The 133,025-nt window shown below is 44.1% G+C and overlaps 2 protein-coding genes, 1 non-coding gene and 4 pseudogenes across 7 annotated transcripts; 3 read left to right on the top strand and 4 right to left on the bottom strand.

The window, feature by feature from the left end:
• Window positions 1-11,543: 11,543 nt before the first annotated feature.
• On the bottom strand, window positions 11,544-12,396 carry LOC100399189 (phosphoglycerate mutase 1-like; annotated as a pseudogene).
• Window positions 12,397-15,003: 2,607 nt separating this feature from the next.
• On the top strand, window positions 15,004-20,909 carry LOC100413662 (isopentenyl-diphosphate Delta-isomerase 1 pseudogene; annotated as a pseudogene).
• Window positions 19,961-20,064, bottom strand: LOC118154196 (U6 spliceosomal RNA). Its single transcript, XR_004744089.2, has one exon. It is a non-coding gene; the product is annotated as a U6 spliceosomal RNA (small nuclear RNA).
• A 3,563-nt stretch (window positions 20,910-24,472) lies between the features above and the next one.
• PRND (prion like protein doppel) lies at window positions 24,473-44,480 on the bottom strand. 3 transcript variants are annotated; one of them, XM_002747418.5, is made up of 3 exons: window positions 30,964-31,023; window positions 27,927-28,370; window positions 24,473-27,734 (listed from the first exon to the last, which is right to left on the bottom strand). In XM_002747418.5, exons 1-3 carry the CDS (start codon window positions 31,019-31,021, stop codon window positions 27,727-27,729), a joined length of 510 nt encoding a protein of 169 aa, XP_002747464.2. In that variant the 5' UTR covers window positions 31,022-31,023; the 3' UTR covers window positions 24,473-27,726. The 3 variants fall into 3 exon arrangements, with proteins under 3 accessions (XP_002747464.2, XP_035154190.1, XP_008993953.1); XM_035298299.3 differs by lacking the exon at window positions 30,964-31,023 and adding an exon at window positions 44,255-44,480 and having other exon boundaries at window positions 24,473-28,370; XM_008995705.4 differs by having other exon boundaries at window positions 24,473-28,370.
• On the top strand, window positions 36,007-36,913 carry LOC100412234 (actin, cytoplasmic 2 pseudogene; annotated as a pseudogene). Its single transcript, XR_619745.5, has one exon. The product of XR_619745.5 is annotated as an actin, cytoplasmic 2 pseudogene (transcript).
• A 3,475-nt stretch (window positions 44,481-47,955) lies between the features above and the next one.
• On the bottom strand, window positions 47,956-64,535 carry PRNP (prion protein (Kanno blood group)). Its single transcript, XM_008995703.5, has 2 exons — window positions 64,287-64,535; window positions 47,956-50,315 (listed from the first exon to the last, which is right to left on the bottom strand). Exon 2 carries the CDS (start codon window positions 50,303-50,305, stop codon window positions 49,547-49,549), a length of 759 nt encoding a protein of 252 aa, XP_008993951.1. The 5' UTR covers window positions 50,306-50,315; window positions 64,287-64,535; the 3' UTR covers window positions 47,956-49,546.
• Window positions 63,642-129,062, top strand: LOC118153470 (small ribosomal subunit protein eS4, X isoform-like; annotated as a pseudogene). Its single transcript, XR_013535109.1, has 6 exons — window positions 63,642-63,778; window positions 64,894-65,039; window positions 72,393-72,434; window positions 73,564-73,661; window positions 89,997-90,098; window positions 103,484-129,062. The product of XR_013535109.1 is annotated as a small ribosomal subunit protein eS4, X isoform-like (transcript).
• Window positions 129,063-133,025: the final 3,963 nt, after the last annotated feature.

The following is a 133,025-nucleotide window of genomic DNA, read 5'->3' as shown; positions in this document are numbered from 1 at the left end:
TCCAAGTCGGCAATGTCTCTCTCATTGCTTGATTTCCTTCCTTCTCTTCCCTCCCTCCCTCCCTCCCCGCTTCCTCCCTTCCTTCCTTCCTTCCTTCATCCCTTCCTTCCTCCCTACCGTCCTTCTTCCCTCCCTTCCTGCATTCCTCACCCCCCCCCCAAAAAAAAAGAAAAGAAAAGAAATAAAGGGCATCCAAACTGGTAAAGAGGAAATCAAACTCTCACTGTTTGCTGATGATATGATCATATATCTTGAAAACCCTAAGGACTCCTCTTAGAAAGCTCCTAGAACTGATAAAATAATTCAGTAAAGATTCCAGATACAGATTAATGTACACAAATCAGTAGTTCTTCTATACATCAACAGTGATCAAGAAGAGAATCAAATCAATAACTCAATCCCTTTTACAATAGCTGCCAAAAATAAAAATGAAATAAAATACTTAGGAATATACATAACAAAGGAGTCAAGACCCTTACAAGGAAAACTACGAAACACTGCTGAGAGAAATCATAGATGACACAAACAAATGGAAACACATTCCATGCTCATGGATGGGTAGAATCAATATTGTAAAAATGACCATAATGCCAAAAGCAATCTACAAATTCTACTTAATTCCCATCAAATACAACCATCATTTATCACAAAATTAGAAAAAACTATTGTAAAATTCATATGGAACCAAAAAAGAGCCCACATAGCCAAAGCAAGATTAAGCAAAAAGAACAAATCTGGAGGCATCACACTACCTGATTTCAAACTATACTATAAGGCTATGGTCACCAAAACAGTGTGGTACTGGTATATAAACAGGCACACAGACCAACAGAACAGCATAGAGAACCCAGAAACAAACCCAAATACTTACAGCCAACTGATATCTGCAAAGCAAACAAAAACATAAAGTGGGGAAAGGACACCCTTTTCAAGAAATAGTGCTGGGATAATTGGCAAGCCACATGTAGAAACATGAAATGGCATCCTCATCTCTCACTTTATACAAAGATCAACTCAAGATGGATTAAGGACTTAACCCTAAGACCTGAAACTATAAAAATTCTAGAAGATAACACTGGGAAAACCCTTCTAGACATTGGTTTAGGCAAGGACTTCATGACCAAGAACCCAAAAGCAAATGCAATAAAAACAAAGATAGATAGCTGGGACCTATCTAAACTAAAGAGCTTTAGACTGAAAAAGGAACAGTCAGTAGGTAAACAGACAATCCACAGAGTGAGAAAAAACCTTTACAGTCTATACATTTCACAAAGGACTAATATCTGGAATCTACAATGAACTCAAAGAAATCAGGAAGGAAAACAAAGAATCCCATCAAGAAGTGGGCTAAGGACATGAATAGACAAATTCTCAAAAGAAGTTACACAAATGACCAAGAAACATATGTAAAAAGGCTCACAATCACTAATGATCAGGATGCTACCTCACTCCTGAAAGAATGGCCACAATCAAAAAATCGAACAGTAGATGTTGGCATGGATGTGGTGAACAGGGAACATTTCTACACTGCTGGGGGGAATGTACACTAGTACAGCCGCTATGGAAAACAGTGTGGAGATTCCTTAAGGAACTAAAAGCAGAACTACCATTTGATCCAGCAGTCCCACTACTGGGTGTCTACCCAAAGGAAAAGAAATCATTATTTGATTTCTTTTATCATATATCATATATATGATGTATATATATATATATATATATATGATGAAATACTACACAGCCATAAAAAAGGAATGAATTAACAGGATTTGCAGTGACCTGGATGAGACCAGAGACTATTATTCTAAGTGAAGTAACTCAGGAATGGAAAACCAAACATCGTATGTTTTCACTGATATGTGGGAGCTGAGCTATGAGGATGCAAAGGCATAAGAATGATAGAATGGACTTTGGGGACTTGGGTAGAAGAATGGGAAGTGGGCAGGGATGAAAGACTACAAATGTGGTGCAGCGTATACCGCTAGGGAGATGCGTGCACCAAAGTCTCACAGATCACCGCTAAAGAACTTCCTCGTGTAACCAAACACCACCTGTACCCCAATAACACAATAACTTATGGAGAATTTTTTAAAAAATAAAAAAATTTAAATGCATTTATTTTTATTTTGAGAGACAGGGTCTCTCTCTGTCACTCAGGATGGAGTGCAGTGGAGTGATCATAGTTTATTACAGTCTCGAACTCCTGGGCTCAGGTGATCCTCCTGCCTCAGTGTCCCAAAGTGCTGGGATTGCAGGTGTGAGCGATTGCCGCTGATCTAAATAATTTAGAAAAGTGCCTTGCTGGGGACCATACAAGGGGCAGAAATGATTATTTTTTTTTCAGTTTTACTTAGACTAAAACAGTCACAAAAATCCTAAGAGGCTTAAGCATGACTGTAAAAAATATAGATCAAGATAATCCTGTAACACAAGTGCAAGAGTGAGAAGAGGAACCACGAAATGATGATATTTAAGAGCACAGGTATGTAGTGTTATAAATAAGTGTCAGCACTTACTGGGAATGCTCACTGAGTGGGCGTCCAATCTGAAAAGTTTGGAGACCACAGCTTCTGAAACTGGATGGCGAGCCTCAGCACAGGTACGGCTTCTGAACCTGGTTGGGGACCAGCGAGCCTCAGCACAGGTGCGGCTTCTGAACCTGGATGGGGACCAGCAAGCCTCAGCACAGGTGCAGCTTCTGAATCTGGATGGGGACCAGTGAGCCTCAGCACAGGTACGGCTTCTGAACCTGGATGGGGACCAGCGAGCCTCAGCACAGGTGCGGCTTCTGAACCTGGATGGGGACCAGCGAGCCTCAGCACAGGTGCAGCCTTCCTTTTGCTCCTCTGCTTTGATTTACTCAACTGCCCTTTGGGTTGGTAAGGACTTCAGAGGCCAGCAGCCTTTTCCAAAGTGACATGGGTGCTCATTGGCCAAGCCAGGCCTCTTCACTCCAAATGCAGCTCCCAGCTACTTTTCTGTCTGCCCTATTCTGCTTGGAGGTATAAAGAGGAACAACAACCACCTTTGCACTTTGTCCACTGGCTACCTTCTGCAGCCCCCACCCCCTCAAAGAACAAGCAGGTTTTGGACCGGGGATTTTGGAGCTGGGTCACGCTCTGAGTTTCATCAGTTTTGCTGTGTCCAGGGTAGAGAATGCCCTGGATGGTCCTCATCCTGGTCATGGCCATGTTCGTGGGCTTTTTCTGCTGCTCTGGATCAGGAAGTGGCTATTGTAGTCCTTAGACCAGGTCCACATAATTGCTAACAAGTAGGTATGAAGTTGTCCATTGATTAATAAAGGACTCCGCTGTTAAGCAAAAGTTTGTCTACATCTGAGCCCATATTCAACAAAAGCCATATCTGAGGCCAGTGCAGTGGTTCACATCTGTAATCCCAACACTTTGGGAGGCCGAGGTGGGCGGATCACCTGAGGTCAGGACTTGGAGAGCAGCCTGGCCAACATCGTGAAACCTCATTTCTACTAAAAATACAAAAATTGGCTGTGTGTGGTGGTGTGTGCCTGTAGTCCCAGCTACTTGGGAGGCTGAGGCAGGAGAACCTCTTGAGGTCGGGAAGCAGAGGTTGCAGTGAGCCAAGATTGCACCACTGCACTCCAGCTTGGGCAACAGAGCTCAAAAAATACAAATAAAATAAAAAATAAAAAAGCTGTATCTGGAAAGCCAATTGCTGTCATGATGGTTTTATAAGACAATTGTCATCTAGAGGTAACACATGGGCTTCTAGTCTAAGAGTTCATTCAATGTATAATAAAGGGCCAAGCATGGTAGCTCATGCCTGTAATCTCAGCAGTTTAAGAGGTGGAGGTAGGAGGATTGCTTGAGTCCAAGAGTTCAAGGTTGCATGCAGTAAGCTGTTTGTGGCACTGCACTCCAGCCTGAGTGATAGAGTCAGACCCTGACTCTCACACACACACACACACAAGTATAACAAGGAACTTGTTGAGAATCTGTCACTTGTCAGGCACTGTTCTAGGTGCTGCGGGTACCAGGGAAAGGTAAAGAGAGACAAGTTTCCTGCTTGCTCATTCTAGTGGAGAGCAGAAAAACAAAAATATTCATCATGAATCACACATCACGGTAGTCGGATGACTGCCCTCCTCCCTGTGGACACAGGCCTGCCTGGCCTCACTATGGATGGAGGGCATTTCCCCACTCTCTGAGTTTGGGCTTGATCACAAGGATGTACTTTGGGCCATAAAATGTGATAGAAAGGATGGTATGTCCGTTTTGACTCTAGGCCTTGAAAGAGCTCACATCTTTCTGCTTGCTCTATTGTTCTTCTGCTATTACCATGAGAAAAACATGCCCAGTCTCACTCCAGGGGGAGGATGAGAAACATGTGGAACAGAACTGTCCCCACCAACCCACAGCCCTTCCATGGGGGTCACAAGTGCCCAGCTGAACCCCAGCCAACCTGCAGTTGTGAGTGATAATAAATGCCTGTTATTTTAAACCATGGAGTTTTGAGGTGGCCTCTTACACAGCAATAGCTGACTGATACAAGAAGAGAATGGCAAAGAGGTCCGGTGCAGCAGCAGAAGGACCTCATTTAGGGAGGATGGCCTGGGGAGGCCTAGTGAGGAGCTGACATTTAGGCTGAGATCTGACGTTTGAGAAGGAGCTTGTCACATATTGAAGGGAAGGGAGTGGAAACAGACAAAGGTCCTGAGGCTAGAAGGAACTTACCACGTTTCAGGAACTGACAGAGAACCTGCGTGGCTGAAACAGAGTTCATCAGGGAAATAGGGGTCTAGGTGATGTTGTAGAAAGGCACAGGCTTTGGAAGCCAGTGCAAGAGTTGGAATTCTATTTAGGTACAATGGAAAGGTTTTAGAAAGTTTTAAGGAGAGAGAGTGAGTCAGATTTCAGACTTTTAATAGATTATTCCTGTTCCCGTGAATGGAAGCAGGAACATAGGTTAGGAGGCTGTTGCACACATCCAGATGAAAGATGATGACAGTGAGTGGAGATGCTGAGGACTGGACTAATAATGCATTTTCTCGTGGGCATCATAGGATCTCAAGAGTTCTGGATTAGAGTGTGCTGGAAAGCTACTTTTCATGTAGGCTCATGGAAAGGTGTTGGTAGTTGTGCCTCGGGGTAGGGGGGACGCGGGATGGGGTGGGGGGTGAGGTTCCCCTGTGTATGGCGAGGGACCCTGTGTGCTAAGAAAGGGGAGGAACGTCCGTGAACTTGAATTTCTCAGTGTACTGCATCCCTGATTCTTCGATCCCCAAGACGATCCCCCTTCAATCCCCCTTTCAGCTACCAATTCCTTTACCCCCAAAAAAGCCATCCCTGGCAATCTAGAGGAGAGAAAGGAAGGTAGACGATGGGTGTGCCTGTGGCATTCGGCTGTGGGCACACATACCGCATCAGCGCGCTGACTCATTTGTGAGCACTTACTGTGTTCTAAGCACTGCACTAAGCATTCGGCGTTCTCACAACTCCACGAAGCAGGTCATGATCTCTATCTTACAGATGAGGAAACGGAGACACCACGAGGATAAATGACTTTCTCAGAGTCACATGCAGCTGGTAAGAGGAGCGAAGTGTTCTGGGGCCTCACATGGTCTCTGTCGTAGCCACGCCCCAGAGGAGGGCCTCAGGGGTCTGAAGGGTATTGCAGTTTGCCATTGAAAGGCTGCAGTTCTGAGCAATGGCCCCCAATACTGCGGCACCAGAGCTTGGATACCTGGATGCTCAAGGCCCCTGAGCCCCTCTCACGTGTAGGCTCATGGCATAATCCTTTCAGAGTTCTTGTCTACATGTTCCCGGCCCCAGCTTGCAAGCTTAGCTTTGCTCCCAGCTCTGGATGGTGGCTGATGCCCTTAAGAAGCCTCTTTCTTGGTTGACACATGATTCCCCAGACTTTTCAACATTTGCTTTTCAACATGAGTTTTAAAGCAAATGGAAAAAAATCTTGGCTTTTGGACCCAAAGTTTTAAGCCCCCTTGGAGATCTGGGAAGTCGAATTCTTGGGCTAGTGCCTGGTTTGATGGTGATGGGCATGGGAGTCTCTTGCAGTTTTTAGCATATTCCCAGGCAACAGCTTGCTTCCCCCACTCCAGTACAATGAGCTCTGAGGCCAGCTGTAATGCCTCTCCATGGGGCCTCTGATTTTCCTCTGTATCTTTGTTCAGTAGGTTTCCTTTCCTGCCAGCTCCTATTCTTCCCACCAGCAGGAAGAGAGGACAAAACCCGGAGTTCCCTCAGCTGGCCCCCACCATGCCCTGGACAGCTCTGAGGTATGCAGAGAACAATGCAGCCCTGGAGAGCCTGGGCCGGCTTCCTCCCGACAACCTTCATCCTCACCTGCTGTTTCTGCTGAAGTCGCTTTGCTTTGTTCTCATGGAAAGGTGTTGGTAGTTGTGCCTCGGGGTAGGGGGGACGGGGGATGGGGTGTGGGGTGAGGTTCCCCTGTGTATGGCTAGGGACCCTGTGTGCTAAGAAAGGGGAGGAACGTCCGTGAACTTGAATTTCTCAGTGTACTGCATCCCTGATTCTTCGATCCCCAAGACAAGAGGGCAGAGCTCAAGGACAGCCAGGTCTTGCCTTTCCCCACCTGTATCTAGAGATGAAGGTCCCGACCCATACGGCCTCAGCCCAGCCTGGAGGCCACTGCAAAGCCACTGCTTCTCTCTGCCTGAGTTCCTTCTCTGGTGTGCTTAGAGCCACTCGTACCCTGCGAGATAAGGTTGTTGGTGAATAGAGGCTCTAGCTCCCTTGCTCCTTGGTGAGAAGATTCTGAGGTGTGTCCCATGGTGTCTCAGCAGGTCCCGCTGCCGCACAGTACTCCTCCCCATACTTCCCATCTCCCTCTGCCCTCCCCATGTGCTCCCACGCAAAGCACTTGCATTCTAATCCTCATCTCAGGCTCTGCTTCTGGGGAAAACCCAACCTTGGAAAAGTGCTGCTAGAGATCCTCAGTTTCTACTCATACTTATAGAGGACAGGGGATGGCCATTTTGAATGACAAGAGCAAGTTGAACATCATGGAGATTTCCTTCAAGGATGAGCAAAGAGTGGCTGGGAGCAGTGGTTCATGCCTATAATCCCAGCACTTTGGGAGGCTGCGGTGGGTGGGTTGCTTGAAACCAGGAGTTTGAGACCGGCCCGGGCAACATAGTGAGACCCCGTTTCTACAAAAAAGAAGAAAGAAAGATAAAAGAGCAAAGCAGTTTGTAGTTCCGACAGAACAGCCTGCTTTCTGCTTTTTACATTTTTATAGCAAGTATCACTTCCATGCAGGAAAGTGCACACATTTTAAATGTATAATTCAGTGAAAATTTCCATGTGTCTATGACTAGGTAGCTACTACCTGGAACAGAATCCATTTTGAACACCCTTGAAGGCTTCCTCATTTCTCTTCCCAAATGAGGACTGTCCCACCAGTATTTGATCTTCCATCTCTACAGATTAGCTTTGCCTACTCTTGAGTTTCGTGCAGTGAAATTTTGGTTTTCTAGGGCTGCTGTGACAAGTGACCACAAAGCATGTGACTTAAAACAATAGAAACTGATACTCTCAGAATTCTGGAGTCTGGAAGTCTGAAATCAGAGGGTCAGCAGGCATGGCTATGCCACCATTTAGCTACTCTTCTATCCAGGGACATTTGAGTTATTTGTAGTTATTGTGAATAAGGTGGCTATGAAAATTTTGTATGTATCACTGGGGAGCCATGAGCTCTCACTTCTGTTGAATGTTTACTGAGAAGTAGAATTGGTGGGCGGTAAAATGAGCACATGTTTAGTTTGAGTAGATACTGCCCAGGAGTTTTCCAAAGTGAGCCGGGCCAATCCCACCAACAGTGCATGTGAGTTCTAGCTGCTCTACATCCTCATCGACATTTGTGTCAGTCCTTCTGGTGCACAGTAGCATCTGGGTCGAGTTTTAATTTGCATTTCACTGATGGTGAGTTTCCATTTCACCGGAAAGTGATGGGTGGCTGTCTATGGAGCTTACTGGCATTTAGATAGCCACCCGTCACTTTCCAGTCACAGCTTCCTTTACAATGTGACAAAGGGATCATGACTTTCTTTTTCTCTTAGTTTCCTTAATGGTACACCCTTGTATACTTAATTACACAAGTATTATATGGATACATTTTCACTGTTTCCTCACACCCTTGCTAACACTAGATCTCACCAGACCTTTAAAGTGAGAAGAGGCCGGGTGCGGTGGCTCACGCCTATAATCCCAGCACTTTGGGAGGCTGAGGTGGGTGAATCACAAGGTCAAGAGATCGAGACCATCCTGGTGAACATGGTGAAACCCCGTCTCTACTAAAAATACAAAAAATTACCTGGGCATGGTGGTGTGTGCCTGTAATCCCAGCTACTCAGGAGGCTGAGGCAGGAGAATTGCCTGAACCCAGGAGGGGGAGGTTGCGGTGAGCTGAGATCGCGCCATTGCACTCTAGCCTGGGTAACAAGAGCGAAACTCCATCTCAAAAAAAATAAATAAATAAAGTGAGAAGAGAAATCAGTCCAACAGGTATTTTAATGGAATGTGCGTTTCTCTGATTATTGGTGAGATTATGCATTTTCCTTATGTTTTTTGGATACTTATGTTTCTTCCATGTACTGCCTTTTCATGGGCTTTGTCAAGTTTTAAAATCGGGTTGTTTCTTTTCCTCATTGATTCTGGAAGTTTTTTGTACAGTCTGCATAGGAATCTGTTATATATTGCAAATACTTTCTTTTTTTCTGTTGATTGTATTTTTATTTATTTATTTATTTTTTCAGATAGGGTCTCGCTTTTTGGCCCAGGCTGGAGTGCAGTGCATTAAACAATAATCTCTAGTTCTCTCCTTTTCCCAGCTCCTCATAACTTCTCTTCTACTTACTGTCTTTACGAATTTGCCTATTCCAGCTACCTCATATAAATGGAATATGCAATATTTGTCCTTTTGTGGATATTAATCTTTTCATTTATCTATATGTTCTTTGTTTTTGTTTTTGAGACAGGGTTTTGCTCTGTTACCCAGGCTGGAGTGCAGTGGTGCGATCATGGCTCACAGCAGCCTTGGCCTCCTGGACCCCAGCAATCCTCCCACCTCAGCCTCCTGAGTAGTTGGGACCACAGGTGTGCACCTTAATACCTGGCTAATTTTAAAAATTTTTTGTAGAGACTCCCCATGTTTCCCAGGCTGGCCTCAAACTCTTGGGCTCAAGGGGTCCTCCCACAGTGTTGGGATTACAGGCCTGAGCCTCTGCACCTGGCCTTGATTTTATTTTTAAAAGACTTTCTTTGTTTAGAACTGTTTCAAACTTACAGAAGAATTGAGAAGATAGTACAGATTGTTCCCACACACCCATGTCCAGTGTTCCCTTTGTTAACATCTTGCATGAGGAGGGTACATTTGTTAGAATTAATGAACCAACACTGATACATTATCTACTCATGGTGTCTCCTTGGGCTCCTCTAGGCTGTGACAGTTTCTCAGACTTTCCTTGTTTTTGATGACCTTGGTAGTTTTGAGAAGCACTGCTCAGATATTTTCCAGAATGCCTATTTATTGGATTTGTCTGATATTTTTCTCCTGACTTGACTGGGGTTATGAGTTTTGAGGGGAAGACCACAGAAGTACTTTCCTCACATCATATATCAGAAGTACTAACGATCAATATGAGTGATCACCGCTGATGTTGACCTTGATCACCTGGCTGAGGTGGTGTGTGTCTTCCATTGTAAGGTCACTCTTCTCCCCTATTCCACACTGTTCTCTTAGGAAGGAAGTCACTATGCTTACTTAAGGAGTCACTTAAGGAGTCAGGAGGTACGCCTCACCCGCTTGAAGGCAGAGTATCTGCATACATTATTTAAAATTTCTCTGGTCCAAAGACTTGTCCTTTCTTCCCCACTGATTAATTTATTCAATCATTTATTTGCAATAGTGTGGACTCAGGGGTATTTATTTTGTGCTTTGGATAATAATCCAGCACTCCTTTATTTCGTTGCTCAAATTGTTCCAGCTTTGGCCGTTGGGAGCGTTCTCAGTTGGCGCCTGTGTTTCTTTGATGTAGCTCCATTAATATGCATTTGTTTCTTGTTTGTTTTTGAGTGCCTCCTTATTTTCTGGCACTGCAAAATGCTCCAGGCTCCTCTTGCATATCTCTGTCCAAGGCATAGAATTGGCCGTTTCTCCAAGGAGCCCTGGTGCCTTTCATTGGAGAGTGCTTTTAGAAACCAAGGTCTGGGTGCTAGGTATGCTTTATGCTACTGGGGTGCTGTTTTATTTCGGTCTTCTTGGATGACAGAGCAAGGAAATATTCATGTATATACTAACCTGTGAATGTCACATATGTTTGCATGTTTCTGTATGGAAGCTTCTGCCCCTGTGTTAAGCTAGACGTGAGTTCGTACTGGTATCTCCAACTCTGCTCCGTTGTTTTTTGTTTTTGTTTTTGTTTTATTGCACGTCACTCCTTTATTATACTGATCTGGAAAAAGGATTTAGTACAGTTATGGTCAAAGAAACACTGGACCCATGTGGCAGAGCCAAGCAACTAGAACGTGATTCAGAAATCAGTGAGACACCTGGACAGGACCAAGAGGCATTTCACTGCCACAAAACAAGGTGGGGAGGGATTTGGAAACACAGCAGGAAGCACTCCTGCCCCTCAGAGGTCAAGGAGCTGATCCCATGTTGGTATGAGGAATGGTTTATATTCTGATGACCATGTGTGGTACTATTTCAACCGCCACAAGGAACCCCAAAGGGGTTATTGTTTTGTACTATTTATATGTACTATACTATATTTTCTTTTTTTTTTTTGGAGACGGAGTTTCGCTCTTGTTACCCAGGCTGGAGTGCAATGGCGCGATCTCGGCTCACCGCAACCTCTGCCCCCTGGGTTCAGGCAATTCTCCTGCCTCAGCCTCCTGAGTAGCTGGGATTACAGGCACACGCCACCGTGCCCAGCTAATTTTTTGTAGTTTTTAGTAGAGATGGGGTTTCACCATGTTGACCAGGATGGTCTCGATCTCTTGACCTCGTGATCCACCCGTCTCAGCCTCCCAAAGTGCTGGGACTACAGGCTTGAGCCACCGCACCCGGCCTACTTTCTTTTTTTTATATAAAAGTAAATGTAACACCTAAACTAAATTCAGGATTCATCCCAACCTTCTAGAGCCAGCTTCTCTGGGGTCAGGGAGGAAACATGCAGGTTACATTCATCTGCCACTGGAATGACTAGAGCCCCCAGGCAGTGGCCTGACTGCAGACGAGCAGAGGACTGGCTCCTGTGGGTAGACAGGCTCTCTTGCTTCTCTCCATTGATCACAGCCTAGCATGTTCCTCCCTTCAAGTCCTTAGTAAACAAAGCACTTGCAAAAGCCCATCACTACCTTTCAGCTCTCTTGCATAAGGCTAGCCTTTCTACAGCTTGGACTGAGAACCTGTGCCCTAGAAGTGCAATTCTGACTAGAATGTATGAAGGGAGTGGGTACAGGAGACAAAATGGCTGTAAAATGAAAATGGGAGCCACCAGTCCTCATCTGCAGCTACGACTCAAGATGTCTACAGATGTGGTTAGTGTGACATGTGCAGGAGGGAGGGGTAAAGGGATGCAACAGGCAGGGAGGGTGCTCCTGGGGACAACAGCCTGCCCGCTGGCCTTCACTTCTTGGCCTTCCCCTGGGCAGCCACAGCTTCCATGGCTTTACGCACTGTCTCTTCATCCCCCAGAAACTGCATGGGCTTGATGGGTTTCAAATTCTTGTCCAATTCATAGACAATGGGAATACCAGTCGGCAAGTTCAGCTCCATGATAGCCTCTTCAGAGAGACCCTCCAGATGCTTGACAATGCCCGGAGGCTGTTGCCATGGGCTGCAATCAGTACCCGTTTCCCCTCCTTGATCTGGGGAACTATTTCTTCATTACAGAAGGGCAGAGCTCTAGCAATCGTGTCCTTCAGACTCTCAAAAGAGGGTAACTGATCTTCTGTGAGGTCTGCATACCTGCGATCCTTACTGATGTTTCTGTAGAAAGGATGGTCGGGCTCCATCGGAGGTGGTGGGACATCGTAGGAGCGCCTCCGTATCTTCACCTGGGTCTCACCATGCTTTGCAGCAGTTTCTGCTTTATTGAGACCAGTTAGACCCCCATAGTGCCGCTCATTGAGGCGCCAAGTCCTCACTACTGGCAGCCACATTTGATCAATGGCATCTAGCACTGTCCAGAGCATCCGGATCGCTCTCTTCTGCACTGAGGTGAAGCAGATGTCAAACTCATAGCCAGTATCTCGCAGCGCCTGCCCGCCACGCTTTGCCTCCTCGTGGCCCGCTGGACTCAGATCGGCGTCGTACCAGCCGCTGAAGCAGTTCTCCAAGTTCCACGTGCCGGATCAGCACCAGTTTGTAGATGGCCATGGCTGCGGGATGGGGATGCGGCACCGACTGGGCTCTGCTCCATTGTTAAGTGGATCATTCTAGCCTCCTCCCATGGCCTATCTGTAAATTTGCATTCCAGCAGTAAGCGACCTGGCTCCTACCATCCACCGTTTATTTAATTAATTTTCAATTCCATATCATATCAGAATTGTTAATTCGTATCCCCATGAGAAACAACTTTATCAAACAGAGTAAGGTACAAAGCTCACATGAGAGAGGAGGCCTTGGTGACTGACCACAGATGGGGCTATCTTAGCCTGCTTGCGCTGTTATAAAAGAATACTTGAGGCTCGGTAATGTATAAAGAAAATAGATTTACTTGGTTCATGGTTCTGCAGACTATATAGAAAGCAGGTACCAATATCTGCTTCTGATGAGGGCCTTTGGCTTCTTCTACTCCTGGTGGAAGGGGAGGGTGAGCCACTGCAGATCACGGGGAGAAAGGAGGGAAGACGAGGGAGGAAGAGGTTCTGTGCTCTTTTCAACAACTGGCTCTTGGGGTAACTAAGAGTGAGAACTCACTCCTGTGAGGATGACAGCAAGCCATTCATGAGAGATCTGCTCCCATGACCCAAACCTCCCACTGGGCCCACCTCTGACACTGGGGATGAAATTTCAACATGAGATTTTTTTCCTGGTTGGGAGGGGGTCAAATATCCAAACTATAGCCATGGGTCTTATTTGCAGCTGGCCTGTATTGGTTCAGTGCTTAACTCCTGTGGTATCTGGGATTCTGGTAAAGATCCTCAGCCAAGATATAAATTGATTGTTCTTGCTGGTGATTTAGAAGATGCCGTTTAAAGTCCAGAACTTCCTGGGGGCATGCTGCAGCAGCACGTCTACACTACTTCTTAAACATATGGAGATTGATGATTTGCATTTGGGGTACATGTTTACCCAGCCTGATTTAAGCTATGTAATTAGTGGGGCATAAAAAACCCCTTTGTAAGCTGTTCCTTAGCTCCCTGAGACCAAGAGATTACACACATTTCAAGAAGAAAGTGCTCATTCTCAAAATGAATCACGATATAGAAATATTTTTTCACGGTACTGATAATGCAATGAAGTGTATCCACTTCTGAGTGATTTGCTTACGTTTACGTCAGCAGCACATTCAGTATGCAGAATGGCTTGAAGTTATGCTTGCAGGGCCAAAATAACACGATGTTGAATTTTGTGGATTCAATAACAGAATTCATTAAGAAATCTGCACTGTGAGGTAAATGATTAAACATGGAGGATTTGACTCTTTGTCAACATTAGATAATTCTTTTTACTCAACAGAGAAAGGAAATCTGACACATTTAAAAGCATGTTTAAAGGCCAGGCATGGTGGTATACACTCGTAGTCCCAATTATGTGGGAGGCTGGGGCGGGAGGATTGCTTGAGTCTCATAGTTCTAGGATGCAGTGTGTTATGATCACACCTGTGAATAGCCACTGCACGAAACATAGCGTGACCCTATCCCTAAAAAGAAATTATGTTTTAAAGTATGTTTGAAACATACATATACCAGTCTGGCCAACATAGTGAAGCCCTGTCTGTACTAAAAACACAAAAATTAGCCAGGTGTGGTGACATGTGCCTGTAATCCCAGCTACTCGGGAGGCTGAGGCAGGAAAATTCTTTGAACCCAGGAGGCAGAGGTTGCAGTGAGCTGAGATCGTGCCACTGCACTTCAGCCTGGGCAACAGAGCAAGACTCTGTCTCAAAAAAACAAACAAAACAAAACAAAAAAACACATACATACAAATATTCCAATAGGATACAAAGAAGCACTTTCTAGAACTGAATGCACCAGAGAGGATTAGAAACCCACTTATTCTCTCCCAGCTTCAAGAATTTAATGTTCCTGCTTTTGCATGTAGCAGGCTTGCTGGCTCAGATCTGAGAGCACTGAGAGATAAATGTCTGGCAGAGCTCACTGCCTTTCCAGCAATCCAGTAAGTGAAATGATATGTTCTCATTTAATAGAAATGAAGGGTAAAAGAAGGATCCACCTGGCCATGGGACTGGAGGAATGGCCCAAGCCATGTTTCATAGAGGCACAGACGCCGACCCTTTGAAAAAAGGGCCTAGTGTGTGTATTTCCACACTGCCCCCTGCTGGCTGACACTGGAACATTGATTCTTCATGTGGCTCTAGAAAGACCTAGTAGATGAGGCAGGTGGCCCCCCAAGGAAACTTGAGCTAGAGGCAGTCGGATTTGGCCGAGACGCTCTCCTCAGGGAAGGCCAAGTCTGGGAGTGGGTTTGAACAGCAGTGGAGAAATAACTTCCTCAGGGCATGTCAGAGTAAGTTCTGATGTTTTCAAGAGAATGGGATAGAAGTTTAGTGAAATTTAGAAGTCAGGCAGGTAGAGAAGCATCGAGGACCCTATCCCAAGGGCTTGAGTCCCTGGAGACAGCCTGGTAAAATTAGGTGTCAGCTGTAGAGAGCAGAGCAAAGCAACCAAACACAGGGTAAGGTCTGCAGGTGCCCGTAGTTCATGAAGGGATATGTACATGAAAGTGAATAATTCTGTCACAAGGTGTCAAGGGGGTTGGTTACCTCACATAGGATCTTAGAAAAGGTTTCCTGAGACCATGTCTGAACTGGTCACTGAGGTGAGTAGGGATTCTCCAGAGGGCGGGGAAGGGCTTGAAAGGGTCTGGCACACATCAGGAGTATGGAAGGGGAGCTTGGAGAACGAAGCAGAGTCCAGCCTATAAAAGACCTCTTGCGATTTGTTGAGGAGCCATGACCTTCTCCCATGCATGGTGAAATACCCTTAAAGGATTTTGAATATTCAAAAGACAGAAACAAAAAATGGTAGATCCAAAATAGATGGTAGGAATCACTTTCCTCGGTTTTCCTTGAAGAGTCAGAGTGTTTACCACCTGGATTGTTTCTGATATATCTGAAAGATGTTCTCACAAACCCAACATGTTATCTCTTTTCAACAGTTTTGTACATTGCCTTTTTATGGTGCAGGCAAGCTCTGGAGTACTCGGGCTTTCAGGTGAGTGGAAAAACAAATTTATTCCTGATCACGTTGAGCCACTTATCTCCTGTTGCTTTGACACTAATGGAGATGCAACTTCTTTTAAGCCACAGTAGAATCTCCTGAGTGGGTGTGGGAGTTGTAAGAAGGAGGAATCTGGGCTTCTACAAGAGAGATAGCGTGTCTTTATTCATTCAGTCAGTCACTGGGTCGATGCGCTTAGCTCTGTGCTCTGTGCTGGGTGCTGTGTGGGATGTAAAAGAAGCTGAAGTTCCAGCTCTTACTTCCCAAGGAATCTGTACTCCGCTTGGGAATCCATAGAAGAAGGAGACGATGTCAGCACAGTAACGTCAAGATGGCTGCATGACCTCGAGATAGATGTTAAGGCCATTTTAGTGGGATAAAGGAAATCTTTGTGGGTTCAGAGATGAGCTGTACTGGCTTTGAACTAGGTGATAGACATAAGTAGGTGGAGTGCAACTGGGGAGAATTTCAGGCCTGGGTAAGGGTCAAATGTGGATGGATGGTCTCATGAAGGAAGCCATCAGGCTAGACATAGCAAATCCAGGAGTCCTCTAACCATGGGCAGAGGACCTTTGCTGATGTGAGAATTGCATTGCAGGTCAGTACTCCTCAGTGAGCCTGGAGACCCAATTGCTTCCCATTCCCTACCTCAAGGCACTGTCTTATAACTTTGGACTGCAACTCTGAGTCAGTGGATTCTGGAAATAGTAGCCATATCTATGCATGGGCTGAGTGGGCTTCCGAACAGGCTGGCCTCATCTCCTGATGATGAGAGCTGGAGGCACAGGAGAAGACACACAGATGGCAAAGACACTTAAATACGTGAGAAAATGAGACTAATCTGAACTTTGACTTTTCTGGGTGGCGCACTAACTACCGTATCTTCATTTCATCCACTTTTGCAAAGGACAGACAATTCCAAACAGCCAAGCTTGACAAGTGGCTTATCTTAGCCTCTGGATTCAGAGCACTGGTGGCCTCCCTACCTCCAGCTGACATCAGAAAACATGTAAATACCTCTAAACATGCTTTGCGTATTTGTTTTTCTAAATGCAAATATTATACCATAACTTAGTTTGAAGGCCTTATGAAGAATATGCCAGAAACATCTAATATTAGCCCAATATTAGCCCTAAAAACTAGATTAATCTTTTTTTAACAAAAGTGTGCATATAAACATCAAAAGATGTGATGAGAGCAGTTTTGACTTCTAATTATAGAAATTATAGAAATATTTCATGAAAGAGGTGCTTTATCAGCTCATCTTGAGTGAATGTAAAGATGAAAGTATGGCTATCATCTCCGTGTAAATGGGATCACGCGGTGTGTACTTTTTTGGATCTGGCTTCCCTGTGATACATCCATGTTGTTTTGTTTCAACAATTAACTCCTTTTCATTCCTAAGTAGTATTCCATTGCACAAATATATCTCACTGTTATTATCCACTCACCTGTTGATGAGAGTTTGCTTTTGTTTTGAGACAGAATCTCACTCTGTCTTCCAGGCTAGAGTGCAGTGACTCGATCTCGGCTCACTGCAACCTCCACCTCCTGGATTTAAGCGATTCTCCTGTCTCAGCCTCCCGGGTAGCTGAGACTAAAGGCACACGCCACCAAGCCCAGCTAATTTTTATATTTTCAGTAGAGACAGGGTTTTACCCTGGTGGCCGGGCTGGTCTTGAACTCCTAACCTCAGCTAATCTACCCGTCTTGGCCTCCCAAAGTGCTGGGATTACAGGCGTGAGCCACTGCACCCAGCTGGGAATTTGGATTCTTTTTCCAGGATTGGGCTTTTATGAAGAAAGCCGCTATGAACATTTGGGTACAAGTATTTGTGGGACATATGCTTTCACTTCTCCTACGTATATACCTAGGAGAGGGATGGCTGGCCCACTATTAGAACTATTAGAAAGTGCCAAATTGTTTTTCAAAGGAGTTGTACCATTTTGCACTCCCACCAGCAGTGAGGAGAGCCAGGAATGGGTATTTAATGTGCTCCATTCTCAATCTTCAGGTCTCAACCCAAATATCATTTCCACAGGAGGGCCTTCCCTTGCCCACCAGACTAGGAGAAAACCCCTTATTTTAATAACCAGATCCCCTTGTTAGTGGCCCTAATCAATCACTAATTAAAAACCTGCATGCATTGTTCAAGTCTGCTCAGCTGCTGGCCTGCTCAAGGCTCCTTGACAGCGGCCTCCATCGCTGTATCCCCAGGCCTGGCCACCATGCCTAGCACAGAGACAGGCTCAGCCAGTGTTTGTTCCTAACAGGCTGGCCAGTGGGGTGGAGCCCAGCAGCCTGCACCTTAGCTGCCCACATTTTGGTCTTGCACATAGGGTTCGCTGCATTCTGTTCTCTGGTGATTGCCCTGTTTCATTTCTCGCCGCTCCCCCACTCGCAGTCTATGCTAGAGCTGTGTAACTCTTTTCAAAGGCACCTGTTATGGGATCTCAGACAACTCAATTCTGAGCTTAGTGAACCCTCATAGAAAATACAAATATTGGTTGGGCATGGTGGCTCAGGCCTGTGTAATCCCAGCACTTTGAGAGGCCGAGGCAGGAGGATCACCTGAGGTCAGGGGTTCAAGATCAGCCTGGCCAACATGGTGAAACTGAATCTCTACTAAAAACACAAAAATTAGCCAGGTGTGGTAGTGTGCACCTATAGTCCCAGCTCCTCTGGAGGCTGAGGCAGGAGAATCACTTGAACCCAGGAAGCAGAGGTTGCAGTGAGCCCACATGGTGCCACTGCACTCTAGCCTGGGTGACAGAGCGATACTCTGTCTTAAAAAAAAAGAAAGAAGAAAGAAAGAAAGAAAATACAAATTCAGCCCTAAAAGATAAAATCCTGGTTTCTGCCAAAAACCTTGATGATGCTCTGTTTTCTTTCACTGAATTCAACATGTTTTCACACACACGTTTTGTAGAAGCTCAGAAAAGACATTACTGGGCCCAGTGGGCACTCATAGAAAGATACAAATATCCAGCCCTGATATTTGTGAACCACTGTGCACAACAGAGAAGTGTATTCTTATTGATGAAAAAGCTAAAAGTAAGGTTTGTGCCAAAAAACTTGAGGACGTACTGTTTACTTTCACTGACTTGAACATGTTTGCACGCGGAACAGATTTCAAACACATGTTTTGTGAATGCTCAACAAAGATGTTTTTGAGCCTAATAGACTCTCATAAAATGATCCAAATATCAAGCTCTAAAAGCTAATAGAAAGCCTTGGGCTTACAGAGTTAGAAAGAGGTGACAAGTTCTGCCCATGCCACACAACCTGGTACAGGTTTATCGGGCCCCTTTCTCTGCCCTGTTCTCTCACTGTTTCCTGGACTCTGCCCAAGTCTCGTCTCTAATGTTCCACGACCAGCTATGTGTCTGCCCTCTAGCTCCCATAGCAGGTCCCCAAGTTCCCTTTGAGCCTCTGATGTTTCCCCATCACATGAGATTGTGGACATTCCAGAGCAGGACATCCTAGGATTTTTGCAAATCTCATTATACATGATTCCCCTATAAAATTCAGTAAAGCTTGATTAGAGAAAATAAATGGCCACTCCTTAGGTCTTGAACATGTACTCAGGGACAGCCATTTATAAAGCTCCCAAGGCACGTCAGAGCCGGCCACTGATGCCACCCTTGTGCCAGGCCTGTCTCCTACTGCAGATCAGACATACTGTGACGATGCCTCAAACAAGTATTGGACATCTCCAAGAGCAACAATTTCAACTCCTGGTAGACAAATGTATTCATTAAAAAAAATTTTTTTTATTGTACTTTAGGTTCTGGGGTACATGTGCAGATCATGCAGGATTGTGGCCTAGGTACATATGTGGCAATGTGGTTTGCTGCCTCCATCCCTCTGTCACCTATATCTGGCATTTCTCCCTATGTTATCCCTCCCCAACCTCCCTACCCCCCACTGTCCCTCCTCTAGTCCCCCCCAACAGAACCTAGTGTGTGATGCTCCCCTCCCTGTGTTCTCACTGTTCAACACCCATGTATGAGTGAGAACATGTGGTGTTTGATTTTCTCTTCTTGTGTCAGTTTGCTGAGAATGATGGTTTCTTTGAAGGTCATTAAGAACTTGCTCTATGTATCTGGGTGCTGCTGTATTGGGTGCGTATATATTTAGGATTGTTAGCGCTTCTTGTTGCATTGATCCTTTTACCGTTATGTAATGTCCTTCTTTGTCTCTTTTGATCTTTGTTGGTTTAAAGTCCATTTTATCAGAGACTAGGATTGCAACTCCTGCCTTTTTTGCTCTCCATTTGCTTGGTAAATCTTCCTCCATCCCTTTATTTTTAGCCTATGTGTGTCTTTGCATATGAAATGGGTTTCCTGAATACAGCACACTGATGGATTTTGACTTTTTATCCAATTTGCCATCTGTGTCTTTTGATTGGGGCATTTAGCCCATATACATTTAAGGTTAATATTGTTATGTGTGAATTTGATCCTGCCATTTTGGTGCTAGCTGGTTGTTTTGCCCGTTAGTTGACGCAGTTTCCTCATTGTGTGAATGGTCTTAAAAATATAAAATGCTTCACGAATTTGCATGTCATCCTTGAACAGGGGCCATGCTAATCTTCTCTGTTTTGTTCCAATTTTAGTTTATGTTTGCTGAAGCAAGCATGACAAGTGTATTGTTTTTAAAAATTCATTATTTATTTATTTTTTAGAGACAGGGTCTTGCCCTGTGACCCAGGCTAGAGTGCAGTGGTGTGATCATGGCTCACTGCAGCCTTGACCTCCTGGGCTCCTGACCTCATGATCCTTCTGTCTCAGCTTCCTGAGTAGCTGAGACTACAGGCATGCACCATCACACCCAACAAATTTTTAAAATTTTTGCAGAGACAGGATCTTGTGATGTTGCCCAGGCTGGTCATGAACTCCTGGACTCAAACGATCCTTCCACTTTGGCCTCTCAAAATGCTGGGATGACAGGTGTGAACCTCTGTGTACAACAGAGAAGAGTATTCTTATTGATGAAAATGGCAGTCAAATTGGAGCTGAGACCAAGAATTGTCACCTGAATGAAAATGCTGGGAATGGATTATTGCATCAAGCTCTTAGTGTCTTCTTACTCAACACCAAAATGAGTTCCTGTGACAGCAGAGATCAGATGTTAAAATTACCTACCCAGGCAGTTTCACCAATACTTGTTTGTAGTCATCCATTAAGTAATCCAGGCAAGCTTGAGAAAAATGATGTCAGCGGCCTAAGTTGAGTAGCACAGAGGGATCTAAAAGCTGAATTAGGAATTCCCATGGAAGAGGCTCCTCCAGAAGAAACCTATTATCTGACGCGAACTCGCAACCAAGTTCAATCTGATGGCATCTGGGGTGAACATTAAACTGATGATATTTTGTTTGTGAGGAAGAACTTAACTTTGAATTCAGATCCCAGTGAGAGAAAAAGCTAGTTTCTGCATGTCAAAGGAAGAGTTAGGACTTCTGAAAAAAGTAATCAGTGGTGAAATTAAAGTAGCTCCATGGTTTCAAGTTATTATAGAGACTTTTCTCTTTAAATGGTGGGATAATGGCTGGGTGCAGTGGTTCATACCTATAATCCCAGCACTTTGGACAGCTGAGACGGGCGGATCATGAGGTCAGGAGATCAAGACCATCCTGGCTAACATGGTGAAACCCCTTCTCTACTAAAAATACAAAAACTAGCTGGATATGGTGGCCCATTCCTGTAATCCCAGCTACTCGGGAGGCTGAGGCAAGAGAATCGCTTGAACCCGGGAGGCAGAGGTTGCAGCGAGCTGAGATTGCATCACTGCACTACAGCCTGGGTGACAGACTGAGACTCCGTCTCAAAAAAAAAAAAAAAAAAAAAGATGGGATAACTTAAATCATTTGAATCAGTTTATTGACCATGAAAAAATATACAAGATGTGGACATGAATGAGAGTCTGACAGCTGGACTTTTAGAAACAGCCATCTGCACAAGTCACCATCTTCCCAGCTGACAGGGAGCAGATTTGCAACTTTATCACATTTGAAACTCCAGAAGGAACTTCTTGGAGTCTGCTCATGTGCAAGTGAGCCTAGAAAACCCATTAACTTTGGGTGGAGGCTTCCACCATTTGGCTATGCCTAGTGGGCCCAACGCTGAGAAAAACCCACCAGCCCTTTGCTTCCTGCTCCCTCTATTTGGTTTCCCCAGGAAAGCAGAGGAAATGACATAATTTGGCTTGGACACCAGCAGGAATAAACGGTATTTAAGAGATGTCATAAACCCCTCCATTTTGTTCTTGATTGCTAAGTGGCCCCGAACCAAAACAGCTGATTAAAAAAATTAGAATCTTAGCCGGGTGTGGTGGCTCACGCCTGTAATCCCAGCACTTTGGGAGGCTGAGGCCAGTGGATCATCATGAGGTCAGGAGTTCAAGAAGAGCCTGACCAACATGGTGCAACCCCATCTTTACCAAAAATACAAAAAGAATTAGTTGGGTGTGGTGGTGGGTGCCTGTAGTCCCAGCTACTCAGGAGGCTGAGGCAGAAGAATTGCTTGAACCTGTGAGGCGGAGGTTGTAGTGAGCTGAGATTGAGCCATTGCAATCCAGCCTGGGTGAGAGTGAGACTCCGTCTCAAAAAAAAAAAAAAAAAAAAATTAGAATCTTAATTACAGATTTGGAAATTCCAACGTAACACAACTGACATGGCTTGCATCTTATCATCTGCTTCGTTCTTGAAAATCCCTCTCCTTGGTGCTGAATATTATTTCTTGAGCATGGAGCCCCTGGTTGCAAAACACCTTCCCCTGCTGGATGATGATGTCACCTCTGATAAGCCTGAGCATGTAATTCTGCCCTGGACACCAGGTGCATGGTTGGTCTCCTCCCTGCAACCAATACCTCCCCTCTCCCTTCGCACCACCCACCTCCCTCCATCCAGAGAGGCCAGCTGTGTGAGTTCTTCTGGCCTTGACCTGCCTGCTTCCAGCTTCCTCTAGTTCCTCTCTGGCCTTCTGCCAATTTCCTTCCATAGATTATGGCCAAGCCTGTTGGAGTCAAAACAATTTGCATTGTTTAAGAAAGCAATCCTTGCTTGCAATGCTTTCTCACAAAAGAGTGTGCATTAAAATAAGATCTGGGAATCCCCAGGATGGGTGGGAGTGTGGGAGGGGCTAGTGGAGGGATGAAGTTCAGTTCAGGGTACAGGGTATCTTGGAGGAGGCAGTGACACTTATTAGAAATGTACAATCTAGTTCACCCCAAAACTGCTGAAGCAGGAGCTGCATTTTACCAAGATTCCAGGGAATGTGTGTGCCCGTTACAGTTCGGCCCAGGGTACAGGGATGACACTTGAATATTGGAGGATGAGCTATTTTCGGAGATCAGCTTTGCATTGACCAGGAAGGTCCCTTTAGAAGGGGAGTGGTCAGTGCGTGGGGCTTATTTCAGTCAGAGGCCTCTCACGCAATTGCCAGATGAATAGACTCTCCCAGCCTCTACTGGGGGCCTGGGGCTCACTGTGCAAGGGAGGCCAAAGGGCTTTAGTGCTTGGGGGTGGAATCTTGGTCACTTTACGGTGCTTGCTCTTGCTCCAAAGTGAGGCTCCCTAAAGCCCTGGGCCCAGGCAAAGGCTCCCATTTGCCAGTGGAAACAGCTGAGTCTGTTTTTCTGGGTCAGTCTTTAGATGATCTGAAATGTGCTTTGAGATTTCTCAAAGGCATAGTATTTTATTCTCATTTTTCAAGGAATATCTGAGTTATTCCCATTTTGTAGGGATGCATTCCCAGAGGCATGAGGGTTGGGCTCCTTTTTCTTCCACTGAGGAAGCTGGGTGCCCCACTGAAATGGGGTCTTCTGCCAGCACTGAGGATAAGGGAAGAGGAAGCCCTCGCTGATTTCTGACTTGTGGCCTCTGGGGAGACAGCAAACTCTCAGCCTCTGGCCTGAGCCAGGCTCACAAAGAGGTGTGCTCCTCAATAGAGCGGTGTCTGAACCAGAAAAACCGAAACTGGTCATGCTGACATGTCTGTGTAAGTCTTCTTGATCACTCGCCTGGCAGGTGTGGTCTGTGACAGTGCTGGTTACATGAAGGCACACGGGCCCTGCTGTCGCATTTCAGTACAGACCCTGGTAGACTCCAGGATGTGCCACGCAGCAACACACAGGCAGCTTAGGGTGCACGTGTCCATCCATCGACAGCAATGATGAAAAAGCATTGGCTACAGGAACAAGATGTGGCCACACCATAGATACGATGTAGGGCCTGGGTTCCTTGACCCCATTGGCCACCACCCCAATCCAGTCACTTGGTTATCAGAAAGCTTGAGGTAGAGAGTATGGGCAGCTCAAGACAAACCGAAGGCCAGCACCTGGGACACCCTATTAGGACCAGAGGGTGGAGTTTCTAGACATTGTCAGGCATACCCTAAGCAAGGCAGGGTGTGAGGGACTCCAGGGAAATGCTGATTGTCTGCCCCAGCCTGGAGGGGAGGAACAGCATGGGCTACTTAACAGTGTGTTGGAATCTCTGCTCCTTTTGAGCTTTTGGATCTAAAGGGTATTCTGGTTGGAAGGCAGATACTTGCATGTGTCATTTTAGTAAAAGTCAGTACAAAGTCCAGGGCATAACCTCACCTCAAGCCTTCCCATTTGCTGGGGTGTGCAGAGCTGTGCAGACACACCACCCTTTGAGTTAGAAGCCTGCACACTCACTGCCTGCTTTCCAGGTTTCTCATGCAGATGTTTTGGACCAGGTTTAGAATGAAAATTGCTAACAGTTTTAGGAGAATTTTCCAAGGTCCTCATGGTCAAAAGTTTTAGAAAGCTTTAGGTGTGCCATTTGCAAAAGAGAGAAGCTGCTGAGGCAACATTTATAGAGAGGTGGTTTCTCATATTTAAATGACAGAAACTCTTCCAAATTAACGCCATAAACAGCTGGTGGGAATGGGATTTGCTCCTGCTATGTGCAAACATAACCTGGTCATGGCTGGTAAAATTTAAATTACACACAGGCTTTGTTCCAGAAATTCTGCACGTGTGAATCTATTCCACAGAAACAAAAGTACCAGACTGTAACGTAGTATGTACAAGGATGTTTATTGTTTGCAGTGACAAAAAACTGGAAATAATCTGAAGGCCCATTAACAAGGCCCATTCAATCAACCATGGTACATCTGTATTAAGTGAGATTACATAGCAATCCAAAAGAATGAGTCAGCTATCTAGATAGCTGTAGTTCCAGAGAGTTTTATGATGCAGTGTTAAGTTACGGAAGACAGATTGCAGATGAATATTTTACGTTCATAGTATTTTTAAAAGGCACAATCAAATAGAAATCCCTCACTTATGTATCTGCTCACAGTTAAGGTGGAGGCTGCATCTCAGGCTGGAAGAGGGGCGCAGGACTGGGGAAGATGGGTGGGGAGAAAGAAAATAAAGGTAGGCAGGGAGCAGTGGCTCATGCCTGTAATCCCAGCACTTTGGGAGGCCGAGTTGGCTGGATCTCCTGATGTCAGGAGTTCGAGACCAGCCTGGCCAACATGGTGAAACCTTTCTCTACTAAAAATGCAAAAAAAATTTGCCAGGCTTGGTGGTGGACACCTGTAATCCCAGCTACTTGGGAGGCCGAGGCATGAGAATTGCTTGAACTTGTGAGGTGGAGGTTGCAGTGAGCCAAGATTGCCCCATTGTACTCCAGCCTGGGCAACAGAACAAGACTCCACCTTAAAAAAAGAAAAGGGAAAAGAAAAAACACAGAAAATGAGTAAAAAGCAACGAATGAAGTAAAAATTTAGAATATAAACGCTCACCTGTTTTTCTGTTGCAAATATGAACGTTTACATATGCAAATGGTTAAGAACAGGAAAGTCCAGGGGAAACAGCAAACTGACTCAATCGGATGCTGGGATTGTGCTATTTTTTTGGATTGGAATTTCTGTTGTAATTTTCATGTCACTTTTACAATAAACTTACATTTTAAAAAGTCAACACTTGGCAGGGGGCAAGAAAGCAATGGTTGAGGAAATTTTTCACGCCGCAAAATGACTATGTCCAGCATAATTCAGAAGCCCCTCACGATGTCTCACACATAGTAGGCACTCCACACCCCTTTACTAAAGTGACAAACCAGACTCACGAGGCCTTTATTCCACCCCATGATTCATCAACTTGAGCAAGAATGTTCAAGCACACACGCTTTCAGTGAAAAGCTCCATAAGCCCATTTTGCATTTGAATCACCGTGTATACATTCACTTCTGCTCCACTTAAATCTGGTTGCTGGGACTCTTAACAAAATGAGAAAAGACAGCAATTGCAGAAAATGAACGACATTATGGCCTAAGCATTTCCACCTCAGAAATGAAGTCATTTGGCTGACGTGGCTGCATGTGCCCTTGTAATTACTTAGGAAAGCGAGGAAGTGAAATGTCAGTGTCAGCCTCTGGGTACTTTTTCTTTCTTTCTCTCTTGCCATTGTGGTTATATTTTTTTAAATTAGAAAGCAGGAAATAACTGTAGAGGACATGTTCTGAGCTTTTCTCTTGCTCTCTGATCTAAGATGAATAGGACTGTGGAAGCAGAAGGCAAGTGTGGCGCTGGCAGCAGCTGAATCCCGGTGCTGGCTGCAGGGTGGACCTGGCTGCAGGGTGGACCTGGCTGCAGGGTGGACGTCTCCTCCACGTGTCCAGTGTAAGGCTCTTTGTGCTGCCCTGCCCCCAAGTCATCCGCCCATTTTCAATGTTAAAATCTTCCAAATGTGACCTTGAAAAGAACACTGATAGCTGAGGGAACTCAGCACGAGAGACGCCCCTCATCAGCACTCATGTTCTGAAATACTTTGGATAAACTGATAAACTCTCTTTGAAGGAGAATTGATAATATTCAGTGGCTGTTTTCTCTGAATATAATTCAGCAATGCCTGGGAGTCTCTGAGAGTGGCCTAGCGCACCTGTGGGGGAGCATCTTAGAGCCTTCAATTCATTGTTTCAAATTTAAAATATACTTTAAACATTATTCATATTTTGTTATATATATTTTAAACTAATAAGGTGGTATATCAACTCCTGCTTATGGCATGGATTGAATTCTTTATTGGGTCTCCCTAAAGACACAGTTTTTAAAACCTTTTTGGTGAGTAATTATATATTTTGTAGTGGTAAGTGGTTTACAGAGATGATGGCCCTCACCAGACTGTGTTGAAAGAACTGAGAAACTGCGTAGAACACAGATATAAAGGGATTATATTTAAAGATACTCATATGGGTGCACAGAAACCTGCACATAGGGTTGGGGAACATTAGAAGCAAACATGCCATTTACATTTTTTTTTTCTTAAATACATGCAATGTTTGAGGAATGGGAACAGCAAGCACTTATCCTTATTGTGAAAAAAAAAAAAATCTAATACCATCACTTGGGGAAGCCAAGGTGGGTGGATCACCTGAGATCAGGAGTTTGAGACCAGCCTGACTAACATGGTGAAACCCTGTCTCTACTAAAAATACAAAAGTAGCCAGGTATGGTGGCACACACCTGTAATCCCAGCTAATTCGGGAGGCTGAGGCAGGAAAAGTGCTTGAATCTGGGAGACGGAGGTTACAGTGAGCCGAGATCATGCCATTGCACTCTAGCCTGGGTGACAAGAGTGAAAAAGAGAAAAAAGAAAAAGAAAAAGAAAATCTTCATGCCACAGACACATCGTGCTGTATACTCTGGGAATCAGCTTTCAATACTTCCTTACAATATGATTTCTGGGCCTTTGTCTAGTTTTACTTCCATTTTAGTTTAATTCCTTTATTCGGTTTTAGTTTAGGTAGAATGATTAAAATAGCCTCCATGTACCAATCAAAGTACACAGCCACCAGCTCAGGTCTTTTCATTTATTTCTAAACATAGAGCTTCTACAGTTTCATCAGAAATACATGTTTGAATGTGAGTCCCTGTGAGCTGTAAAGTGATCATGAGACAGCTCTGGAATTGGACAGAGCGGAAAACCTGGGGCTAGACAAGCCAGGGTTGAATCCTGGCTCTTCCACTTTCTAGCTGGTGACGCTGGATGCACTACTTCAGCTCTCTGAGCCTCAGTTTCCTCATCTGCAAAACGGGAATACACCTACCTCTAAGAGTTGTTGGGAAGTACCATGGGGTAGGTGGTGCAGTTCCTGAGTGTTCTTCTCATCAAGCATGTATTACTAACCTAGTGTGCCAGATGCTCTGCTAGGGGCTGAGAATGGAGTGCTGGAGAAGCCACAGCCCCCCATCTATCAGAACACAGGCACATACCAGGGTGCATAAGCGGGAGCAGCATTTGCGGCGCAAGTGCATCACCGCTCCTAGGCACCTGCAGAACACACGTGGGTTTGGGGGAGAAGAGCTGGGTCACTTGCCAGGATTTGCTCACTGCTGCACTCTGCAATGCCAGCATCCTGGCAAGCTTATTTCGCCATGAGCCAGATGAAAGCCAGCAGGCAGAGGAGCAGTGGCTGGTGCGTGGCGACCCGAAATCCCGCACCCCTCTCCAACCAAAACTCACAGCGCTTGAGGGAGCAGAGCTCCTGGACCAGTCGCCAAAGCACCCGCTGGTGGAGCTTGTTGTCTGGCTTCTGGAACTCCGCCTGGTTTGCTGCCTGGGTGGCATTGATGCAGCCGGTGACAAACACTTCCTTGGTCACATTGGTCTCAGAGCAGCCGTCGTAGTGGATGCCATCGGGTAACTGCCAGTAGTTGGCTTCGTAGTACCTGTTGCCCTCGGCTCCGAAGTTGATGTCGAGCTTGCGGCCTTGCTTGATGAAGGTTCCCGGGCGGTTCTCAGCCACCTGGGCCTCGGTGATCTGGGCAGCGCTGGGCAGGGCCTTCCGGTTCCACTTGATTCTGTGCTTGATGCCCCTCGCCTGGACGGCGGAGAGGTGGCTGAAGAGCAGCATGCAGACAGTGGCCAGCCACCACCCACTCAGGTGCTTCCTCATTGCGGCAGAACCTGTGAGAGAAACAACTGTGGTCAGCTCCCCACCAGCGTCCCCCTCCCCCGGGCTCCCTTGCCCCTCTCCTGAGTGCAGGAGATTTTAAGGAAGGAATTGCATTCTTGTGCTATTTATGTGGTCTCAAAAGCATAATCATTTCCCCACGTTTAGGCGGTGCAGGGTTAACTCGAGCTTTTTTGCTAGTGCTAAGATTACATCCACTCCGGACCCTGGTCCAGTTTTCCCAGACAGATAAGAACTGCAAAGGGCAATCACAGAGGCTTTGACTATGCATGGGAAAATAAAGGAGTGGCGACTTAATACATGCAGGTTTTCTTTGATACTCCCAAATCTTTCAAATCAAGAAATCCCTGGGAGGAAAATACAATAGAAGAGTTGGAATCAAATGCTTGTGTGGACTCTCTCTCTCTAAATATATATGTGTGTGTGTGTATATATGTGTGTGTGTATATATGTGTGTGTGTGTATATATATGTGTGTGTGTGTGTATATATGTGTGTGTGTGTATATATGTGTGGGTATATATGTGTGTGTGTATATATGTGTGTGTGTATAGATATATGTGTGTGTGTATATATGTGTGTGTGTATGTATATGTGTGTGTATAGATATATGTGTGTGTGTGTGTGTGTGTGTGTGTGTGTGTGAGACAGGATCTCACTCTCTTGCCCAGGCTGGAGTGCAGTGGCATGATCATAGCTCACTGCAGCCCTGAACTCCTGGGCTCAAGCAATCCTCCTGCCTCAGCCTCCAGAGTAGCTGGGACTACAGGCACACACTACCACACCCAGCTGATTTTTAAATCTATTTTGTAGAAATGAGGTCTCGCTATGTTGCTCAAGTGATCCTCCCAAATGCTGGGATTACAGGCGTGAGCCACTGTGCCTGACTTTAGCTTGTATTTGTAACCTCCCCTCCATTCTTTACTGCTCTGAGCTGGCGCTGTTTGGGTGCATTCTGCCATCCATTCTGAGGAATTCACTGGTTGCTGATCCTAAAGGGCTCTGCAGTCAGGAGAGAGAGAGGAGGAGGGTAGGGGAGAGGGAAGGATGGAAACACAGTGACGGGATCCCTGCCTCCCTTATATCCAGGGGTCAAGTGTGCTACAGTCATCCTTTCCAACCTCAGCCCTGGGGGACAGTGTGACCCTCTGTTTTCCTCCTGGCTTTTTACTGCACACTTTCTTCATGCCCTTCTCTGACATTGCCTAATTTAATTCTCACATGGGGTAGGTACCTCATTATCCCCATGTTATAAATGTTGTTCTGGCATTCAGAGAAGTTAAGAAATTTGCCCAAGGCTGCCCAGGGGGAGGTGGCAGGCCTGCACTGGGCTCTGTCTAATGCTGTACTCCATGTGTCCACTAACTGTGCCCTGCTGCCCACCTGGGCTTTGGGAGAAGACAGTGCTCATACACTGTGCTTTTCACTCACTGGGCATGATGCCTCCTGGGCTGGGCAAAGGGCAAAGGGCAGGGACCTCGCGGAAATTTGGAGAAAATGAGATGAAGGGGAGGGCAAGAGGGCCTGGGGGGACACCAGGGGGGTCCTGGGTGGAGGTGGCCCTGGGCCATACAAAAGGCTGCTGCTGATGTCATGGAAAAGCCCCTCATCACCCCTCTTCCAGGTTGCTGGTCACACCTGGATCCTGAAACTACAATAGCTGCCTGGGAAATCCACTTCCCAAAGCCAACTGTCAGGGCATTCCGGCACCTGGGCCTTTGTCTGTGTGGATCAGGGAAACGGAAGGCGTTCCCATAGTGGAGCCTGCCTAAGTTGTCTCCTGGGCAGAGACGTACCATGAGTCCGAGGGGCCGCAGGGCTGGAGGAGGCTGAGAGGGAGCTTGTTTAGCCCTTCACACACCCTCCTCCGCCCCCTGCAGCACTCCTAGAAGTGGCTAATGTGCCTCTGTTAAACTGTTCAACTCGGATGCCACATTGGTCCTTATATTAAAAAAAAAAAAAGGTAAAACACAGATGAAGTCATCTCTAGAAACACATCCAGTCATCCCTAGAGGCCTGCAAAGGGGCCTCACGGACCTTCCCTTGCTGGTGGACATTGCCTCGTCTCTGTCCCAGGGTGGGCATGAGCACCTGGGCCCCCTCACACCACTCTCTGTCCCCCACCCCCGAACACAGTGAACTCAGACTGGCTTTCTCCAAAGAGGTCCAAGCATGAAGCAAATGTTCATTAGTCTCCTAACTAGCGGGCCGTACTCCATGTCATTCCATATTTAAAGAGAAACATTAAATAAGAATAATGACATAATAGATCATTACAGGTGAGTCAAATTAAAAAAAAAATAAAAGCACAGTGTTCTTGAGAAAGAAATTAGTTTTCATATAATCAGAGTTTTAAAGGCAAAACAAAACCCAACCAACAAACCCTAAGGTAGCATTTTATTATAGCACCAACATATAGAAAGGCAAACCCAGGGATGACTGAGTATGCTCGCAAGTCTCCCCTGAACTTGAGACTCATCAAGTGGGAGTAAAGAAATTGTTGCACGATTTTCAGTCTGGGGTACAGCCCTGATAAGAAACCAGCAGGCCTGACCACAGAAATCCCCCCCCCCAACCCCCTACATACCTTGACAGTCTCTGGAGTGTGCCTCTGGAGCCTCAAGCTGCACAGTCCCCCAGCACATCCTCTTGGCAGCCAGGCCCGCCCAGCTATATAGGAGCTGCTGGGGGAGGTGGCATTCCTGCAGGTTTCCAAATATGGCAGCCCTTCCCTCCCAGGCAGGACCAATCAGGGCTTCCTGGGCCCCTCCTTCATCCTGAGAACATCACGCTTTACTAAGGAAACCACGTGAAGACCTTGATGAAGTTCAGCAAGACTTTAGAGTTGGCTTTTAGAATTGGAATTAGGTGTGTTAGAAGGAAAACGCTTTTCCCATCAATATCTACGACAGATGTGGCTTCGACAAGCCTCGCTGGACATGCATAGTGTCCTGCACCTAAAGGCCAGCCTCGGACAGCAACGGAGTCTTTGCTGACAGTTTCTGTGGAGAGGTTCAGCTCAGAAAGAGGGCGAGCGTTCACCTGGACCATCACATCCTGAGGGTGGGACCAACAGTGCGTGGGGGAGGGGTCAGACTTTCATTGGGTAGTGGGAAAACAGGACTGGTATGGAGTGGAAGACACCTGAGAGGACTTCCTGGCATGTTGGGCTGGGAATGCTTGAAGGACTGAATTAGCCCAAAGGCCAATGAGTTAAAGATCTGTGGGAAACCCGGGAGCAGAGACACATTGACGCTCAGCTGGTGCGGGCTGAGGGCGGGTTCTGCAGAGTGCCTTCTCCTTCACGTGGTGTCGGAGCGCTGCGCGGACCGGGCTGGAAGTGCATTCCTGGGCTTTCCTGAGCAAGAGACTCACCGGTTTTGGGTGATCATTTTGGGCCTTATACAGAAGGGACTCGCCCAGGTGTCCCTGTTACGATTAGTACTGCAAGGCAAAGTCACAAGTGAATTATGGAAGCAAGTATGGGGCAAGGTTTTCCTGTAAACAGAATCCGATTTTTATGCTGAATGTGACCCGGTCTAGAGTTCACAGTGGATTCGCGACAAAGCACTTTTGCAAACCAAATTAAACAGTTGCTCCTGTGCAGGCCAGCAGATGGCGCCAGAGAGCTGACGAAGACTGTAGCCGGTGGGTGGGAAACCCGGGCTTCTAGGCTCTGCATGGATTTGGGGCCTCCAGTTGGGCCTTTCTTTCTCCTCTGCCTTTATAACATTTGTTTCATTCCCCCAACTTTTTTTTTTTTAAAGAACTTTTCTACGTTCCTTCTAGAATCACAGACTTTTTGTGCTTCTGAATACACACAGAACAGAAACACAGTCGTGCAATCTTAGTTCAGACTGTTTGCAAAATGGAGATTAAAAAATAAAAACTCCTAATTCCAGTACCCAGAGACGAACGTCAGGAAAGTCTTGTTTGCCATATAGATGCTTAGGGTCAGAGTGTTTAGAGCTGGAAAGGACTCAGAATTCTCTGGTCCGGCTCCTTTGCACAGTGAGGTCACAGGCCCAGATAGGCTCAAGGTCACCCAGCTAGGCCGGCCGTGCAGCCTTGGCGGGCTTGTTGTCCTGTTCTGAACCCTGTGTGCTGTCTGCCTCCCAGTCCCCCACCAAACACAATAATCTCCAGCCCCCTCCATCCCTCTTTTTCCTGTCCCTTCCTGAGTAGAACTGTACCCAGAGAATGGTGGGAGGTTGGTTTAGAGCTGACGCGGCTGCAGATTTCTTGTCAGTGAACAAAAGGCTATTTACAAAGGCACAGAGGAGTGTGGAAGACTGAGGTTGCTGGAGAAGCAGGGAGGAGCTCTGGAAGCTGCAAACAAGGCAAGAAAACCATGAGCAGATACAGAGAATGCGGAGCCAACCCAATCCTGCCTCGAATCCCCCTTCCCTGCCTGTAAAAATCAACAAACAGGCAAACGAATGTTGATGAACATTCGTTTCTTCAAAAGAACTGAGAGACCAGGGCCACGTGGATTATCCTATGTTATATACAGTGGATTCTATTGTATCATCTGGGAAATAGAATTGTGTGTAGATCATCTCTGAGAAACCAGGGAGAATGAGACAGGGACCACAGACCTGGGTATTTCATGATATAGGGGTCTATGACATATTTCTCTAGAATGCATAAATAATAGAAAATTATGCCAGTTTCTAAAAAAGCAACTGGGAATGGTTGAATTCTAGAATGCATGAATGGGTCATTTTTGATCAATTTCCAGGTTTGATTAGACCTTGGACCAGTTTGAGAGCATCTATAAGTAAATACAGTGATCGTTTGGATACAACCTACTAGGCCAAATGAACTATACCAGGGAGCTTACCGTTTGGGAAGATTACCCACCATATTTGTGCCAAGAAAGGAAGAATGCAAGATGGGTAAGCCAGGTTCCATTGCTAAAGGAGCTCATGGCCTAATGGTAGAGAAACAGCTGAGATATGATTTGGAAACTAATCCTTACTATTTAGCTGTGTAGCTAAACAGCTGCTATGGTCTGAATGTTTGTGTCCCCCCAACAACTCATATGTTGAAATCTTCACTCCCAATATAATAGTACTAGGAGGTGGATTTTTGGGAGGTGATTAAGTTCTAAAGGTGAGGACCTTATGATTGGGATTAGTGCCCGTATACAACACAGAGCTCCCTTGTCTTTTCTGCCATGTGGGGACACAGTGAAAGACGGCCATCTATGAACCACTAAGTGGGTCCTCACCAGACACCCAATCTGCTGGTGCCTTGATCTTGGACTTGCCAGCCCCCAGAACTGTGAGAAATAAATGTGTGGTGTTTATAAGCCACCCAGTTCATGATATTTTATTGTAGCAACCTGAATGGACTAAGACAATAGACATACTTATTTTTTTCTTTTTATTCAAGTCTGAGATTCACACAGAAGGTGCACATATTCACAATGTCCAGCATTATGTATTTTTACAAATCAAACACACCCTTGTCACCTCCATCTATATTAGGAAACTGAGCATGACAGCACCCTCCAAGCTCCTCGTGGCCTCTTCACTCCGCTATTCCCTCCCCCTACTGACCACTCTCCTGAGTCCTATGGCTGAGATTAGTTTTGCCTGGTTTTGTATTTCATATACATAACATAATATAGAATATAATCTTCTGTGTCTGTCATTGAGGTTCACCACATCATGTGTAGTTACAGATCATTCATTCTGTTGTGAGAATAATCCACAACCTACGTATCCCTTTCCCTGTTGAGGACATTTGGGCAGTGTCTGGTTTGGGGTCTTATGAATAGCATTGTCGTGAATAATAATCTTGCATGTTCTTCTTGGTGCCCATATTTCCATTGGATATATGCTCTTAGGAGTAGATTTGCTGGTTGTAGAATATGTCTGTTTTTCAGTTTTCATGGTCTTAGAATTTGGACTATGGCTTTCTGAAAATCTTAAATGTCACCCTCCTTTATGGTGGGCACACTCTTCTCCCAAACCCAGCCAGGATCTCCACGTGGTTCCCTTACCTCTTGGCGCAGAGCCTATTACTGTAGTCATCGGAGAATCCCATTCACACGTTTTGCTGAGCTCGCTGAAGTTGAAGGACTGTGTTTCATGCACATGTATTTTCCTGGCATCTAGCGCAGTGCCTGGAATCTCGATGCGTCCAGATTCCTTTTATCCCTTGTGGATCGATGACCCATACTAGAGGGTAGGCTCAATGGTCCAAATTGCAGTTGGTTGGAATATACAAAAGCAGCAAGAGGAAACTTCACAGGGATGAGGGAGACAGTTTTCCAGTTGTTGCTGTTGTTTTTTCAATCAAGGGCAGCATGGTGAAGACCTGTCACTGTGGCAGTGGAAATTCTGTGGCATAGAGTTGTTTAGAAGCAGAACATGAGCCCAGGGGGTGACCACAGCTTGGAGAAGCAAATGCCATGCTAATCCAAGGGTCATTTCCTCTGTGGTTCTTTGCGCTTCCCGGTCAGATTGCAGCTAGTGTTTGGAACCTGGCTGTGAGGAATTGACTCAGGGCAGGGAGTGGGATGGAGTACCGGGAGGATGGGTGGGAGGTGAGGAAGAGCAGTGGTCCTTCTGGCTCAGCTGGGACCACTGAAGCAGTTCTTTCCCTCACTCAGGAATCACCTAGTGTATGTGGAGCAGGATGCTTGTAGGTGAGAAGAAGGAAGATAGGGAACCAAGGAGGGCTAGGGTGGGTACAGGATGAGGGCTATGTTTTAAGGTGGCCTGTCTCTCAGGTTGTCCAGAAAGGAGAGGCCCAGGAAAGGGCAGAAACTCCCACCTACAGATCTGAAGAAGGGCAGAGAATGCCAGACTCAGCCACTCTCATGGAAGGTGACTTCTGCCTCAGACAATAAATGATATGTTTGCTGTGAACCTTTGGGGTGGCATAAGTTTGCACTGAGGATCCGTTTTCTCATCTGTGCAGAGGGTATCATGTCCGCTGCTGCCTTCGTTGTTATGGCTGCTGCAGATGAGAGCTTATCATTTGCTGCTTGGCACAGCTGAAACTGCAGAATTCAATACAAATCCTTCCCTGAAGTAGTAAAGGATAGTAAGCTCAGGCATAGAAGCTGCTTTGAATACACAGGCATGTGCTAACATATTAGTTACTGGCCTGCCAGAAATATTAATGAAGCATTGATGGTTGTGAAGATAACCGAAGAGGTTCATGCCAGAGGCTGTGGTCGCCCTTGGCCAGGAGGAAGATCAAAGCACTGTGGAGAGAGGAATGCACTCAGCAGGGGAAAGTCTGCCAAGCCGCAGAGCCAACCCAAGTGGAAAATGCAAGGAGAGGCCCCTTCTTGGTGGTGGTGGCTGCAGGTGAGATCTGGCCAGAGGTGGGAATGAGGAGGCGACATATCGAATGCTTCTTTTTTTGAGACAGAGTCTCGCTCTGTCACCGTGGCCCTCACAGATGGGCACTATGTGGGTGACCCCGTCCCCAGAGTCCATGACAATGCCAGTGGTGTGTACAGAGGCGTGGACGGACAGCACGGCCTGGATAGCCATGTACGTGTCTGGGGTGCTGAAGGTCTCAAACATGATCTGAGTCACTTCTCTCTGTTGGCCTTGGGGTGCAGGGAGCCCTCCATCAGCAGCACTGAGTGCTCCTCCGAGGCAACATGCAGCTTGTTGTAGAAGTTGTGGTGCCAGAGCTTCTCCATGTCGTCCCAGTTGGTGATGATGCCATGCTTGAGGATGCTGCACCTGCCGTGCTGTCCGTCCACACCTCTGTGCACACCACTGGCATTGTCATGGACTCTGGAGATGGGGACACCCACACAGTGCCCATCTGTGAGGGCTACGCCCTCCCCCGGGCCATCCTGTGTCTGGACCTGGCTGGCTGGGACCTGACTGACTACCTCATGAAGGTCCTCACTGAGCGCAGCTACAGCTTCACTAGCACCATTGAGTGGGATACCGTGCGTGACATCAAGGAAAAGCTGTGCTATGTCACCTGGACTTCGAGCAGGAGATGGCCACCGCCGTATCCTCCTTCTCCCTGGAGAAGACCTTTGAGCTGCCCGACGGCCAGGTCATCACCATCGGCAACGAGTGGTCCCGGTGTCCAGAGGCACTGCCAACCTTCCTTCCGGGGCATGGAATCTTGCTGCATCCACAAGACTGCCTTCAGCTCCATCATGAAGTGTGACGTGGACATCCACAAAGACCTGCACACGAACACGGTACTGTCCGGCGGCACCACCATGTACCCAGGCATTGCCGACAGGATGCAGAAGGAGATCACCGCCCTGGTGCCCAGCACCATGAAGATCAAGGTCATTGTTCCCCCAGAGCGCAAGTACTCGGTGTGGATGGGCAGCTCCATCCTGGCCTCACTGTCCACCTTCCAGCGGATGTGGATTAGCAAGCAGGAATATGACAAGTCGGGCCCCTCTAGCGTCTACCCCAAATGCTTCTAAATGGACTGTGAGCAGATGCATACCATTTGCTGCATGGGTTAATTCAGAAGTATAAATTTGCTCCTGGCAAATGAATACACCTCATGCTAGCCTCACAAAACTGAAATAAGCCTTCAAAAATACATTATCCTTGAAGCTTGTATCTGATATCAGTGCTGATTGTAGAACTTGTTGACTTTGACCTTGTGTTGAAGCTAACTGTTCCCCTTGGTATTTGTTTAGTACTCTGTATGCATCTTCGATTTTGACCCTTAGTGAATGAGGCTTGGTCACTTTGTGGCTGAGGTGAGAACATGCTTGTGGCAGTCAAGTCTGTGCCTTGGTGGGTCTGCGTGGCCAGGAGTCTCTGATCTGTGCTGGGTATTCATGTGTCAGCGCTGAGTGTTCTGGGAGTTCTCTAGAGGCTGGCAAGGGCTCCTGAACCAGTTGTTTCTGTCCTACTGGTTTGTCACGGTGGGAAAGTCCAAGCCATAAGACCCAGTTTCCTTTCTTAGCTAATGTTTTCCTGCCAGAACACCGTGGGCTGTTACTTGCCTTGAGTTGGAAGTGGTTTGCATTTACACCTGTAAATGTATTCATCCTTTAAATCTCTGTAAGGTTTTTTTTTTTGTATACAATTCTTGATTCTTACAAGAGATGACAATAAATTTTGGGTTTCTACTGTTATGTGAGAACATTAGGCCCTAGGAACAAGTAATTGTGTAAGGAAAAATAAAAGTGCGGCTGTTAAAAAAAAATAGCATTATTGGCCGGGTGTGGTGGCTCATGCCTGTGATTCCAGCACTTTGGGAGGCCAAGGTGGGTGGATCACCTGAGGTCAGGAGTTCAAGAGCAGCCTGACCAACATGGTGAAACTCCATCTCTGCTAAAAATACAAAAATTAGCCAGAGGTGTTGGTGCATGCTTGCAATTCCAGCTACGCAAGAGGCTTAGACAGGAGCATCACTTGAATCCGGGAGGTGGAGGTTGCAGTGAGCCGAGATTGTGCCACTGCATTCCAACCTGGGCAACAAAGAGAGACTCTGTCTCAAAATTAAAAAAAAAATAGCATCATTGGGTAATTCCTGTAACATGAGATTTGGCATTTCAAGGTGTACACTTGGGGGTATTTGGCACAGTCAGAAAGTTATCCCTTGATTGCTACCATTTAATTCCAGCACATTTTATCACACCAGACAGAAACCCCAGACCCATTAATAGTCAATTCCCATCCTCCACCTCCCTCCAACCCCTGGCAGCCACTAATCCAGTTTGCTTCTACAGATTGCCCTTTCTGGACATTTTCTATAAATGAAACCACATCAAATGTGGTCTTCTGTGACTGACTTCTTTCAGTCAGCATCATGTTTTCAAGGTTCATCCAGGTAATGGTCCTTCATTCCTTTTTATTACTGAATAATATTGTCTGGTCTGTGTGGTTTTATAATGAAGGTTGCCCCTCACCTTGGAGGTCACAAATGCTCTGCCATTTTATATTGCGGTTTTACTTTTATGAACTGGGAAAAGCAATGGTTTTGTTGTCTAATTGCTTACTCTTCAGGGTGATGATGTCAGGAGCAAGATGGTTTTTTTGCTGGCATTTTCCATAGCTTGGCTGGACAGAGCCAAATAGCCCATCCTGGTTTATTTGTTGAATTTGTCTCCACCTCCTGGCAGCCTGGAGGAATGCGGCAGCTCAAATGTGGCTGGTCGAAATCCAACGTGGGCCGGGCGTGGTGGCTTATGCGTAATCCCAGTACTTTGGGAGGCCAAGGTGGGAGGACTGCTTGAGCCCAGGAGTTCGAGACCTGGGAAACATGGTGAGACCCTATCTCTACAAAAAAAAAAAATTTTTTTTTAAATAGCCTGGCATGGTGACACATGCTGTGGTCCCAGCTACTCGGAAGACTGAGGCAGTAGGATTGCTTGAGCCGGCGTGAGCACTGATTTTGCCACTGCACTGCGGCCAGAGTGACAGAATGAGACCCAGTCTCAAAAAAAAAAAAAAAAGAAAGAAAAGAAAGAAATCAAATATGTAGCAGAACCACAATGGTCCTCTTCCATGGGGGCAGAGAAAAATCTTACTCTTAAAATTCTCAAGCTAAGAATGGTCTTTGACAGACTTTATGTGGGAATTCTGGGCTTGATCACACATGGAATCATTCATTTATTGTTTTTTTTGTTCATCAAAGGTCTAGATCTGTCTCTTCAAGAAACAGCCATGCTGGATGACCCTAACTGGAGACTGGAAACCCTCCTTCAGGATGAGTTTGGTCCACAATAAATGCCTTGCCGTCTGTTTGATAGAAATAGCAACCCCAGCACCTGTCAGTCTTCCACTGAAAGGCAATGTAGAGAAAGGGATCTTTATATTGGCTGGTAAGAAAAGACCTCCTCCAGGGGTTGGAATAAAAGGAGATTCGGAGTCATTCAGGGAAAAGAAGAAAATCAAAATTACAGGCTTCTCATTGGGTTCTCCAGTCTGTGAGTCTGGGCAGTGGGTGAGGTCAGCCAACACGCAAATGGAAGGACCTGGGTTTTTGAGATCCTCTGATCCTCTCTGCTGTGCTTCCCCGATATTGGACTTGGGGCCTGGGGAAGGTGAGCCTTGGGCATGAAGAAACCTGAACGGGCACATTCCATGTGTGGGTAGCTGCTGTATGCAGGGTGGCGGGTATGCAGGGTGGCAGGTATGCAGTATTTGGAATTGGTCAACATGCAGGAAGGGGACCTTGCCAGCCTTTCTGTAGCATCCACTGAATTACGGTCAACACCCCCTGCTTTATGTTAATTAACTTCCAGTCAGCATAACTCCAAGCCAGGTGTGTTTGCAATGTATTTGTGTGTGGGAGGAACATGATCGGGCATAAAGTTTTGGATCTTCCCAGGTCTGAGCCAAACTAAACAAAGTTGGTTGATCATGAAACTCTTCACTTTGTGCCACACTTGCGGGTGTGGTGGCTGGATTTTAGGAGCTCTATCCAGAATGGAAACATTGCGATTTGCTCTGCCATGGGCACTATGAGGTAGGCACCATTGGTGATCCTAAGGTGAGTGGTGGGCCCTGACCCAGTCTATGCAAGGAAACACAGTGACTCAGATGATGGCATCATCATTGTGAGAAGCATGGGAAGTATGTGAATGTGGCATCCCCAGAAGGCCTCTACAGTCCTGGGAGTACCTTTGAACTGTGTTGAGAGTAACACAGACATACTCTTATGACGCTTCGAGAAAGATGATGTCATAGGCTGCATCATGCCTCCCCCCAACTATGTATATATTGAAGCCCTAACCCCTCATGTCTATATTTGGAGATAGGGTCTTTAAAGAGGTAATTACACTAAGTGAGGTCATTGGGGTGGGCCCTAATCTAATATGACTGGTGTCCTTGTAAGAAGAGGTGCTTAGGGCACAGACACACCCAGAGGGAAGACCATGAGAAGACACAGAGGCAGGAGCCATCTACATGCTCAGGAGAGAGGCCTCGGAGGAAAGCACACCTGCTGACACCTTGCTCTTGGACTTCCAGCCTCCAGAACTGTGGAGAAGTAGAATTCTGTTGTGTATGCCATCCAATCTGTGGTGCTTGGTTATGGCAGCTCTAGAAAACTGATTCAGATGGTGCAACCGGCACGGAAGGCAATGAAGATGGGGTCCTGGAGGTTTCCTGAAGAGGATGGATCAAGTAAGGGAGCTCAGGGACGGGCTTACTGAAAACTGGTAACTCTGCCCACCATAAAAATTTAGATAATGATTTTTTTTTTTTTTTTTTTTTAGGAGAAACTAGTAGGAAAGTGGCAGATTGTCTGGGACAGTTAGAAAAAAAAGAGCTCCCAGCCATGCAAGCACCCTGGTGGCTTCCTGCAGGAGGTGACCCATTTTCTAGGGCTCCATGGGATTATGGCTCAATTGGAGGGGGCATTATCTGTCCGGGGTAGGCAGCATTGCAGGCTGAGCTTGCTTTTAGGATTGCTGACAATTCCACAAGGTACTGCTTGGAGTCCCTTGAAGCTGGTGCCCTGCACAAGTCCAGGATTCACACAGGTCATGAGTTGCGCACATAGCACTCCAGGCTCAGGACCTCTATGCCAAACTCTTAAATATCACCACAAATCAATAGTCATGTGTTTCCACGATGTAGTTTGGGGGAGCACACTGTGTACCCTGGGTAAGTGACAGAATGAATGTTTCTGGGTGTCAGCTTCCTAAAATGGAGATCCTTGTGAAGATCAGACAAGGCTATGTGTGCCAAATGTTGGGTAGGGAGCCTGGCATGTTACACTCTCAAAAGTTGTACTTACGTCTGAGAAAATGCTACAAAGTGCCCCCCCCGAAGGCAGATTGGCCAGGTTTGGGCAAACCATGAGAGAAATTAAAAATAATAGTTACCAATCTTTTTCTCATTATAAAAGCAATATTTGGTCATGTATGTATCAGCCGGGCTTCTTGTAGAAACAGAACCAGAAGGACATATATACAGGAATAACTCATTCATGCAATTATGGAGGCTGCAAAGTACCATGACCTGCTGCTGTCTTCATGCTGGAGACTCAGGAAAGCCGGGGGTGGGGGGTTGTTTCCAGCCTATGTCTAAAGGCCTGAGAACCAGGGACGAGATGGTGTAAATCCCGGTCTGAGGGCAGGAGGAGACAGATGTATGAGCTAAAGCAGGCAGGAGGCAGAAAGCAGTAAACTCCACCTTCCCCTGCCTTTTTGCTCTATTCAGGCTCTCAGCAGGTTGGCGGTGCCCACCCACATGGGTGAGAGCAATTTTCATAACTCAGTTTACTGATTTAAATGTTAGTCTTATCCAGAAACATCCTCGTAGACACACTCAGACTAATATTGAGTCGGGGCACCAGTTGGTCCAGTCAATTTGATACACCGTAATTTTTTTGGAAAATATAAAAATGATACAGAAGGAAATAAAAAATCACCTGCTGTCCACCACCCAGCGATAACCACAGTTAACATTAAGACCTATCGATTTCTGGTATTTTTTTTTCCTGTGTATTTGTACAGTGCTTTTTCTTTCTGTTTTATAAAAAATGATTATACTGCCAATCTGATTTTCAATTAAAGTCATATTATGCACACTTCCTCTTGCAATGCACAGCTCTTTTAAAGCATGGCTTTTAGTTGCTATGTAGCATTCTACACAGTTGCTGGGTAGCACTGGGTTGCTATGTAGCACCGGGATTACATAAGTTTAACTGCAGTTCACTACGTTTGCTGGTTTGTTTTTATAAAGATGGTATCCTGTTCTGTTGCAGAGGCTGGAATGCAGTGGTGCAATCACAGCTTGCTACAGCCTTGAACTCCTGGGCTTAAGCCGGCCTCTTAACTTAGCCTCCCAAGCAGCCACCTTACTCACACAGCCCCAGACCACTCTAATTTTTGAATTGATTGATGGACCACAGTGGCTGTGAGGGGTCAGATCTTAGAAGCAAGTGTTCGCAAATTCCCTGGTGGAAGCAAGAAGACTGTTGTCCTTTGACTCGTAGAATCCTAGAAATTTGAGCACATGCTACAAGAAATTTCTGCGGCACTGGCCTCTTTCTAGACGTTCATCAGAAAGGTGCTTGAAATCATCGGTGTATTTGAACTAATAGGATGTGGGGCCCTGGGAAGAAGGTGAGGGGCAGCCATCCAGGGTGGTGAATTGACTGGGAGTCTCCCAGCGTCTAGGGGTGGAGGGACCTTGGGAGAGGTTTAAGAATCTAACATGACAAGTCCTGACCTTGTGGAGAACTTAAAAGCACTTTTATGACTTGCAGACATTTGCAAAAACTAAGGGCTTTATTGCCAGATCCTTCGCTCCATTCCCATAGAAGCTTTGGGACGGATGGCCTCTAACATTTGCAGGGTGTAGAGGAAGACTCCAGAGGGAGGCCTCTGTCCCCTGGCCCACCCCCTTCTCTTCCCACCCGAATTCATCCTGTGCCTCCTGGGCACCTCGAGTTCGTGGATGCAGACTCCCAGCCTGCATGCCCAAGCTTTCTTCTTAGCCACCAGCCCCAAACAGCAATGCCTTGGCCGCCTCTTGGATGTTGAGCTGTGTATACCGGTGGTATGGTCCACTTGTGAATGGACAGGCAGACATGAGGACAACAGGGGCCCTGAGGCAGAGAATTCCAACACCCTAGGCACCTGGAATGTGGTTTAGGAAGAAGGGGATGGTGGGCTCTGAGTGAAGGCCTGGAGGAGGAGCCTTTAAAGCACACAGTGAGGACAGTGGCCCCAGTCCTGGATCTGAGGCCTGAGTGGGGAAGCCAGTGTCTCGGGCATAGGGAGCAGCACTGCAGGGGGCTGCATAGGACAGTGACAGGCCTCAGAGGCCAACCCCTTTCCCCAACTGGCCTGTTAAAGCATCAGGAGATGCTAGACTCAGCAGCAGCAGCAGCCACAGCTCACTGGGGCAGGACTCAGGGCCTTCGCTCCACTGGTCTTTGATTTTGGAGGGGCTGCCCCTGAGAATCCCCCAGCATAATTTTGAGCCTCATTTAAGTCTGAACACGAAAATACTATACACACCTTACATGTGCCACCTGGAGCCCCACAAGGCCCATATTCATCTTGGAGAAGCCGCATAGGGCCAGACACGGTGGCACATGTCTGTCATCTCAGCTGCTTGGGAGGCTGAGGCGGGAGGATCACTTGAGCCCAGGAGTTTGAGACCAGCTTGGGCAATAAAGCGAGATTATATCTCAAAAGAAAAGAAAAGAAAAGAGAATCCACGTAGGTGAAAAGGCCACCCTTCTAGTCCTCTTATCTTGGAAATTGTAGGCAATTTCTACAGAACAAGCAAGTCTGTTAGGGTTCAGAGAAATTGGGGATCCTGAGGATGAAAAACCTGCAGCAGGGCTTTTGAGATTTTTTCAGAGAACCCTCCCTCCCCAGGGGAAATCAACTCTCTTTAGTTCTGAGATAAGCTACAAGCCCCTGCGCTGATTCTGTTGCCTGGGCCCAGACAAGGGAATCGTGTGTGAGAGGCAGCACTTAGCGTTCAAACAAGGAAAGTGAGGACTCTTCCACGATGCCTGAGCCCCAGTGCTTCCCGAAGCTCTTGGCCAGGATTAGAAGAGCTCTTCAAGATGACCTGGACCTCTAGGTCCTTGTTTCTCAGACAGCGGTCCTTGGTCCGGCATTATTGAGTCACCTGGAAGCTTCTAGAACTGCAGAATCTCCAAGCCCACCTCAGGGCTATGGTCTCAGAACCCACATTTTAATAAGCTCCTCAGGTGGTTCATGTGTACATCTGAGTCTGAGAAGTGCTGTTCTCAAGTGGCTGGGCACCATTTCCAAGTTTAGCTAAATCTCTCACTAAGGGTGGGCTTCAGGCCTCAGCTGTGCTTCACTATTTTCAGACAGCAAGAGTTAATCATCTCCTCACACCTCCACTGGCATTCACCTCTAGAGCTCCCAGCTCTCTCCTCCTCCCAGGCGGGATCCCCACGCTCTTACTCACCCAGCAGGTGTCTGGTCTCCACGGCAGCTTTGTGAGTATTTCGGGCGGCTTCTACTTCTTTTGCATCTTCCTCCACACCAGCAGCATGAGTATCACCTGGGAATTTGTTAGAAAAGCAAATTCTCTGGCTCCACCTTGGTACTGGGGAATCAGAAACTCTGGGGATAGGGCTTAGCCATCTGTGTGTAACAAGCCCTCCAGAGGTTTCTGATGCAGACTCCAGTGTGGGAACCTCCAGAGCCTTGTTACAATGAGGACCACAGGACCGGCACAGCGTCACCCAGCGGCACGTTAGCCCTCCAGTCAGGGTTTACAGATTCAAGTGCACGCTCAGGTTCCAGGAGCCCTGCTGTGGCAGAGAAGGGAGGGGCAGTTCTACAGAAGCACAGGTGAGGCATGTGGACCAGCTGCAGCTTTCCCTAAGAACATGGGTGGGACTCAAATGATGGAACAAAGGATGGACATACATGGCTGTTAGCTCAGGATGAGCTGAGTCCTAGGGGAGGAGTTCCCTAGCCGGGAAAGTCACTTTCTTGGGTGAAAATGAAGCACAGAATGCGTAGATCAGTTGGCAAGGTCAGGCCTTGAGCTTGGAAAAGCTCAGGTTCCGACCGGGATTAAGGCTCCCCTTAGAGTGGGAAGCTGTACAGACCCAGGCTTCTTTGGTCTTAGCCCAGATGGGGAGGAGGGAAAACAAAGGCAGTGCCTGGCTGTTCTCCAAAGAACTCTTTCTGGGGGATTGAACTCAGTTATGCTTATGCTGGTCATTTCAATTTTTTTTTTCTTTTCTTTCTTAGTGAAAATTACTTTGGCGTAACTCACATGAGTTTAAAATTACAAAAAGAAAACATGAGGCCTGGGAAAGATACAGGTGGATATTATTCACCCTGGTCCAAACACTTTAAGTCTCCTCAGTGGACAATTTTTGAGAAATTATTATAGGCAGATAATAAAAGTTTATTTTTGAGACGGAGTTTTGCTCTTGTTGCCCAGGCTGGAGTGCAATGGCATGATCTTGGCGCACCGCAACCTCTGCCTCCCAGGTTTACGCGATTCTCCTGCCTCAGCCTCCCGAGTAGCTGGGATTACAGGTGCCTGCCATCATGCGAAGCTAAGCTTTTGTATTTTTAGTAGAGACAGGGATTTCATTATGTTAGCCAGGCTGGTCTTGAACTCCTGACCTCAGGTGATTCATCCACCTTGGCCTCCCAAAGTACTGGGATTACAGGCAGGAGCCACCATGCCTGGCCAATACTTTTTCTTTTTTTTAATAATGATGAGGTCTCACTATGTTGCCCAGGCTAGTGAATCAACCAATTCTCATGCCTCAGCTTCCCAAGTAGCTGGGACTACTGTGTACCACCAGGTCCAGCTACTTTTTTATGTTTTTAGTAGAGATGGCCACCATGTTGGCCAGGCTGGTCCTGAACTCCTGCCCTCAAATGGTCTGCCTTCCTTGGCCTCCCAAAGTGCTGGGATTACAGGCATGAGCAACTGTAATCAGCCTGGCTGAGAATTTGTATTTGTCATTCTGCTTTAGTAGTTTTGTGGGTGATGAGGTTTCAAGGAGTTGATTGGTATCTTTCCATCTTTAATACAAAGCTGATTCTCTGATCACTGTAGGGGATTGGCATTGTGTTGTAAACTTTAAAAAACTTCACATTTTCCTGATGCCTTGACATCCTACAGGCAGTGGTCATCCTGCCTAGGTAACCAGGTGCCACCGTAATAAGGCTGGTCCCTGCCACAAGTTCCACTTCTTGTCCTCCCCTGTGACCTAGTGACATTCAAACACATCTTATACCTTGGGCTTGTGTCCTCCACCCTGGCTCTCAGTAAAGGCACTTGCTCTCTCTCTCTTGTACATGCTGAGTTGCACCCACTCCCTGGGAGCTCCACCAATCTGGCTCCCTGTTTGGCAAGGCATGCCTCCCTCTCTAGGACCTGTGAGTACAATAAATTCTGTAATTTCAAGTGCCTCTCCCTGTAGAGTTTCCCTAGCCAGGCTGGAGTGAGCCTTGAAGACTCTACCAGGGGCACTCCCCCATGTACAACACAGGTGTTTGCTAAGATATTGACATTGTGATTCCAACTACTGTCACTTCTGATTATCCCCTACCTTTCGCAAATTAGTTGCAGAAGAAAACTTCTGCCAAGGATAACCAAGAGCAGCATAGTGCTGGTGCACTGAACATGGAGAGAATGAGTTGAAAGATTATGACAAATCAAAGTCGCCTTTCAGACCAAAGGTGTTGAATCTGAGGAGAGTGTGTCACTAGGGCTCACAGGACCTGAGACTATTTTAGGGCCTGAATTGGGGGGTATAAAGCAGGTACACATGACCCTTGAACACCACAGGTGGGAATTGAGTCCATGAGACAGATTTTCTTCTGCCTCTGCCACCTACCAGACAGCAAGACTAACCCCTCCCCTTCCTCCTCATCCTTCTTCAATGTGAAGATGATGAAGAAGACCTTTATGATGGTCCACTTCCAGTCACTGAATAGTAAATGCATTTTTCCTTCCTCATGATTTTAATAACATTTTCTCTAGCTTACTTTATTGTAAGAATACAGTATATAATATATATGACATACAAAATACGTGTTAACTGTTTGTTATTGGTAAGGTTTCCGGCCAACAGTAGGCAATTAGTCTATTAGCAATGAAGTTTTGGGAGAGTTAAAAGTTCTATGCAGGCCAGGTGTGGTGGCTCACGCCTGTAATCCTAGCACTTTGGGAGGCTGAGGCGAGTGGATCACCTTAGGCTGAGTTCAAGACCAGCCTGGCAACATGGTGAAACCCTGTCTCTGCTAAAAATAGAAAAAAAAATTACCTGGGCATGGTGGCAGGTGCTTGTAGTCCCAACTACTTGTGAGGCTGAGGCAGGAGAATCACTTGAATCCAGGAATTGCAGGTTGTAGTGAGCCGAGATTGTGCTACTGTACTTCAACCTGGGCAACAGAGCAAGACTCCATCTCAAAAAAAATTCTATGCAGATTTTTGTCTGTGCAGGGAGTCAATGCTTCTAATGCCTGTGTAGTTCAAGTTCAACAGTATTTTAGAACTTAATTTTCATTTTAATCAAGTAAATCTATTTCTTTTTTTTTTTGAGACAGAGTCTTGCTCTGTCACCCAGGCTGGAGTGCAATGGTGCAATCTTGGCTCACTGCAACCTCCACCTCTAGGGTCCAAGTGATTCCCTTGCCTCAGCCTCCTGAGTAGCTGAGACCACAGGCATGTGCTACCACACCTGGTTAATTCTTTGGTATTTTAGTAGAGACGGGGTTTCACCATGTTGGCCAAGATGGTCTCAATCTCCTGACCTTGTGATTCACCTATCTTGATCTTTCAAAGTGCTGGGATTACAGGGGTGAGCCACTGTGCCCTGCCAAGAAAATCTATATCTAAACCAGGACTGATGAAAGCTCCCAGACTGTTCCTCCTGCTGCAATAGTGCCTTTGCTGTTTTCCTAATGCTCAGTCCACTTCGATACTTGTGGAGAAAATGCAAAGGCAGCAGAGATGAACTGGTGGGTGACTGGGAAGTGAGGACGAGGGCAGGAACAGGGGCAGATGCACGAACCATCGACCATCACTCGAAGAGGGAGGACTGAAAGCACCACCTGGCTCAGATTAACCCCCAAAACTGTCCCCAGCACAGAGCGAGCACCAGGAAAAACAATAGCAGACACCGGAGATGGCGCTCATCTTTGCTCCTGTTTAATTTCAGATATTAAACATTTATAAATTTTTTATACAACGAAACAAGAACATGCAAAGTTACAAATATAGAAAATGTACATGCATGTTTCAAAGACCTGTTAATGGTGTCCACTTTGGATTCTTATATAAAACGATTCGGTGCACATTGTAAGCCTAAGGACCACGCAAAAGGGTTTCCCACATATTAAGTATTTAGTACCTTAGAAAAAGTTAATGCATTAGACACTTCAGATGTTAACTGCTCTAAACAAAATTCCCAAGTCTGTCCTATGCTATATTTTATGTACATATATATTTTTACATCAAATACTCACAAAGTGCAAGCCAATAACATTGCAGAAGAGTAATACATATCTGCTAGGTGACAATATCAAACAGCTCAGGGAATAATTTTACCTTAATTACCGTTAACAGAATTTCTTTTTCCACTTCAAATCAATCATATTTCTGTCATCTCCAACCTAAGATATTTTTTAGATTGTCTCCCTATTCTTTGATTCAAAAGCCAATTACAGAAACTATGAACTTGACCTAACTCTGGTTTTTGACAATTATGAGACAGAGATAAAGAAGTGCAAGCAGTTCTGTTCCCTGTACATGGACCATTTTCTTCATGACATCATCCTCTGTGATGATGCTGCTTTCACAACTGCAGCTCTCCTCTATGTCAAAATCATTCTGGTTTTCAGGTAAATGAACAATGGAGATTTGCCTTCAGTGTCTAGAAGGTAACTGACTTTTCTGCTGCCTTAATTATCTATAGTTTAAAGAAAGGAATGCCACATATAGGTTCTTTAAACATCTAAAATTGGAGGTTGCTACAAGGGCACCATTCCCAAACATTAGATTTTTCAGTCCTGGTAGCCTTTCATATATGCTACAGTTATGTTCACCATGAATACGTCCTCTAGCCAGAGGTTTAGTGTTGTGCCGATATTTACTCTTGATGAACAGCTGCTGTGTAGCCTGTTCTGTGAAAGGCAAAACATCACTCCATTTCTCTGCAGACACAGAGCTCATGCTCCAGCGGACTGAGCCTGCATCCCGAGAGCTAAGAATTTCTAGGATTTTTTTGAAAGAGTGTCATGCAGCCTCCTAACAAACTTGGCAGAAATGTTGTCAAGTTTTCTTAAAATGGAAAATATCTCGAAATAGCTATGAAATCTCTGCTAAGATCGGGCATTAGTACACTGAGCTCCAGCCGCTGAAGGAGCCAGAGGTATCCAGGCAAAGGTACTTGAGACTGCTCTGAGATTTGTTTTAGCCCCAACCTGTTGCACTAAGTCCAAAAATATGTCCAGATTAACCAATGATTATTTGCTGTTATATTTTTATTGGCCCGGTATTAGCAAAGGCCCATGATGAACTCAATCAAAGGGGTTTGACTAAATAGCATCTCAGGTCTGCTCTAGATTTTCCAGTGCCCACTAGTGCCAGGGGTATTGATTAGGCTATCAGGGACAAAGAAGCAAGAATGAGACCCACCACTAAAAGGGCTGCATGTAGATACCCCCTCCCTCAACCTGGAAAAAGATTAGAAAGATGGTGAAAACAGGAAGACCTTCCTCATCCCACTATCAGGAAGATGAGGAAAGAGATCAGGAGGATCACAGGTGGGGAGGAGAAGAGGACCATGCTCGATCCTCTCTGGTAATAGGCCTGGGATTCCCTCTCATACTGAGTGATACACATCTGCTCAACCACACGCTCCATCATCTTAACGTCAGTCTCAGTGAAGTTCTCCCCTTTGGTGGTGGTGGTGACCGTGTGCTGCTTGATCGTGATATTGACGCAGTCGTGCACAAAGTTGTTCTGGTTGTTGTACTGATCCACGGGCCTGTAGTATACTTGGTTGGGGTAACGGTACATGTTTTCACGATAGTAACGGTCCTCATAGTCATTGCCAAAATGTATGAGGGGCCTGCTCATGGCACTTCCCAGCATGTAGCCACCAAGGCCTCCCACCACTGCCCCAGCCGCTGCAGCACCAGCCACGTGCTTCATGTTGGTTTTTGGCTTACTGGGCTTGTTCCATTGATTGTGGGTGCCACCTCCTTGACCCCAGCCACCACCATGAGGCTGTCCCCAGCCGCCACCATGGGGCTGTCCCCAGCCGCCACCATGAGGTTGCCCCCAGCCACCACCATGAGGCTGCCCCCAGCCACCACCCTGGGGTGGGTACCGGTTGCCTCCAGGGCTGCCCTGGCCTGGGTATCGGCTGCCCCCAGTATTCCATCCTCCAGGTTTCGGGCGCTTCTTGCAGAGGCCCAGGTCACTCCATGTGGCCACAAAGAGAAACAGCATCCAGTAGCCAAGGTTTGCCATGATGACTGTTCTGCAAAATGAAGAGGAGAACATCAGAGTCCCATGTTTATGCTGAAACTACTAAATGTTTGCTGCATAATGATGAGTGCACAGCAATGGTGTCAGCTGCTCAGTATAACACTCTTCCCACCCTGTACTTTTCTGAAGCACTTAGGACAAAAAGAATGGGCAGAAAAGGCTGAACACAACTCTTTCTCCTGCTCCAAGAACAAATCTGACCCTAAGTTAATTGCTGGCTCCATTCCTGGAAACTTAATAAAGGTGGAATGCCAGCAATGTTATTTATAAGAAAAATTGCTTCTGATTAGTAAGCTGCACATGGGCTGTGAGGAACCATAAACTTTTGGGAGAGTTCCTTAGGGCCGTGATTCTTCCTGCTCTAAAGCAGGAACTAGGCGTGTCCTGGTGAGGACCCTTGAGGCTGTGCCCATCAGGCTGTTATAGGGCATATCAGCTCCTATGGGGGATGGGGCTCGTATGCCAAGAGTAACCCTTTACCCACCAATATGGATCTCATTCTTTGTACCTGAGTAGTCACTTGAGGGGGTTGGGAGTGAAGACAAGTCTTTGGCTGATGTGTGGAACACCATGAGAACCCTGGTGTGTCCCTTTCTAAGGAAGCTGAGGCTGAGCAAAGCCTATAGTGTAGCCTGTGGAAGTCTTGTGAATGTAATGTCTAGTTAGGAAGACTCCAAGGGGGTGTGGCAACACAGTAATTACATATCTTTCTAAATAATCAGTTCAATGTCTTCTCTCCTCTGCAGGAATGTAAGCAGGGAACAAGCGTCTCTTGTTCACTACTGTATCCTCAGGGGCTAGAGCAGTGCCTGGACAGAGCAAGACACAATAGATATTTGTGATGTGAAAGAATTAATATCCCCTCAGCATAGAATGCCAAGAAGAATTTCCTCAAAGAAATTCTCAGTACAAGTCTACTAGAAGTGAAAGATCCAGGCTTTTGGGAGTCTACTTGAAAATTCATCTCTCTCTCTAGACAGGTGGATGGGGCTGCTCAGATAGGGGTAGTGGGCTGTGTTCATAAGACAGCCAGTCACTGACTCGATGAATGAGTTTTAGTTCATTTAATATTTTGTGAGTGATTTATTTTCTTCTAATTTTTGTACCAAAACAACAAATAAATCAAACATCCAGAATGACAATTTATGACACTTTGGAGGATGTACATTCATCGCATTAAAAATCTTTTTTCAGATTAAAGAGCTCATTTGCCCTGGGTATTTAGCTCAAAGAGCAGAGACCTACGACAATAATAAAATGATTGCTAAACAGTACCTGCTGTACCCTAGGTCAAATCATAGGCTCCAAATAATCACTGTGTGCCCTAAAACCTAAACTGGCATACACTGTAACACTGAGATTAGTCTTGTGCCAGTGCTGGGATTATCTGCAATTTTTTTCCCCTCTCTCTTTCTTATTTTAATTTTAATTTTTTTTAAAAACAATGCCTAGCTTTTTGAGATATAATTCACATCCCATATAATTCACCACATAACATGTACAGTTCGATAGTTTTTAGTACATTTAATGAAATGTGCAACCATCACTGTTGTCAATTTTGTAACATGTTTGTGAACTCAGAAAGCGCATACCTTTAACTATCATCCAATTAGTTGCAAATTTTTTAAAAATTAGAAAATTATCTTCATCTCCTTCAGAAATAATGACTAAATTGGATAATATTCTTAGAAAAATATGAAATAAATAAATAAATAAACATCCTGTTTATGTTTCTACTAACATTATTGAAATGGAAAGTTCTGTCTTGGTGGTCATTAAGTAAATAAAAACATTTGAAAGTTACAAGTGGAGTTAAAGTACTCAGGTCATGCCAGTTAAGGTTTTTGGAGGCCCTTTTAGGTGGGGGTCTGAAGAGCTGGTTCCTTGTAGGCCTGCTTCCCTGATGAGTCCCTATGATCTCGTGGGGCCCAGCTCTTGGCCTCCCTGTTATTCATATACCCCAGGAAATCAAACTAGGGGACCATCCCCTCAATCAGTAACTTTCAATCTAATGGGCTTTTACATCAGCACCTTCTCCATTCACTCCCACGAGACAAATCCAGCCAATGCTCTAGAGTGACTGAATTTTCTCTCTCATAGCATACTTTGGATCTATCGGCAAATCCCAGCAGCTCTACCCTGAAAGTCAATCCTAAGCACCTTGGCTTCTCACGTTTTCCAACAGGACCATCACTTCTCACCGGATTCCTTCAACGGCCTCCCAACCAGCCTCCCTGCTCCTCTCCTGGCCCCCATTAAGCATTGCAGGTCACATTGTCTACTTCCCTTGTCCCTCAATGAGGCTCCTTTGTACTCTGGATAAAACACAAAGTCGTGGCCATGCTGGCTGGGCCCCATGTGACCTGGTTCAGGCCTCCCACCACTCCTCAAACCTGACAAGCACATCCTGTCTCAGGGCTGTTGCACTTGCTGTTCCCTGGTCCTAGAAGGCTCTTCCTCCAGCTACTCATGTGGCTAAAGTCTGCTCAGGGGGGCTCTTCCCATCACTCTATCTAAAATAGCACCCCTGAGCCCATTCCCTTTCCTGGCTTCATTATTCTCTGGAGCAGTTACAGCTACTTTAGATATTATGTCATCTATTGTTTGCTTATTGTTCATGTTCTCCACTGGCATGAAGGCTCCTTTTCGGGGGTGGGTTGGTTTTGCTCACAGCAGTGTCCCTAGACATACTGCTTGACCCACAGGCATGCAAAATAAATGCTGGACAAATGAATGAGTGGGAAAACATATTTCCTTATAAAGCATAAGGAATAATCAAACTAAACATTAAACATTTCTAATGGATGTACAAAGAGAATATTTATAAATTTAAAAAATACTCTTTTCAATAAAAATAAGAAAAACAAAAAAATAAAGAATAACAAAACAAATAAAAATTAAAATTAAAAAATACTATTTTCTACAATGGCCAGCTAACATTTTCAGTTCAGTTAAGTACATATGTATTTCATGCGCCAGCTACTGCAGCAGACTCTGGCTGGCTGGATCTATCAGCAGATCCCTGAAATGGGCAAGCTGGAAGGATGGGGAGACTGCAGGGAATGACAGTAAGTTGGGCTTTGAACATGCCTCATTTAAAACTGTAAGAGTTAATGATCCATGAGCTCTTAGAGACACCTGAACAGGCAAGAACATGGCATAGTGAGGGAAGCACAGAGGAGAACCAGGCATAGAAGGTAGGTGGGGCCAGACAGCTTTGAAGTGGAGATGGATGGTGAGAGAGGACACTGGCATGTCTGGGGACCTATTCATCTAAGATACTCTCTGTCAGCAGTCAGGTAGCGGTCTAGTTCTCTGGCATATTTCAAGATATTCTATTAAGTATATGGTAGTGGTCAACACTTGTTTATTACTAAGAATACGCTCAGAAACATGACAGGAATGTCCACTGCCATGGGACTCAAGATGCTGTCCAAAGCCACATGCAAAGAAGTAACAGGTGTAAGAATGGCAAGAAAAGAGCTCTAGCTGACAGTATTTGCAATTAGTGTGACCATGAACATAGAAAATCCAACAGAATCAACAGGGGTAACATGAGAACCAACGCTAGCATGCAAGGCTGTGGGACAGAAGGTCAGCTTACAAAAATCAATAGCATTTCTCTACACCAGCAATAACTGACCAGAAGAAAATAGGAATATTCACAGTAACAACCAAACTGTAAAGTGGCTAGGAAATGACTTAACTAAGAAAAGACTTCCAATGGGTGAAAAATTATAACTCGAATACAAAGAACATAGAAGATAATCTGAAAAAATGGAGAGGCATTTCATGGTCTTGATTGTGATAACTCAGTATTATAAAGATGTCCATTATCCTCAAATGAACTGGTAATTTCAATAAAATGCCAGTTAAAATTCCAGGTGGATTTTTTGAGAAGTTCAAAAAACTCATATGGGGAAGAAAATGCCCATGAATAACAAGGTCAACCTTAAAAAAAAGTGCAAAGAGGAGGGAATCTGCCAAAGCAGACATGAAATCACTACAAAACCACAGTGATGAAAACTGGGTGGGAAAGATGGGGAGACCAAAGGACACAGAGGAGCAAGTTGAGAAAGAAACTCATGTAGATATACTTTAGCACAGACTTGATGTGTGCTGATGCAGGCTTCACAAATAAATAAAAGAGGAAGGTTTCATGCTTCTGGGAAACAAGAAAAAGAAAACTGGATCCCTAACTACATGCAAAAGTTAACTCTAGAGGGATCCAAGACTTACATGTGAAAGGTACAAGTATGGCGCTAGAAGAGGAAAATACTGGCAAATGTCTTTGTGACCTGGAGGAGGAATGGGGGAAGAACTTTTCAAACAAAGAGCACAAACCATAAGGCAAATAATTGATGCATTTGATAACATCCTCAAAGACCTAAAGACAGAAATACCATTTGACCCAGCAATCTCATTACTAGGTATATACCCAAAGGAATATAAATCATTCTATTACAAAGACACATGCACATGTATTTTCATTGCAACACTACTCACAACAGCAAAGATCTAAATGCCCATCAATGATAGACTGAATAATGAAAATATGGTATATATACACCATCGAATACTATGCAACCCTAAAAAAGAGTGAGATCATGTTCTTTGCAGGGATGTGGATGGAACTGGAAGCCATTATCCTTAGCAAACTAACACAGGAAGAGAAAACCAAATATTGCATGTTCTCATTTATAAGTGGGAGTTAATGATGAGAACACATGGACATGTGGAAAGGAACAACACACATTAGGGCCTATCAGAGGGTGGTGGAGGGAGAGGATCAGGAAAAACAACTAATGTGTGCTAGGTTTAGTACCTGGGTGATGAAGTAATCTGTACAACAAACCCCCATAACACAAGTTTACCCATGTAACAAACCTGCACTTATATCCTTGAACTTAAAAGTTAAAAAAAAATGTAATAAAGATTCTTGTTCAACACGATAAAGCTGACTGTGGACAAAGTTAATAGAAAGAGTACACAATGGTAAAAGGGACTTGTAGTAGTTAAAACCAACAGAGGATTCTAGAACTTGCAAGGAATTCTTACAGAGCATTAAGAGACAGTAATTCCAACACAAACAAATGGCCAAAAGAAACTGACAATTTATCTAAGAGAGAAACCCAAAAGGATAGAAAAAGATAATCAAAATCATTAAGAATATGATAAAAATGAAACAAAAATGATATAACACTTATGCGTATCAGAATAGCAAAAAAAGAAAAATTTTAAGAAAGCTGAAAAATGTGAGGATTTGGAACCTACATGGCTATCAGAGGAACATGGATAATATGACTGAATAGAAAAGGTAAAATAAAGTAAATGATTATTCAACTGAGAAAGAGAAGAAAGCAGAAAACTGCAAAATTGCCATAGTTATAAATGAACAGTAGCGATGAAAGTAGAATTTAATAAATAAAACCCAGAAAAATGTGGAATTTCTAAATAAAATTGAGTTCTTTGAAAATGTAACACACATCACTAGAAAACATATCTCTATATTGAGAAAACATATCTCTATAAGAGGAAGTAGTCTTAAAGAATGCTTTAAAATAATAATAAATTACTATATACAACTGTCTTTAATGAATAAAAATATCTCTGAGATGGACTGTCTTTCTGTTAAAATGTAAATTATAAAAATCGACTTGAGAATTAATGTATTTAACAAATATTTATGGAATAACTAGTATGTGCCAGTTTCTTTTTGTTGTTGTTGTTGTTTCTTTTCTGGTAGAGATGGGGTCTTGCTATGTTGCCCAGGCTCACCTCAAACTTCTGGGCTCAAGCAATCTTGCTGCTTTGGCCTCTCAAACTGCTGAGATTACAGGTGTGAGCCACCATGCCCAGGCAGTATGTGTCATCTTAAAAAAAAATAGAAGACTAGAATTGACCAAAAACCATAGAAGAAATGGAGAAAAAAGCTGTCAAAAATTACAAACTGTAATATATTTACAGTACTGTAACTTTTTTTTTGAGACAGGGTCTCACTCTGCCACCCAGGCCAGAGTGTGGTGGCATGATCTCAGCTCTCTGCAACTTCCCAGCAATGGGCTCAAGTGATCCTTCCAAGTAGCTGGGACCATAGGTATGCACTACCATGGCTGGCTATGTTTTTGTATTTTTATTAATGATGAGGTCTTTCCATGTCGTCCAGGCTGGTCTTGAACTCCTGGGTTCAACCAATCTGCATGCCTCATCCCCACAAAGTGCTGGGTTTATAGGTGTGAGCCACACCTATACATAGGTGACCCACAACATATGCCTGGCACGATAATTGATTGATTAGCTTAACACATATTTTAAGTGTCAGAATTCTAAGGATCAAGAATTGTGCTATGGGATGCATGGACAGTTGTGAATAAGACACTTAGCTTGGTGGACTTAAGGACCAAAAAGAAGATCAAATCTGAGGAGCCCCATGATACAGTGGCAGGGCAACTGCTGAGACTAGAGAGGTGGTGAAGGTCACATCAGGAGGGCCTCATGGGCCACAGACAGAAATTTCTATCTTCTTCTGAAAGCAGTGCAGAGCCAGTAAAGGGTCTTAGTAGGACAGTAACATCATGGAATTGTTTTTTTAAAAAGCTCAGCTCAAGCCTGTAATCCCAGCACTTTGGGAAGTTTAAGCAGGAGGATTGCTTGAGCCCAGGAGTTAGAGACCAGCCTGAGCAACATGGTGAAACCTTATATCTAGAAAATATTTCTCTTAAACAGAAGAAAATTTAGTGGGGCAAGAAAGGAAATGGAGAGAGCAGTTATGAAATTACTGCAGGAAGATGGTGGTGTGGCCTGGGATGGTGTCCATGCAGCTGGCAGGCTGTGAATAAATGAGACATATTTACAGAAAGAGCCAATAAGATTTGCTGGTTGAGTGGATGGAGGAGTGAGAGTTGCCCAGGTCTGGGGCCTCCATAACCAGGGAGATGGCGGTGATGCTATCTACTGAGATAGGACAAATTGGTGGAGGGCCATGCCTGGGAAAGAAAACCAAGAGTTTCCATTTTGACATGTAAATTTTGCCACATCTATGAGACATTCAAGTGGCAGTATCAATTTAGGCAATTGTTATGGAAATCTGGAACTCAGTAGAGATAAATATTTGGGCATCTTCACCTGAGATGTGTTTAGAGCCAATGGGATAAAGGGCCAAGACTCAAATGCTAGTGTGCAGTTGGCCACACTTAGCCACCCTGCCATGGGAGCCTCCTCTCACACAGGTGCCAAAATCCAAAAAAATAGCACCCAGCTTATTTTAACAGTTTAGTTAAAGAATACATGTGACCCATATGGATTATTTTAGGAATACAAGAATTGCAAAAAATCAGGAATCTATTAATAGGTTAGGAAGAAAAAAGATTTTCTTCAGATATTGAAAAGTTTTCAATGAAAATCAATATCCATTCCTAAATTTTTAAAAATTTAAGCTATTTTTAAAATGTTTCTACAGAACTGGAAGGATAGTCTCTTTCCATCATAAAGAATTGTTGTCACGAACACAAAAGCACACAATATCATAATTTTAAGAGGAAAAGCATTCTCATTAATGTGGTAAACAATAATCTATTACTTTTATTTGATTAGGTTATTCTATAAATTCATCTAGGTATAATTCTTTTGTCTGGAAAATTCAGGAAAATCTCAAAAAATGTCTTAGAACAAATAAGTGAGTTTAATAGGGTGGTTTTTTAAATCAACAAATCAAAACTCAGTGAGTCCCTAAATCAGCTGTAATTAAAGATTTCATGGGGAAAAACATTCATTCAATAATGGCAGTAAAAATTGAATATATCTAGGATTTAACCTGAAAATAAGTAGTAGGAAAGCTACAAAATTTTACTGAGACATAAAAGAAGACTGGAAAAAGAGAAAGACATACAATGTTTTTTGTTCGGGAAGCCAATATTGAAAACCACCAAGTTATCAGTAAATAATCCATAAAGTAAACACAATTTCAGTCAGAATTCAAAGGTAATTTTACAACCCCCTGTTTGCTTTGAATCTCTTAGGTTTTTTGGACAGGTAAATTAAAAAGAAAATAAATAAGGAAGCATCAGACTTATACTTCACTTAGGCCAAATGGACGTAAACAGACAAATACAGGACATTCCATCCAACAACTGCAGAATACACATTCCTCTAAACAGCACATGGAGCATTCTCCAGGATAGATCATATGTTAGGCCATAAAACAAGTCTTAACCAACTTAATTAGACTGAAATCACATCGAGTTTCTTTTCTGAGCACAATGGTATACAACTGGAAATTAATAATAGGAGGAACCAACATTACCCAGATCTCAAAGTCCCACAAAAAACCGCAAGAAACCATCCTGGCCAACATGGTGAAATCTCATCTCTACTAAAAATACAAAAATTAGCTGGGTGGGGTGGTGCATGCCTATAATCCCAGCTACTCAGGAGGCTGAGGGAGAAGAATTGCTTGAACCCGGGAATCAGAAGTTGCAGTGAGTTGAGATTGCGCCACTGCATTCCAGTCTGGTGACGAGCAAGACTCCATCTCAAAAACAAACAAACAAAACACACACAAAACACACACACACAAGAAAACGACAGTATAGGCCAATATCCCTGATGAACCTGGGTGAAAACATTCTTAACAGAATTCTAGCAAAGCAAATTTGACAGCTCATTAAAAAGATAATTTACCATGATAAAACGGGATCCATCCAGGGATGCAAGGATGGCTCAACATACACAAATCAATAAGTGTGATACATCACATTAACAGAATGAGACAATAACCATAAAATCATTTCAACAGATGCAGAAAAAGCGTTTGACAAAATTCAACATTCTTGCATAATAAAAACTCTCAATGAATTAAGTATAGAAGGATTGCACCTCGACACAATAAAGGCCACATATGACAAAGTTGCGGCTAACATCATACTTAATGGTGAAAAATTGAGAGCTTTTCCTTTTAGATCTGAAATGAGACAAGGATGCCACCTTCACCAAATTTTAGGATTGTTTTCTATTTCTCTGAGAATGTCATTGGTATTCTGATAGGAATTCTACTGAATCTGTAGATCACTTTAGATAGTATGGACATTTTAACAATATTAATTATTCCTCCATGCGTATAGGCTATTTGTGTCTTCTTCAATTTCTTTCCTCAGTGTTTTGTAGTTTTCAGCATAGAGATCTTTCACCATCTTGGCTAAATTTATTCTGAAATATTTTATTTTGTAGCTATTATAAATGGGACTTTCTTTTTGTTTCTTTCCAAAGAGTTCACTGTTGGCATATAGAAACACTACTGATTTTTGTACATTAATTTTGTACCCTGAAACTTGACTGAATTTATTATTTCTGATGGTTTTCTAGTGGAGTCTTTAGGGTTTTTTAAGTATAAAATCATCTCCAAATAGGAACAATTTAACTTTTTCCTTTCAAATTTGGATGCTCTTTCTTTCTCATGTCTCACTGTCCTGGCTAGACTTCCAGTACTACATGTTGAATAGAACTCGTGAGTGTGAGCATACTTGTCTTGTTTCAGATCTTAGAGGTAAAGCTCTCTTTCTAATTTTGTACACCATAAATACATATAATCTTATCTGTCAAATTAAAAAACAAATAAATTTGAAAAATAATTCAAAAGGGATATTAAAAGACATAATAAAATGATACTCAAAACTCAAATGACTGAAGAAAATTTTTAATGAGAATATAATCCAGGGTGTATTTGACCTGCCAGGTGTTAAGAGTTAACAGTAAGATCACATGGCATTGGTGCATGAGCAGAAAGGCAAAACGATGGAACCAGAGAGAGGGTACAAAAAGATCCATAAGTTACTCTCATGAATAACTCCAATATGTTATTCATCTTATTCCCATTTATAGATGGGGAATGAGAGTCAGAGCTGGTAAGAACTTATCCCAAGGTTTTAACAGCCCAAGGTGTTGGAGCTGAGATCCAAATATAGACACCAAAGACTTCCAGCCCATATAACATATTACAACTTGAAGCTTAATTAGTTACGTTGGGAAGTGGCAAATGTTAAACAGCCCCCAACCTTCACCCCATAACTTCCCTTGTCTTTTCTGAGCTAAGTAAATTCTCTTGTTACATGTTAATCTTTGTAAAGATTTTGTAACATTTACATGTTAATCTTTGTAACATAAAGAACTTGATGTAAACTATACAAAATGCTGCACAAAAATTGGGGGTAGGGGTTTTTCACTGGCACACAGAAGCCACAAACTGAATAGAGCAAAGGGCCCCAACCTGGTCGATGATCAAAATTGCCCGAAAGAGATTTTGAAAAACAACATTGCTGGAACCCATCCCAAGCCAGCCGCAGAGTTCTTAGCAATGGGATTTGCGACCTATAAAAGCTTCTCAGGGAACTGGCACCCGTGATCAGGCTTCATTTAGTGCTAGGCCCTCAGGGGTCTAATCTTTAACATTTATAATGCTTTTCATTAAAGGGTTACCTCCCTTAAAGTGATCACACAATACTGTAACAGTTTAAGTAGAATATAGTTGGAGAAAATGGACTGGTTAACACATAGAGAGAAAAAAAATTCTCCCCACTGTAAGAATTGCTGCACACACTATTCACTTAGGAGTTATTTTATAATGCTGTAGCCATCACTGAGTTAGATACAGACATGTTTTGAATGTTTAATACGCAGCAGTTCACAGTGGATATAGTTGCCTTGGAAGAAGAAATAAGATCTGAAAAGGGAGAATGGACAAGGTAAGTTAAAACTAAAGTTTAGAGAATCTTTCACCTTGGTTTGGCCAGTTGGTTGAGAGCCATGTTCAGTGTCAATGTGGTGCAGAAATATCTGTTGTTACTGTTGTTGTTTAATTACATTATTTTTAAAATGGCTTCTCCCTTATGTAATTTAGCATAATTCTAAAAATCTGTGGCCTGCAAAATCAAGGTGATTTTACAAGAAATGATGATGCAATGAGGTGTGAGTTACACAGATGAACCCAAGTGGCCTCTGGATCAAGGGCCTGTGATCACAGCCTTTCCTGACCCTCATTTTCTGTGACAGTTGGTGACTTTCAACTGTCATGAGGCCACAGAGGTTCTGCAGGATATGTACAATCTGTTGTGGCTCAGCTAAACTGGATTTGTGCCTCCAAGAAGACAGAAAGCTTAGACATGGCTGAAATTGTTCAGTTTTGAAAAAGTTTCAGGAGCCCTTAAAAACAACAACAAACTAGAATTGATAAACGAATCTAAGAACTGATTCTTAAAAAAAAAACCCAATATACACCTGACCAACATGGAGAAACCCCATCTCTACTAAAAAATACAAAATTAGCTGGGTGTGGTGGCACGTGCCTACAGTCCCAGCTACTTGGGACACTGAGGCAGGGGAATTCCTTAAATCCGAGAGACGGGGGTTACGGTGAGTTGAGATCTCACCACTGCACTCCAGCCTGGCGACAGAGTGAGTCTGCTCAAATGCCACTGCATACCAGCCTGGCGACAGAGTGAGACTCTGTCTCAAAAAAAAAAAAAAAAAAAAAAAATTTAAAACCTGTGAACTATTTTTTAAATGTCCTTATTTAGTGAGAACAAAATATAATGTATCCACCAAAAGAAAACTAAGATCACCTACAATTTCAATTAAAATGTCCACTTTCTGTGCTTTTCCTTCAAGATTTTTCACATATGCATTCTTGTAAGAGTAAGCAGGTGCAGTTTAGTAATGCACTTTTTTACTTACCAGTTTCCCCCCACATATCACAGACTCCAAAATCATGAGTTCTGATGGTTATATAATGTTCATTTCAGTTAATGTGTCAGAAATTTCTTAGCTACTGCCCTGCTGTTATACATTTAGGCTGTTGGCCAGCTGGTTCTAATTTTAGATCATTCTGCTAGGAATATGTGCCTGCTTTTTTGTTTGGTTCTTCCATTGCAGGTGAAGCCTCAGGAGTGGGGTGTCTGGGTCACAGCTTTCAACTTCTTAATGCATCACCAGATTGCTTTACAAAAGGGTTGTAAAGGCTCGAAATGCCCCCAATAATGCATACATATCAAGGGTGAATTTGACATAGTTGGTTAATCTTTGTAACAGATGCAGGAAGTAGGTATCATTTCCTCCATTCTATGAATGGACAAAAGGAGGATCAGGAAATGAAGTAGCCTGTCCAAAGTCACAAAATTGACTGCCGAACCATCTTTCTGACCCCAAAGAGCTGCCACCTCCTGGACACTTGAAAATGACAAGTTTTGGGCAACCTTCCAGCAAGGGTTGCTGTTACTGTTACTCATTTTGGTTAGTTTAATAAATGTAAAATGATAACCCCAACATGCTCTAATTTGCATTTTGTTGTGTAAATGACTCATCATTTCTTTATTTATCTATTATAATCTTAATATTTTTCTTTCAGTATGGAAAACTTGTGTTAGATACAAATAACATACAAATGACATCCTGCCTCTCTGCCTGCCTTTCCCCTTTCTGGTTAGCTGTTTTTCACTGTAAGACCTTCTCAGTGTTTGTGTAAGTAAAATTGGTTCTTTCCTTTGGTGATTTTTTTCTTTCTCCTACAAATCTAAGATTGTTGTTGATTTTTCCAGAGGCTTAACATATTTATCCAATTTCCTGTTCCTATGTTTCTGATAACTATATTTGTAAAAATCCTCAATCCTATTCTACCAGGAGTTTTTCGTAAGGAAACGGGAAACATCTCAAATGTTCTACATATGGGGAACTGCTAATTAAACCGTGATGCTCTAAGAACAAGAAAATAACGTGGTCATGAAGATCCTCATCATTACAGCAGCGAAATTGCACTGTGTCGTGTGAGAATCTGGAGGCTAGGAAACAAAAACAGGGAGCTGTGGTTTTGCGATGGCGAGGATGGATGTGACAGTGGTGGAATTACGAGGTAAAAAAAAAATTGGTTTCCTACAGCCACTACAAAGAGAAGGGCAAAAAATTCCTTAAAAAGGACCATAAACATGGATTTCTCCCCATTGTTTAATAATGAAACGTGAAGGCGCCTGCCGCACAGATGGGAAGCCCGGTGACACAAGGGTCGTCATCTGAGACTCGTTGTCCATTGGAGCCCCGCCATGGCCAGTGTTCTTCCTCCAGGGGACGGGGAGGAGTGTGACAGGCAAAGTGGGGGTCGCCGTCGCACCTGGGGCCCGGAGGCAGACCCGCAGCTCCTCCCTCCCCGCCGGTGGCGAACAGAAGGCGGGGCGTCCAGGGACCCCGCCCCCACCAAGGCCCGAGGCCCCGCCCCCGCCCGCCCGCGTGGGCCCCTTCCACAAGCTGTGGCAACTGCCGCTCGGCTGCGGCCTCCCTCAGAGAAGCTCCGGCCCCGAGGATGAAGGGCGGGGCCGCCACCCCGGAGGAGTGAGGCGGCTGCGGCGGGAGGCCCTGAGGCGCTCCATAACTCCCCCGGCGGGGGCCCGCCTCCCCATCTCCACAAGCACCCTCTGGGTATCGGGGAAGGGCCGGGCCTTGCCGAGCGGCGTCCTGGGTCCCGACCCCGGCCTCCGAGGGGCGGCCAACGCGCAGGGACCGGGCCCCGCGGCCCCCAGTGGCCCCTCCTCGCCCCGCGCCCCGCGGAGCCCGCTGGCGGCCCTCCTGGAGTTCCCTGGCAGCTGGGACGGACCCACGCGGGGTGCAGGGGGCGCTGCGACACACGGCGCGCCACCGACCTCCCTCCAGGGGCTCCGCCAGCTCCCCCAGCCCCCACGCGGAGTGAAGGGAGCGGTCCTAACCCGAAAAGCGAAGCCAAGCCGCCCCACCTTAGCCGAGACCAGCGCATTGGGGCAGGCCCGAGACGGGTCACGTGCCCTCGGGGCAGTCCCCAGCCCCTCCTTACGGGGGTCCTGACCCTGTCCAGTCCGGCGCCCTAGCACCTGGGACCCGAGGCCCGGGGTCCTCACTCGGCCTCAGTGGCTCCTCTGCCCCCGCCCGCGTCCCCACCACCCCCGGTGTTTACCTGTCTCGGTCGTTAGGCGAGGAGAAGCTCGCCGCGCAGCGGCTGTCAGCGACTGGTGCTGAGGGCAGGCGACGCGCGGGGCCAATGGGGGAGGGACGCTGGGCGGGGAAGGGAGGCGGCGGCGCTCGCGGGCGGAGGTCGGCGCGGGGACCAATTGCCGCGCGGACTGGCGCACCCTCCGTGCCCGCCGCGGGCAGCCGGCCGAGGTTTATGTTAAAGGGTGCAGCGCTCCGAAGCAGGGCAGGGAATGAGTCACTGGAAAAAACGAGTTGAGATTCGCTTGAACACTTGCATCAGTTGATACCGCCTCCGGGTGCCATCGCTCCCTGACGTGGCTCATTGACTGTAAAAATCATCTTTAATTGGAAATTCGGCCCAAAGCTCCAGCTCCCCGTTACATAATGGGGAACTCGAGAAAATGAAGGGGAATGAGGAAGCAATTTCTGGAACTTTGGCACCCCAGAAATTTCTAAAGAGGAAAACAAAAATGTTGCTTACCCTGGATTGAGATCAATATTTATGTATTTTCACATAAACTCTTAAATTTTGAGGCCTAGAAAGGACACTGGCCATCACCTGTTCATTCATTCACTTTCTCCTTCTTTAGGCAAAAAAGATGATTTAGGTGGTGATATTAACAAATGAGAAAAATGAACTCCGTTTAAAAAGCTCTCCTGAGATTACCTGAGATATCTTCTATGAAACAAGGTGGTGTGTTCTTGCCCAGGATTCCTGCTGACAACTTTGGCAGAGGTTTGTCTCATTTCAAAGGAGGGCAAGGGATGACGTGATAGAAGGACAGGAATTGGAGGGGGAATCTTATAAATTATTACCCAAATTGGGGACTTTTAAGAGTGAAATGGGCATAAACCAGGCCTGCCCTGGGGAAAATAGGACATCTAGTATCCTCGTTTCGGGTGAGAGGTTTAGGAAGCATGTAAGGAAAGAGATTTAAGAATGTTGACAACTGGATGCAGTGGCCCACACCTGAAATCCCAGCACTTTGAGAGACCAAGGCGGGAAGATCGCTTGAGCTCAGGAGTTTGAGACCAGAGTGGGCAACACAGTGAGACCCTATCTCTCCAAAAAAAAAAAAAAAAAAAATAGCTGAGAGCGGTGGCATAGGCCTGTAGTCCCAGCTGCTGGGGAGGCTGAGGTGGGAGGTTTGCTTGATCCCAGGAGGTAGAGGCTACAGTTAGCTGTAATCGGCCACTGCACTCCAGCCTGGGTCATAGGGCTACAGAGCAAGACCCTGTCTCACTCTCTTTCTCTCTTAAAAAAAAAAACAAAAAAACTGCTGCTCCATTGATTGTAAACATATTTGCATCTCAGGACCAATCATTATCACTCAAGTTGGGGGTGAGGGGGACAAGTGACTGGAGAAGCCAGGAGAATGCACAGAGGAGAGCTGCTGTAAAACAGTGCCTGGGCCATGTTTATGTGAGTGTGGGTGAGCACTTGAAAGATCTGCTGGGAAAGGGCAATGAGAGGCCTGGAAAGCATCGACTTTGGAGGGAGCTGACTCAGTGTAACAGGGAGGACTGGATTGCAGCCAATTGGAATGAGCACTAGGCAGTGAGGCTGTTTTACATCCTATCAGTCTTATGTAATGCTTAGGTTGACATCGCGTTCAGAACCTTACCTCCTTTTCTCAGACGGCTCACTGGGAGATGAACTCAGGCCACACAGTATCTCTTTGAGTCTCCTAGAGGCTCAGGGGCTGCAAGGAGGACTGGGCCAGGGTGGGGCTGGAAGTGGGTGACTAGATCAGCCTAGGCAAGGGGCTGGCTTCCTGCTGACAGAAGGGGCCCTGTAAAGCTTGGTTCCAAGATGCTAAAACCCCTCTTTTCCTCAAAATAATCATATGTTCTGGTTGACTGCTTTCCTCCCATCAGGAAGGGGCTCAAATACCCTGGGATTTCTTGGAGGGGAGGAATTAGGTTCTTATGCCCTATTCTGGTTATTACTGATATTCTGCAAATACCCTACAACTTAGGTGGTTTAAAACAACTACCATTTTATTATGCCAATGGATTGTTTAAGCCAGGGAGCTGGAAAGACACAGTGGGGACTTAATTCTGCCCCATGATTGGGGTGTCAGTTGAAAAGACTCTAAGTCTATAGGTGCTTTGTAGCTGGGAGTTGCAGTCATCCGAAGCCTATGCACTTGCATGAGTGATACCTGGGCTGGGAGGACTTGATCAGATGTACTAACTGGGGTGCCTACCTCTGGCTTCACTGTGTAGCCCGGTTTCCTCATGGCATGGTGGTTTCAGCTTGGAGGGACTTCTTCCATGGTGGTTCAGGACTCCAAGTGTGAGAGTTTCAGCAAACAAGCTGCAATGCCACTTCCCACCTGGGCTCGGAAGTCATGTAGCATCGTTTCCACTGTATGCTCTTGACCTGATAGTTATGTAGTTCCCTGGCTGGATGTGGTGGCTCGTGCCTGTAATCCCAGCACTTTGGGAGGCTGAGGTGGGTGGATCACCTGAGGTCAGGAGTTCAAGACCAGCCTGGGCAACATGGTGAAACCCTGTCTCTACTAAAAATACAAAAATTAACCAGGCATGGTAGTGCACACCTGTAATCCCAGCTACAAAGAAGGTTGAGGCAGGAGAATCACTTGAACCCAGGAGGTGGAGGTTGGAGTGAGCTGAGATGGTACCATTTAAGAAGGTTTGGGAAGCATGTAAGGAAAGAGGTTTAAGAATGTTGACAGCCAGGTGCAGTGGCTCACACCTGTAATTCCAGGCATGAGACTATGTCTCAAAAAAAAAAAAAAGTCATATAGCTCCCAAATTCAAGGGTAGAGGACACGGAGCCCACTTCGCAATGGGAGGAGTATCAAAGACATTGTTGCCATTTTAAAAATCTGCCACAATGATGGTCTTACCTGTGGATTCTTGGAGGAGTTTTTTCATTGACCTCATGAACCACTCCAAGGGTGGGTAACCAACAGGAAGTGGCTATTGCAAAGGGCCCTGCATGATTCCTCATTCCAAACTCACTCCCATTGCCTCTCCCATGACAACTACTCATATCCCACTGTAAATAGTGAAGGTCATTTTCCAGACTGAGGGGTATAGGGTTTGTCCTCGGAGGTCAAAGCCCTTGAAGGGGAATGATGCCACACAATTTTCTTCCTTCTCCTCCTCCTTCTTCCTTTTTTTTTTTTTTTTTGAGACAGAGTCTCCCTCTGTTGCCAAAACTGGAGTGCTGTGGGGTGATCTTGGTCACTACAACCTCTGTCTCCTGGGCTTAAGCTATCCTCTTACCTCAGCTTCTTGAGTAGCTGGGACCACAGGTGTGAGCCACGACACCTGGCTAACTCTGTATATTTTTTAGAGATGTTGTCCAGGTTGGTATTGAACTCATGAGCTCAAGCAATCCACTTACCTTGGCCTCTCAAAGTGCTGAGATCACAAGCATGAGCCACCATGCATAGCCTGAGTTACCTTCTTAAAAGTCCACTCTGGTTGTTTTGTGGGCATTAGCAGTACCTGGGTGGAGGCTTTTGCAGTAGGCTGGGGAGAGGAAATTGTGGCCGGGCCTATGGTGGTAGTAGAGGACAAATTGATGACACTTTAGAGATAGACCCACTAGATATACTATTGCCAATGAGGTAAGGAGTTGGGGAAAAGGAGGAATCATGGATGACTTCAGTTTTTTTAATGAACAATTGGGGGGATAGTGGAGCTATTTTCTTAAATGGTGAAAAATGGATGGCGACCAGATTTTAGAGGGAACATCTGGAGTTCCTTCCTTCCATTTGGACATGTTAAATTTGAGATGGCTGTGTAATCCCCAGATGGGTGCCGAAGATACACATTTAGAAGTTGTCAGCATATAGACGATTTCCAGTCACGGGCTTAGATGAAGTCATCGTGGGAGGAAATGTAGCCAGAGAAAAGAAAGGAATCAGGACTTTATCATGAGGAACGCCAACAGTTTCAGACGGGTTGTTCTCAATCTCTAGTGTGCATCACCTGGAAGACCAGATAAAACACAGATTGCTGCCTCACCCCTCCCACCCCAGGATTTGATTCAGCAGGTCTGGGATCAGGTCCAAGCACCTGCATTGCTAACAAGTTCCTAGGTGATGCTGATGCTGCTGGGCCAGGACCACATTTGAACCGGAGGAAGAGACTGAGAAGGGACAGCCAGCGAAGTAGGAGGGAAATGACAGAGGGTCCTGTAAGCTAAGAAGAGGGTGTTTCGAGAAGGCAGAGCCAGCTATTGAGAGGCCAAGTCGTGTGAAGACAGGGGAGTGCTCACTGGATTTTGTGACATGGAGGTTTCTGGGGACTTGAGAGACATTTCAATGGACTGGTGAGGGCAGAAGCAAATTGAAGGGGGAGTAGAAGGTGAGGGAGTAGAGGCGACACTTCCTGAGTTTTACCCTGCAGGGAGCAGAGTAGTAGGCAGGAGCTGGAGGAGAGGGTGGGCATTAGGGAGGTTGTTTTGAACTCTAATACTAGAGGGTCCTCTTCGGGTTGGGGTACATTCAATGGTATATTCATGTCCTCACAGACGTTGTTTCTTCCCTCTTTCTACTATTCCCTACCCAAGCTGGCATTGCGGGCTGTAGCAGTTTGAGACATCACATGGCATAGCAATTCAGACAGAAGAAGACAACAGCCAACCTGTTTGTGTGGTCTTCTCTTAGGCATGAGGAACGTTTTCCCTAAAATTAAGGAGAAACTATTGTACTGTTGCTGCACAGAATGATTCATATCTCTTCACCCTGTAAAAGCATATGGCTAGACTTCAATATCTGCAGTTAAAGTTTGCAGTCAAGGTCTCTGTGAAACGTTTCTAATGATGTCTCTCTCTCTCTCTTTCTCTTTGCATCTCCCTGGGTGGAAGCCCTGCAGGACCACTTGTCCTCCTTTAATTGCCTTGCTGAAGGTCCACTTAAGTAATTCTCTCAGCCCTGAATTTCTTGACCCTACTTATCTTCTGTGGAGTTCTAGTTCTGATGTGTCCTTTTCTCTGAAATCCTTCCATATCTTCCCATCAGAAGTCAGCTGCCTTCCTTCTAGCTCCAGCAGCAACTGGCTTGTATTATCCAGTTCCATTTTAAACTGCTTTATTATTTAAAAATTTATTATTGGCCAGGCGCAGTGGCACACATCTGTAATCCCAGCACTTTTGGAGGCCAAGGCAGGTGGATCACCTGAGGTCAGGAGTTTGAGACCAGCCTGGCCAACATGGTGAAACCCCATCTCTACTACTTTACTAAAAATACAAAAATTAGCTGCGCATGGTGGAGAGTGCTGTAATCCCAGTTACTTGGGAGGCTGAGGCAGGAGAATTGCTTGAACTCAGGAGGCAGAGGTTGCAGTGATCCAAGATTGCACCACTGCACTCCAGCCTGAGCAACAGAGCGAGATTCCATCTCAAAAAAAAAATTATTTAAAGCCCTGTTGGTCTTTAACTAGACTATAAATTCCTTGGGAGGAGAGCCTGAGTGCTGTGCCCAGGAAAATCAGTTAAATTATATTCTGAATGTGGCTTCCTCTCCCATCCACTCATGTTGCTCTTCTTCCTATTTTCCCTTTGGTATCTACAAAAAATTTCCTTTTCTCTTTCTAGCCATGTCTAACTGTCTAGCTGAGTGTGAGGGGTCTCAGCCACCCAAGACAATGTCAGTGTCACCTGGAACCTGTGCAGCACGTGGGCCCTCCTCCACTGGCTGTCCTCTGCATTGCAGCTTTTATGGACTGTCTGATTTTCTCTGATCTTCTTTGTTCCCACACCGGACTTGGCTTCTGATTTTATTTTTCTGGAAACCCGAACCTTCCTATGTCTTTACTGGCAGTTCCTGAGGCAATTGTAATTTTCTGGTCCCCGACACCGGTGAACGATCAGCAGCTACCTTCATTCAGCCCCTTCCTTGGAGTGTGCCAAAAAGGTTTTCTTTTTATGTAGATTATGCATAAGGCATATCAGTGTGATTCCAATTGATACAACCAAGGGTGGGGGCAGGGGGTGCCATGTGGGGAGAGGCTTTTCCTCTCATGCTTTAATAGACCCATGAGGTGGGTAAATGCTTAATAATGCACTTCAGTGCCTGGTAGGACTCATTTTGTCCATTACTTTCTCTTAGATTCAGAATATTTTCTGATATATATGTCAGATGTATGTATGTGTGTGTGTGTGTGTGTGTATATATATATATATATATATATATGAAATATATTACAGGCATATACCACTATGCCCAGCTAATTTTTGCATTTTTAGTAGAGACTGAGTTTCACCATGTTGCTCAGGCTGGTCTCGAACTCCTGACTGCAAGTGATCCACCTGACTCGGCCTCCCAAAGTGCTGGGATTACAGGCATGAGCCACTGTGCCCAGCGCGATACTCTTATTTCTCTTTCCAGATTAACTTTGTAATCATGTCAAATTCCATGATACCTATGGTTGGAATTTTTTTTATTGAAATGACATTGCATTTAAGAATACATTTGTGAAGAATCATCATCTTTATATAAAATATTTTGCTTTGCTTCCATATCCAGGAAATAATTCGAATGTTTACTCAGGAGATTTTGTGCACCTCCCAAGAGAGTTGTGGCGGATGCTTTTGATACCTTGCCCATCTGAGTTCGCCTGTAACAAAGGCTTCTAGAATGCTGACACCTTTCCACCCTGATGCCAGCCTCTCTCTTCTCTGCTTGAGGACTTTTTCTGGCATCATCTGAGCTTGCCACACCCTTCTCCCCAGGAGCACCCCCAAAATGTGTGGACTCAGGGGTCCCAGGGCAGTTCTCCCCAATGGGAGAGAGTCAGTCTGTGGAAAAATGCTCCAACTCCCCACTCTTGTGGCTGGATGACCTGGTGCTAGCTCCTAGAATGTTCTGGGTGGGGTGAAGCCCCAGTTGCTCATGGTAATTAATCCATTACCACACCTGCACGTGTGTGGATATTAAAAATGTAAAGAGTTGTAATACATGAACCCTAGAAGCTGCTGAAATTCTAGGGAAACAAAGGATGGAAGAAAGGGTGTTCTTACTTCTACTTGGGGCACTACCTGGCTGGGGGGGTGGTTGGGTGGAAGATCCCGGGTCATCCTGAAGCTTCCAGAACCTCCACAGTGGTAACCGTGGTGGTCCATGGAGAAGGGGTTTGCTCCAGGGGCCTTGAGCCTGAGAAAGGGACTTGTTCATCATGGATACACATGCATGAACATACACTTGTATTCCCAAAATCCTTTGGCAGGCAAATGCTCCTTTGTAGAAAACTGGGTCCTGTTTCAGCAGCTGAGGAACCCAGATGTCTCTCAAATCTATCTTCAGTGCTGTAACTTTTTACTCCCAGCTCTTTACTTGGCCCTGGGAATTGGTTGGGGGTAGGGACAATAAAATAAAGAAGGATTTATAAAGGAAGCATGTTTTCTCTTCAGTTTTCTTCCCATTTCCGCTAATGAAAACTCAATTTGCTTATGCTATCATCACATGGTGGTTATTTCCAACTACACCATGAATGGACCTTGTTTGTGATGAGTTCCTGAAAGTTTGCATGTAATTCAAGATGTTTTTGAAATAAAAGTGTGAAAATGTGTCAAGTGCATTAACTGTGTAAATGTACATTATGTAAAATGGGCCACTCCTTCATCAATGTATTTTGTAGGTCCATATTCTCAGATGCTGGGTTTGCAAGGCACACCTTTGAGCAGTGTTCATGTGACTCCTGACCTTGTGTAGCTGGGATCCCTCACACAGTGTTCTAGGAAGAAGGCAGTGCACCCTCTTAGAGCACTGCCTTCACTCTACATGTGATTGTTCTTCATTAGGATGGCCACATCCTGAGGCCCCCTGAGCCTTCTCCCTCAGCTATAACTTCATCTTGTCACTTTGACTATTGCCAGCCAGGTCAGCTTCCAGGCCTGCTGTCCTGACCACATGGGTCTTTCCCTCCATACCCTTGGTGTTCAAGACACTTGCTATTGGTGTGTCACGTTAAAATTCTAGCTCTGTACCAACTTCTATTCTCTGTCTTGTTTTCAGCTTTGTTTACTCATCCTGTGGTATTTTCTTAAGAGACAGGCAAAGAGTTTAATGGTTTTCATCTTCTAATGGACTTTTATTTCTTTGAATAGGATGTCATGCCAAGGCTGAACTGAGAGCAGGGCTGGCTTTGGGTAAGTGATAATTGCCTGACTGGGACAGCAATAGAAAATCCCTCCATGTTTTTAAATGAGTGACATCTGAAAAGAAGTTAATAGCATATAGTGGAAGCAAAATCAAATGGCAAAATTAACAATATGAAAGTAAAAATGGTCAGAGGTGGCATCAAAGCTCATACACAGTAGTGTTCTTTTGTGTTGTTGTTGTTCTTGTTCTTTTATTGAATATAGAAAATGAGACAAACTAGGATTGGAAATGCTGCCATTTAAAGCAATCTGGAAAGTTACTCTGAAAATTCTGACTTATACTTGTTCATATTTTGCCTTTGATTTTTCTGCCCAGGAGAAGCATCTTGAGACTGCAAAGGGTAGAATGAGCACTGGAAGCTCAAATGGGCTGAGGGAGGAGGCAGAAACTTTCATGTGTGCCAAATGCATGCAGCTCTCCAGGCCTGTGGGATCATATCATAAGGAAGTAACAATTTGCACATGACAGAGGAGTGTCATACCTGTGGCTCAGACCTCACATGCAAGCCTCTACCTTCTTAGAAATGGTTTGTCTGAGATGATAAGGTGGCCCTATTTAACCCTAATATACAAATAATATAAAATGGTGCTATGGCTTGAATGTGTCACCTCCAAAATCCAGGCACTGAAATTTTTTTTTTCCAGATGGAGTTTTGCTCTGTTCCCCAGGCTAGAGTGCAGTGACACAATCTTGGCTCACTGCAACCTCCGCCTCCCAGTTTCAAGTGATTTTTCTGCCTGGGCCTCCCAAGTAGCTGAGATTATAGGCGCATGCCACCACATCTGGCTAATTTTTGTATTTTTAGTAGAGTCAGGGTTTCACCATGTTGGCCAGGCTGGTCTTGAACTCCTGATCTCAGGTAATCCACCTACCTCAGCCTCCCAAAGTGTTCAGATTACAGGCATGAGCCACCTCACCAGGCCCAGGCATTGAAATTCAGTGGCCTATGGGATAGTATTAGGAAGTGGAGGCTTTAAGAGGTAATTCAGTCACTAGGATTCTTTCTTTGTGATTGAGATTCAGCCCCTTTTAAAAGAGGCTTTGCACAGCAGCATTTGGCCCTCTTGCCCTTCTGCTTCCTGCCATGTGAGGACATGGTGTTTCTCCCCTCTACAGGGTACGGCATCAAGGTGCCATCTTGGAAGGACAGAGCAGCCCTCACCGACACCAAACATGCTAGCATCTTGATTTTGGACTTCCCAGCCTCCAGGACTGTGAGAAATAAATTTCTGTTCTTTATACAGTGTGTCTCAACCATTCTAGATGTTGCAGATTTGAATTTATTTCTACATGTTTTAAAGTCTTTGGTGATGCAGGTGGTGGTGCTGAAATATCACAAATCAACGTGTGGATATATCTTCTTTGGCTAAAAAATATCTCCAGATGCCAGATAATACAAAGTTTGGGTTAGAGTGTTGGGTTAGAGATGGCAAGATAAAGAAAGCTACCCAGCCTGGCTAGAGTAAAATGCAGTTTGTTATAATAAAGCAACAGATGGCAACCATCACGGAGCTGGCAGCCGGGCCTTGTCAACCTAAATAACAAACATTTTGAAAGGAAAATGATATTTATTTGGGAATAGGCATTGCAATGGAAATGCATGTGCTATAATACACTATGTGCCTATTCAGGAAGGTAAAGGAAGACAAGGGTTTTTTAGAGGAAAAACAAGGAGGGTTACATAATTGTTTTGGGGATAATTATCCTTGACTACAAGGATCAATAACAAGGGTAGTACCAGTTTGAGGTTGGACAGGCAGTTGATGGGCAGATGTCTTTGTAGAGGTACTTTTTGTGTAAGGTAGAGATGGATTTTGTGCAAGGCTGTGAGTTTTGCAGTCTTTTGTGATAGTTTTTCTGCATGACAAGCCTCTCTTCAAGGCCTCTTCTGGCTGTTGGGATTTTTAACATAGGTGACTTCATTTTGATTCTGAGAGCTTTCACAGCCTCAAGTTGCAGTATTTAAAACACTTGCTTCACCTTTCCTCCTTTTTATAATCATTGAAGTTATTTTTTCTTGTAAAAGCAATACATATTCAATAGATATATTGGAATATGTAGATAAGGCTAAAGAAAATCAGCATAAAAGAAAATATCTAAAATATAGATAAGAAAATAAAATATTCATAATTCTACCCCATTCACATTACTTTTTTATGTACATATAATTTTTCCTTGCCTAAATGCAATCATAATTTTTTAGCTAAACTCCGCCTCCACCCTATATTCTGCAATAATATTTTAGTGGCTGCATAGTATTCCATCACATAGCTGGGAAGAACATCCCTATAGCTAAATAAGTTGTCAGATGTGCATGGTTTTGTTTTGCTTTGTTTTGTTTTTGAGATGGAGTCTTGCTTTCTCACCCAGGCTAGAGTGCCGTGGCATGATCTTGGCTCACTGCAACCTCTACCTCTCCAGTTCAAGTGATTCTCCTGCCTCAGCTTCCCGAGTAGCTGAGACTACAAACACTAGGCTAATTTTTGTATTTTTGGTAGAGACGGGTTTCATCATGTTGGCCAGGCTGGTCTTGAATTCCTGACCTTGTGATCTACCCACCTTGGCCTCCCAAAGTGCTGGGATTACAGGCATGAGCCACTGTGCCAGGCCCGATGGGCATGTTTTTAAGTTTTTGAGGCATGTAGTCAAAGTGGTTGCACCAATTTACACTCCCACAAAAGCGTGCTTTGAATCTCCCAGCATGATATTGTCAGTTTTTTTCTAATCATTTACCAACTTAATAAGTGAAAATGGCATTCGTTTTAGTGAATGATTAAAGCTTTTTCATTGCTGTAAAGTTAATTGTGAAACCCTGGCTTTTACAAAGAACCTCCAGAGACAAAGTGGGGAGGAAGCATATTCTAACAATTTTTAAAGTCAGTCTTTTTTAACTGTCTTATCTGGATAAGGAACCCAGCTATGCCTGTAATTGACTTAAGACCCCATGTTTCTGGTTACCTATGTGAATGTTGATGTATTCAGCTTAGAATAGTCTAAAGTTATTTTCCCTTTATAAATGAACCAGAGAAATATGTGAACTTATGATAGAAAAGTTTAGAAAGTTGATAATTTTTTTTCCAGTTAGATATCTGTGAGAAAGTATCTTTATTATCTTTGAAATTCTTCTTTTTTATTGTGTAATATACTTTGCCAAGGCAAGGTTTTCTCTTTCAATACATTCTTTATAAGAAACTATGTCAGTTGCAATAATTCTGTTGAACAATTTTCTTGCTTTCTGCTACATCTTTTCCTTCTCTTAAGAACAGACAAAAGAAATTAGAATAAGAATGACATATTTCATTGGATTTCTCAACTTTCTAAGATTTTGGTGCTCAAAAAATTGTATAGAAGCATTCTTATGTATACACTGCCTTTATGTTTATTTGTTGGAATTGTTACATTCCTTCCCAGTAGAAAGGTACTTGCTTAATATTTGTGGAATTTGTAAGTGCAAATTATATGGAACAATAATGCAAGATTGCTTACAGGAAAATAACCTTTCTGTGTGACCATCTGATGTTGACCATCAGGAGGGATTTGCTTTGGGTTACTTTTCTAAAGATGTTGCCAGATTTATCTTAATTTGTCCATAGCTTCTCCCAGCCTTTCTTGTCCCGGGGTACACACTGGCAAGAAGCTTGAGGTGGTCAGGGAAGTCGTTTTTGTCCAGGAATTGATTTAATTTGGCTCACATGACCCCCTTGGCCGTTTCTAAACTTCACAAGGAAAAAGTACATTATCAAAATAAACCCTAAAATTTACAATAGAACAAATATATAAATGTAGAAAACTAGTTTCAGAACTGATTAAATAAAAGGAATCCACAGACCAAAATGTCAGTTTTTACTATAGTGCTCACAGCTGCATGTTTCATAGCTATAAGCCACATGTGCTCTTTAAATTTACATTAACAAAATTTAAATAAAACTAAAATTTAATTCCTCAATCACACCTGTCACATTTTAAGTGCTCAGTAGCCACACATGGCTGATGTTGGTTGAATAATGTTTACTCTTGTTTTTAAGGGACGTACTGTATGTATTTTTAAGTTACCTGTGTATTTTGATCTTGAAAAACCTTTTTAGCTAGAGAGAGACTGCTCCTCCCTGGGCCAGCCAATTCTTAGTGATAGTAAGGGACCCAGCTAGGAACATGCCTTTGATATGAAAAAAAACCAATCCTAAGCCAGACCTCCCCTATCTGGCCCATGCAGCCCAGGAAGCAACATTCCTCTGCCTTAATCATCCCAGAGCCAGGTACTGGGCAACTAGAGATCACTCCTATAGAACAAAGACCAACAAAGTTATGCAAATGAGCTCATCCTAAACTGTTTACCCTGCGCTGTCCTGTCTTTCCCACTGAAGCCCCAGTGAAGGCTCTAGTTTGGCTTTCTCCTCGTGTCTTTTGCTGCCTGACCACTCTGGTATCTCTACCATGTGGCCTTTCATGGCTTGCCATGCCTTCTGTTTCTAGGACCTGTGAGTACAAAAGACTTTCTTTTTTCCTGAGCCTCCCCTGTATTTCCTTTTGTAGATGTATATGCTTATCTCATAAAAGAAACAAGGGGGCCAGGTGCAGTGGCTCCTACCTATAATCCCAGCACTTTGGGAGGCCAGGGCGGGTGGATCACCTGAGGTCAGGAATTCGAGACCAGCCTGGTCAACATTTTGAAATCCCATCTCTACTAAAAATACAAAAATTAGCCGGGCATGGTGGTGGGCGCCTGTAACCCCAACTACTGGGGAAGCTGAGGAGGTAGAATTGCTTCAACTGAGAGGTGGAGTTTGCAGTGAGCCAAGATCACGCCATTGTACTCCAGCCTGGGCCACAGTGTGAGACCCTGTCTAAAAAAAAAAAAAAAAAAAAAAGAAAGAAAAAGAAACAAAAATAAACAAGGGAAATGCATATAGAAAGGAAATGAAAAACAGAAGTTATATATGTTCATGTTAGTCCCCAAACACACTTTAAAGAGTTGGGTTTTATTATTATTTTATTTATTTATTTTTCTGAGATGTGGTCTCACTGTGTTGCCCAGCTGGTCTCAGACTCCTATGTGCCAGTAATCCTCCTGCCTCAGCCTCCTGAGTAGCTGGAACTACAGGTGCTCACCACCCCACCGAGATAGAGTTTATTGTTCAGGAATAAAGTTTAAGCTTTTGTGAGTGAGGAATATACTTTTCCAACCCATTAGTGTTGAACTTGTCCATGTAAATTATGCTGGCCACTGTCATGTTAGTGGACGCAGGGTGTCCAGAGGCTTGAAATGTGCTTGCCTTCTTGTTCTTCTGCCTCCATCATGGAAAGAGCCTGCCTTAGATAGCTCTTGGTCCAAAGGGGATAAAACACTCCTGGATCCAACCTGCAGTTCAGATTCAAGCCTGCCAAACTCAGTCTATGTTGGCCCAATTCCAGGCAACATGAGGATGCATAAGTGAAAATCAATTATTTAGTGTTGAATGCCAATGAATTTTGGGTTGATGTGCTATGTGATACCACACTTACCCTTTCATCTTTTCGTTTTCTTCTTTTTGAGACAAAGTCTCACTCTGTGGCCCAGGCAATCTCAGCTAACTGCAACCTCCACTTCCTGGGTTCAAACGATTCTAATGCCTCAGCCTCCTGAAGAGTACCTAGGGTTATTGGCCCCTGCCACAGCACCCAGCTGATTTTTGTATTTTTAGTAGAGATGGGGTTTCACCATGTTGGCCAGACTAGTCTGAAACTTCTGACCTCAGGTGATTTGCCCACTTCAGCCTCCCACAGTGCTGGGATTACAGGAATGAGCCACCATGCCTGGCCCCTTTATTTATTTTTTGGTATGAATTGTTCTCTCTGCTTTGAATATTCTCCCTATCTTTGTCCACCTGGGTGAAATCCCTGGTATACTTCCAGCTCCACATTCAAGTATCACATTTGCTGTGTAATCTTCCTGGATTTGTTTCCTTCTACCCTCTAAATATAGTTGTAAGAGATATGTTTTAAAAGCACCCAAACTTTAAACAAATTTTCTACTCTTCTTCTATGGACCAAATGTCTGTGTTCTCCCTCCACTGTCCTCCGCTGCCATCCCTTCATATGCTGAAGCCCTAACCCCCACTATGATGGTATTTGGCGATGGAAACTTTGGGAAGTAACTAGAATGCCCTTATAAGAAGAGGAAGATAGGCCAGGCATGGTGGCTCACACCTATATCCCAACACTTAGGGAGGCAGAGGCGGATGGATCATGAGATCAGGAGTTTAAGACCAGCCTGGCCAACATGGCAGAACCCCGTCTCTAAAAATACAAAAATTATCTGGGCATGGTGGCAGGCGCCTGTAAACCCAGCTACTCAGGAGGCTGAGGCTGAAGAATTGCTTGAACCCAGGAGGCGGAGGTTGCAGTGAGCTGAGATGGAGTCACTGCATGTCAGCCTGGGTGACAAGAGGGAAACTCCATTTCAAAAAAAAAAAAAGAAAAGGAAGACAGAGGACTCTGTTTCCACATGTGTGCACCCAGGAAAGAGAAAGACCAAGTGAGGACAGAGTGAGAAGATGCCCTATGCAACCAGGAAGAGGGCCCCCATCAGAACCTGATCATACTAGAACCCTTATCTTGGACTTCCAGCACCCTGATCTTGGACTTCCAGCCTCCAGAACTGTGGGAAAATAAATGTCTGTTGTTTCAGCCATCCAGTCTATGGTATTTTGTTACAGTGAACCAAGCTAAGATAGTATCTATTTACTAAAATATTATTTTTGCTTGTTTGCTTTTTGCACACCAATGATTGGAACTAAAACCTTGTTTTAATGAACACCTTGTTCTTTTTGAGACAGGGTCTTACTCTTTCACCCAGGCTGGAGTGGATACAGTGTACAATCACAGCTCACTGCAGCCTCTGCCTCCCAGGCTCAAGTGATCCTCCCAGCTCAGCCTCCAGAGTAGCTGGAATCAGAGGTGCACACCACCATGCTTGGCTAATTTTTTGAAATTTTTTATATTTTATTGTAGAGATGGGGTTTCAGCATGTTGGCCATGCTGCTTTTAGACTCCTGGGCTCAAGCCATTTGCCCACCTCAGTTTCCCAAAGTGCTGGCATTACAGGTGTGTGCCTGTATATTTGGTGAGTAGGAATATATTCTACTTTCATCTATATTTATTAGATCATGTTGACTCAACAAATATTTATCAATCACTATTTTTGGTTCTGAGCAGTGAATAAACCAAGTTCCTTCCCTTGTAGAAATTTTGTTCTAGAATTGAAAAGCGGTGGGGGAGAGGAGTCTTCTGTGTAGGAGGAGCTATGGGGCTCACTCTGACTGCAGTGGGTTCAAGAGCAGATGGGAGGATGAGCTGGAGATGGCACTGTGGGATCTACTGTGACCTTTCTTATAAAGGAATGCAGAGGAATGGGGCAGTGGCTGGGGAAGGGATGAGGGGCCTAAGGAGGCTTGTCTGTGTGCTGATGGAAATAATGATGGAAGTCCTTGAGTAACTGAGAGGAGATGGGACAGAGGGTGCAGGTGGGGAGTCCAGTCTTTGCTAGGAACATGGACAATCAATCCTAAGTAACAGAGAAGGGGACGGAGCACAGGACCAGGGGAGAGCAGACTGCCTGCTAGTGGGGCGGAAGCCCTGGAATGACTCACTGATTTGTTTGTTTTCTCCATGAAGTGGAGACAAGGCTGTCAGCTGCAAAGGCAGAGGGAGCATTTGACTGTCAGCAAATTGTTTTCTGGCAAATTGATCTGCGGTGCAGAAACTGGCTCTTGGGTGGATTGATCGGATTTTTCATTTTCTCCATCATTGGTTGCTATTTTTATTAAATTCTTCTTTCAGCCTTCTTTGTTATCGTGTTTAGTGTTGGGTTAATTTTTCCATTTCTTTTCATGTAATAATGAGAGCATTTAAGGTGATGCATTTCCTTTTGAGAACAGCTCTTGCCCTGCCTCTCTCCCCCCATGAAACTGTTGCAGTACAAAATAACTTACTCAGCTTGGACCCCAAAGTCCAAATTCTAATGGGATGATGTGGGGTCTGTGGCAGTAATAAGGCTTCTCTTTTCCTACTTCTGCTTCCTCCCTTTCCTACTTGTGTGGCTCTCCTAGAACCAGAAAACAGGCTTGCCATGAAAGCTTCACTACTTCATGGAACTTAAACAAGTGTGTGCTGCTTATTGTGGCTAAGCCATTTAAACCTCAGGAATTAATAGAAGAGTTACTACATGTTTTGTGTGGGTTGTTGCACGTTTGAAACTCATTTTGAATTATCTGAGTATTTGGGCTTTATTTAATATGAAGGACTATTAAATCACCTTGTGGTGAACCTTTTATCCCCTCCATAAGCCTTTATATCATTTACTGTCTGGAATCTTTGAAATGTTCTATGTTAATGATGTTTAAGAATTAGATTAGACTGGCAGGGCACAGTGGCTCACACCTGTAATCCTGGCACTTTGGGAGGCTGGGGTGGGGGCAGAGGTGGATCACCTGAGGTCAGGAGTTCGAGACCAGCCTGGCTAACATGGTGAAACCCCATCTCTACTAAAAATATAAAAATTAATCAGTTATGTTGGCACACACCTGTAATCCCAGCTACTGGGGAGGTCGAGTGGGAGAATCGCTTGAACCAGGGAGGCAGAAATTGCATTGAGCCAAGATTGCGCCACTGTACTTCAGCCTAGGCAACAAGAATGAAACTAAAAAAAAATTAGATTATATACAAAAGTGCAGAGAAAAAGGCTATGAAGAAATGCACCCCTATATTAGCTGTGATTAATTCTGGGGAAGTTAATTCTGGGTAACTTTTTTCTTCATATTTTCCCTTCAATTTTAAACCTTTTCTTCATTAGCATGTATTAATTTTATACTTTTAAAGTGTTTTAAAGGATAGAAAATTTAAATTTTTGTATATTGTGTAAATTGCAACTATGTAAAAAATAATATGTATATTAAAAGGACTAAAAGAAATGTGCCAATACATTAACAGGATTTTTCTGGGTGGTAGCCAATGGATGACTTTTCTTCTTTTGCTAATCTGCATTTTATTAGAATATATTTGTATATTCTTTATATTTTTCATAATGGAAAAGTTAATTTTCTTTTAAATAAAGTAAATAGAATTCTGCCAGGATGTCCTGGGTACAGAGCTCTTTTTTTCATAGATGTTTCCTGCAACATAGAGAGTTTCTTGAATTTAAATATTCAGATTTAAGTTTTTCCTTCTTGTGACAGTTTTGTAACTGCCCAACCGGGTTCACCTTGCCCACTGCATAGACAGAGATGATTTATCAAGATAGGGGAATTGCAATAGAGAAAGAGTTAATTCATACAGAGCTGGCCGTGCGGGAGACCAGAGTTTTATTATTCCTCAAATTAGTCTCCTCAAGTATTCTGGGGTCAGAGTTTTTAAGGATAATTTGGTGGTGTGGGGGGCAATGAGTTGGGAGTGTTCATTGGTTGGGTTAGAGATGAAATCATAGGAAGTTGAAGATATCCTTTTGTGCTGAGTCCGTTCCTGGGTTGGGGCCACCAGATCAGATGAGCCAGTTATCAATCTGGGTTGTGCCAGCAGATTCACCAAGTTCAGGGTCTGCAAAATATCTTAAGCACTGATTTTAGGTTTTATAATAGTGATATTATCCCCAGGAGCAATTTGGGGAGGGTCAGAATCTTGTAGTCTCCAGCTGCATGACTCTTAAACCATAATTTCTAATTTTTTGACTAATTTGTTAGTTCTATAATTCAAAGGCAGTCTAGTCCCCAGGCAAGAGGGGGTTTGTTTTGGAAGGGCTGTTATCATCTTTGTTTCAAACTAAAAACTATAAATTCCTCGCAAAGTTAGTTCAGCCTACACCCAGGAATGAACAAGGAGAGTGTGCAGGTTAGAAGCAAGATGGAGTGGGTTAGCTCAGATCTGTCACTGAGTTATAATTTTGCAATGGCAGTTTCAGTTTTTCTTAATTATGCCTTTGATTATTTGTTCTAGTCTAATGGTTCTTGCTGCTTACTCAGGAACGCCCTCTATTTTGGGGTTTTGATCTGTGGTCTCTACACTTTTGTAACTGTTATTTTCCCTCTCATTTTCATCTCTTTATTGTTTTTCTCTTTATTCTGGGAGAGTTTTGCAAGTTTATCCTCCATCTCAGTGCCCAAAGGAGAGCCTCTCTTATCCTGGAAATGGGAGTATAAGACACTCATACCCATTTAGAGGAGAAATTAAGAAACAATCTGTGAATGCAGCCCAATTATGATGTAAAAGAAGTGAGGGTTTTAGTGATATCCAAGAACCCTGGGAGCATGTTATATGTAGGTGTCTGGGATTGCTGCTCGAGCTGAAACCATGGGCCTGACCAGTTAGGATAGCATGGTGGGACAGGCCAACACAAGGGCCCAGGAGCCTGCTGGGAACCCCATCTGGCTTCTAAGAAGGGGAAGCCAGAGAGGGAAGAGAGGTTCGCTGTCAAAAGTGTTATTCTCTTGCTGTGCAGAAGCTTTTTAGTTTGATTAGTTCCATTTGTCTATTTTTGTTTTTGTTGCATTGCTTTTTTTTTTTGAGAATGAGTCTTGCTTGGTTGCCCAGACTGGAGTGCAGAGGCATCATCTCGGCTCACTGGCAACCTCTACCTCTTGGGTTCAAGCTATTCTCCTGCTGATACAGAATGGCTGGGTTCCTGGCTAAACTCCACCCTCAAGCCTGGCACCTTGGCCCTAAGTGAAAGCAACTGACCCTGCAGGTCTGGGTTCCTGGCTAGACTCCACCCTCAAGCCTAGAACCTCAGCCCTAAGTGAAAACAGCTGACCCCATTTTTCTGCCATATGATTGCCTTTTTGGCCCGCCACGCCCCACCACGCCCCTATCCTATGCCCATAGAAAGACTTCAACTGAAAGAACAACATAAGTGGCTGATGCAAGTGGTTGAGGATGCAAGCTGCTGAATATCAGGGATACATGCGGCTGAGCATCAGTGACTATGGATAGACACAGTTAACTTCAGACGGTGTGGCTTCAGGGAAAGATCACCTTCCCGGACCATCCCCTTTCCAATTCCCCATCCCTCTGAGAGCCACTTTTATTGCCCAGTAAAATTCTCCATATACTACCCTTCAAATAGTTCATGTGACCTGATTCTTCCTGGACACGAAACAAGAACTTGGGTGTCAAAAAGGGCATGAGACTGTCACCCTGATCCTTCACTGAGCTGTTAACACTTAGCCATCCATGGACTGCAGGCTGAGTGAGATGAGCCACTCCAGTTCCTGCCCATGAAGAAGGTCAAGGGAAAAATTTCATCTAAGTGCCTCAGCCTCCCAAGTAGCTAGGACTACAGATGCAAGCCACCATACCTGGCTAATTTTTGTATTTTTAGTAGAGATGGGGTTTTGCCATCTTGACCAGGCTGGTCTCCAACTACTGGCCTCAAGCAATCTGCCCACCTCTGCTTCCCAAAGTGCTGGGATTATAGGCATGAGGCACTGAACCCTGCCTGTTGCATTGCTTTCGAGGTCTTAATCATAAATTCTTTCCCAAGGTCAATTTATTATTAAACAGTCAGAAAGCAACAGATGTTGGTGAGGATGCAGAGAAGAGGGAACACATACACTGTTGGTGGGAATGTAAATTTGTACAATCTCCATGGAAAACAGTATGGAGAGTTCCCAAAGAACTAAAGCTAGAGCTACCATTTGACCTAGCACTCCCACTACTGGATATCCACCCAAAGGAAAATAAATCATTATATTAAAAAGATCCTGCACTTGTATATTTATGACAGCATTATTTACAACAACAAAGTCTTGGAATCAACCTGTGTCCATCAACAGATGATTGGGTAAAGAAAATGCTTTTATACATACACCGTGGAATACTACCTAGACATAAAAAAGAATGAAATCATATCTTTTGCACCAACATGGATGGAACTGGAGGCCATGATCCTACCTAAAATAACTCAGAAACAGAGTTAAATATCACATTCTCACTTATAAGTGGAAGCTAAACAATGTGTATACATGGGCATACAGAGTGGAATAATAGACATTGGAGACTCCACAAAGTGGGAGGGTGGAAGAGGGATGAGGGATGAAAAATTACGTATTGGGTACCATTTAGATTATTTGGGTGATAGTTACACTAAAAGTCTAGGCTTCACTGCTACACAACATATCCATGTAACCAAAATGCACTGAATCTATAAATATTTTTTAAAATGTTATTTTCTTTTTGTCACCAAAGTTGAGCTCCCATCAGAGTCATCTGGGCCTCAACGATTCCATTATTTTGATTGTATTAGCCAGCCTTCCTGGAGCACTGTGAGGTTTGGGCCTTGGGGATACAACCCTTTGGTTTTACAACACCAATCTTTCCCCTAGGGTGTGTGGTGCCCCGTGGGGCTGATTTGCAGAGGCTTTCCCAGCACAGCCTCCCAGTGACAGGAGCCACTACTCTCTGCAGCATGCATCCTTCTGCTGAGTCAGTTCCTGCTCTGCCCTCACCATGGGGAGCTGTCTCTCAGGGCCCAGTGCTCTCCCTGTCTCCTGGCTTGATCCCCAAGTCTGATGAAGTGCTAAGTTCAAATCATTACCATGGACTCCTGCACTCAATAGAAGTCCAGGTGGCCAGATGCGGTGGCTCACACCTGTCATCCCAGCACTTTGGAGGATGAGGCTGGAGGACTGCTTGAGCTCAAGAGTTTGAGACCAGTGTGGGCAAATGAAACCTTGTCTCTACAAGAAATTTAAAAAATAGCCAGGCATGGTGGCGAGCACCTGTAGTCCCAGTTACTAAGGTGGCTCAGGTGCAGTGAGCTGTGACTACAAACTGTGAAGTGCAGTGACTAGAGATGGGTGGTGAGTAAGTTAGTGTCTAAGCCCTAACCTGTATGTTTAGGCAAGAGCTCTGTCTTCTGGCTCCTCTCATATAAGCACTGAAATGTTAATCAGCAGGTAAGAGTTGAGCTAACCCAGGGTTGGAGTTCAGTCAGGTGAGTGAGGACCCAAGAGTTGAAGGGTGTATATGAGTGAGTGATTACACACGTGAATCACAAAATTTAAGTCTGAAAAGTAGAGAAAGGAAGGATGGTAAAGAGGCAATAGGACCTGTTGTAGGTCCCAGTTTCTCTTATATAGTTTGGTAGTAATGATTTCTCATTACCTAGCCAGCACTTTTCTTTTCTTTCTCTTTTTTTTTTTTTTTGAGATGGAGTTTTGTGCTTGTTGCCAAGGCTGGCATGCAATGGCATGATCTCAGCTCACTGCAACCACCGCCTTCTGGTTCAAGTGATTCTTCTGTCTCAGCTTCCTGAGTAGCTGGGATTATGGGCATTCACCACTACACCTAGCTTTTTTTTTTTTTTTAAAGTAGAGATGGGCTTTCACCATGTTGGCCAGCCTGGTCTCGAACTCCTGACCTCAGGTGATCCACCCACCTCAGCCTTCCAAAGTGCTGAAATTGCAGGTGTGAGCCAATGCGCCTGGCCCTAGACAGCACTTTGAACTATTTGGGGACCATCACTAGGCAAGACACTGTGTTAAATGATGATGTGGCACAAAAAAGACCATCTGTGCCATTCAAGAGAGGTCATCATGTAATTCAGAGAGACAAAGTATTCCAAGTACTATACTAAAAAGTGAACGATTCTGAGAGTCTAGACTCTTTACTTGTCCATTCAAAAGTTTCCACAATGTGATGCTAAGCCATTTTTTGTTCTTATCTCCCCCACTCCTCTAAACAAGTCCACTGTGAGTCCATCATCATTTCATAAGCATAGTTTTCCTTTCTCTCCTCTCTGCATCCTTTGAACACTGATGATGTTCTTCCTAGAACGTTTACTTGTGTGACCTCCTCCAACAAAACTCACTTACCATCCTGAAGACTGAGCTCAAATAAGGAATCCAGGAAGCCTTTCTAATATCTTTAGCAGTAGTTGTTTCCTTCTTCTCAATTGTTCACATGATATCTACCATATGCAGATACTTGGATCACCTCTTCCAGCAGACAGCATGGACATTTTCCTGCCTGTCTGTGTAGCAGCGCCTGCCTTTATGTAAGTAAGGGAAGACCACGAGGAAAAGAAAAAACATAAAGAACAAGGTTAGAACCAGATGGTTGAAATCAGCCTCTGCCTTGGGCTTCCTGGTTGTCATGGATATGATATTTTCTATTGTTCATTAACTCTGGTCTCTATGGTGAGCTCAGAATTAAAGCTAGAACTTTATAAAGGCAAGAAATGATGGGGAGTGGCTCACTTAATATTTCAGTGAAGGTGGTGGGCAGTGTCTTAGCTGGTTTTTTGCTTCTGCAACAGAATACTTAAGACTGTGTAATTTATAAATAAAAGAGATTTATTTAGCTTACAGTTCTGGAGGCTGGGAAGTCCAAGATCAGGTGGCCACATCTGATGAGAGCCTTGTGCTCTTTCACAGCATGGTGGAAAAGTGAAAGGTGAAGCCAGTGCCTGTGAAAAGAGGAGAAATGAAGTGGGCTGACCCACTTTATAACAACCTGCTGTCCTGAGAGCTAACCCAGTTTCTCAAGAACTGCATTAATCCCTTCATGAGGGTGGAGCCCCAAGACTCAAACACTTCCCATTAGGACCCCCCATCCAACACTGCCACATTTAGGAATTAAGGTCCCAACACATGAACTTTTTGAGGGATGTACTCAAACCATATCAGGCAGGCATTGGGAGGAGAGATAGATGTGGTAAAATACTAAAATAAATACATGCTTCTCCAATGGTTTTCCTCCCCTACAAAATATTACATGTTAAGTTAGCTTAAATCTTGTTTTAGATCTATTTCATCTATTCCTGTTAAGACTGCATTATAACTCCTTCTTTCAACTGACTCCCTTCTCACCACCTCACAATACATGGCATCTCTTAAAATGACCAACTCAGGGCTGGGCATGGTGGCTCATGCCTGTAATTGCAGCATTTTGGGAGGCTGAGGCTGGTGGATCACCTGTGGTCAGGAGTTCAAGACCAGCCTGGCCAACATGGCAAAACCTCATCATCTCTCCTAAAAATACCAAAATTAGCCAGGTGTGGTGCCTGTAATCCTAGCTACTTGGGAGGCTGAGGCAGAACAATTGCTTGAACCCAGGAGGCGGAGGTTGCAGTGAGCCAAGATTGTGCCATTGCACTCCAGCCTGGGCAAAAGAATGAGACCCCATCTAAAAAAAAAAAAACCAAAAACCAAAAAACAGCCAACTGAGTATGAAAAGTGAAGAAAAATAATCCATGTCAGAAATTTCAAGGAGTGTGTGTACTGGATGTGGCATATACAGGACAACACTGAAGAAGACATTGACATTAGTCTTTCTGGTTTCTCTCTTAGTAAGTAGATGGACCCAGATGGGACCCTCTAACTTACGTGATAAGGTATGGAGGTAAGGGGGCTAGGGAAGCATGGGAGACTTTCAATACTTGGACTGCCTTTTGCCCAGCATTTACAGGATTGGCTTTGGCCAACATAAAACAGCAGCCTTAGAAAAGAGGTAGTGTATGATCTTGGCTGTACCTTGGCATAGTTCAGTACCTGGCAGTAGCCAAACTGCAAACTTTGAGGACAGTTTCTACACAAGACCACTCTCTGTTCTGATGCCAACTATAAGTTTGAGGGGTCCCCCAATACACCTTTAGGTTTGATAATTCACTAGAAAGCCTCATAGGACTCACTGAAAGCTATTATAGTCACAGTTATGGTTTATTAAGGGAAAGGACACAGATTAAAATCAGCCAAAAGGCTAGGTACAGTGGCTGTCACCTGTAATCCCATTGCTTTGGGAGGCTGAGGTGGGAGGATCACTTGAGCCCAGGAATTTGAGGCTACCGTGAGCTACGATTGTGCCAGCCTGGGTGACAGAGGGAGACTGTTCAACTAATTAACTAAACTAAATAATAAAAATCAGTCAAAGGAAAAGATACATAGGGCAGAGTCTGGGAGTGCTGGAAAGATGAGGCTTCTGTTCCTTCCCCATGGAATCAGGGTGTGTCATGCTCTGGTATTGATATGTGACAATAGTCACAAAGTATTGCTAATCAGAGAAGCTCACCAGAGTTTCAGTGTCTAGAGTTTTTATTTGGGACTTTATTATGTACTCATGATTGATCAGTTGATTGCCTTGTTGTTGAACTTAGTCTTCGGATCAATTGATACTTCATGCTCCAAAGCCCCCAGCCTAAGTCACATGATTGGGCTTTCTGTCATGGCCAGTTTCTATCCTAAGCCTTTAACCCAGTGTGACTAGCCCCATCCTTAAACAAGGCACTCCTATCAGATATGGCATAGCTTACCTTCTAGAAGCCTAAGGCAAAGGCCAGATGTCAGTTGGGGCAAGACCAAACTCTTCGCTACATAGTTAATTCATGGGATAGTGGCTTTGCCCAACAGAGAAGAGGAAAAACAAAGCTCCCTTGCAGGGGAGTGCATGAATCTTCTTTCCTCTTCTCCCTTGCCAGGTTGTTAGATTGTTCAACTAGAATTGCAAGCTTATATCAACTGGCCCTCCAGCCTAAGAAGCGAGAGAAATATACTAATAACAAAGAGGTTCACAGTGCAGAAAAACGTTTTCCTTATCCACATCCTAAACACCTGGATTAGACTGACTTTTCTTTATTCAAAAATTAGTAAAAAGAAAATACTAATATAGCAGCTAAGAAAATAATTTATAGTTAAGAGAAGGAGAATTGAGATACAGAAAGGGAGCATTGTTTGGAAAAAAAATTAATTCAAGAAGGAGATTAGCCTAGGTAAAGAATTTATGACTAAGACCCCAAAAGCAAATGTGACAAAAACAAAAATAAATAAATGGGACCTAATTAAACTAAAAAGCCTCTGCACAACAAAAGAAATAATCATCAGAGTAAACAGACAACCTATAGAATGGGAGAAAATATTTGCAAATTATGCATCTGACAAAGGACTAATATCCAAAATCTACAAGGAATCAAACAAATCAGCAAAAAAAACCCCACCAGATAATCCCATTAAAAGGTGGGCAAAGGACATGAATAGATATTTCTCAAAAGAAAATATAAAAATAGCCAAAAAATACAAGAAAAAATGCTCAACATCACTAATCATCTTGGAAATGCAAATTAAAACTACAAAGAGATACTACCTTATCCAAGCCAGAATGGTGATTATTAAAAATTAAAAAAAAACAATAGATGTTGGTGTGGATTTGGGGAAAAAAGAAAACTTATATGCAGCTGGTGAGAATGTAGATGAATATAACCTCTGGGGAAAACAGTATGGAGATTTCTCAAATAACTAAAAGTAGATCTACCATTTGATCCAGCCATCTACCACTGGATATCTACCCTAGGAAAATAAGTCCTTATATCAAAAAGACATCTGCACATGTGTTTATGGTAGCACAATTCACAATTGCAAAGATATGGAATCAATCTAAGTGTCCCTCAACTGATGAGTAGATAAAAGAAAATGTTATATACATATACTTGTGTGTGTGCATGTACATATATATGTGCATATATATTATATTTATATGTACCATGGAATACAATCCAGCCTTAAAAAGTAACAAAATAATGTCTTTTGCAGCAACTTGGATGGAACAGGAAACCATTATTCTAAATGAAGTAACTCAAGAATCGAAAACCAAATACTGCATGTTCTCACTTATATGTGGAAGCTAAGCTATGAGTATGTAAGGGCATGCAGAATGGCATAATGGACATTGGAGATTCAGGAGTGGGGAGGGTCGGGGGTGAGGGATGAAAAACTGCCTATTGGGTACAATGTACACTACTTGAATGACAAGTGCACTAAAATTCTAGACTTCACCATTACACAATTCATCCTTGTAACCAAAACCACTCATACCCCTAAAGCTATTGATATAAAAAATTTTTTTTTAAAACAAAGAAATTTCAGAACATGCCTGTAATGTGTTCTTAATATCCTTAAGATATGATCTTGAAGTAAGATGAATGGTGAATGATAATACAACAGAAGTGACAAGGTAGGTGGCAGATGAGCTATCTTAAATGAGGGTTAAAAAATAGTTACGGAATTTGAAACTTCAAAAAATAGTAAAGCTGAATAAAACCTATTTAAAATTAAATTAGTGATATGGAGAGAAAACTTGAGAAAGTTTCCCAGAATAGAGAGAAAAAGGTGCAGGATGAAATGCAAAACAGGAAAAAATAGTAGACATTGAGAAGAGAGGAAGGAGGCCCACCATCAGATAATTGGTGATAGTGAATCTGACGATTATGTGCCTTGGGGTTGCTCTTCTTGAGGAATATCTTTGTGATGTTCTCTGTATTTCCTGGACTTGAATGGTGGCCTGGCTTGCTAGGTTGGGGAAGTTCTCCTGGATAATATCCTGAAGAGTATTTTCCAGCTTGGAGTCACTCTCTCCGTCACATTCACGTATACCTATCAAACGTAGATTAGGTCTTTTCATATAATCCAATATTTCTTGGAGGCTTTGTTCATTTCTTTTCACTCTTTTTTTCTCTATTCTTGCCTTCTCATTTTATTTCATTGAGTTGATCTTCAATCTCTGATATCCTTTCTTCTGCTTGGTCGATTTGGTTATTGAAACTTATGTATGTTCGTGAAGTTCTCGTGCTGTGTTTTTCAGCTACATCAAGTCGTTTACATTCTTCTCTAAGCTGTTTATTTTAGTTAGCATCTCATCTAACCTTTTCTCTAGGTTCTTAGCTTCTTTGCATTGGGTTAGCACATGTTCTTTTATCTCTGAGAAGTTTGTTATTACCCACCTTTTGAAGCCTGTTTCTGTCAATTCATCAGATTCATTCTCCATCCATCTTTGATCCATAGCTGGTAAGGAGTTGTGATCCTTTGGAGGAGGAGAGGCATTCTGGTTTTTGGTGTTTTCATCCTTTTTGTGCTGGTTTCTTCCCATCTTAGTGGCTTTATCTACCTGTGGTCTTTGTAGTTAGTGACTTTCGGATGGGGTCTCTGAGTGGATGTCATTTTTGTTGATGATGAAGTTATTTCTTTCTGTTTCTTAGTTTTCCTTCTAACAGGCCCCTCTGCTGCAGGACTTCTGGAGGTCCGCTCCAGATTCTTCTTGCCTGGGGATCACCCACAAGGGCTGAAGAATAGTAAGGGTTGCTGCTGGTTTCTTCTTCTGTTATCTGCGTCCCAGAAGGGTACCTGCCAGATGTTGGCCTGAGCTCTCCTTTATGAGGTGTCTCTTAGGGTATACAGGTGTTGGTAAGCTGCTTGAGGAGACAGTCTGTCCCTTATAGGAGCTCAAGTGCTGTGCTGGGAGCTCCGTTGTTCCGTGCAGAGCTGCTGGGCAGGTACTTTTAAGTCTGCTACAGCAGAACTCATAACCACCTCTTTTCCCAGGTGCTCTGTCCTAGGAAGGTCAGCTTTATTTAGAAGTTCCTGTCGTGCTGCTGCCTTTTTTCATAGATGCCCTTCCCTGCACAGAGTAGTCTAGTCACAGTCTGCCAGCAGAGGTATTGCTGAACTGCCACAGGCTCTGCCCAGCTGCTTTGTGAACTGCCTCAGTAGTGGCGGACTGCCTTGGTAGTGGTGGTCACCCTCCCCTCCACCGAGCTGGACCACCTTGAGTCCAGCTGTGCTTGCTGTGAAACTCTCAGTTCAGAGCATTTCAATTTGCTTGTTTTGTGGGGGTGGTACCTGCTGAGCCAGATTGCCTAGATCCCTGTCTCTGCCCCCTCCCTTTCAGTTGAAGGGGCCACTCTCTCTCCCAGGTGTTTCAGACGCCAGTTGAAATGGCCCCCAGATTTATGTGAGTTTCTGTGCACCAAGCCAGCACCGGCTGAAACTGCCATGCTGAAAACTCATGGTGCTTTTCGGCCCAGGAATCTCCTGGTCTGTGGGCAGTGAAAATTTGTTTGGAAAAATTCAAAATTGTTTGGAAATGCACTCACCCTCTGTGTTGTTCTTGCTGGGAACTGCACTCCAGAGTTGTTCCTATTCAGCCATCTTGGATCCTCCCTCCCCATAGGTTGTCTTTTCACCCAGTTATTTCTTTTGCTTTGCAAAAGCTTTTTAGTTTGATACAGTCCCAATTGTCTATTTTTGCTTTTGTTGCCTGCACCTTTGATGTCATAACAAAGAAATCATTGCCAGAACTATGTCATAAAGCTTTTCTCTATGTTTTCTTCTAGAAATTTTACAATTTCAAGTATTTAATTCCTTTTTAGCTGATTTTGTGTGTGATGTAAGATAAGGGTCCAGTTCCTTTTTTTTTGATTTTGCATATGGGTATCTTGTTTTCCCAATACCATTTGTTGAACAGACTGTCCTTTCTCTACTGTGTATTCTTGGCACCCTGTTGAAGATCAGTTGGCCATCCATATAAGGCTGCATTTATTTCTGGGCTCTCTATTTTGTTCTATTGATCTATATGTCTGTCTTTATGCCAGTACTGTACTGTTTTAATTACTGTAGCTTTGTAACATAATTTGAAACCAGGAAGTTGTGATGCCTCTAGCTTTGTTCCTTTTTCTCAAGATTGTATTGGGTATTTGGGGGTCATGTGTGGTTCTATATAAATTTCAGGATTGTTTTTTCTTCAACTGTAAAAAATTCCATTGGGATTTTAAAAGGAAGTGCATTGAATCTGTAGATCATTTGGATACTGCGGGAATTTCAACAATATTAACTCTTTCATTTTATGAACACAATGTCTTTTCATCTATTTGTGTCTTCATTAATTTATTTCATCAGTGTATTGCAACAGTCAATGTACAAGTCTTTTGCCTCTTTTGTTAAGGTTATTCATAAGGAACAACTGTTAGAAAACTATACCTCTCTGAACCTGCAAAGAATTCAAGAGAGTTCGGACTTTGCTCTCGATTAGGCTTTGGCTTAAGGAAATGTCGTGGCTGCTTTGATCTTCTATCTAGACTACTCAACAATAAACTCAAACATTCCCCATATTAGCAATAAGGCTGCTTTGCTTTATTATCATTCATATATTTACTGGATTAGCACTTTAAATATGTTTTAAGAACTTTTCCTGTGCCTTCACAACTTGGCTGACTTGCACAAGAGGCCCAGCTTTCAGCCTATCTTGGTTTTTGTCATGCCTTCCTCACTAAGCTTGACCATTTCTAGCTTTTGATTTAAAGTGAGAAATGTGGGACTCTTCCTTTCACTTGGACATTTAGAGGCCATGATTGGGTTATTAATTGGCCTAATTTCAATATTGTGGTGTCTCAGGGAGTAGGGAAGCCCCAGGAGAGGGAGGTAGATGGGAGAATGGCTGGTCAATGGAGCAGTCAGAGTACACACAATATTTATCAATTAAGCTTGCCATTTTATGTGGGTATGGTTTGTGGTACCCCAAAAACAATTACAACAGTAACATCAAAGATTACCATTCACAGATCACCATGAAAATATAAGAATAATGAAATTGTTCGAAATATTGCAAGAATTACCAAAATGTGACAGAGACACTATGTGAATACATGCTGTTGGGAAAATGGCACTGATAGACTTGCTTAATGCAGAGTCTTTTTTTAAAATTTGTTTTAAAAAAACCCAGCATCTGCAAAACGCAATAAAGTACAGTAAAATGAGGTATACTTGAATCTCCATTGTATTGAGACTGTTTCCAGAGATTTATCCTGTTGCTTTATTTGGAATATATTTCCCTGTTTCTTCATTTCCCTTGAGTTTTTGTGTCAGTATCTATGCATTAGAAAATGCAGCCACCTTTCCCTACCTTCACGACTGAACTTGTACAGGAAGAAATCCTCACCGATCAGTTTGCCCAGAGATTTTAGGGGCCTCTCAAACCTTCATGCTTTATTCTCAGAGGCCCCTAAGGCATCTTGATCATGCTAGCTCTCATTAGTCTTAAAGACAGAGGAGACAGAAGTCAGTCCCCTGAGAAGCCCCTGGAAAAGTTGGAAGGCTGGGTACCTGCTTCAACTCTTCTTCCTAGGGAGAAGCTGGGAACAGGTGGTTTCCTTCTGTTGGGTATGGTGCTGTGATGGGGTAGGGATTACAATGAGAGTGTTCTGAATTTTCCTACCAGCTTCAATGTGGCTGGTTTCATGTTCATGCAGGGTACAGGAGCTTCTCAACTTGTTTCTAAATTCCTCAGAAAGGGAATTTGTCCATGCATTGTTGTTGAGTTGGTATCTCCACTGGGAAAAGGAGAGACCAGGGCTTCCTGCTTGGCCATCTTGCTGATGTTATCCTTCCCATGATATGTACGTATTCAATGATAAACATGCATTATTTTTATAGTCAGGTAAATTGCTATTTTATAAAAACAGTGACTAATGGGAGATAGATGAAATTCTAAAATGAGATTATTGTGTTACAAACTAATAATGTTATAGAAAGTAGGCTGCAGAATGGAAAGAATCTAGATTGTCACAGTTTTCTCCAGTTCACAGGTAGCCCATTGCTGCTTCTACAGGGCTATGGAGAAGGCAGAAGAGGGCATGAGTAAAGGCTGGTGCCCCAGATGAGATAGCCCTGTTCACTCTTCCTGCCAACATAGATGTTCTCTTTTGCTTCTAGACCAGCAAAGTATCTTGAAGTCTGGCCTTGAATGTGGTCATTGACAACACTAAATTCTACCTAAGAGTACTCTGTAACTCTTGGAAAACAGTGAGGGTTATGAAATCCCCCTACTTTTGTGCTCTGGGAAACAAAAGGCACTTACTGCAAAGATGCTCCCCACCCCTTCCTCATATAACGTAGATAAGAGTCATGGATACCTCTTAGTTCAACAGTTCCCAACCTTTTTGACACCAGGGACCGGTTTCATGGAAGAAAATTTTTCCACAGATGGGAGGGGGATGGTTTCAAGATGAAACTGCTTTACCTCAGGTCATCAGGCTTTAGATTCTCATAAGGAGCGTGCAACCTATATCCTTCGCATGCACAGTTCACAGCAGAGCTTTGCAGTGTTACCTAGGCTAGTATGATGGCCTTTTGGAATCAGGTTTCTCTGTACTAATCCCAGATTTGTTTTTGCTTTTGATGCCATATAAGTAAGGGGGGAAAAAAAGAAGAAAAAAGTCTGAATTCCACTGTGGGTTAAGGATGGGAGTTAGTATAAACATCTACTTACAAAAAGAAGTTCCTGAATACAACATTTATTTGAAAATGAGATACCTCAATAGATAGAACCAATGCAAAATAAATAAATAAATAAATAAATAAATAACCCAGGGTGAAGAGATGTGAAATGTGGAATGAAAAGTATATGTGTGTGCTGGGTGAGATGGCTCATGCATGTAATCCAAGCTACATGAGAGGCTGAGATGGGATGATTGCTTGGGCCCAGGAGTTTGAGGCTGCTGTGAGTGATGACTGCATTACTCTACTCTGGCCTGGGTGACAGAGCCAGACTCCAATCATTTTTTTTTTTTTGAGACAGAGTCTCACTTTGTTGCCCAGGCTGGATTGCAGTGGTGTCATCTCAGCTCACTGCAGCCTCCGCCTCCTGGGTTCAAGCAATTCTTCTCCCTCAGCCACCAGAGTAGCTAGGAGGCAGGTACCACCACGCCTGGCTAATTTTTGTATTTTTAGTAGAGATGGGGGTTTCGCCATGTTGTCCAGGCTGGTCTGGATCTCCTGAGCTTAAGCAATCCACCCACCTTGGACTCCCAAAGTGCTAGGATTACAGGCATGAGTCACCATGCCTGGCCAGACCCTGGCTCCTAAAACAAAAAATGCATGCTGTGACATACAGAGAACAGGGTATCATCTGCAAAACTCCAACTCTAAATATCCCTGGGAAAGAAGATTATGAAGCACGTGGAATAAAAAGAGGGCCCATTTTATATAAACGTAAAGCTGGAAAAAGTTCCTTTTTTTTACTGGACTTAAACTGCATATGTAGAGAAAAACATATTCTAGGAGATTAGCCTTCTTTTTGCAAAATTTGTGTAGGATTTTTTTGGTTGCCAGTTTTCTTGAAAGAACATCATTTTCTGGTGTGTTTTTTCTTCCAACCTTGCATTTTCAAGCTCATATTGTTCTGGTGAACAAAGCAAGACTCTTTGATCTGGGTTGACACTTTATGCAGAGCAGAATTTTAGCTATCTGAAAAAAACGAACTTCCACCCTGTAGGAGGATTATTAAAAGGCATACAACTTGACAACCATTAAGCAAAAACAGGTTGGTGGTTATACTTATTAAGGATAATTATAGCATTTAAGCTTAATGGCATAAATTGGTCAATGGATAATTTAATCTGGCAGACATCAAAATTACACTTAAATATTAGAGAAAGGAGACAGAAAACACAGAGATGGTTGTTAGATGGGCTCAAAAACTTTTGGAATGCCTTTCCAAAGCTTCATAATATCTCTTTAATGTCTTATTTCTTTCCTCACTTAGAGTCGGGTTTATCTGAAATTGTGGCTTTTTGAAAAACTCTGTTTCCACTCACTTCAGTTATAGTCACTTCAGTTATTATTGCAAATATTGTGAATATTTCGACTCCATAACCACTCAAATACATATTTGTCTTCTTCTCAGCTCATCATTTGGGAGAAATGGGAGCCACCAAGACTCATACAAGAACCCACCTAAGGCCAGGCATGATGGCTCATGCCTGTAATCCTAGCACTTTGGGAGGCTGAGGCAGGTGGATCACCTGAGGTCAGGAGTTCAAGACCAGCCTGGCCAACATGGTGAAACCCCATCTCTACTAAAAATACAAAAATCAGCCAGGCATGGTGGCGCACACCTGTAATTCCAGCTACTTGAGGCGCTGAGGCAGGAGAATCGCTTGAACCTGGCGGGTGGAGGTGAGATCATGCCACTCTACTCCAGCCTGGACAAAAGAACCCACCTGAATTTGTAAAAGTCTGTTGTGGATTATAAGGAACAAGCTTATTTGTGAGAATTACATAACTTTATAATCTTGTTAACTTAAAAATGTGGGCTAGATTCTACCTTGGGTTCCCTGATGAGATCTGCATCCATTGTGTTTGTCCCAGAATATTTTCCTCCTCTCTTCCTTTGAGGAATCACATGCCTGACACTATTACTGTTGTTGGGCAGAGCCCTACTAGCCAATAGCTTCAGAGGATTTTCTAGCTAAGAAGAGCTTAGTGGTGGGGGAAGTGGGGAGTGGCTGTGAGGATTAGCTCATTAATTATGCAGAGATGCAGGCTGCATAATGACCGGTAAAAGCATGGATAAAAGGATGATGCAGGTATTTTTCAGGGACAAGCTTTGGTGTTGGAGATTCCGTTTCTAGAGGCAGGACAGACCCAGGAAGCCCAGGGCTCCAGGAAATGTTGGTGTGAGGTAAGGGTTGTGGCTGCTCCACCTCCCTTCAGTCCCAGATCTGCTGGCCCCAACTTTGTGCTGAGAGGGCTGTGGATCACCATGGCTCCCCACCCCACACAAGCTCCTATCCACTAAAGTTACACCACTAAAACAGCTTTACTCCTGGAGGATTTAGTAATTAATCTGTCACTGTGTCACCATGGCAACATATTTGTTTATCTCAAATGCCATGAGCTCAAGGGGCCAGGATTTGAAAAACTGCTTTACCTAGTGCCCTAGCTAGCGATTAACAAAGGATTATGTTGTAGAACACAGCACATGCTGGTTGGTTCCAAGGCAAAGGAGCCTTAGGGAACTAATGTTCATTTTTCCTCCTTTACAAATGGCTGAGATTCCATTAAGGGATTGAGGAATAGCAGACCCCTTCTGGCCTCATGGGACACATCATGACCTCCCAGGGACACTAAAGGAGAAATCCCCTGCTGTCCTCCACTCTGCTCACCTCTTTTCCACTCCTTCTTTCTCTTTTCCCATTCATTAATTCAGTAATTTTAAGGAGGGATAGAAGATGCAGAGATTTAATTCATTCACCTCAATTTTTAGGGGCATGCACTGGTACAAGATTTTTCTCTCATTTTATTTCATTTAATTCCTCCCTTTTCATACCTGATGCCACACATGTTTTCTTCCCTGTCATAAGTGGTTTTTATTGAATTTCTTTCTTCCTTTCTTTCTTTCTTCTTTCTTCCTTTCTTCTTTCTTTCTTTCATTTTCTTTCTCTCTCTGTCTCTCTTTTAAGAGAGTCTCACTCTGTTGCAGGGTGAAGTACAGTGGCACAATCATGGCTCACTGCAGCCTTGACCTTCTGGACTTAAGTGATCCCTCCATCTCAACCTCTGTAGAGTAGCTGGGACTGCAGGCACATGTCACTATGCCCGGTTAATTTTTAAATTTTTTTTGTAGAAACAAGGGTCTCACTATGTTGCCCAGGCTGGTTTCCAACTCTTGGGCTTAAACAATCCACCCACCTCAGCTTCCCAAAGTGCTGGAATTACTGGCATGAGCCATAGGGCCCAGCTTCAGAGTTTCTTGTTCAAGTGGCTTACAGAGGGAAAACTCTCAAGAAATACTGGTTAGGGGAGCAGAAGAGGGAAAGTGCTACAGGAAGAAGAGGGTCAGGCACATCTAGCCTCAGCCGACCGATGGTGAGCTCTGGAGCATGAACAGCACTGCAGGGTTGCCTTCCCCTTCCCTGTCCTGCTGACCCTACCTGGAGGCAAGGGGTAGGCCTGCCATCCATGGGGCTGAGGGTTGTCAGCCAGCCAGCTCTCCTCTGCTGAGGGCAGCTCCCCCAAAAGCAGGGCAGCTGTGAGACATTTGCAGCCAATTCACACAGCAGCTGGGAGGGTGGGGACTCCAGAACAGTGAAAGAGATTGGGTGGGGCACCAACCACTACAACAGGGAATCACATTCGTGTTTAATAAGCATCTGTATATCTGTGTGTTTATCTGTTACTGCAGAATATTTAGTGCTCATTCAAAAAAATGTATTGAATCCGTACTCTGTGCCTATTTTGATTCTAAAAACTGGGAGGTTGTAGTCATAATGAAGACAGATAGGATCACCCCTGCCCTTCGGTTGCTGTTAAGTGGAAGAAATAGATATTAAACAACAATTAACACAAATGAACATTCCAGAATGCAAAATGTCATACATGCTGAGAAGGAGAAGCTGAGGTGTGACAAGAGATCACAGTGGAAGGCGAGGCGAGATGCATGCTGGGGTGGAGGGAAGGCCTCCCTGGGGATGAGTATTTATGGCAGTGACCTAGAGAGGAGTTGGTGTGAGCTGGAAAGAGAATGGGAGGAAGGCTGCTCCACACAGAGGGAACAGAGAGAGCACTGTCCTGACCTGGAGAAAGACCTCCATGGTTTCAGGGAATTGAAAGAAGGTCTGTGTGGCTGGACACAGTGACCAAGAGGTGAAGGACATGAGAACAACAAGAAAGAGGGCCCATGGCAGCAGATGCCAGGCCTTGGAGGTCATGTTTGGGATGGAGCTCTCAATGAAAGCCAATGGAAATCCACTGATGCCTTTGTCAAGAAACAGGCATGATGACCATGGTGGCTCAAGGGCTGTGCGAGGTTTGGAGAAGGCAGGAATGGAAGCTGGGAGGCTGGTGGAGGTCGAGGGAGAGATGCCAGCGCTCTGGACTTGAGTAGTGGCAGTGGACGTGAGGAGAAGCAGCTGGGAGAGGAGATTTCAGAGGGAGAAGGTGCAGGGGTTGCTGAGGGTTTGGGTGCAGGAGTGAGGGAAGGCAGGCATGTTACACTCATGTGGACAGAAGTGCCATTTTCCAGTGGGAGATGAAGGGCAGGCAGTTGGGAGGATGCGCTCAAGGCTCAGGACTGGAAATTTAAGCCCAGTAGTTGTCAGCACACGGGTAACACTTGGAACCCAGGGAGAAAGTATTGCTAAGAAGCAAAAGGAAAGAGAGCAGGACCCAAGTCCATGCGAAGAGGGGGAAACCAGCCAAGTGTCCGAAGCAGAAACCAGAGAGGCAGGAGGAACACAAAACATGGCAGCAACAAACCCAGCAGAGGAAGTTTCAGGAAGGAGGGTGATCAGTCCTGGGATATGCCCACTGTTGGGTGCCAATCAGATGGTCTTTGGACAGAGCTGAAGAAGGGTGCAGTGGAACATGAAGGCTGCAGGTGGCTTTCTGCAGGTGCAGCTGTGCTGGGAGAGGAGGAAATGCAGGCTGGATACAGGACACTCTTAAGTAAGTTTAGTTATTTGTGGAGGAGAAGGGGCCGCCTCTGGACTGGGAATCAAGAACACGTTTTTTTGTTTGTTTGTTTGAGACAGAGTTTTGCTCTTGTTGCCCAGACTGGAATGCAATGGTGCGATCTTGGCTCACTAAACCTTTGCCTCCCAGGTTCAAACGATTCTCCTGCCTCAGCCTCCCAAGTAGCTGGGATTACAGGCATGCGCCACCACACTCAGCTAATTTTTGTATTTTTAGTAGAGACGGGATTTCTCCATGTTGGTCAGGCTTGTCTCAAACTCCTGACCTCAGGTGATCCTCCCACCTTAGTCTCCCAAAGCGCTGGGATTACAGGTGTGAGCCATTGTGCCTTACCGAACATTTGTTTTTTAAGATGGGGGAGATGGTTGAATGCTGGGTAGGAGTTGGATTATGGGGAGAGTCAAGGGTACAGAAGAGAGAGGGGTTAATTGCTAGAGAAAAGTCTCTACAGAGGTGGGAGCAGGTGTGAGCAGACCACCATTCCCATTATCTGGCCAATGCTGAGCCCATGCACATTGGGGTCCCAGCCTAGAGAGATGACAGCAGAGGAGGGATGGGAACATCTGTGTGGTGAAACCATCCCTATAGACTTTATAAAATTAATCAGGGAAGAAGGAAGGGGGAGAAACGAGGATGAACCAAGCTTGCAGCACACTCAGCAGTAACCATGAGGTCTGCTTGCTCTCTGCTCCGCTTCCTCAGAGCTGTTTGGGGCCTATCGACTCAGAGTTATATAGACCCTGTTATGAGATGATCCTTCCCCTTAGCTTCTCTATAGATAAGAACTTGAACATTATAAAACATTAAGTTTTCCATTTGAGATACTCTTTCAGGTTCTACATACCAATGAAACTACTGATGCCAGCTGGTTTTAAGGACCCCACAGGAGCTGACTCACCAAAGAATGCAGTTTCCACATCCTGATGATTTCCTCCCCCTTACCACAACTAATCAACCAAATTCCTTGTTACTGACTGGCACTGGCCAAGGCTTCCACATGTGGCTCAGTCGATATGTAACAGGATCTTTTGACCAATGCCTGGCAAGTCAATATACCAAGGCAAGAGGGATTGCTGCAGAGAAAATATCTAATAATCACATGACAGCTAAATGAGGAGGTGGGAGGAAACCTCCAATCCACCAAATTAAGGAATTTGGGACTAGAGATTTTAAGGACTTTGGGATGGGCTGATGTATGGGGATTGTTGGTTGCTGGAAGAGTGCACGGGGAAGTCATTGGACAGGGAGATGGAGAAACTTCATTCTCATGCTGATTTGGTTCCTCATGGGGTCTTTAAACTGGTTGACATCAGCCTTTCTTGATGGAATTCAAGACATGAAGAATATCTTGAGCAATTCTTAAACAATAGTTATGATTCTAACATCAGAAGTCCTATCTATGGGAAAATGGGGATTTAAACAGTCAGTATCTAGTGCTGCATGACTCAATTATAAGGAAGTGGGCCAGAGTGCAGCCTAATTAATGCTTCATTATAACTATATTTCTGCCCTAAACCTGGCATATAAATTCTTGTTAACCCTATGAGGATGGTTTTAGACACTCTCTTGGGGGATCCATCTCCCTGCAGGTCTAACTCTGAATCACAGTTCTGCAGGCATTTGGTTCCTGGCTCAGTCAGCAACTCCAGAGCCAGTCCAGCCCATCAGGGCAACCCTCCCCTCAGGCTCCAGACTCCCCCCTACTCCTGGCCACTGAATAATGAAGCCCACCAAATTCTGAGATGGCACTGTCAACCCTGCTTTCCCACTGCTCCCTAATTCCACATCTCCTATAGTCTTCGATTATTTCCAGGGCTGCCTTGAAACATAAAAGATATTCAAAGCAAATCTGTTGGCAGTCAGCTTAATTCATGCAAGCATTCCATTGAGGCACTTATAGGGATGGCAGAAAATCAAACAATGGGATGGATACCCTGCCCTGGAAAGTGGGTTTCTTTGCTGATGCTGCTATTGGAAATAGTGCCATTAATTTTATAAAAGAGGTATCATATTCAGAAAGACTCTATCAATCACTGTAAATGCTTCGGCGCCTTTAACAATTGTAAAATGTGGAAGCCGAAGATGTAGGGGCCTGTTGGAGGGTGCCGATTCCTGCATCTGGGATGCAGATGCCTTTGAAGCTGTACCTCTCAGATGGCTTTGATCCTCCCACGCCCAGAGATAAAGACAAGACGAGAGAGGTGTTATTAGTGTTATTATTTACACTTAGTGGAGCTTACCTGTGGGGCCTATTTTGTAAAGTGCTTGAGTCGCTACTGATTTGTAAGTAATTTCACTTCTCACAGCATCACTTCTGGGTGGAGAAAGAAGGCTGGAGGAAACTCTGGAGATAATAACTTTTCTCCATGTTAGAGTGCTCATTAAGCCCGGCCTAGTGGGAATATGTATTCTATTTATTGTATCCTTTTACTGGAAATTATTTCTTTAGTAGAAGCTCATGTGCCTCAGTGACCTGGAATGGTGGTTCTTGAGTAATTTCTATCATTCTCCCCTGTTGAAAGCTTATGTATGGAGACCATCTGGGTAAGAGTCACAGCTTGAACAAGAGGACAGTGATTAGGGATTTCTAATTTTATTATTATTATTTTTAACATTTGTTGAGGTTGGTTTACAATCCAGGACATGGTTAATCTTAGTGAATGCTCCATAGGCACTTGAAAAGCACATGTATTCTGCTATTCTTGGTTTGTTTGTTCTATTAGATCCTGTTGGTTGAAGGTGTTGTTCAATTCTTCTATATCCTTATGATTTTCTTTCTTTCTTTTTTTTTTTTTTTAATTCTAGAGACAGGGTCTATCTCAGTTGTCCATACTGGATTGCACTGGTGCAGTCATAGCTTACTGTAACCTCAAACTCCTGGGCTCAAGTAATCCTCCTGCCTTAACCTCCTGAGTAGCTAGAAGTACAGGCTTGTGCTACCATGCCTGGCTAATTTTTAAAATTATTATTTTCTTCTCCTTCTGTGCCTAATGCAGCCATGGCTCGTGGTCCCAAGAGGCATCTGAAGCAGGTAGCAGCTCCAAAGCATTGGATGCTGGATAAACTGACTGTTCCTTGTCCATCCACCAGTCCCCACAAGTTGAGAGACCGTCTCCCTCTCATCATTTTCCTAAGGAACAGACTTAAGTATGCCCTGACAGGAGAGGAAGTCAAGAAGATTTGCATGCAGCTTTTCATTAAGATCGGTGGCATGGTCTGAACTGATATAACCTACGGTACTGTATTCATGGATGTCATCAGCATTGACAAGATGGGAGAGAATTTCTGTCTGATCTATAACAACAAGGGTCACTTTGCTGTACATCATATTATACCTGAGGAGACCAAGTACAAGTTGTGCAAAGTGAGAAAAATCTTTGTGGGCACAAAAGGAATCCCTCGTCTGGTGACATGATGCTCACACCACCTGCTACCCTGATCCCCTCTTCAAGGTGAATGATACCATTCAGATCAGTTTGGAGACTGGCAAGATTACTGATTTCATCAAGTTCGACACTGGTAACCTGTGTATGGTGACTGGAGGTGCTAACCTGGGAAGAATTGGTGTGATTACCAACAGAGAGAGGCACCCTGGATCTTTTGACATGATTCACATCCAAGATGCCAATGGCAATAGCTTCGCCACTCGACTTTCCAACATCTTTGTTATTTGCAAGGGCAATAAACCATGGTTTTCTCTTCCTCGAGGAAAGGGTATTTGCCTCACCATTGCTAAAGAGAGACAAGAGATTGGCAGCCAAACAGAGCAGTGGGTGAAATGGTCCCTGGGTGGCATGTTAGATTTTTGTACGTCATTAAAAATAATGTGGCATGATTGATAGCCAAAAAGAAAATAAAACAATTTTTTTTTTGGTAGAGACAGTGTCTTACTAAGTTTCCCAGGCTGTTCTCAAACTCAAGTGGCTCTCCTGCACTGGCCCCAAAGTGCTGGGATTATAGGCGAGTTACCATGCCTGGCTCCTTGTGGATTTTCTGTCTAGTAGTTCTATCAATTAATGAGAGAAGAGTGTTAAAGTCTCCAACTATAATAGTAGATTTGTCAGTTTCTTCCCTTGGCTTTTTCAGTTTTTGCTTCATGGTTTTGGAAGATCTGTTTTTGGTGCATACACACTTAGGTTTGCTCTCTCTTGTTGGTGGATTGAACTTGATCTATTATCATCATGTAAAGTTCCTCTCCATGACTGATAATTTCCTTGCTCTGAAGTCTACTTTGATTTCATATAGCCATTCTTCCTTTTTGAAATATAATACATACATGATATATCTTTTTCAATGCTTTTACTTTTTACTTAGCTATATCATTATGTTTGATTTGAGTTTTTTATAGACAGCCTATCATTGGGTAATGTTTTTAAATCTACTCAGCCAATATTATCTTATTTTCAATAAAATTTTTTACACATAATTATATGTATTTATGGAGTAAAATGTGATGTTCTGATACATAAATACACTGTGTAATGATCAAATCAGGCATATCTAACTACCTCAAACATTAATTTTTTCTGTTACAGGCACATACAAAATCCTCTTTTCTAGCTATTTTGAGACACTCTACTGTATAGTAGGACACCAGAACTTATTCTTCCTTTCTAATTGTAACTTTGTACCTATTGCAATTCTGTCTTTTAATTAATGTATTTAGTCCATTTACATTTAAAGTAATTATTGATATGTTAGAGTTTAAATTGTTTACTGTTTGTTCCCTGTTTCTTGTTACCTGGTTATCTTTCTTCTGCCTTCTTGTGGGTTACTTAAATATTTTTTAGAGTTCCGCTTTAATTTATTTATAATTTTTTCTAGTATGCCACTTTGTATAGTTTTTGTAGGGGTTGTTTTAGCTACTATTCTATTCATATGTAAGTTATCACAGCCTATGTCAGTGTCTTACCATTTCTATGGAAGGGCAGAAAGCTTACTTCCTTTTAATTCCTTTATCCTCTACACCTACAAAAATATAATTGTCCTAAGTATAACCTCTACATACCTATCAGAAAATGTATAATTTTTGCTTTAACCATAAATATGATTAAAGAACTAATGAAATGAAGGGTAGGATGTTACATTTACTTCTATTTTTACTGAAATGGAATAATGCCTTTTATTATCATTGTCTTTCTGTTTTGAGGGATTAATTTAGTCATTCTTTAAGGGTAGATGTGCTATCAATACAGTCTTAGTTTCTTTATGCCTGAGACTCTTTTCCCCTTACATTCCGGAAGAATAGTTTCACCATCTATGTAAGATTTGTGATTGGCAGGTCTTTCTCTCAGCACTTGGAAGATGTGCCACTTCCTTCTGGACTCCGTGGTTTCTGATGAGAAAGCTGTTCTTCACATTGATGTTCCTTTACAGGCCATCTGTTGTTTCTGTCCAGCTGTGACCTTTGTCTTCAGTTTTCAGAAATTTAATTATGATGTGTTTTGGTATAGTTTACGCTGGGTAAATTATTTTATTTGGAGTCTGCTGAACTCCTTGGATCTGCAATTTTATGTCTTTTGCCAAATTACATTTTTTTTTTCTATTGAGATGGAGTCTCACTCTGTTGCCCAGGCTGTAGTGCAGTGGCTCAGTGGTGTGATCTTGGCTCACTTCAACCTCTGCCTCCCGGGTTCAAGTGATTGCCCTGCCTCAGTCCCAAGTAGCGGGACTACAGGTGCACTGGATGGGTGGCTGGTTGCCAGGGGACCCGCTGGGACTACGCCTGGCTAATTTTCATATTTTTAGTAGAGATGGGGTTTCATTATGTTGTCCAGGCTGATCTTGGACTCCTGAACTCAGGTGATCCGCCTGCCTTAACCTCCCAAAGTGCTGGGATTACAGGTGTGAGCCACTGCGGTTGGCTGAAATTATCTCTTTCTTTTTTTTTGTTTTGTTTTCCGAGACAGGGTCTCACTTTGCCACCCAGGCTGGAGTGCAGTGGTGTGATCTTGGCTCACTGCAGCCTTGACCTACTAGTTTCTAGCAATCCTCCTGCCTCAGCCCCCCAAGTAGCTGGAACTACATGTGCACACCTCAATGCCAGGTGAATTTTTCTTTAGAGATGGGGTTTTGCCATATTGCCCAGTCTGGTCTTGAACTCCTGGCCTCAAGTGATCGGCCAGCATTGACCTCCCATCGTGCTGGGATTATAGGCGTGAGTCATTGTACTTGGCCTATGGGAAATTTTCAGCATTATTTCTTTGCATACTTTTTCCGTCCATGCTCTTTCTCCCTTTTTTTCTGGACTTTAATGATATGAACATTGGATCTTTTGTGATTGTCTCAGAGATATCTGAGGCTCTGTTCTTTGTTTTTCAGTCTATTTTCTCTTCATTGTTCAGATTGTGTATATGCTACTGACTTATCCTCAAGTTCACAGATTCTATTCCTGTCATCTCCACTCTACTATTGAACCCATTCAGTGAGTTTTTCATTTCGATTCTAGTATTTCTAAGTTCTAGAATTGCTATTTGGTTTTATATTTTGCTGAGATTTTCTATGTTTTTATTTGTTTTCAGGTGTAATATTATTGAATATATATTTTGATTTTTGTCCACAATTTCTGGCTCATAACCCTTGTAATTTCCTGAGTGGCTAGAGCAATAGGAGAATCTTTTGTTAAAACATTTGACCTTTTATCCTTGGATCTGAAACAGTTTTAGAATAGCTCCAGAGTTGTAAGGTGAACATGTCTTTTGTTATTTATAACAATCCCTTTTGACCACACTTGAGTTTGTTAATGAGGTGGCTTTTGGAGAGTCCCTAGATAACCACTGGGTGGGTGGCTGGTTGCCAAGGGACCCAACCTTGTGATTAACGGGTAGGAACTCACAGCCCATCCTCGACCTTGGGGGACAGGAGAGGGCCTGAAGTTTAAATTGATCCCAGTGGCCAATGATTTAATCATGCCTACATTATGAAACCTCCATAGAACTCAGACAGACAGGGTTTGGAGAGCTTACAGAAGCTGAACACGGAAGTTCCTGGAGAGTGGCAAGCCAGGAGAGGACATGGAAGCTACACATCCCTTCTACCTGGCTGTCCATCTGGATCCTTTGTAAAATCCTCTATACTAAGTGGGGAAATGTAAGTATTTACTCGAGTTCTGTGAGCCACTCTAGCAAATTAATCAAACCCCAGATGGAGATCATGGGAATCTGTGACTTAGAGCCAATTGGTCAGAAGTGTAAGGTACAATTAATACTATTAATACTTGTGACTGGCATGTGAAATGTGGGGGGCAGTCCCGTGGGATTGAGCCCTCAGTCTGAAACCATCCTTACAGGGTTAACAAGAATTACATGCTTGGTTCTGGATAGAAATATAGTTATAATTAAGATGTTTCTGGGGTCATGGGCAAGATGACCAAATAGGAACATCTCCAGTCTGCAGCTCCCAGCAAGATCAATGCAGAAGGTGGTTTATTTCTGCATTTCCAACTGAGGTACCTGGCTTATCTCATTGGAACTGTTTAGACAGTGGATGCAGCCCACGAAGGGCAAGCTGAAGCAGGGTGGGGTGTTGCCTAACCGAGGAAGTGAAAGGGGTTGGGGAACTCTGTTCCCTAGCCAAGGGAAGCTGTGAGGGACTGTGCCATGAGGAATGGTACATTCTGGCCCCGATACTACACTTTTCCCATGGTCTTCACAACTTGCATATCAGGAGATTCCCTTCAGTGCCTATGCCACCAGGTCTCTGGGTTTCAAGCACAAAAGTGGGCAGCCATTTGGGCAGTCACTGAGCAGGAGCTTTTTTTCATACCCCAGTGGCACCTGGAATGCCAGCAAGACAGAACCGTTCACTCTCCTGGAAAGGGAACTGAAGCCAGAGAGCCAAGTGGATCCCGCCCCCATGGAGCCCAGCAAGCTCAGATCCACTGGCTAGAAATTCTTGCTGCCAGCACAGCAGTCTGAAGTTGGCCTGGGACACTCCAGTTTGGTGGACACATCCACCCTAACTGAGGCTTGAGTAGGTGGTTTTCCCCTCACAGTGTAAACAAAGCCACCAGGAAGTTTGAACCAGGTGGAGCTCACCACAGCTTGGCAAAGCCACTGTAGCCAGACTGCCTCTCTAGATCCCTCCTCTCTGGACAGGGCATCTTTGAAAAAAAGGCAGCAGCCCCAGTCAGGGGTTTATAGATAAAACTCCCATCTCCCTGGGACAGAGCATCTTTGAAAAAAAGGCAGCAGCCCCAGTCAGGGGTTTATAGATAAAACTCCCATCTCCCTGGGACAGAGCACCTGAGGGAAGGGGCATTTGTGGGCATAGCTTCATCAGACTTAAATGTTCCTGCCTGCCAACTCTGAAGAGATCTCCCAGTGCAGCACTTGAGCTCTGCTAAGGGAGAGACTGCCTCCTCAAGTGGTTCCCTGACCTCTGTGCCTCCTGATTGGGAGACACCTCCCAGCATGGGTCAACAGACACCTCATACCAGAGAGTTATGGTTGGCATCTGGCAGGTGCCCTTCTCGGATGAAGCTTCCAGAGGAAGGAACAGGGAGCAATCTTTGTTGTTCTACAGCCTCCCTTGGTGATACAGGCAAACAGGTCTGGAATGGACTTTCAGCAAACTCCAGCAGACCTCAGCAGAGGGACCTGACTGCTAGAATGAAAACGAACAAACAGAAAGGAATACCATCAACATCAACCAAAGGACATCCACACAGAAACTTCATTTGAAGGTCACCAACATCAAAGACCAAAGGTAGATAAATCCACAAAGAAGAGGAAAAACCAGTGCAAAAGGCTGAAAATTCCAAAAACCAGAATGCCTCTTCTCCCTCAAAGGATCACAACTCCTTGCCAGCAAGGGAACAAAACTGGACAGAGAATGAATTTGATGATTTGACAGAAGTAGATTGCAGAAGGTGAGTAATAACAAACTCTTCCGAGCTAAAGGACCATGTTCTAACCCAATGCAAGGAAGCTAAGAACCTTGAAAAAAGGCTAGAGAAATTGCTAATTAGAACAACCAGTTTAGAGAGGAAGATAAATGACTTGATGGAGCTGAAAAACACGGCACAAGAACTTTCTGAAGCATACACAAGTATTAATGGCTGAATTAATCAAGCAAAAGAAAGGATATCAGAGATTTAAGATCAACTTAATGAAATAAAGTCTGAAGACAAGATTAGAGTAAAAAGAATGAAAAGGAACAAACAAAGCCTCCAAGAAATGTGGGGCTATGTGAAAAGACCAAACATACGTTTGATTAGTGTATCTGAAAATGATGGGGAGAAAGGAACCAAGTTGGAAAACTTCTTCAGGATATGAACCAGGAGAATTTCCCCAACCTAGCAAGACAGGTCAACATTCAAATTGAGGAAATGCAGAGAACATCACAAAGATACTCACTGAGAAGAGCAAGCCCAAGACACATAATTGTCAGAGTCACCAAGGTTGAAATGAAAAAAATGTTAAGGACAGCCAGAGAAAAAGGTTGTGTTGCTCACAAACAGAAGCTCATGATACTAACAGAGGATCTCTCAGCAGAAACCCTACAAGCCAAAAGAGAGTGGGGAACAATATTCAACATACTTAAAGAAAAGAATTTTCAACCCAGAATTTCATATCTGACCAAACTAATATTCAGAAGTGAAGGAGAAATAAAATCCTTTACAGACAAGCAAATGCTAAGAGATCTTGTCACCACTAGGCCTGCCTTACAAGAGCTCCTGAAGGAAGCACTAAATATGGAGGAAAAAAATCAAAACCAAACAAACCAACAAAAACCCACAGGTACCAGCCACTGAAAAAACACACCAAATTGTAAAGATCATTGACACTATGAAGAAACTGCATCAACTAACAGGCAACATAACCAGCTGGCATCATAATGACAGGACCAAATTCACATATAACAACATTAACCTTAAATGTAAATGGACTAGATGCCCCAATTAAAAGACCCGGACTGGCAAATCAGATAAAGAGTCAAGACCCACTGGTATGCTGCATTCTGGAGACCCATCTCATATGCAAAGACATAGACACTCAAAATAAAGGAATGGAGGAATATTTACCAAACAAATGGAAAGCAAAAATAGCAGGGGTTTCAGTCCTAACCTCTGATAAAACAGATTTTAAACCAACAAAGTTCAAAAAAGATAAAGGGCATTACATAATGGTAAAGAGATCAATACAAGAAGAACAACTAACTATCCTAAATATATATGCACCCAAAACAGGAGCACCCAGATTCATAAAGCAAGTTCTTAGAGACCTACAAAGAAACTTAGACTCCCATACAATAATAGTGGGAGACTTTAACACCCCACTGTCAATATTAGACAGATCAGTGAGAGAAAACTAACAAGGATATTCAGGACTTGAATTCAGCTCTGGACCAAGCGGACCAAATGGACATCTACAGAGCTCTCCACCCCAAATCAACAGAATATACATTCTTCTCAGCACTACATTGCACTTATTCTTAAATTGACCACATAATTGGAAGTAAAACACTCCTCAGCAAATGCAAAAGAATAGAAATCATAACAGTCTCTCAGACCAAAGTGCAATCAAATTAGAACTCAGGATTAAGAAACTCACTCAAAACTGCACACCTACATGGAAACTGAACAACTTTCTCCTCAAAGACTACTATTCTGAAAAATTTTGAATAATGAAATTAAGGTAGAAATAAGTTCTTTGAAACCAATGAGAACAGAGATACAATGTACCGGAATCTCTGAAACACAGAGAAAGCAGCGTTTAGAGGGAAATTTATAGCACCAAATGCCCACAGGAAAAATCAGGAAAGATCTAAAATCGACACCCTAATATCAGAGTGAAAAGAACTAGAGAAGCCAGAGCAAACAAATTCCAAAGCTAGCAGAAGACAAGAAATAACTAAGATCAGAGCAGAACTGAAGGAGACAGAGACACAAAAACCCCTTCAAAATAAAAATCAATGAATCCAGGAACTGATTTTTGAAAAGATTAACAAAATAGAGACTGCTCGTCAGAATAATAAAAAAGAAGAGAGAAGAATCAAAGAGACACAATAAAAAATGATAAAGGGGATATCACCACTGACCCCACAGAAATATAAACTACCATTGGAGAATACTATAAACACCTCTATGCAAATAAACTAGAAAATCTAGAAAAAATGGATAAATTCCTGGACATATACACCCCCACAAGACTAAATCAAGGAGTCGAATCCCTGAACAGACCAATAACAAGTTCTGAAATTGAGGCAGTAATTAATAGCCTACCAACCAAAAAAAGTCCAGGACCAGATGAATTCACAGCCAAAGTCTACCAGAGATACAAAGAGGAGCTGGTACCATTCCCTCTGAAACTATTCCAAATAATAGAACAAGAGGGCCTCCTCTCTAACTCATTTTATGAGGCCAGCATCATCCTGATACCAAAACCTGGCAGAGACACAACAACAAAAAATTTCAGGCCAATATCCTTGATGAAATAAATGTGAAAATCCTCATATGCAAATGAATAAACATAATCCATCACATAAACAAAACCAATGAAGATTGACCTTTGATAAAATTTAATACCCTTTCATGCTACAAACTCTCAATAAACTAGGTATTGATGGAACATATCTCAAAATAATAATAGCTATTTATGACAAACCCACAGCCAATATTATACTGAATGGACAAAAGCTGGAAGCATTCCCTTTGAAAACCAGTACTAGACAAGGATGCCCTTCTCACCACTCCTATTCAAGATAATATTGGAAGTTCTGGCCAGGGCAATCAGGCAACAGAAAGAAATAAAGTGTATTCAAATAGGAAGAAGGGAACTCAAATTGTCTCTGTTTGCAGATGACATGATTGTATATTTAGAAAATCCCATCATCTCAGCCCAAAATCTCCTTAAGGTGATCAGCAACTTCAGCAGTCTCGGGATACAAAATCAATGTGCAGAAATCACAAGCATTCATATACAGCAATAATAGACAAACAGAGAGCCAAATCATGAGTGTACTCCCATTCATAATTGGTATAAAGAGATTAAAGTACCTAGGAATACAACTTACAAGGGATGTGAAGGACCTCTTCAAAGAGAACTACAAACCACTGCTCAAGGAAATAAGAGAGGACACAAACAAATGGAAAAACATTCCATGCTCATGGGTAGGAAGAATCAATATCATGAAAAGGGCCATGCTACCCAAAGTAATTTATAGATTCGAAGCTGTCTCCATCAAGCTACCATTGACTTTCTTCACAGAATTAGAAAAAACTACTTTAAATTTCATATGGCACCAAAAAAGAGCCTGTATAGCCAAGACAATCCTAAGCAAAAAGAACAAAGCTAGAGGCATCATGTTACCTGACTTCAAACTATGCTACAAGGCTACAGTAACAAAAACAGCCTGGTACTGATACCAAAACAGATATATAGACAAATGGAACAGAACAGACGCCTCAGAAATAACACCACACATCTACAACCATCTGATCTTTGTCAAACCTGATAAAAACAAGCAATGGGGAAAGGATTCCCTACTTGATAAATTGTGTTGGGAAAACTGGCTAGCCATATGCAGAAAACTGAAACTAGACCCCTTCCTTACACCTTACATAAAAATGAACTCAAGATGGGTTAAAGATGTAAATGTAAGACCTAAAACCATAAAAACTCTAGAAGAAAACCTAGGCAGTATCATTCAGGACATAGGCAGGGGCAAAGACTTCATGACTAAAACACCAAAAGCAATGGCAACAAAAGCCAACATTGACAAATGGGATCTAATTAAACTAAAGAGCTTCTGCACAGCAAAAACAAACAAACAAACAAAACCTATCATCAGAGTGAACAGGCAACCTACAGAATGGGAGAAAATTTTTGCAATCTATCCATCTGACAAAGGGCTAATATCCAGAATTTACAAAGCACTTAAACTAATTTACTAGAAAAAAACAACCCCATCAAAATGTGGGTGAAGGATATGAACAGACATTTCTCAAAAGAAGACATTTATGCAGTCAACAAACATATGAAAAAAAGCTCATCATTGGACATTAGAGAAATGCAAATCAAAACCACAATGAGATACCACCTCATGCCAGTTAGAATGGCAATCATTAAATGTCAGGAAACAACCGACACTGGAGAGGATGTAGAGAAATTGGAATGCTTTTACACTGTTGGTGGGAGTGTAAATTAGTTCAACCATTATGGAAGACAGTGTAGCAATTTCTCAAGGATCTAGTTCCAGAAATACCATTTGACCCAGCCATCCCATTACTGCGTATATACCCAAAGGATTATAAATTATTCTACTATAAGGACACATGCACATGTATTTTATTGCAGTACTGTTTACAATTGCAAAGACTTGGAACCAACCCAAATGCCCATCAATGATAGACTGGATAAAGAAAATGTGGCACATACACACTATGGAATACTATGCAGCCATAAAAAGGATGAGTTCATGTCCTTTGCAGGGACATGGATGAAGCTGGAAACCATCATTCTCAGCAACCTAATACAGGAACAGAAAACCAAACACCACATGTTCTCACTCATAGGTGGGAGTTGAACAATGAGAACACATGGAGACAGAGAGGGGAACATTACACACTGGAGCCTGTTGGGGTGGGGAGCCAGGGGAGGAATAGCATTAGGAGAAATACCTAATATAGATGATGGGTTGATGGGTGCAACAAACCACCATGGCACGTGTATACCTATATAACAAACCTGCAAGTTCTGCACATGTATCCCAGAACTTAAATTATAATTTAAAAATTAAAAAAAGAAAGATAATTATAAGTAGGCATTGGTCAGGCTGCACTCTGGCCCACTTCTTTGGGGCTGCTTGCTAGCTGAAAGTCACACACTAGACCATTTGCATCCCCATTGTTTCTACAGATGGGACTTCTGATGTTAGAATCATAAGACTTTTGTTTAAGAATTGCTTAAGATGTTCTTCAGATCCTGAATTCCAGCAGGCATGGCTGACACCAACCAGTTTTTTAAGACTCCCACAACAAGGAACCAGATCTGCTTGAGAAAACAGTTTCTTATCTCCCTGTCCCATGGCTTTACCCTGTACCCTTCAACCATTCAATGATTCCCCAGACCTCAGCCCACTCCAAATCCCTAAAAACCTCTGGCCCCAAACTCATCTTGAAGATGGATTTGAGTTTTTCTTCCATCTCCTCATTTGGTTGCCTTATGATTAAACCTCTTTCTCTGGCAATTAACCTGGTACAGTTACCAACCTGTGGAGTCTGATGCTATCTCCAGGTAATGAGTGTCAGAACTGAATTAAATTAAGGGATAGTGTGATCCCAGCTCACTGCAACCTCTGCCTCCTGTGTTCAAGTGATTCTCCTGCCTCAACCTCCCAAATAGCTGGGACTACAGGCAGGTGCCACCACGCCTGGGTTATTTTGTATTTTTAGTAGAGATGAGGTTTCACCATATTACCCAGGCTGGTCTCGAACTCCTGACCTCAGATGATCCACCCAACCTCGGCTGCACAAAGTGCAGGGATTATAGGTGTGAGCCACTGTGCCTGGCTGGAGACACTTTTTTCTTTTCTTTTTAAATTTATTATACTTTAAGATCTGGGATACATGTGCAGTTTGTTACATATGTACACATGTGCCATGGTGGTTTGCTGCATCTATCACCTCAATCCTAACTCTTCTGTTTCAGTGAGGTTTCATCTTGTTTAGGTTTGATGCCTAGGATCTGGTTGACTTTTTGGGCATTTGTATCAATAACAGTTTCGTTTTTCTGAGGCTTCCAAATTCTGTCGTGTTTTGTTGTTGTTGTTGTTGTTTTTCCTGCTTTGTTCTTCTGGTGCTGCTGGGATCCACACTCAGACTTTGCTGGTGCTGTCTGGGGGTGGAAACACACTGTGGAACCTCAACAGAGAACAGGGAGACCCAGAGCTCAGCTGATGTCAACCCAGCTGGTGGATCAGATGGGCTGCAGGGACTCAGGTTGTGGAGGGAGCTCCTAACTCAGGCTCTGCTGGGCTCTCCCTTTCCTTTGGACCGAGAGAGCAGGCTTCTCTTGGATTATTTTGTCTATTCCTATTGCTGGTTCCAGGTTGCAGGCCCCTGGGGCACCCAGTCTGAAAGTACATGGGAGATAAAAAGGAAATCTAGGGGACTCACCAGACCTCTCAAGTCTTGAAGCTCCTAGCCAGTCTGCCCTCCTTCTCGTGACTTTCGAAGTCCTTGTATCATGGTCCATTGACTAATTAGCAGGGGTTTAGTTGTTTAGAGGGGAGCAACAGGGAAAAATGATTCTATGTCACCTTCTTCTGGAATGGAAAGCCCATTTGGATGACTGATTATTTAAAAAAATAAACCAGAAGAACAAGTATTCACCAATGTATTTTGTTTGGTAAGCAAAATGTAGAGCCCAATAGAGGAAAGCAGTAAGAAAATTTCTGGTTGGTGTTATAGCTTGAATTGCATCCTCCATATAAGATGTGTTGAAGTCCTAAATTGAGAAGGTGGTGTTATTTGTAAATAGGGTCATTGGAGATGTAATTAAGTTATGATGAGTTCACAGTGAAGTAGGATAGGTGGGCCCTAATTCAATGTGATCAGTGTTCTTGTAAAAAGAGGACATTTGGACACAGACAGAGAGGGAAGATGGCCATGTCGCAAGATTGCTGGTAGAAATGAAAACTGGACACCCCAAAATGAAAGTCTCAGAAACAGCCTCTTCTTCAGCATGGGCTGTAGAAACCAGAGTCCCTTTTCCTCCAACCAGCCATAAAACCTAAAAATAGTCTAACTTTCCATCTCCCCCTCTGGCTTTTGGTATAAAAACTGGCCATAAGGACATTTTTGACTTATCTCATCTGATAAGAGCTTACAAGGTCCCCATTCCAGAGATAGCCCTGCCCCACACCCAGAGGAAGGTGATATGGCTTGGCTGTGTAAATTACCCCCCACCCAAATCTTATCTCGAATTGTACTTTCCATATTCCCCATATATCATGGGAGAGACCTGGTGGGAGGTAATTTAATAATGGGGGCAGTGACCTCCATGCTGTTCTGGTGATAGTGAGTGAGTTCTCATGAGATCTGATATTTTATAAGAGGCTTTCCCTTCTTTCACTTTGCACTTCTCTTTGCTTTGCCATGTGAAGAAGGACAAGTTTGCTTCCTCTTTCACCATGATTATTAGTTTCCTGAGGTCTCCCCAGCCCTGTTGAACTGTGAGTCAATTAAGCCTCTTTCCTTTATAAATTACCCAGCCTTGGGTATGTCTTTAATACTGTGAGAGCAGACTAATACAGAAGGAATGTTCTGCAGAGAGTTCAAGAGGAATCTAAACAGCAGGCCTTGCTGAGTTTCCCCACTCAGCCTATTAACATTACATCTTATCCTCTTTGCCCACTTACGTTTCTACGTAGCTGCCTACAGTTTGTTAAATGGGCAGTGTCCCCTATATCTTTGGGTCTTCATTTTGAAGGCTCCTGGGTGATACAATACTATGACCAAATAAGTTTGGATGCCTTTTCTCCTAATGAATCTCCCTTTTGATTTCCATTGAACCTTCAGAGCACAAAGGGGACGTTCTCCCTAGGCCCCTGCAAGCCAAGGAACTCCAAGGATTGCTGATTCTGTGGAGCAATTCTCCACACTTCTGGTAACAATCAGCAATCCTTGGAGTTTGTGGACCAATCCTTGGTTCTGCGGACCAGCACGTTGGTTTCAGACTTCTAGCCTCCAGAGCTGTAAGGGAATAACTCTGTGTGGTTTTAAGCAACAACATTGTTTGTGGTACTTTGTTACAGTAGCATTAGGAAATAGGTGGAATTGGGAACAGTGATCTGGTATACTTAAACATCAGAGAGACAAACATGGAGACAGCACGCATCACACACTCAAAGCCGGCGATCCATTTTCTAGGCACATATTCCCATAATGGGACAGAGAACTGACGGCAAAGTCTAGCAGGTGTGGAGGCTGCACTGGAAGCACCTGGATGCCTGGTTTCAACTGCCTGCCCTTGAGTGGGCCACATGGCAACAAGCATCTCCTGGTAATAGTGATGGACTGAGGCCAGACACCCCCTTCTTGTTGGCTGGGCAAACTGTCATCCCCTTAGATTACAAATGGTTAGGATGAAGTATTTACCCAAATGACGTTGCTCAGTGTGGGGGTGTGGCATAAGGTGGCTAACTTATTTATTAAAGCTGATTTACATGGACTAATTTTGGCCTCCAAAAAGAAATAGTGAGGTCCTAGCTGTAGTACCTGCAAATGCGACCTTATTTGGAAACAGGATCATGGAAGATGGAATTAAGTTATGAAAGTTACTGGAAACTAACTTCAAATGAAGAAGTAGGCCAGGAAAAATATGTCCCCTAACCACCATCAAAAACAGGAGCATGCACATTTATTTCACCCTTTACATTTTTTTCCACAAGTATTTTTGCTTTGAATCCTCACTTTAGAAACTGATTCTCCTGAAAGCTAGGTGACCTTTCAGGGGCACTCTCTGCTAACAGGTGAAAATCTGTCACAATTTATTACTTTATCAGTTAAAAGGTTCACTCAAATAAATCGCAGAGATTCTTAAAGTTGCTACAGAATTAGGGCACTTTTTGGGTTCTGACTTGGAGGGAGGAATTCCAGACCACAGACACCCCTTTGATGTGAGCATTTACACAGAACTTGCTTGGATCTGACTCTGAAAAATTTAGGACCACCCGGGGCAGATGGAAGAAAGCATTTAATGAGCACCTACTGTGTTCTAGGACCCATGGTAGGTGCGTTTCAGGAAATCACATCTGTTACACTGTGGTCCTGTGGCAGAGACATATACAAAAGGGGTCATTTCAAATAGAAAACATCTAGTTAGGCTTCGGTGACCCAAACAAAAATTTTAAAAGAACATGATAGCTCCTTCTCTTAGAAGCCCAAAATCTACTTTGTTGGAGTCTTATGAAACGAGCCTCCCCCACCTTTTTTTGGGAAATGCAGTGACCCCAGGAGACTCCCAAGCAGGAATAAATCCTGGCTCAGTAGATCTTTCATCCCCTGTAATGAATTCCTCAGGCCCTGCCAGTCAGAGAGCAGCATCGGCTCCCTGAGAGGCTTGTTCTCAGGACAGAGTTTCATTGTATTCAACACTGCGATCTTCCTGCCAAAAATTAATCCCACAAGCTGCGTCCTGAACAACACCCACCCGCCATGCAGTCTGAGCCTCTGTCAGACTTTTGAATTTGAAGAAGTTGGAAAGATTTGGAAGCGGGGGTTACTTTCTTAAGCAGGACAGATGCATTGAGACCACCTTGCCAATCATAAATGAAGACCGACTTTAGTTCCTCAGTCATCATTAAGCAAAACCACAATCGTTTCTTAACAAGCCCCTGACTGTCATGTTCTCTGTCCAGGTGAACGGATTACCTTCAAGGAACTGGACTGGTCATGTGTGTGTCCTGCATGTCATCCTTTTCTGGCTCTCATTGTCGCTGTGTGACTAGTTGGTTCTCATTGTCATTGTGTGATTCAAGTATCGTGACAAGCCCTGGGGAGAGCGAGGTCATCTTCTGAGATAAAACACCCAGCAGGTACCTCTAGTGGTGGTGGTGATTTTTTGTTTGTTTCTTTTTTTCCCACTTAACCAGTGTGCGAGATGGTGGTGGTTTTTAACTGACAAATAATAGCTGTATATATTTAGAGGCTGCACTGTGGCTAGAGGACATCATGCTAAGTGAAATAAGCCTCCGGCAGTTGCTACAGCAGGTGAGGCTCTGCGGGTTCTCAAATAACAGTTACTATTTATATGTCCCTGAAGAGTCTTCCAGATTTGGGAGCTGCGGGTGAACAGTGTGAGCAATCGCGAAAAATCTGAGCAGCTGCAACTTGCACCTTGCCTGGGCCTGGCTCCTTCCTGCAATATCCCCCCGCACCACCTCTCTCCTTTATCTGCCCCCCATCCCTCTCCGGGCCAGAGTCGGGGAATTTCTGCAGCAACTGAGTGGTTAAAATCTCAACATGGGAGTTTAAGGTCCTTGTCAATCACATTCTAATTTTGACCTGGGCAGGTGTGACGCATGGGTCCTCCTCTCCTGCCCTACCCAGATACATCATCCCAAACCAACACCAGGCTGTCACCCACTCAAATACCTCTGAAGTGGCGTAATTGTCTAAATAGAAAATCCAGACTCTCTAGCCTGGCATTCAAACTTGCCTACTCCCAGCCCTTCCCCAGAAAAGACCCTAATGTAGCTCCAATGGGCTTTCCCATTTATTTATTTATTCATTCATTCATTCAGAGCTGGAGTCTTGCTCTGTCATCAGGCTGGAGTACAGTGGTGTGATCTTGGTTCACTGCAACCTCCACCTCCTGGGTTCAAGTGATTCTCCTACCTCAGCCTCTGAGTAGCTGGGACTGCAGGTGCCCACCACCATGCCAAGCTACTCTTTGTATTTTTAGAGAGACAAGATTTCTCCATGTTGGTCAGGCTAGTTTCAAACTCCTGAACTTCTGACCTCAAGTGATCCACCTGCCTCAGCCTCCCAAAGTGCTGGGATTACAGGCAGGAACCACTGTACCCAGCCCCACTTACTTTTTATTTTAAAAACCACACTCCTTTTTCAAAAGTTACTAGAGACATGTTAGTTGCCAGATCCCAAAGCACTGCCCAAGTTCTAGCCTCTGTATTGATTGGCGCCAGGCAGCTGCTGACCTCTCCTGCTTTCCTAAACATCTCCCTGCTTTCCTTCCACTCCACTATGCTCTCTACTCCATCTGCCTCTTCTCTAGCCCCTCTTCCTTCTCCTGTTCACTTAACTTGGATTTCATAAGAATCCTAGTGATCCCAGCTACCATTCCTTGGGGTCTGCCCTGATGCCAGGCATTGAAATCAGGGCTTAACAAACACAATCTTATTTAATTCTCATAATTGCTCTGTATAGGAGTTTCTATCACTATGCCCAATTTACAGACTAAGGAATTAAGTCTCAGAAAGATTCAGCAATCTATCCAAGGTCATACATCTAGTTAGGGGAGGCCAGAATAGGAAGTTAGTATTTAATGGGTACAGAGTTTTCATTTGGGAGGATGAAAACGTTCTGAGGTGAATGGCAGTGATGGTTGCATAACCGTGTGAATTGACTTAAGGCCACTGAACGGTGTACTTTAAAATGGTAGCTGGGGCTGGGTGCGGTGGCTCATGCTTGTAATCCCAGCACTCTGGGAGGCCGAGGCAGGTATATCATGAGGTCAGGAGATTGAGACCATCCTGGCTAACACAGTGAAACCCCATCTCTACTAAAAATACAAAAATTAGCCAGGCATGGTGGCAGGCACCTGTAATCCCAGCTACTCAGAAGGCTGAGGCAAAAGGATTGCTTGAACCCAGGAGGTGGGGGTTGTGGTAAGCCAGTATCATGCCACTGCACTCCAGGCTGGGTGACAAAGCAAGACTCCCTCTCCAAAAAAAAAAGGTAGCTGGTGCAAAATTGCATGCCTGTAATCTCAGCTACTTGGGAGGCTGAGGGAAAAGAATTGCTTGAGCCCAGGAGTCCAAGACCAGCTTGGGCAACATAACAAGACCCCATCTCTTAAAAAGAAATGGTTGACTTTTACATTATATGTATTTTTACCACAATAAGAAAAAGAGACACAATGTTATCTTGGCAGCAAGTTGTACTGAAGTCGGGGAGTCTGGGGAAGAGAGACCACCTTGGTGGGGTGGTCGCTGCAAACATCGCAAGGTGGTTATGGAGGCGCCAGGCCATGCCTGCTGACCAGGGACAGTGGTTATAGATGGTGGGGGAGAGAAGTAGGGGCTTGAGTCCAATTCCACCACTTTCTAGGTTGGAACCTTGGGTGAGTCATTTAACCTTTCTGCACCTTCCTGTGCTATGCGTCCCCATCACAATCGGGGCTTTGTTTAATGCTTGGCACCCAGTAAGGGCTTTAGTAAGTGGTAGCTCTTGTCACCCCAGCATATCCTGGTACCATGTTGCTCAAAATGTGGCTGGGGGACCAGCTGCCTGGATGTCCGCTGGGAGCTTGTTAGAAGTGGGGATTTGTGAGTCCTAGCCCAGACCAACTGCATCAGAATCTCTAGGGGTGGGGCCCAGGAGTCTGTGTTTTCACAATTCCACCAGGTCATTCTCTCTTCCTAGTCAAAGTCTGAGAAGCCCCGAGCTGGTAGCACAGATGTTGTGGCAACCATCACTCAGGACTAAAGAGAAATTAAGAGTCCAGGCTTAGCAATAGCTTGTAAATGAGACTAATCTCTGGAGATCAGAACTTGGCAAACAGCAAACTTTACAGCCCCCAAGGTAAAACTTGGTTTTATCACAATTCTTGAGGCCGCCAGCTCTGTGATGGATTGTGTCTATGTGATCTGTCCATCACAGGGAGAGAACTGACTCTTGGAGGAGTTTGCATTGTGCTGGTCCTAGACATTGTGCGTCAGTGGCATAGGCAGAGGGGTTCTCGAAATTTGCCAAGCAGCTAAGTGAATCGATTGTCCCCAGTGGGGGGCCTGTTCCCAGAAGGGGTGGTAAGGGAGGGTGGGAGGCCGAGATAAGGTGTCCATTTCACATTGATCTCAGGGAGTGAGAGTTGAGATATGGTCTCCTCATATCGCTGGCGTGGAAGAAAGAGCAACATGGCAACAATGAACACTGGCAGTGGCCCTGGGGAATTTGGCCTTGCTGGGTGAAGTAACCAGAATGTATGTTGCTTTTTGAAGGGATACCCAAGGAGCGCCCGGTCCTCAGACCTCCCTTGCTCCGGGATGTTTACCTGGAAGAACGAGAGGGCCCAATAACAAAGACATTGGGTGCACGCCTCCAGGCCTTAAGACTGACTGTATCTCAGCTGCTGCATCTCCGGGGGCTGAGATGTTGAGAAAGTTGGAGGGAGCTTACCCAGGATAAGAGAGAAGACTCCAGACTACACAAGCCCTGTTCATTTAGAGTGAGTGGTGCAGAGTCCATGCATAGAGGTTCAAGGGCAGATCTGTGGTCCCTGGCGGAAGGCTGAGTGTCCAGCTAGGACTCCCAGTGCTGGTGAGATTTCTGGGGGAAATTTCAGGGTGCATTTTGCAAAGGACCCACCTTCTCTGGCATGAATGCCTGTTGTCAGAAGAGCTTGCTGTCATTGGGTATCCGCAAGCAGAGTCTATTCCCAGCCACAGCCCCTGTCCCTCAAGCCCCATGACAGGGTCAAAGCATTCACATTCTCAGGGAGGGCATGTGGCAAATGAGAAAGACTGGCTGGGGGAGCAGTGGATGCAGGGATTCCTGAGGCATCATTGGCTGAGGGTGGTCATGGGAGGCCTCAGAAGATGTTTCACATTTCTCTCCTCTCCCCTCCACTCCCCTCCCCTCCCTTTTCTTTTTTCTTTTCTTTTCTTTTCTTTCGAGACTGAGTATTGCTCTATCATCCAGGCTGCAGTGCAATGGTGTGATCTTAGCTCACTGCGACCTCCACCTCCCGGGTTCAAACAATTCTCCTGCCTCAGCCTCCCAAGTAGCTAGGACTACAAGCACACTCCACCATGCCTGGCTAATTTTTGTATATTTTTAGTAGAGATGGGTTTCACCATATTGGTCAGGCTGGTCTCAAACTCCTGAGCTCAGGTGATCTACCCACCTTGGCCTCCCAAAGTGCTGGATTACAGGTGTGAGCCACCACACCCAGCCTAATTTCATTTTTTGATTGAGGTGAAATTCACATAACATAAAACTAACCATTTTAAAGTGTACAATCCCATGGCATTTAGTACATCCGCAAGGTTGTGCAGCCACCACCTCTATCTGTAAAGGTTTCAAGGCTGCCTAGCACGGCCAGAGCAGGTGCTGAGGGAAGGGAGTGAGGTTGTCTGCATGGGGAGTGAGAGGCAGGCCTCAGAGGATGTGGTAGATGTGGCTGGGGAGAGGAATGCAGATGCGGGGGTGCGGGTCAGAGTCACAGCCTTGAGTGTGGAAAGGTTGATGAAAGAGAGAGCAACCAAGGCAAGTAGAAGACCCCCCAGTGAAAGCCAAGAGCCTCTTACATCAGTGGGAGGAGGAAACAGGCCAGGGTCAGAGGCCCACACAGGCCCAAGCAGGTCTGCTGTGAGACCAGCCTTCCTTCCCTCTGTGCTAGTCTGAGGGTGTTGGGGGAGGAGGGTGCTGATGCCTGGAGGGACTTTCTCAGCTGCTAGGGCTGGCTCGGTTACTTCCTGCCAAAGTCCTTCGTTCTCCATTTCCTTAGCTATAGAGGACCCCACCACTGACTTCATTCTTCAAACTTCCTTTGAACAGAGATGTGCTTTGTGAGCCCCATAGAACAACAGTGGTCCCTGTGGTTCCCGCAGTCAGAAGAGACCTGCACCTGCCCCGGGCCTCAGACTTTGAGGCTCCTCGCTGGCATTCCCCCCAGGGAGCGAGGGGCCCATTGGCCCAGGGCACATCTGGCCAGACCTGCCCTCTTCCTTCTGCCCCTGCTCCGGGTACTTGGGGGGCTAGCATTCCCAGCCCCAAAGCCCCAGGTATGCTTTCCAGGACTGCCATGGCTGCCTCCCAGGGCCTGTCCTCCCAGGGGACAGCATTGTCCTTGTGTACAGCCTTTGCCTTGGGGGTGCCCAAGTGTCAGTGTTTTTGGGAGGGTGTGGATAGAGCTGGGATGTGCAGTTTGGGGTTTCTGGTGTCTGGTGCCCTTCAGAGGTTGGATGAAGGAAGGGGGCAGCCGGGGGCTTCTCCCCAGGCTGCCATGTCCTGGTGTGGAATTCTGAGAGTCCAGCAGCCCTGCAGGGCTTCATGAGGGTATATTTATTGGTGGAGGAGGATGGACATGTTTTATTTAACAGTCTGATAGCCGAGTTTATCATTGTAAATATCTAGATGTGTGGTAGCCACTCACTGAGCCTCTTGCTCTGTGCCCTGCCCATGTCAGGAGGAGCCCTGCCTGCAGCCTTCTCACCAGGCTGGACTGTGCTGGGTCCAGGCATGACTTTGAATGCATTTCTTCACTTTAGAGCCTGCAGTATGGTGGCAGGAGATCCTTTCTTAGAAGCAACAAACCTGTATGATGAATTCGGTAAGTGACAGCTTGGTCGACCTTCCTAGCTCCTTCTCCATCACTCCCTTGTACAGCACCTTTGCTGTACAGACAGGAATACAGACGTGTGTGTGTGTGTGCATGTGTGAGTGTGAACAGTTCCCCTCACATCCACCTAGGAACCCATTGTGTGTGCTCACATGTTGATAAGCCCTCTGGAAATCTCTAGAAATCCCCATCCAGCCGCAGGCTTCGATTCCAACTTCCCAGAGGACCCTGACCAACCACTGTACTGTAAACAACGTGACAGTACCGTAAGCATCATCTCCACCCCTGTCACCAGCCTCCCCACCCCCGCTGCCCCATCTCAGACATTGCCAGCACCCTCACCACTGTCATTACAAATTGCACGTCATTAACAAAGACCTATTAGGGCATCTACTTTGTGCCAGACACTGTTCTAGACACTTAGGGTACATCATTGAACAAAACAGTCAGTTCCCCTATACAGCTTACATTTTAGGGGAAAAAGGAGAGACCCAATAAGCCATAATAAATAAGGAAATTAAAATGTTAGAACCTGATAAACACTATGGAAGGAAGTAGAGATGGGGAGGGTGAGGCCAGTGGGCAGGCTACAGTTTCATACAGGTTGATCAGGGACACTTGAATCAAAACGTAAAGGAGGTGAGAGAGTTGGCAGTGCTAATTCATATAATTTACCGAATGCTTTTTACACACTTTTTTTTTTTTTTTTCCACTCAGTCCCCCAGGCTGCAAACTTCACTCCCAGGTTCAAGCGATTTTTGTGCCTCAGCCTCCTGAGTAGCTGGGATTACAAGCCTGCATCATGTCCGGCTAATTTTTGTTCTTTTAGTAGAGATGGGGTTTTGTGCAGATCAGTGAGTGGCTACCACACATCTAGACATTTACAATGATAAACTCAGCTATCCGACTGTTAAATAAAACATGTCCATCCTCCTCCACTAACAAATATACCCTCATGAAGCCCTGCAGGGCTACTGCACTCTCAGAATTCTGCACCAGGACACTGCAGCCTGGGGAGAAGCCCCCGGCTGCCCCCTTCCTTCATTCAACCTTTGAAGGGCACCAGACACCAGAAACCCCAATCTGCACATCCCAGCAGACCATGTTGGCCAGGCTGGTCTTGAACTCCTGACGTCAAATGATCTGCCCACCTCTGCCTGCCAAAGTGCTGGGATTACAGGCGCGAGCCACCGCACCTGGCTATACACCCACAGTTTTATGAAGAGGCCTCTGGAAAAAAACTGAAATGGCAAAGACAAAACTCCATCAATAGCGTTTTAACTCATAACATTTCAGGGTGCTACGGAGAAGCGTCGCCAGGTTTCTTTTACAATGCTGCCCCCTAGTGTTAAGTAAAAGCAGTGCAGGGTCAAGACATTCCAAAGTGGTCAGGAATTCAAGATCCCACCGTGGGTGAGAATTACCCACCCACTCCCAGACAATAGCACAGTAAATGTTCCAAAATATAGAAAAAAATATAATGACACAAACATGTTTTAAGCTAAAAAACCAGCCAAGGCCAAAAGCAAAAGGTACAGGACCAATCCAAGAATTTCACAATTGGCAAAAATATAAAAGTATATTTTATTAATTATACTAATAATTTTTATGTGGGTTAGTGATGTTTATGTAATACATTTTAACCAAATAGAGTTTATACTTTGGATGCAAGGGAAAACTATCATCATGGTCATATTAAGAAAACCCAGAAAGGGCTGCTCTGCTGATGGAGTAGAAGTCATTCTTTTATTCCTTTACTTTCCAATAAACTTGCTTTCACTTAAAAAAGCAAAAAGAAAGAAAACCAAAAGAACTGCACCATAGGCTAGGCGCAGTGGCTCATGCCTGTAGTCCCAGCACTTTGGGAGGCCGAAGTGGGAGAATCACTTGAGGCCAGAAGTTTGAGACCAGTCTGGCCAACATGGTGAAACCCCGTCTCTACTAAAAATACAAGAATTAGTTGGACATGGTGGCGTGTGCCTGTAATCCCAGCTACTCAGGAGGCTGAGGTGGAAGAATTGCTTGAACCCAGGAGGTGGAGGCTGCAGTGAGCTGAGATCACGCCATTGCATTGCACTCCAGCCTGGGAGACAAGAAGAAAATTTTGTCTAAAAAAAAAAAAAGAACTTCAGTATCAATGAGAATTGGAGGAATTATCACGTACTGTGCATTTGCTGTGTGTCAGGTACTGTGTTGGTGCCTTCCATTCCTTCCTTCTCAATTAAACTTTACAGTGTTCTAGGAGGGATGTATTATCACATTTTATCTGAAGCTCAAAGAGATTATGAAGGCCGGGTATAGTGGCTCACACCTGTAATCCCAGCACTTTGGGAAGCTGAGGAGGGTGGATCATGAGGTCAGGAGATGGAAACCACCCTGGCCAACACAGTGAAACTCCATCTCTACTAAAAATAGAAAAAATTAGCTGGGCATGGTGGCACACACCAGTAGTCCCAGCTTCTCAGGAGGCTGAGGCAGGAGAATTGCTTGAACCTGTGAGGCAGAGGTTGCAGTGAGCTGAGATTATGCCACTGCACTCTAGCCTGGTGACAGAGTGAAACTCTGTCTCAAAAAAAAAAAAAAAAAAAAAAAGAGAGAGAGATTATGAAGAGCCTATGGTTGATAGATGGGCACTGAAGCTGTAATTAACTGTTATCTAGTCCCTAATCTAAAATTCTGATAAAACAGTAGTGACGAACCTGTGCAACATAGCAAGACCCCGTATTTACTAAAATTAGAAACACTAGCCTGGCAAGGTAGCGTGTTCCTATCGTCCCAGCTATTTGGGAGACTGAGTGGAGAGGGTCACTCGAGGCCAGGCACCAGTGCACTCCAGCTTGTGCAACAGAACAAGACCTTCTCTCAAAAAAGAACAAGAAAAACAAATAGCTATGATGGAATCTGTCCTAACCAGATAGAAAGTATGTATTTTAAACCAAGAATCAACGTGCTACCCAATGTGGAGCAGAAAGGGAGAGCTGGACACATCTTTAGTGGCATAAAATACACGCATCTTCACCAAGGCATGAGCATCGTGTTCAATGGGAAAACACTGGAAGTGTCTCCATGTAAGTTTGGGATGAGACAAGCCATCCACTAGCATTATACTATTTAATATTCTGAAGTTCAATGCAATTAACCAGAAAAAGAATGACTTTAGAAGTTTAAAAATTAGAAAAGAGGAGGAGGAAAATCATCAACATTTGAGATGGTCTTACAACTATGTACCCAGAAAATCCAAGAAAATAAAATGAAAAAATATTACAGATAGCAAGGTAATCAGTAATGTGGCAGGTACAAAATTAACGTATAGAACAAATAGCTTCCAAATAGCAACTAGTTAGAAGATATATTGGAAGAAGAGGCCCCATTTACCATACCAGTCAAAAAGATGGAAGCTAGAGGCTTACATTTAATGTAAAACGCGATTTGCCTAAGACTTCAAAATGCTTCTGAGAGGTCAGAGACTTGGACAAAGGGAAAGGCAGACCCTGTTCTTGGATGGGAAAACTCAATACTGCCAAAATCTCCCCAAGTTAATTAAAAAACTTAGGGTGACTAGCAAAAATAAAAAAAAAACAATAGAAATTTGATTTTGAGGAGCTAGATTCATTGCATATAAAGTTCATGTGGAAAAAATAAACATTCAGGAATAGCTTCATGGTGACTACAATTAATGTCTTATATATTTAAAAACTGCTAATGTTATCACCACAAAGATGAGAAATATGTGAAGCAATGGGCATGTTGATTAAGTTAATTTAATCACTTCACAGGGTATACATATATCAAGGCATCACATTGCACCTCACGAATATGCACAATTATTATTTGTCATTAAAAACAGGATAATTAGGAAACCTCTAGGGAGAATAATGAAGGAGAGAACAGCACCACCAAACACTGGAATATGTTACAAAATTATAATAATTTAAACAGATAGGACAGATCAATGAAAGGTATTTGCAAAAGAAAGTTAAGGAATCAGGCCCAATACACAGGGAAATTTATTACATTATAGAGGTGGAGTTTCAAATCAGTAGGGGAAAAATAAGGATAATTGAAATAAGAGGATTTGGAGAATTGAGAGGCCATTTGAAAGAAAATGTGAAATTAGAGCTATACCTTTTATGTTACACTAAAATTAATCCTGGATGGGTTCAGACGTAACCTAAAAAGGAGTCATAGAAGCAAAAGAGAATTCTTTCATAACCTCAGAGGGACAAAGGCCTTTCAAAGTATAATACAAAACCCAGAAGTCATAAAAAATGATGGATCAGCTCCAAGCACCAGAGATAAGTGAGAAGCAAAAAGGACAAGTAAAGATGTGTGCAAAATGAGAAGAGGATGACCCCGTTAACATGATTTTCAGTAACAAAGTCAATTTCACATCACACCTGGCTGGGAGCATGTGAGGACACCCTGAAATGTGGGTAGAAATGGTAGAAGGAAATTGACATAGGGTTTGTTTATCTAAATATTTTTGGTTCGCCAGCCTCAGTGGCTTGTGTCTGTAATCTTAGCTACTCAGAATGCTGAGGCAGGAGAATCACCTGTGTTTGAGACCAGTCGGAAAACATAGTGAGATCCACCCCCCGCCCAATCTCTAAAAAAAAATAGAAAATTAGCTGGGCATGGGGGTGTGTACCTGCAATCTCAGCTACTCAAGGGGCTGAGGAAGGAGGGTTGCTTGAGCCCAGGAGTTTGAGACTCCTGTGAGTTATAATCATGCCACTGCACTCCAGCCTGGGTGACAGAGAGAGACCCCTTCTCTAAAAATAAATACATAAGTAGTTTTGGTTTGGGGAGATAGGCTTGGGACCAATAAGAGCATCCTTCTAATTGGAAAATGTCAGTAGGTGTTTAATAAGCAAGGTCTTGCATTCCCTCTCTTACAATAAAGGAAAACAGCCAACAGAGAGAAATGAACTAAATTGTTACTGAAAACCTGATATGAAGAAGAGCCGTTGTCCAGAGCATGCGATGTGTATGAAGGGCAGGGTTTTTATACAGAACGTGCAATTACAAAGAACAGAAAGATCTGGCAGAGTGCTTACATCAACACCCTTGCATTAAGAATGGCAATAAAACAGATGAGAGTACAGAGAACTCTCTGAGTTATTAGTAACATAAACTGTAAACGTAAACAGCCAGGAGAATGTCATAAACCAGAAGCAAACCTCAGAGATGAGTTTTCATTACACTCCCTCTCTGGGCCTTTCTAAACTGGAGGGAGACAACAAGGCCTTGACTTAGTGGGGCTGATCTGGGGAGATGGGATCTGAGCTACGGTTATGGGTCCTGTGTTTTGAGAAAAGCAGCTTGAGAAATGATGAGGGTGGTGACATGGACAGTTGTGGGGATGGAGAGAGCAAAGGTGATGGTGTTTGGACTCCTGCCCTTCTTGAAATTTATTACACCAGCAGACAATTCTCCTTTCTCCACCTAAGTATCTTCTAACTGGGCATCTGTCCCTTGAGGCTGAAAAATCCTGATTAGTAACTTGTCCACGATGTGGAACACATCATGTGTTGCTGTATCATATTTGATGTAGGCTAGAGGCTTGAGGTCACCCAGGAAGACACATTTCTGTCTCAATTCAGTGTCTTTTCACCATGGCACAGCACAGTTGGTTGCTTCTAAGTAAGGAGACGTGTGCTGCTGAAATGACTTTGGAGGCACCTGCCAGGGACCCCAGAATCTGGCAGGGTCCACCTTTAGATAACCCAAGCACCAGAAGGAACAGGATGTGGAGATTTCCCTTTGTGGAGTGGAAATAGTTGCTCAAATGAAAACATGTTGGCACCATCCTCATCCTCTCCAGATGTTACCAAAACCACCCACATTTTGGACGTCATCAAGAATCCTTTGAATAATCAGCTGGATGCTCATGGCTGTGCCAGAGGAGGAGCTGGGAGTACACTTTGAGTTGCCTACCTTACAAGTGTGTCAACGTTTCAGCTACATTTTTTTTCCCTTAGAGATGGGGTCTTGCTCATTAACCCGGGCTGGAGTGCAGTGGAGAGATCATAGCTCACTGCACCTTGAACTGAGCTCAGCAATCCTCTAGCCCCTGCCTCCCGAGTAAGCTGGGGTAATAGGCACATATCAATACAACTGGCTAATTAAAAACAATTTGTTGTCGATGTTGTTGTAGAGATGGGGTCTTGCTATATTGCTTAAGTCCTTGAGCTCCGGGTCTCATGCTTGTAATCCCAGCACTTTGGAAGGCCAAGGTGGGAGCATGAGTCACTGCATCTGGCCAGAGCTAAATCTCACTGCCAGGTGATCTGGGGGAACTCCTGGACACTGGTCCCTGAGATGCTGCTGCTGCAGCCCTGAGAAGGGTCCACTCTCCCTGGAATTTGTATAAATAGAGGCTTACAGCTTCCTGCAGTGCCACAATCCAGAACCTTCTCCAGGCGGGCAGCCAGGTGGCTTTTCTTACATGAACCAGTGTTCCAGATGGGCTTGGAAGTAATTTTCCTCTTGGGCTGAGTTCCCAACTGTTTCATCTTAGGGATGAGGTGAGGGAGGTGACCCCATCATGTGGGATGAGATGGGCATCACAGGGCCTGTAGCAGACCTGCATCTGGTGCAGTTCTGAGAGTGTCAGGCAGGACATGAGCAGATCTGATTTCCAGCCTGGCTCTGGCACTAACAACCTCATCTCCATCTGGTAAATGAGATGCTTGGGCTAGATTAATGGGTTTCAAATATTTGGTTCATTAGCAATAAAAATTTTATATATAAATTTCTATACAACCCCCTGCAAGTAGATCTCCCTGGTAGCAGCTGGAGGTGCGTCCAGAGTGTCCCTCTGTCCCCACTGTCATATCACACATCACTGTCCCCACCCTCAGCTGGCTGTGCCTCTGCAGATCTCATGATGCTTTATAACATGAACTTCAACCACGGTGCCAGGTCCATAGGAGAGACTGCTCCAACCACACAGGCTACCAGGTAATTAGATAACAATGAGAAATAGAATGTCACTGTGATTTAAAACAAGAAACCCATGACTCTGGATAAGAAATGGGAGAAGGTCACAGCTGAAAGCAGGAGCTCACACTTGTGGGGAGCTAAGACAAGTGGGCATGAGAGGGGCTGGGACAGCAAAGCTGCACGGCAGGGGCTGAGCCGGCCACCCTGCACTGGTTCAGGGCCAGGACCAGCTGCCTGTTCATGGAAGGCGCTGAGAGAATGCTGCCCACACACCAGGGGGTGTAGCCAGATTCTAGGCTGCTTGCCAGGAGCTAGGCCGAGGCCACCGATGAGACAAGCACTCAGGCCTGTGCCAGGTCCTAAAACCACTCCACCCACTAGAATGTGAAGCCTAAGCTAAGCCACTACCATAAGAGCTGCTTGGGAGCTAGGCACCCTGTAAATCCTAAAAAAATAAAAAAGAAAAAAGCCTTAAAACTGCCCTGATGAGAGGTGTACCTGTGGGAAAGCCCTCTAGTGGAAACGGGGCCGTCAAACGTGAATTTCTAAACACATGATTCTAAACACATGAGAAAATCTAGCACCAAGAATGACAGATCCACAAAAATAGAGAAACTTATGCCTGAGGAAATAGACATAATAAAGCCATCTGAAAATGACAGTAAGCCTTTTAGATTTAGATAAATACATGAAGAAATAATAAAAAATTGAAATAGATAAAAATAAAAATGAAATTAAGCAAAATAATAAATTTTAAAAGTTTAAAACTCTCACATAAATAAAAGACAGCATAGTATTCATGAAATAATATGAAGTTATAGGATAAGAGCAGGCTATTTTGAAACAGAAGAGGCAGATATAGGAGAAAAAAAATATTGGTTAGAAATCTGGGGTATGGGCTGGGTACAGTGGCTCACACCTGTAATCCCAGAACTTTGGGAGGCCTAAGTGGGTGGATCATCTGAGGTTAGGAGGTTGAGACCAGCCAAGCCAACATGGTGAAATTCTGTCTCTTCTAAAAATACAAAAATTAGCCAGGCATGGTGGTACACACCTATAATCCCAGCTACTTAAGAGGTTGAGGTAGGAGAATCGTTTGAACCTGGGAGGCGAAGGCTGCAGTGAGCTGAGATTGCAGTCATTGCACTCCAGCCTGACAGACAGACTCCATCTCAAAAAATAAAAAATAAAACAAATCTGGGGTATGAAATGCAGTCATTAAAAAACCCTCAGTAGAGTATAGATTGCTTTCAGTCGAAAACATATCTGGGTAATTAAAAGACAGGAGAGGGGGAAAATCCCAGGATTTAGTAATGATATGGAGAAGCAAAGTATGAAGGAAAAGAGACAAGAGTTCTCTGGACAGGTAATGTCCAAAGAGAGTTTTCCAGAAATCAAGGCATGGCTCACTGAATTCCAAGCTGGGAACCTTGACAATTGCACACCTAGACCTGTAGCACAGCTGCAAAACATAAAGGGAAAGCATGAAAAAGACAGAGAGAAAAGAGAGATAATGGACAAATAAATCATAGACAAGTGACAGCAGGCTTCTAAACAGCAGTGGCAG

The sequence above is a fragment of the Callithrix jacchus genome, chromosome 5, assembly GCF_049354715.1.
Source record: "Callithrix jacchus isolate 240 chromosome 5, calJac240_pri, whole genome shotgun sequence".
In the NCBI taxonomy this organism is placed as follows: Eukaryota; Metazoa; Chordata; class Mammalia; order Primates; family Cebidae; genus Callithrix; species Callithrix jacchus.
The sequence above is the reverse complement of the archived record's forward strand: the minus strand, read 5'-3'. Positions and strand labels throughout refer to the sequence as shown.

Coding starts and splice junctions, on each gene's coding strand:
- PRND (XM_008995705.4), bottom strand. CDS start 31,021: ATGTGCTGGGGGACTGTGCAGCTTGAGGCTCCAGAGGCACACTCCAGA. Junction 28,371..30,963: donor ACACTCCAGAGACTGTCAAG/GTATGTAGGGGG, acceptor TTTCTCTCACAG/GTTCTGCCGCAATGAGGAAG.
- PRNP (XM_008995703.5), bottom strand. CDS start 50,305: ATGGCAAACCTTGGCTACTGGATGCTGTTTCTCTTTGTGGCCACATGG.